The sequence below is a fragment of the Thamnophis sirtalis genome, unplaced genomic scaffold, assembly GCF_051295495.1.
Source record: "Thamnophis sirtalis isolate CommonGarterSnake01/CBP01778 unplaced genomic scaffold, rThaSir2_p1.2 scaffold_2, whole genome shotgun sequence".
Taxonomy (NCBI): Eukaryota; Metazoa; Chordata; class Lepidosauria; order Squamata; family Natricidae; genus Thamnophis; species Thamnophis sirtalis.
The window spans coordinates 72,872,494-72,996,341 of record NW_028261382.1 but is presented as its reverse complement, the minus strand read 5'-3'; the positions used below and the strand labels follow the sequence as shown (position 1 = coordinate 72,996,341).

The following is a 123,848-nucleotide window of genomic DNA, read 5'->3' as shown; positions in this document are numbered from 1 at the left end:
TTGCTTTCACTTAAAGGGTCATAAAAAAGGGAGCCATTTATCTGAAGCCCTTAAAACCTAATTCGTAATCTTTGGCCAACAAGCAAAAGAATTATCTACCAGGAAGTCATTTGCCTCTACATTCTTTTGAAGTTTTTTTTTTTTTTTTTGCAATTTCCTTGCAAATTCCTAGTTGTAATTAGCTTCCCTTCCAAATACAAGACCAGATATAGCTCTGCTTAACCTTCTTGAACTACCGTATTTTTCAGACTATAAGACGCACCGGTGTATAAGACGCACTAAGATTTTGAAGAGATAAGTAGGAAAAGAAAGTTTTTGTCCTCCCCGGCCCCCAGAAGCATTCTGCAGGCTTCAGCAGGGCTTTGGGATGGCAAAAAGACCTCTATTTCCTGCAAAAAAAAAAAAAAACAGGCATAAAATGGGCTATTTTTCACAAAAACGGAGGTGTTTTTCCCTTCCCAACCCTGCTGAAGCCTGCAGAGTGCTGCTGGAGGAAGGTAAAAACACCTCAGTTTTGGTGAAAAGGCGGGCTTTTTGTCCATTTTTTGCAGAAATGAGGACATTTTTGCCTTCCCCCAGCCCTGCAGAGTGCTGCTGGAGGCTGGAGGAAGGCAAAAACACCTCCGTTTTTATGAAAAGTGGCCCGTTTTCCCCAAAAATGAGATGAGGGGCAGGGCTTCAGGAGGCCAAAAACAGCTTTATTCAGTGTATAAGATGCACCAACATTTCCATGCTCTTTGGGGGGGGAAGGTGCGTCTTATACTCCAAAAAATACGGTCAGTCAAACATGCTTAGATGTTGCCACTGAGGCCAATGTGCCTTTTTTAAAAAAGCAGCTGATAAAGGACACACAGGTATGAGCGGAAAATATGTTCCCAATTTGCAAAGATGCCACAGATCAAACATTCGGCGAGTAGAACTGTCCTAGCAGATATTTCTGCTGTCAATAACAGAAGGTGCCCTATCAAAACTTGCACCAGTTAATAGCGGTGTCCCCCAAGGCAGCATTCTAGGTCCCACACTTTTTATTCTTTACATAAACAACCTTTGTGATGATATTATAAGCAACTGTGTCCTCTTCGCTGATGATGTCAAACTATTTAACACCACCGACAATGCTGCTGTCCTACAAAGCAACCTTGACTGTGTGTCAGAATGGTCGAACAATTGGCAACTTCAAATCTCAACCAACAAATGCTCTGTCTTAAACATTGGCAACAAAAATCAGAACAGCAAGTACAAGCTGGGTGGATACCACCTCGTAGATGACTCTCATTCTGTCAAGGACCTTGGAGTACTCATCTCAAATGATCTAAGCCCCAGAGCCCACTGTAACAGTATTGCCAAAAAGGCATTAAGAGTTGTTAACCTAATTTTGCAAAGCTTCTCCTCCAGTAACATTGTACTGCAAACCAGGGCATACAAAACCTTTGCCAGACCAATTCTTGAATACAGCTTGTCTGCCAGGAATCCACACTGTATATTGGACATTAATACGATCGAGCGAGTCCAGAGATATTTCACGAGAAGAGTTCTCCACTCCTCTGCTCGCAATAGAATCCCTTCTGCCACCTGGACAACTATGCTGCCTATGGTCTGACCTAAGCATAGTGCACAAAAATGTCTGCTACAATGTCCTACCTGTCAATGACTACTTCAGCTTCAACCTCAATAACACACGGGCAAACAATAGATATAAATTCAACGTAAACCACTCCAAACTCGATTGCAGAAAATACGACTTCAGCAACAGAATGGTCAACGCCTGGAATGCTCTACCTGACTCCCTTGTTACATCCTCAATCCCCCCCATAGCTTCAACCTTAAACTGTCCACCGTGGACCTCACCCCATTCCTAAGAGGTTTGGGGTATGCATAAGCGAACCAGTGTGCCTACTGTCTCTTTCCTAGCGTCCCCATTTATTTATACTCATTTCCTATGTATAGGCATATACCTGCTTATAATATGTTTACATGCAGTGGTGGGTTCTGGCCGGTACAGCCAGGTATGGGCGTACCGGTAGTAGCCGGGACCAGCTGACAGCATACTGGTACTGTGGCTTGTTTGGCTCACCGGCTTGCCCGCATTCTATACCAGTTTTTAAAGCAACCGGCCAATTGCACACACGTGCACAGGGTGCAGCACCTGCATGAGCTCCGACAAGCAGCTGGGTGTCACAGGAGCGGTGGAGTGTGCACATGTGTGTAGCGCATGTGCACGAAAGGACGCGCGGCCCCGTGAGCACCGTACCGGTAGCGACAGGGAGAGGAACCCACCACTGTTTATATAATATATTCATACTTATACTTGTTTTCTCAAACATGCTTGGCAAACCAAAATAAATACATGCATATTCCCCAGCCAATGTTAAGAATAATACAAGGGCCCTGGCAGGAATTGGGGAGAGGAAGAGAAAAAGGAAAACAAAGCAGACTTAAATTGCAAGAAGTGATTCAGAGCAATGTTGTTGAAAAAGGACTGTGAACAAGAGGGCCAAAACCTTTCCATGTCCGAGAAATCTTGGAAGGAATGGAATGCACCATGCAGTGCTCCAAAGCTTTCTTGGCCACCTCCCAGGTTCTCAAAATGCTAACTGTCCACCAACAAAGCCCAACTCTGAATGCCACAGTCCTGGCCTCTCAAAAGAGGGGTGGGTCATGCACCTGCCTCACTTCATGTGCGTCATGGGCAGCACATGGCACAAGCTGGGAAAGTCACATTTGTATTTGTAATGCCAGCCTGCAGGATTGTCCTGGAAGATAGAAAAGGTCAGAAGACGTCAAAAGATGCAGTGATCGTCCTCTCCTTAGCAACTCCTGCTTCGTTTCTGAATATCTGTCTTCTAAAACAAGAAGGGCAAAGTGTATCTCTCTAGTAATCAGCCACACATCATTTAAATGTGAGCCAGCTGTGTGTTGCAGCTGCCAAAAGGCCAATGCAATTCTAGGCTGCATTAACAGAGGTAGAGAATCAAGATCACATGGTCTTAATACCAATTTATAATGCCTTGGTGAGGCCACACTAGAAAGAGTGCAGAGAAGAGCAACAAAGAGGATTAGGGGACTGGAGGTTAAAACATATGAATAACGGTTGTAGGAACTGGGTATGTCTAGCAGTTTAATGAAAAGAAGGACCAGGGGAGACATGAGAGCAGTCTTCCAATATCTCAGGGGTTGCCACAAAGAAGAGGGAGTCAATCTCTTCTCCAAAGCACCTGAGGGCAGGGCAAGAAGCAATGGGTGGAAATGAACCACAGACGAATTCAACATAGAAATAAGGAGAAATTTTCTGTCAGTGAGAAAAATCAACCACTGGAATGATTTTCCTCCAGAAGATGTGGACGCTCTATAGTTGGAGGTTTTCAAGAAGAGATTGGACAACCATTTGTTTGAAATAGAATAAGGTCTCCTGTTTGAGCAGGAGGTTGGAACTACGAGACCTTCAAGATCCTTTCCAACTCTTGTTCTGTTATTCCTGACCCAAACATTCTGGTTTCATCCGCAGTCTCTTGATTTTCTTTCTCTGTGGTATTGTTTTCATTCCGGGCTTTTATTATCTTTTTTCCCAATAGTTTTCCAACTGTCTTGAATGGTTTTATCCTTCCTTCCTTCCTTCCTTCCTTCCTTCCTTCCTTCCTTCCTTCCTTCCTTCCTTCCTTCCTTCCTTCCTCCTTGCCTGCCTGCCTGCCTGCCTGCCTCCCTTTCTTTCTTTCCAACTGGAGGTTTTTAAGAAGAGACTGGAGAGCCATCTGGAATGGTGTAGGGTATCCTGCTTGAACAGGGGTTGGACTAGAAGACCTCCAAGGTCCCTTCCAACTCTTATTCTGTTATTCCTTGCCCAAACATTCTGGTTTCATCTGCAGTCTCTTGGTTTTCTTTCTCTGTGGTATTGTTTTCATTCCGGGCTTTTATTATCTTTTTTCCCCAATAGTTTCCCAACTGTCTTGAAGGGTTTTTCCCTGTCAGATATTCCTCCATGAAATCTCTCTTAGTTTGTTGAAATCGGCTGCTGATAATTATAATAATATTAGTTCATTTACAGTACTTAGGGGCATACATAAATGCACCAGCCTGACTAACGTTCCTGTCCTACTCTCCCCATTTATTTGTACCCATTTCCTGTGTTCTTATTCATGTTTATTCTTATTCCTGTTTATCTTGTACATGAGTGACAAACTAAATAAAATAAATAAATACTTCTGTTTCATCCCTGCTATCATGGAATTTTTGTGAAATATTGCAACCTGGTGGCACAATAAAATATTGCAGACTCAGTGGGTGAAAAGAGGACGATAACCAAACCTATAGTAAATATTATCTGTTGGTGACACAATAATCTACAGCAGTCCTAACATGTAAAAGTTACATAACTGTGAATTGTAACTTTCCATACTGTTTTTATTGTCTTTGCTTGTTGGAAGCCGGGGGACACCTGGATGTTAACTGATTCTTCGTGACCTTATTTTTTATTTCTTGATCATATATATGTTCTACCCATCTCGCTCTCAGAATGACTTCCAACTAAGATAATGATGAGAATAGCTGAGAATTGTAACCAGGTCTACATCTTGGCCAAATTTAGGCTGGGTGGGTTTAAATGCACAATGACTATATATGTGTATTTTTTTGTTCTATTTTTTTTAAAAGGAGAATACATGTTAAAATTAAATATGTATATTGCAAAGGAATTATAAATACCATCAACATAAAATGGAGCTTGCTCAGAAGCAGAAATACACCAAGTAAATGAGATGAAAAGTGGGAAGTAGAGAAGGGAAGAAAAGAGGGATAGGAGAGGGGTGGGGGGGGAGGAGGAGAGAAATGAGGAGTGGAAAGGGGAGAGAGGAGAAGGAGAGAGGAAGGGGAAGTAGAGAAGGGAATGATGGCAGAGGGAAGAAAGGAGGTAGAAAGAAGGAGGAGAGAGGGAGAAGAAAGTGATGGATAGGGTACAAATATGGTGTATGGAGAGCAGAAGAGCCAATAATTGTTTTGGGGAGTTGATGGTAAGATGAATTGATGTAAACATTTAATAATACAATGTGATGTTGGATATGTAATAGTATACATGTGGATTATATGTTATTAAAATGAAAAACTTTAAAAAAAGAAACAATTAGTGTTGGAAGAAATGTCCATCTGGGTTTAGTTCCAAGTGGGGAAAAAGATTTTGGATTCATGGAAGTTGCTTGGAAAGATGGTTTAATATTTGACAGGATCACCTGCTTTGAGGTCCTGGGCAAACAAGGAAAGATATGCTGAAAGTCCCTGGTTTTATGCCTGCACTGGGCTTTTGAATTTGAGCTTGTATTCTGATTGGTTGTCAGCTTCCCATGGGGCAATGCCAGGGCAACACTGTAGGCTCTGCTGAGTCCCAGGTTCTATGACTAGCACATATGGGCGAGGGGAATCTTTACATTTACCTATTGTTTGGACATATTAAGCTATCTTTTATTTTTTCACTTATCTTAAGCAATTATGTATTTATTCGTCGTATTAACAAAAGGACTCAATTCAGCCAGAAAATGTAACTTTTGACCCACAGCTCAGTTTCGAACAAGAAACACATATTAGTAGTGTCCTGAGTCGGAAAAGCAAAAAAACTCCACTCATTCGGTGATCTGAGCTTTCCCTGAGGAGTTGGACCAAAGTGTATCTCAGAATTGCCAAAAGAACTCAATTCAGCCAGAAAACCCAGAGCTCAGTTTCAAACAAGAACCCATATTGGTTGTGTCCTGTCAAGAAAGCTTAAAAAACCACTGCATTTGGTGATCTGAGCTTTCCGTGAGGAGGAGTTAGACCAAAGGACATCTCAGAATTGGCAAAAGAACGCAATTCAGCCAGAAAACGTTACTTTTGATGCAGAGTTTCAAACGAGAAACACATACTGGTGGTATCCTTAGTCGGAAAAGCTAAAAAACCACTCCATTCGGTGATAAGTATAAGTATAATCTTCATTTTCATTGTACTTAAATGCAACGAAATTGGTTATCCATTTCGTTGTATTTAAATACAATTACTATAAAGATTATACTTATTCAATCATATACTTAATAAGCAAATAGATCAATACGCATAGACATTAGGCTTCATTGTGATTATCTGTTTGTTCAGTGTGTTGAACAAACTCAAGGTGTTTCCTGAGTAGTAAAACATAAGGAAGGAAACTTGGGCTGGCAGAGGACAACAGCAAAATAAGCCCAGAAGTCTAAAAATAGTGCAGAGATCAAATTGGATAAATCATTGATTTTTTTTTTTACTTCACGAAGTTTTTTTTTAACTTGCCACCCAAGTTGGAACAGAGTGTTGCTCTGGGAAATCTATAGAGAAATCCAATTATTTTACAGAGGAGTTCAAAATAGTCCACTAATGATGGGGGGGGGGGGGAGGAACAAATGAAGTGTGTGTATGGGGGAATAGGATGATGGATCCTGGTTCCTTGCACCATATTTTTCTTCGTTGCCTTGTTTGTTGCAAGTGCCACATGCCGTGAACTTAAATTTGGAGCTCAAGATTCACTGCTCAACATCAGCCAGAGGGGAAAGTTTTGCATCCAAACTGTAAAATGTGTTGCGGGTACTTTTTTTTTTTTTGTCATCAGAAAGTTTGACAAAAACTTTGACAAAAACACTACTGATAACCAAAGATAAGCTGATTAAAGAAGCTGATGGAGGATTTCGAGATTTTACAAGATATGTAACAAGCAATAAGTTGCGAAGAGAAGTCCAGACAAATTTGATTAAGGAAATAACCAGAAGACTAATTCCACAAATGGCAAAAGAAATAGGACTACATTATTAACTGGAAAGACATAGGTTGAGATATGAAAATTAATAATAAAACACTAGTTAAATTTAGTTAAAATTAGAGCATTATGTTAAAAATTTAGTGATAATGGATAAAGTTAGATAAATAATTGATAATGATAACAATGTATATATAGTTATTGGTTTGATAAGAGGAAATTTGGTATAAATTTTAAATGGTGAAAAAAGGGAAAAAAGTAAGTTAAATTTAGTCAAACTATTGTTAAATAAATGACTGATGATAATAATGTAATAATTTGTATTGACATGATAAAAGGGAAATTGGATACAAATTGTAAATAATGATTAAGAAAAGAGGTCTAAAATTTTTATTAAACATAATTAATTTTTATTTTGAATGTGTTATACAGGTATAATGTGACTGGATGATATTGAAAATAGATAAGGGAATGCCATTATGTGGTTTTGTTTAAGGGAATGTTTGTTTTAAACGGACGTTAAAACAACTATAGTCATATGAAGGATGAGGTATGATGATAGCAATATACATAAATATATGTGATGTAAAATATGTAACTTGATATGAATCATAAGTGATGACTGTGGAAGGGATGCACGAAAGTTCACACACTTTCTACAATTTGTAATGGAAGATGATTTTAAGGTGTTTGTGTTTATTGTGTGTATGTATATGTATGTATGTATGTATGTATGTATGTATGTATGTATGTATGTGTGTGTGTGCGTGCGTATGTATGTATGTATGTATGTATATAAAAGAAAGTTCTGTTTGTCCAGAATGGTATAAGGTCTCCTGTTTGAGCAGTGGGTTGGACTAGAAAACTTCCAGGGTCCCTTCCAGGGGTGGGATCCATTCCCTCCCCATTCGAAGGGAGCTAAAATCCTATACTTCCAGAAAGCCACATCAATTTTAACAGCATCTGTACAAATATCGTCTGAAATGTAACACTACAAACAGTGTATATTGTCTGTACTGTTTGCTGTTTGTTGCAAGGAGGCAAATTGCTGGGAGGCAGAAGAAGATTCCCCCCTTGTTTTCTTTCCCAAAAGCTAGGTACGACTTATACTCCAGAGCGTCTTATACTCTGAAAAATACGGTATATTTCATTTGGAGGAGGAGCCTTTTCCCCCTCTTGGAGATATTAGGACAGAGTTCAGAAAGCTACCTTTTCCAGAAATCCTACTTGATCCCATCCTGGGCCCAACGTTTGGAAAGCCAGGCTCTGCCTGTCATAAGCCAGGACAAAGGGTGAATGATGGAGGAGTAACACCTCCTTAACAAACCTTGGTCCAGCTGGCCTGGCTGGGAGCACCTCGTAAGGGCCCCTTTCCAGGGTTACAGGAGCAGACAATCAACGGTTTTGAAGGCGGAAGAGGGCTCTACGCTCCAATGGCAGATAAAGCAGCAAAACCATCTTCTAGGAGAGGGGAAACTCTGATTACAAACCTCTACTGCCTTGGGGCTAAATCCACTACTGGAAAAGGCTTCAGGAGTCAAACTCGAGGCAAAATCTGGAATTGGAGTCCTGGAAGCAGTTCGTAACTGCGTACAACCCCATTGTGGTAACTCCTGTGACGCAACTGGAACCCGTCGTATCGGCTCTGCGGTTCCATTGGACTATTTCAGCAATGTGGAGAGGTGGGATCTGCTGCTTGGGTAACAGTCTATTCTCCATATTAATCTACCCAGGCCTCGTGCTGGAGAGGACACTCCAGCTTTGACCTCTTTCCAGAGCACAATACCAGGGGTGGGTTCCAGATGGTACGGCCCGGTACGGCTGTACCGGTAGTAGCCGGGAGCAGCAGCCACCATACCGGTACGGTGACTCATTTGGCCCACCCGCCCGCGTTCCATAGCTGTTTATGAAGCATTCGGGCAATTGTGCACGCACGCACAGTGTGCGATCCCCAACAAGCAGCTGGGTATCACAGGGGCGGTAGAGTGCGCATGTGTGTGCAGCGTGCAGAGAGCGTGCATGAACGGACCACGAGCAGCATACCAGTAGTGAAGGTAAGAGCAACCCACCACTGCATGATACCATCATCTTTTGAGATTGAAGGATGCCAATGGATAGGCTTGACCCCACATATGTCTTCTTCCTTCCTCCCCCTGCAAGTATTTCAGGATCTGGCTTTGAACTCTGAGGAACATCAGCACGACAGTGAAAGAGTTAGCAGGATGGTACCAAATTCATAGAAGACGAATTTAAGATGTTTCTACTCCTTGAGGCTCTTTGAAGGCACCAGGGAAGCCGAAGCAAGAATGACCCTTTGGTGCAACACTTTTCCGATCGACTATGTAGAACAGGGTAGGACTTCTTTTTTTTACCCAAAAAGTTTTTTTTTGTATTTTTAATCTCATACATACATTTGCCAATATATATTCTCATGGTTATTATTAACATTGTGTATTAACAATTTTAAATATTTATTTTTCCATATAAAAGTTGAACTATTTAATCGGGATTGCTTTGCTTACCATCCCATACACCTATTTTATCACAACCCTGTTTTTCTTTCCTTTTCTCCCTCCCTTCTGTCTTCTCTACTTCGTTCTTTCTTCCTCTCCTTCCTTTTTTCTCCATCCCCTTCCTCTCCTCTTCTTCCCCTTCCTACCCTCTCTCCTACTCTGACTTCGCCTCCCTGTCCTCCTTTCCTCTCCTTTCCTCTTTCTTCTTTCCCTCTCCTTTCCTCTCTTCCTTTCCCCTTTCTATTGTTGCGATTGCATATTTTCCTCTTCCATCTGGTGTATTTTTGGGATGATGTTCCAGCAAACCCGGGGGAACAGGGCAGGGCTTCTGTTGGGTAGCAAAAAAATGTCACTTAACTATACCAGAGTCTTAGCAGTTGGTGGTATCCTACAAGGACTTTTTTTGGGTGGGGGGGGAGAGACTATTATTTTGGGGGAGTTTTTGGTGTTATCAATCTATTTTTAGGAGTTGGAATTCTTTGGGGGGGGAAGCTGGGTTTTTTTTGGGAGAAGTTGGCCCTAATTTCTTGGTAGTTGATTGTGGTGGCTTTGGGACAGTTGCTTTTGGTGTTTTCTTAGCAAATGGCTTCTTTGAGGCGGTGGGTGACACTTTCTTCAGAGTCGATGGTGGCACTTTCTTCAGAGTTGTTGGCTTCACTTTCTTCAGAGTCGTTGGTTTTACTTTCTTCAGAGTTGTTGGCACTTTCTTCAGTGGTGTTGGTGGACCTTTCTTCAGAGATGTTGTCGATACTTTCTTCAACATGGTTGTTGGAAGTTTAGTTGCTGATGATGTTTTCTTGAGAGATGTCGTTGGCACTTTTTGGGGAACTGCTGGAGGCTTTTTCTTGACAGCTCCTGGTGGTCCTTTCTTGGGAGCTCCTGGTGGCCCTTTCTTAGAAGCTCCTGGTGGTCCTTTCTTGGAAGCTCTTGGTGGCCCTTTCTTAGAAGCTCCTGGTGGTCCTTTCTTGGAAGCTCCTGGTGGTCCTTTCTTGGGAGCTCCTGGTGGTCCTTTCTTGGGAGCTCCTGGTGGCCCTTTCTTGGGAGCTCCTGGTGGTCCTTTCTTGGGAGCTCCTGGTGGTCCTTTCTTGGAAGATGCTGGTGGCAATGACACTGTTGAAATTGTATGCATTATTTCTGAGGTTGTCCGTGCTATTTGAACGCTTGTGTTAATATTATTCTTCAGAGACTGCTTGGGCCAAGATGGACCATGTAATTTCATTGGATTGACCAACTTCATGGCCAGATAACCCTGAGTAAAGAAAGTTAGAAGATGGATGAAACCAATGAAAGCTAAACTTTATAATCTCCCTCCCTCCTTCCTCCCTCCCTCCCAGTGGTGGGATTAAAAATGTTTTACTACTGGTTCTGTGGGCATGGCTTGGTAAACATGGCAGGGGAAGGATACTGCAAAATTCCCATTCCAGGGGAAGGATACTGTAAGATCTTCATTCCCTCCCTGCTCCAGGGGAAGGTTACTGCAATCACCCCATTTCCTACCAATCAGCTGGAAACTCGGGAGGCAGAGAATAGATGGGGGCAGGGCCAGCCAGAGGTGGTATTTTCTGGTTCTCTGAACTACTCAAAATTTCCACTCCCGGTTCTCCAGAACTGGTCAGAACCTGCTGAATACCAGCTCTGCTCCCTCCCCCTCCCCATATGACTGAAAGAGCCCCTCCCCTACTACTTATAGTGCATGATTCCCCTTCAAGGTTACATTTTCAAATTTTTTTCCCCCTCAGAAAACTTACTGGCGCTGAGTAGATGAAATCGATGAACAGCCAGATCACCAGCAGGATGCAGATAAAAATTAGGATCTTCCATTTACTCTTCTGCCATACAATAAAATGAATGCTCTTTAAGGGGGCTGTGAACCATAGGAAAGAGGTCTCCGGCCTCCTAGTTTGGGGGAGAAGAAGGAAGAAAGAAGAGGTGGCAAGACAGCAGCTGTATTCAGATGAATAGATTAACAGAGTTGGAAGGGACCTCGTAGGTCATCTAGTCCAACCTCCCACCCCAGGAAACCCTACACCATCTCTGACAGAAGGCAGTCGAATCTCTTCTTGAAAGCCTCCAGTGACGAAGCTCCCATAACTTCCAAAGGCAACTTTTGTTCCATGGGTTGATCGTTCTCACTGTCAGAAAATTCCTCCTTATTTCCAGGTTGAATCTCTCCTTGATCAGTTGCCATCCATTGTTCCTTGTTTGGCCTTTGGGTGCTTTGGGAAATAGCTTGGCCCCCCGCCCTCTCTGTGGCAGCCCCTCAAATATTGGAAGATGCTCTCCTTATCTTCACTAGACTAGCCATGCCCAGTTCCTGCAACCCTCCATTGTAGGTTTTAGCCTCCTGTCTCCTAATCATCCTGGTTGCTCTTTTTTCATCTTAGCTCCATTCACCCTTCATTGCTTATGCTCAACCATCAGATGAAGACCAGGGAGAAGAAAACTTGGCTTTTTTGATCCCTTGCCATTAATTTATGTTTCATCCCAGACTCTAGAGTTGCAGGAGTCCACAATGGGGTCACTGGGGCATTGGGAGAAACATACATTGCCCATTGCATCTACCAGACTTCTGCCAAAGATTGTGGTTTCTCTGAGGATACATTTTCCAGAGTCTTTTAACCCCTAGACCGGGTCAGGTAACTAATTAGGATAAAGATGGCTTAATTTGCACCCTCCTTCCTGTCTGTTGAGATTCTCAATCATCCAGGTCATGGTTGCCCCTAAGGTGCAATCCCAAAAGGTAACGGTGGCGCAGTGGTTAGAGTGCAGTAGTGCAGGCTAACTCTGCCCACAACCAGGAGTTTGATCCTCCTTCCATTCTTCCAAGATGGGTCAAATTAGGACTCTGATTGTTGGGGGCTATAGGCTGACACTGTAAACTGCTTAGAGAGGGCTATAAAAGCACTGTGAAGCTGTATATAAGTCTAAGTGCTGTTGCCCGCCTTCCTTCCTTCCTTCCTCATTCCCTTTCTCTTTCCTAGTGCCACAGTGGTTAGAATGCAGAAGAAAGGAGGAAGGAGAGGAGGAAAGAAGAAGGCAGAGAAGGGAGGTTGAGAAAATGGAAGGAGCAAGGTTGTTGCAAAATAAGATGGAAGCATGGGGTGGCAAGAAAGTGACCCAAACTGTATTCTATATATTTGTAAGAAAATAACATTGAAGATTGATTAATAGATAAATGTTAATAGTAATTATAAGAGTGTATATTTGTGAATGAATTTGAAAGAGAAAAATAAAAAAACTTTTTTAAAAAATAATAATAATAATAATAATAATAATAATAATAATAATAATAATAATAATAATAATAATAATAAAGAATGCAGCATTGCAGGCTGACTCTGCCCACAGCCAGGAGTTCGATCCTAATTGGCTCAAGGTTGACTCAGACTAGAGGCTGACATTGTAAACCATGTAGATGGGTTGTAAAGCGACATATAAGTCTAAGTGCTATTGCTAACTGGATTTTTTTCTTGAAAACCTTTCGGTAGTTAGGTTCCCCAACTACCAAGAAATCAGGGCCAACTTCACCCAAGAAAGAGAACTAAAGAAGCTTCTTGGATGAGAAGCAAAATGTTTTCAAAGGGGAAAAAAACAATCAAGTAAGTCCAGTTGCCCTTTGAAAAAGCACCTCTTTCCTGCCTCAAAATCTGCCAGTCCCTATGACCGGTGGCGTGAGGCTTACAGCTTCCTTCCATACTGTCTCAAGATGAGAGGCGTCACAATTCTGAGGACAGCCAGCCCTCCGCGAGGCTTTATATCAGAGGACCCCCGTGTTCTGATCTTACTCTGGTGGCTTCAGAAAGGGGTTTGCATTGGGTTCTTCCCTTCCTCTCCCAGCTGGAAACTCGTCGGCCTCCAGATCGGTCAGCAACTCCAGAGACATTTCAATCTTACCCTAGGAAGCCAGAGAAACACAAGAACATAAGTTGGGGTAAAACATCATTCTGGGTGGGCTTGAAAATAGAATAACAGAGTTGGGAGGGACCTTGGAGGTCTTCTACTCCAACCCCATTTAAGCAGGAAAGTCTACACCATTTCAGACAAGTGGTTGTCCAACATCTTCTTAAAAACTTCCAGAGTTGGCGCATTCACAACTTCCGGTGGCAGGCTGTTCCACTGATTAATTGTTCTAACTGTCAGGAAATTTCTCCTCAGTTCTAAGTTGCTTCTCTCCTTGATTAGTTTCCACCCATTGCTTCTTGATCTGACTCCCTCCCTCAGACAGTCACTAAATGAACTGTTGTAAGTTGAGAACTACCTATAATTGGATGTTTTAAAGATATCCTACTACAGTAAGACACCCCCCCCCCCATCCTCAATCTCTTCCTGACTTACGGACACTCGCGGCTTGTCTTTCTCAATGACGATGCAGGGCCACCAGCCTCTCATATTCCTTTGGGTGAAGAGGGAAATGCATTTTTGTTTCCGTCGGCGAAAAGGAGTGGACGAGCTGGCCTTCCCGCTATCGTCCTGCAGGACTTTCAAACTGCAATCCCGAGGCCGCTTGGCAGGTCGTGGGATGCTGGTTAAGTTCATTTCCAGATTGCCTACAGAAGGAATGAAAATATAAGGTCTCATGTGTCAAGTTTCCATTAAATGCCCTAATTGATTCATTGAATCTTGAGCCAAATTTCAAAAGAGAAACCAGTCATTTATTAGGAGCATTTTGGCAATGCCTGTTTTGTGCAGTCAGATTTTAGCCTTATTTTAAATATAGCCGTTCCTTTCCTCCCCTCAGTCTTATTGGGGCATCACATTCCCCAATGAGGTGCACCTCTCCCAAGTCTGCTGTGATAATCTGAGATCCGACTACCCAAATGTATGCATCGTATGTGCTCCCCACCCCTCTTTCCTCACTGTCAACTTTAGGAATTCACATTCTGCCTTGGGCAGGCGGTTGGACCAGAAGTCCTCCAAGGCCCCTTCCAACCCTTCCATGTTCTGTGGTCCTGTTCTGATCCAGATCCCAAACACCACAAACACTCTAAAGTGAACTCAAAGATTCCTTTATTTGTAGCGCCAGCAGCCCCGGTAAAGTTTCTCTTTCACGTCAGGCTAACAAGTCTGTCCATCTGGAAGATAAATAGTTGTCTGCCACATCTATTCATTTCATCCCTTCTTTACCCAGAGCGCTCTCTCTCAGAGGCAACTTCTGGAGGCAACATGTTCCACTAATTAATTGTTCTCCCTGTTAGAAAATTTCTCCTCAGTTCTAAGTTGCTTCTCTCCTTGATTAGTTTCCACCCATTGCTTCTTTTCCTCCCTTCAGGTGGTTTGGAGAATAGTTTGACTCCCTCTTCTTTGTGGCAGCCCCTGAGATATTGGAACACTGCTATCATGTCTCCCCTAGTCCTTCTTTTCATTAAACTAGACATACCCAATTCCTGCAACTGTTCTTCATATGTTTTAGTCTCCAGGCCTTTAATCATCTTAGTTGCTCTTCTCTGCACTCTTTCTAGAGTCTCCACATCTTTTTTACATCATGGCGACCAAAACTGAATGCAGTATTCCAAGTGTGGCCTTACCAAGGCCTTATAATGTGGTATCATCATCATCATCATCATCATCATCATCATCATCATCATCATCATCATCATCATCATCATCATTTAACAACTTCATAATTTCTTTTGGAGTGGAGTCTGAACAACTGAATGGAGCTAGCAGAGCGTTTAATAGCCAGATGCCCTTCCTGTCGCCAGTGGAGAGCTTTGTTCAGCAGCTATACTCTCCTTCATACAAAATGAGCTTATCCGAGAGGGAAATCTTATTGAGAAGCAGCAGAAAACATCATCCCAAGAGTCCTCATCACATTCAAAAAAAATCTTACCTATGAAATCGTCAGCTGAGAATTTATCATTATCCCACACCTGGATGATAAGTTTTGGAGGTACCTTCTGCATGGTCTCATCCAGACTCCAAAAATGTTGCTGCAAGAAAAATGGAAGGGAGGAAAATAGCGTAATAAGATGAAAACGCTAAAAGGAGAGATTGTGATGGACGTCCCCTTGAATGCTTGAGAAGAAAGGGGTAGGTAAATGAAATAGGTGAACCGAGCACCTGTCAAAACTGATTCTTCTGGAGAAGATGCTTTGATCAGATCAATCGGAGGAAAAATTAAAATTGTGCTATCAATCCTTAAAGTTATTATAGGACAATAATTCCTTCCTTCCTCCCCCTCTTTCTTTCTTTCTTTCTTTCTTTCTTTCTTTCTTTCTTTCTTTCTTTCTTTCTTTTTTCTTTCTTTTATTCCTTCTCTCCTGTTCGCCTTTCCTCCCTCCCTCCCTCTCTCTCTCTTTCTTCCTTTCTCTTCCTTCCTTCCTTAATTCCTCTCTCGCTCTTTCTCTCTCTCTTTTCTTTGTTTTCCTCCCTCCCTTCTTCCTCTCTATTTTTCTTTCTCTTCCTTCTTTTTTCCTTCCTTCCTTAATTCCTCTCTCATGCTTTCTCTCTCTTTTCTTTTTTTCCTCCCTCTCTCCTGCTCTTTCTTTCTTTCTTTCTTTCCTCTCTTTCTTCTTTCTTTTCCTTCCTTGCTTCCTTCCCTCCCTCATCCCTCCTTCTCTCCCTCCATCCTTCCTCCTCCTTTCCCCATGCAGACCTGTGATTCTCTTTTTGGGCACTTGGCAATTGGCTCACCTTTACAGCTCTTTGAACCATCCTGAGGTCCCATGACTGTGATTTCTGATATTTTTTTTTGCCAGCTTCTGGCATTTACTTCTGGTTCCCAGGAAGAAAACATCCATTGGGGAAAACTAAGCTGTTAACAGGTGTATTGACCTGGCTTCCCCAAGATCACAAAAGGGGATAACGGGACCTAACAATGGTCATAAATTCGAACCTGTTGTCCAGCGTTTGAATTTTGATCACGTAATCATGGGAATGTTGCAAAGGCCGTAACTGGGAAAAGCCATCTTAAGTCTCATTTTTCAGTGCTGTTGTAACTTTGAACGGTCACTAAATGAACTGTGGTAAACTGAGGACTCTGTGTACTCTTGCTGCTTAGGAAAAGTCTAGAAAGTCCATCATTGCACAGGTCCCTGGTCTGTCTCAGAAGGTGGCAGCATTTCACCATCTTTGGGCTTGGAAGAGGATGGCTAATGCTTGGATCAAGATCACCGGAAATTTCCCAGCTGAAAGTGAAACTGGGAAATTTTAAAAATAATAACAGTGAAAGAAGTCAGGGGCTTCTCCATACAATCCCTAGGAGTCAAAACGGTCTGGCAGGACTTTGGAAAATGGAACGTAATTCTAACAGCACCAAGGACCCCCTCCAAACCTTGTTTCTGGTGTCATCTTCAAGTTTCTACCTTATTTATTTGCATCCCACCTGTGCTAGTTTTACAAATAGATCAAGGTGGTGCGCATATCCAGCACATACCTTCCTCCTCTTACTTTCCCCCCACAACAATAATCCTGTGAGGTGGGTTGGGGAGCGAGAGAGGAGAGGGGGAGGGAGAGGAGAGAGAGAGAGGGAGGGAGAGAGAGGAAGAAAGGGAGGGAGGAAGGGAGGGAGAGAGAGAGGGAGGGAGGGAGAGAAAGAGGGAGAGAGACTGACCCAAAGTCATCCAGCTGAATGACATGGCTAAGGTGGGACTTGAACTCATGATCTTTCTAGCCTGGTGTCTTAACCAATCTAGTTCTTCAAAGAGTTGGATTTCAGTCTCCTGAAGGGCATTACAAAGGGCAAATGAGATTACACACACACACACAGGGGGAGGGAGGGAGGGAGAGGGAAAGAGGGAGAGGGAAAAACAGACAAAGGGAGAAAGAGAAAAAGAGGGGGAGAGGGAAAGAGAAAGAGAGGGATAGAGAGGGAGGGAGGGAGAGAGAGGAGGAGAGAAAGAGAAAAAGAGGGAGAGAGATGGAGTGGGAGGGAGGGAGAGGCAGAGAGAAAGAGAGGGAGAGAAAGGAGGAGAGAGGGAGGGAGAGGGAAAGAGGGAGGGAGAGAGGGAGAGAGGAGAGAGGAAAGAGAGAAAAAGAGAAAGAGAGGGAGAGAGAAAGGGAGGGAGAGGAAAAGAAGGAAGGAGAAAGAAGGAGAGAGAGAGAGGGAGGGAGAGGGCAGGGAAGAGAAAGAGAACTAAAAGCCAACTTATGCCCCACCTTTTTAGTGAGGACACAAACTTGCTCCATAGGCAAATAATCCAGCGTGAATATGAATCGCCAGTTGAAGTTGCCTTCTCCTGCCAAGGACCTATAGTGGACATCAGTTCTTTGCTTGTCTTCTTCCTGGCCGTCCAGCCATCTGGAACCAAAACAAAGGAAATATTTTCAGAAATATTTTCAGTCAACCCAAAAGTGGGGATTGGATTTCATGAAGGTTCATGATGTAACTGGGTTCTCCATCTGGGGCCAGCCATGGGTGGCATTTGCCAATTCTCTGAACTACTCAAAATTTCCACTGCCGGTTCTCCAGAACCTGTCAGAACTTGCTGGATTTCACCCCTGTCTCATACCCTTTCACGTAGATGTCACTCATCTTGTCTCCAAAGATATTGGTATCTTCCAGATCCACATCTTTTGTGTTCCAAATTATGCAGCGGAGTTCAAATCTAGAAAGAAGAGAAAAGAAGATGACTTTAGAATGGTTGAGAGTGAACTTGAACCTGGATCTTCCCATTCCTAGCTCAACGAGGCCACCACTATCCCACTCTAATTCTTGGGGGCGCCAGCTACATTTGGGCATCCCTTGAACATAGAATCGGCTAAAAGTCTGTGGAGACTTTCAGTCATCCAGGCCCTGGTCTTCCCAAAGGTGCTTTTTTCAGGAGGTAACTGGACTTTCTGGTTTTTTCTTTTGAAGATGTTTTGCTTCTCATCCAAGAAGCTTCTTCGGCTCTGACAGGACAGTGGGGAATGGAAGGATTGATACTCCTTGCAGACAGAGTTGGTCATTTGCATCCTTTTAGAGGGTTGTTAAGGCCACTTGGAGGTTCATCCTTCCATTCCCTACCATCAAGCCAAGAGCTAAAGAAGCTTCTTGAATAAAAAGCGAAACGTCTATACAGTTTGGGATGAACACCCTTTGAATGATGTGGGACAGAGGTGGTATTCAGCAGGTTCTGACCAGTTCTGGAGAACTGGTAGCAGAAATTTATTGGGAGAGAATGGGGATTGTGCAATATCCTTCCTTTGGAGTAGGGAGGGAATGGAGAATTTACAGTATCCTTTCCCTAGAGTGGGGAGGGAATGGGGATTTTGCAGTATCCTTCCCCTGGAGCGTGACCCGTCAAAAGCGCGGACGGCAAAAGCGCGATCGACAAAATCGCGCCTTTGACGTCATCACAGCGCGACGAAAAAGATCGAAAAATTCAAATAAAAATTAATAAAAATTAAATTAAAGCAAGCCGATTCACATAAAGGTAAGGGTTAGGGTTAGGGTTAGGGTTAGGGTTAGGTTAAGGGTTAGGGTTAGCTTTAGAGCGTTAGCGTTAGCGTTAGGGTTAGGATAAGGGTTAGCGTTAGGTTTTTCGTTACTTTAACGGTTAGGTTTTGGGTTAGGTTTAGGGTTAGGTTAAGAGTTAGGTTTAGGGTTAGGTTTAGGGTTAGGTTTGGGGGGCTTAGGGTAAGGTTTTCGCTTTATTTTTACAATTTTTCGATCTTTTTCGTCACGCTGTGATGACGTCACAGCGCGCTTTTGTCGAGCGCGATTTTGTCCTACGCGCTTTTGTGGTGGAACCCCCCTGGAGTGCGGAAGCTAACTCTAAGGTAAGTTTATCCATCTTTGTGCAATCAAGAATCTTTTGGATTATCAGTCTGTTGGCATGGTATCACTTTTCCAACATTGTGTAAGGGCTATTCTTGCTGCTGTAATTATGTGCAAATTTAAATATTTTATCTCTTTCATATACTTTCCCTTAATAATCCCCAGAAGGAACAATTCTGCTTTGAGTGTTTGAGAGTTTGAGTGTTTGAGAGTTTGAGTGTTTGAGAGTTTGAGTGTTTGAGAGTTTGAGTGTTTGAGAGTTTGTAATTTCCTGTAACCATTTTTGTATTTTAATCCAACCTTTTTTTATCTTTCGGGCATGGCCACCATGCATGAAAGAAGGTACCCTGCACCTCAAACTGTGTTCCTAATGGTCAGTTCCAGCATCCCGCTCCCTCCTTCTTCCAACTGGGTGACCTTGAAGCAGCTTCTCGAGATGGCACAGCACCTACTTTTGATTTTTCAAGCATTCCACCCCCCTTCATCCCCTTTCTCCATAGTTTGTGGCAGATTGTCACCACATATCAGCGAAGCACAAGCAAGCTTGAGGTGGCAGTAGACATTTAGTTTTGTTGTGTATATTGACTTTACACAAATTGGCAGGACCTACGTTTTGGGCTTCCGTGGGGTGATATCAAAAGAAGGTCCTGGGTCACCCAAGTAGAGTGGGAAGATGTCCACCCACATCTGCAATTTTCCCTGGATAGGAGAGAGGTACAGGATTCACAAGATAATATCCACAACGATAGATTTGCTGGACTGCCTGATTCTTCTTTCTCTCAGCTAACAAATACAGTGTAAAAATCTGAGATGAAGGTTTACCTGGTCAATTCCAGGTAGAGCTGGGTCATAGAGGGTGCGAGTTTCTACGTGTTCAGAGACCAAACCGCATGTCCGGAGAAGGTGGAGGGCCATACGTTCTTTGGCAGGTCCCAGATGTCCATGTGAAGCTATATTGGTCTCTGAAAGGAGGAAACCTAAGATGAAATCCCATCAAACTCAACTGGAGGCTTTGAGTAGGCAAGGCATTCATTACTTTAGTTTTAAAAGTGGGGATAAAAGGAAGAATATGAAAATATCTAAGGTAGGTTTCAGTGAAAGTAAGGAGCTCCAAAATGTTCATTCCCTTTCCTTTCCCTTTCCTTTTGGCCAGGAGAAGGATGATAGTGTTGTGGCCTGCCAACTGCCAGCAGAGCTGGCAGCAGATTCAGACAATGAGGAGGTTGGGGAAGAACGGGTCAGTTTTGGGGCTTGGGGAAGGCTCTGATTGATGCTCTGTATCGGACACTTAGAGCCAGGGCCGTCCAACATTTCCTAGCCACCAGAGAGGCAGCTGCCTTTGGAGTCAGAGATATGAGGAGGTGGAGGAACAGCTGGGGCCTGTTCCAGATGTGCGTATGCACAGAGCAGATAGGAGAGGTGAACAACGGAGGACAAGGAGTCGACTTGGAAAGCAAAGCACGCCTGGATGCTGAATGGCCCCTCCTTGGCTGGGGAATAAATAGAAGGAAAGGGGAGTGGTGGTTGTAGGAGACAACAGTTCGTATTTCTGAAGATTTTGCTGATTGTGTTTCGTGTCACAGAGACTGCTTGCATGAACTTAATTTGCGGCATTTCAGCTGGGAGCTCATGGCTCTGCAATTATCCCAAGGAACTGATAAGGTCTGTTATACTGCAGTTAACTCCGTGCATTACTCTTGCCTGAGAATCCTAGTTGCCAACCTCCCCTTCCAAATTGTGATGCTCTCTACCCGTTCTTGAGTTGCTAGAAAGCTACGCGGCCAAATTAGTTGTCTGCAATGCTCATTCCTACTCTACCTCCGATTGTTCCCAGTGCCTACCAGTGATAAAAATGAAACATCAAATGTCGGAATAAAGTGAAAACATTAATTCCGGTCCTGTTAAGAAGAACTGAATCCATCACATTTGAGGAAGGAGAATGAAATGAAGACATGGGGACGTGGTGGGAAAAAAGATGCTAGATCATATCTATACTTGCCAGTTTGGATTACTGATTAAGAACCAGGCTAGAAAATGGAAGACTATGAGTCCTGCTTTAGCCATGAAAGCCAGCTGGGTGATTTTGGGCCAATCACTAGGAGATAGTGAGCTCTAGTCCCCGATTTATCCATGAAATCCAATTGTGTGATTTTGGGCCAATCACTAGGAGACAGTGAGTTCTAGTCCTGCTTTAGTCATGAAAGCCAGCTGGGCGATTTTGGGCCAATCACTAGAAGACAGTGAGTTCTAGTCCCCGCATTAGCCATGAAAGCCAGCTGGGTGATTTTGGGCCAATCACTAGGAGACAGTGAGTTCTAGTCCCGCTTTAGCCATGAAAGCCAGCTGGGTGATTTTGGGCCAAACACTAGGAGACAGTGAGTTCTACCCACTTAGGTATGAAAGCCAGCTGGGTGATTTTGGGCCAATCACCAGGAGACAGTGAGTTCTAGTCCTGCTTTATCCATGAAATCTAACTGTGTGATTTTGGGCCAATCACTAGGAGACAGTGAGTTCTAGTCCCGTTTTATCCATGAAATCAAACTGTGTGATTTTGGGCCAATCACAAGGAGACAGTGAGTTCTAGTCCCGCTTTATCCATGAAATCCAACTATGTGATTTTGGGCCAATCACAAGGAGACAGTGAGTTCTAGTCCCGCTTTAGCCATGAAATCCAACTGTGTGATTTTGGGCCAATCACTAGGAGACAGTGAGTTCTAGTCCCCGCTTTAGCCTTGAAAGTCAGCTGGGTGATTTTGGGCCAATCACCAGGAGACAGTGAGTTCTAGCCCACTTAGGTATGAAAGCCAGCTGAGTGCTTCTGGGCCAGTCTCTCTTTCTCAGTCCAACCCACCTCACAAGACTGTTGTTGTGAGGAACATAGGAGGAACAAGGCATGTTGGATACATCCACTGCCTTGACATATGTAAAAATAATAAAAGTATGATAGAAATAAATAAACAAAATGGGACGCTGTCTCAACGTAACGACACCTTCAATCAAGCTCATTGTTGGTGACCACAAGGAAACTTATTATTTCAGCTATGTGCATTTGCCAGCAATGGGAATTCTGGGAAGTCCATACAAACATGCCAAAGTTGAGGCACATGGCCCCAAAGTATACAGCACTGACAGTTGCATGTAAACTTACCAAAGTCAGAGAGCAGGTAAGTTCTCCCCATGAAAACAGCTTTGGTTCCATCTTCACTTATCACCGTCTGAGGCAAGCTTTTGGCCTGAGTATGATTTTCCAAGAGTTCACTTGGAAGAAGCTGATCTCTCCACTGTGTGGGGCCAGTCCTGCAAGAGGGGTGAAATTCAGCAAGTTCTGACAGGTTCTGAAGAACCGGAGGGAATAGAGATTTTGCAGTATCCTTCCCCTGGAGTGGGAAGGGAATGGGGATTTTGCAGTATCCTTCCCCTGGAGTGGGGAGGGAATAGAGATTTTGGAGTATCCTTCTCCTGAAGTGGGGAGGGAATGAGGATTTTTGCAGTATCCTTCCCCTGGAGTGGGAAGGGAATGGGGATTTTGCAGTATCCTTCCCCTGGAGTGGGGAGGGAATAGAGATTTTGGAGTATCCTTCCCCTGGAGTGGGGAGGGAATGGAGATTTTGCAGTTTCCTTCCCCTGGAGTGGGGAGGGAATGGGGATTTTGCAGTATCCTTCCCCTGGAGTGGTGAAGGGAATGGAGATTTTGCAGTACCCTTCTCCTGGAGTGGGGAGGGAATGGAGATTTTGCAGTATCCTTCCCCTGGAGTGGTGAAGGGAATGGAGATTTTGCAGTTTCCTTCCCCTGGAGTGGGGAGGGAATGGGGATTTTGCAGTATCCTTCCCCTGGAGTGGTGAAGGGAATGGGGATTTTGCAGTATCCTTCTCCTGAAGTGGGGAGGGAATGCGGATTTTTGCAGTATCCTTCCCCTGGAGTGGGGAGGGAATGCGGATTTTTGCAGTATCCTTCTCCTGAAGTGGGGAGGGAATGGGGATTTTGCAGTATCCTTCCCCTGGAGTGGGGAGGGAATAGAGATTTTGCAGTATCCTTCCCCTGGAGTGGGGAGGGAATGCGGATTTTTGCAGTATCCTTCCCCTGGAGTGGTGAAGGAAATGGAGATTTTGCAGTATCCTTCCCCTGGAGTGGGAAGGGAATGGAGATTTTGCAGTATCCTTCCCCTGGAGTGGGAAGGGAATGGGGATTTTGCAGTATCCTTCTCCTGGAGTGGGGAGGGAATGGAGATTTTGGAGTATCCTTCCCCTGGAGTGGGGAGGGAATGGAGATTTTGCAGTTTCCTTCCCCTGGAGTGGGGAGGGAATGGGGATTTTGCAGTATCCTTCCCCTGGAGTGGGGAAGGGAATGGAGATTTTGCAGTATCCTTCCCCTGGAGCAGGGAGGGAATGGAGATTTTGCAATATCTTTCCCCTTAACTGGGGAGGGAATGGGGATTTTGCAGTATCCTTCTCCTGAAGTGGGGAGGAATGCGGATTTTTGCAGTATCCTTCCCCTGGAGTGGGAAGGGAATGGGGATTTTGCAGTATCCTTCCCCTGGAATGGGGAGGGAATAGAGATTTTGCAGTATCCTTCCCCTGGAATGGGGAGGGAATGGAGATTTTGGAGTATCCTTCTCCTGAAGTGAGGAGGGAATGCGGATTTTGCAGTATCCTTCCTCCAGCGGTGGGGAAGGAATGGAGATTTTACAGTATCCTTCTCCTGCCCCACCAAGCCACACCCACAGAACTGGTAGTAAAAAAAATTGAATTTCACCACTGGATCAAACAATGTTTTTAGAGAGAATTTTCAGAAAGATGGTGCTTTTTCTTGAAACTATCACTTCAGTAGAGGACAACTGAGATGCAAGGGAAGTCTTTATCTAACCCACTGCTCAAGCAGGAGGCCCTATTCCCTTCCAGACCAATGGCTGTTCAATCTCTTCTTGAAAACCTCCAGTGATGGAGCATCCACAACTTCTGGAGGCAAACTGTTCCACTGGTTGATTGTTCTCACTCTCTGGAAATGTCTCCTTAGTTCTAGGTTGGAACTCGCTTTGTTAAGTTTCTATCTGTAACTTCTTCTCCTGCCTTCAGGTGTTTTGGAGAATAGGTTGACCCCCTCTTCTCTGTGGCAGCCCCTCAAATATTGGAAGACTGCCTTCATGTCATCCCTAGTCCTTCTTTTTTGTTAGACTAGACCTGTGATGGTGAACCTATGGCACATGTGCCCCAAGTGGCATGCAGAGCCATGTCGCCTGGCAAATGTGGCATCACCTATTCCTTTTACGGTTTTCTGGCACATATGCGTGCACAAGAATCAGCTGGCCTTTCTGCCTGCAGCAGTGCGGGAAACTGCAAGAGCCGGTCTTCCATTTTCTGGGCGTGAGCACACACGTCAGCCAGCTGATTGGTGCATGCGCATGCCTGGCAGTAACCAGAAGATTTGCTGGATGATGCACATGTGTGGAAACCATTCATTTTCCAGCGCATGCATGCTCCCTGGGCAACTGCTCTTCCTGGTTGCGGCCCATAAGAGACTTGCGCGCAAAGTGCTACCTTTTTGGCACCTGGTGCCGCCTGCCCGTGTCTGTGCTTCACTGGACTAGAGGTTTCCAGTTCCTACCTATGGTAGGTGAAAGCAACCTAAACTTCTAAAGTTGGGAAGATGTTCCTGGGAATTTCTGGGAGATAACTCCCCAAACATCTGGAAGCTGCTAGGATGAGAAAGATGGAATTACTCGGGAATATAGCCTTAGTACTTACACACAGTAAGTCTGTGGCAGCCCACAGTTGGCCCCGTAATGAGACATGAGCCGATCCTCCAAGTCTATGGTGGTGTCCCCAACTATGTCATCAGGTGAAAAGAGGTCAAAATCAAATAATGAGATCTTCAGGTCCTTTTCTAATGGGATGGTACATGTGAGTTCATAGATTCTTGGAAGACCACCAAAAAAGAAGAAGAAGAAAATATAAGTGCACCACTCCTACCCATTCTGGTATCTTCCCTCGCAGAATTGATTGCAAGAATAGGCTTCTAGGGATTTGGGGAGCTGTGACCCCAATAGTCTCCCCCCCATTTAAATTTTTTAAAATTCTCTTACATACCATTTTAAGTATACATTCACATAATTGTTATTCTTTACATTTGACATTCTTATACCTTTGTTATTTCATTTAATACGTTATAATATACAGTTTGGGTTGCTTTATTTACCATCCCTTCCTCCTGTTGTAAAACCACCTTGCTTTCTTTTTTTTCTCCCTTCCTCCCTTCTCTACTTTCTTCCTTCCTCCTCTCCTTCCCCTTCCTTCTTCCCTTACCTCTCCCCTACTCCTCCTCTTCCTACCCTCTCTCCTTCTCTTTCTCTCCTTTCCACCCTCCTCTCCTTCCTTCTTTCTTCCTTCCCTCCTCTTCTTCCCCTTCCTTCTTCCCTTACCTCTCCCCAACTCCTCTCTTCCCCTCTCCCTTCCTACCCTCTCTCCTTCTCTTTCTCTCCCTTCCACCCTCCTCTCCTACCCTCTTCCTTCCCTCCTCTTCTTCCCCTTCCTTCTTCCCTTACCTCTCCCCTGGTCCTACTCTTCCCCTCTCCCTTCCTACCCTCTCTCCTTCTCTTTCTCTCCCTTCCACCCTCCTCTCCTTCCCTCTTCCTTCCTTCCTTCCCCCCTCTTCTTCTCATTCTTTCCCCCTCTCTCCCATTCTTTTTCTGTCGTTGTAGGTGTCTCTTTCAAATCTCAGTTTATGTTTCTTTGGGATAGTATTTCCACAAACCCAAATATAATTTGATATCAATAGTCTTAAATGTTGCCTGGTTAGAGAAGGTTGGACCAAACCTTTGAATGTTTTGTTCATGGAAGCAGAAACTTAGAACTCTTGTAAGGATGGGTCTTTGTTCATTTTAATTTTTAACAATTAAAGGAAAAAGACACTTAAACTTGACTTAGAATTACAGAAGGAAGCAAAATATTTTAACATTAAACATATTGAAAGGATATTTTGAACCATGGACCCAGAAGTTAATTTTAAGAATATATCTGCCCCTATAGATAGATGTTGCAATATACGTGCAGGTATAGAATAGAAGCAATGATTAACCATATGATTGAATCAGTAAAACAAACTGTTTAACTCCTAACACTAAGCAGATCAGTAATCACAGACTCTTAATTACAAGTGTTGATTAAATCAGGGGTTACAACTGTTTAATTCTCAAACATTAATTAAGGATTGGAAGTTTACATGGCGATAAAAGGTTTATGAGTATTCTTTAGGTCTACATGGAAGTAAATGAGTTACCATATACCATAGACTTGTACAACCATGATTGGTCCACATAGACCATGTGAATCCACCCTTTCCTTGTGTATGCTCAATAAAAGAGGCTTCCGGATTCTATTCCATGTCGGCCCATCCCGAGAGAGACCTGCCTTCTTTCATCATTGGCCTCATGGGCGACCCACGGAGAAACCGTAGATAGACTCTGTTTAAAAAGGTGTTATATAAGAGGAATGAGTAATATCTAACAGGATTGATGAAGTGGATTTCATCCATTGAGGACCTTTATACTGCACGAGTCAAAAAGAGGGCTGTGAAAATAACTACAGACCCCTCGCATCCTGGACATAAATTGTTTCAACTTCTACCCTGAGAATGACTCTATTGGGCACTGCACACCAGAACAACTAGACACAAGGATAGTTTTTTCCCCATGCCATCACTCTGTTAAACAACTAATCCCCACAACACTATCAAATTATCTGCCAAGACTGTCTTACCATTATTATTCTCCTCCTTCCTAGTACCTATCTCTTTCCACTTATGACACTAACCATGTTGCTTGTATCTTTAAAATTTATATTGTTTCCTTTGTTTCCTAGTATACGTAATTTGATTGCTTATTAATAACCTATGACTATCACTCAGTGTTGCACCTTATGATTCTTGACAAATGTATATTTTCTTTTTATGTACACTGAGAGCATCTGCACCAAAGACTAATTCCTTCTGTGTCCAATCACACTTGGCCAATAAATAATTCTATTCTATTCTATTCTACTCTACTCTACTCTATTCTACTCTATTGACTGTATCTTGTCTTTTGTATGTACAATAAGAGCATATGCACCAAAGACAAATTCCTTGTGTATCCAATCATACTTGGCCAATAAAGAATTTTATTCTATTTGATTCTATTTAATATCTGGCTATGTAGCTATCTAGCTAGCCATCAACACAAATTAGTTAACCAGGTTTGAGAGGAGCATGGTGTAACTTGCTCCTTATGGAAGAGAAGTATTCAGTGTAATCTGCAGTCCGAAACTATGGTTGCACACATGGCTTGAATGCTGGCCAGCCGAGCAACAAAGCAATCAGATCCACTTGCCTAGACTGACCTTCCAAACACAGGATCCAGGGTGTTGGGTATATATTCTTCTCGGTCATCCATCCTTTCTCTCCCTAGCTTGATTTTGACGTACGGGTCACACTGTACAGGGGTGCAAAGGGTATAGCTCTATGATCTGTTCTCTGTGTCCTCCTGTCCCAGGCCCAGCACCCACAAAGACACAAAGGGATGGTTTGTCTTCTTTCCTAAATGAATGCAACGTGTGAGTGCTACGTCAGCACAGTGTGTGTGTGTGTGTGTGTGTGTGTGTGTGTGTGTGTGTGTGTGGGCTTCAACTGCAGGCCCCCGGTTGCCATTTCGTCCTTTTTTTATCTCCCCTGATGGATATTATTGGCAAGGATGCTCATCTCCACTTTAAAAGCCAGGGTCCTAGCCACTCTATTTACTCATATCCTGCCTTTCTTATTTTCACAAATAACTCAAGGCAGGGACATATCCAACACGCCTTCCTCCACCTCTTATTTGCCCACAACAACCACCTTGTGAGGTGGGTTCGACTGAGAGAGAGAGAGAGTGACTAGCCCATAGTCACTCAACTGGTTTTCATGATTAAGGTGGGATTAGGACTCAATGTCTCTTGGTGATTGACCCAAAATCACCCAGCTGGTTTTCATGTATAAGGTGGGACTAGAACTCACACTCTCCTGGTGATTGGTCCAAAATCACCCAGCTGGCTTTCATGACTAAGGAGGGACTAGAACTCAATGTCTCTTGGTGATTGGCCCAAAATCACCCAGCTGGTTTTCATACATAAGGCGGGACTAGAACTCACACTCTCATGGTGATTGGTCCAAAATCACCCAGCTGGCTTTCATTTAAGGTTTTAAGGTTTAAGGTTTTATTGGGATTTATATGCCGCCCTTTTCCCTGAGGGGACTCAGGGCGGCTTACAACCACAGGGGAGGGGGGTGCAAGGTCAAAAACAAAACAATATGTGCACAAAGAAAAAATAATAAAACACAACTTTCATTCAGCGATCAAACACTCGGGCGGGTAATTGGAAACCTATCCCCAGGCCTGCTGGGAGAGCCAGATCTTGAGGGCTGCGCGGAAGGTCTGGATAGTGGTGAGGGTACGGATCTCCATGGGGAGCTCGTTCCACAGGGTCGGGGCGGCAACAGAAAAGGCTCTCCTCCGTGTGGTCGCCAGTCGACATTGACTGGCAGATGGAATTCGGAGGAGGCCCAGTCTGTGCGATCTAATTGGTCGATTTAGGGAGGTAATCGGCAGAAGGCGGTCTCTCAAGTACCCAGACCCGCTACCATGGAGTGCTTTAAAGATGGTCATCAGTATCCTGAAGCGCACCCGGAGACCAACAGGCAGCCAATGCAGCTCGCGGAGGACAGGTGTAACGTGGGCGAACCGCGGTGCGCCCACTATCACTCGCGCGGCTGCATTTTGGACTAGCTGCAGTCGCCGGATGCACTTCAGGGGCAACCCCATGTAGAGCCCATTGCAGTATTCCAGTCTAGAGATCACAAGGGCTCGAGTGACTGTTGTGAGAGCCCCCCGGTCTAGGTAGGGCCGCAACTGGCGGACCAGGCGAACCTGGGCAAATGCCCCCCTGGTCACAGCTGACAGCTGGTGATCGAAAGTCAGCTGTGGGTCCAGGAGGACTCCTAAGTTGCGGACCCTATCTGAGGGGTATAAAATTTGACCCCCCAGCCTAAGCGTTGGTATATTAGCCAAATTATTGGGGGGGAAACACAACAGCCACTCGGTCTTATCCGGGTTGAGTACCAGTTTGTTAGCACTCATCCAGTTCCTAACGGCCTCCAAACCCTGGTTCATCACGTCCACCGCTTCATTGAGTTGGCACGGGGCGGACAGATACAATTGCGTATCGTCCGCATATTGATGGTATTTTATCCCGTGCCTCCGAATGATCTCGCCCAGCGGTTTCATGTATATGTTAAATAGTAGGGGGGATAGGACCGAACCCTGAGGTACCCCACATGTTAGGGGCCTCAGGGACGATCTCTGCCCCCCGACCAACACCGACTGCGACCTGTCCGAGAGGTAGGAGGAGAACCACCGCAGAACAGTGCCTCCCACTCCCACCTCCCGCAGTCGTCGCAGAAGGATACCATGGTCGATGGTATCGAAAGCCGCTGAGAGGTCAAGGAGAACCAGGATGGACGCATAGCCTCCATCTCTGGCCCTCCAGAGATCATCGGTCAATGCGACCAAAGCGGTTTCTGTGCTGTAACCAGGTCTGAAGCCGGACTGGAAGGGGTCAAGATAGCTAGCTTCCTCCAAGGCCCGTTGAAGCTGAAAGGCCACCACCTTCTCAACAACCTTCCCGATAAAGGGAAGGTTGGAGACAGGACGAAAGTTGTTTAAGATGGCTGGATCTAACGATGGTTTCTTCAGGAGGGGTCTCACCACCGCCGTTTTAAGTACGGCGGGGAAGTGCCCCTCCCGAAGGGAGGCGGTGACAACCGCCTGGATCCAGCCATGTGTCACCTCCCTGCTGTTAGCCACCAGCCAGGAGGGACACGGGTCCAAAATACAAGTGGAGGCACTTACAGCTCGAATGGCCTTGTCCACATCCCCAGAGGCAACTTCCTGGAACTCAACCCAGAGCTGATGTAACAAGTAATCCTCCTGTGACTCAGCTGGACCTACTGCGGTGGAGTCCAAGTCCGATCGAAACCGAGCTACTTTGTCCGCCAAGAATTGAGCATAATCCTCAGCCCTACCCTGCAAGGGGTCTCCCGCATCCCTCCTATTAAGGAGGGAGCGGGTTATCCTAAACAGGGCGGCTGGGCGCGACTCGGCGGACGCAACCAAGGCAGAAATATAAGATCTTTTTGCGGTTCTTAATGCTCGGACATAGTCCTTGGTGCAGGTAGTTAAAAGTGCTCGGTTCGCCTCGGACCTATCGGACCTCCACTGGTGCTCTAGGCATCTCCTCCGGCGTTTCTTCTCCCGGAGTTCCTCGGTGAACCAGGGAACTCTCCGGGATCCACTGACCCGGAGGGGCCGTAGCGGCGCAATCCGGTCGAGAGACTCCGACGCCGCCGAGTACCAGGCGGCAGCCAGAGTCTCCGCCGAACTGTGGGCGAGAGTATCAGGAATAACCCCAAGCTCCGTCTGGAACCTCAAAGGGTCCATAAGTCGCCTGGGGCGGAACCACCTGGTCGGTTCCTCCTCCCTACGGTGGGGGTATGGCCTCCGGAAGTCAAGCCTCAGTAGGCAATGGTCCGACCACGACAGGGGTATGATCTCATTACCCTTCAGACCAAGATCACACATCCACTGCTCCGAGAGGAATACGAGGTCGAGCATGTGACCCGCTGCATGGGTTGGGCCCCGAATTACTTGGGTCAAGCCCATGGCTGTCATGGAAGCCATGAACTCCTGCGCCCCGTCAGAGCGTTCACCGAGCGATGGCAAGTTGAAATCCCCCAGAACTATAAGCCTGGGGAACTCAACCGCCAGCTCGGCTACTGACTCGAGGAGCGAGGGGAGGGATGCTGCAACGCAGTTGGGAGGCAGGTACGTTAGCAGCAAACCCACTTGACCCTTGAGGTCCAACTTTATCAGCAGAGACTCACACCCGACAAGCTCCGGAGCAGGGACCCTACGAGGTAACAGAGACTCCCGGATTACAATAGCCACACCGCCACCCCTTCCCTGGGCTCTCGGCTGATGAAGCACCTGAAATCCCTCTGGGCACATCTCTACAAGGGGGACTCCTCCTTCTGTGCCCAGCCAGGTTTCAGTAATACATGCCAGGTCTGCCCTCTCGTCAGTAATTAAGTCCCGGACGAGGGGAGCTTTATGAACAACAGACCTGGCATTTAGCGACAACAGCCTGAGACCAGGGTCCTGACTACTCGCGCCATCTGGTCTTGGAGTGGGACTCCTAGGGCCGGAAGGAGGGATCTCTGTAATGTAGCGAACCCTCCTTCCCCGGTAATGGCCAGCCCTAAGGTCCCCGCCATATCTGCCTCTCCCTGTCACGACCGCTATGCTCCGACCCACTCCCATGTCCATGGTCCCCCCAACCACCCCAGTACCCCCCGCCTTCCCCAGCAGGTCCTCCGAGTCAAACATTCTCATTTATCCACACTAACAATTCCCACGTAGAAATTTAAAACATATAAAATACAAGGGTAACAATTACTAAAAGTGGGCCATTCATTCAAATCCAGCCAACTCCCATACACTCAGCATACTATTTAAAATTGCGCAGCTATAATATATAATAATATGGAAACAGTGGAGGAAGCGATGGTCTGCTCCTCTCCCTTCTTCTTATGTCCTGGGAAAATGTCCTTAGCCACCAAGTTAGAAGTACGTAGTGTATAAGGTGGCTATATATGAACAAGATTAAATGTAAAGTTCCAAAGTTCGTGAACGGTAACCATGTAGTCCTACCCCACTGGTGGAGGTTAGCGGGCTGTATATTCCAAAGTCTCTTTCCCAACGATGTATAAAGGCCCCAATGTAGGAGACCAGAGATCAAGACTGACTTGCACCGCTCTTGCAAATGGAAGGAAAAATGCTGATATTTTCGGGGCTCAGTCCTTGTCCCTGCAGCCGCCATCCTCTATCGCTCCCTGCCAGTTGGCCACAGTCTTACTCCTCCTAATGATTAAGTGAGCAGGGAGCAAGGTCCGGAGGGGCTACAATGATGGTAAATAGTAAAACAGCAGATGATAGATAATAAGGCAGGTAACTGATAATAAAGTGAGCAGAGATAGATCCGAGGGGGGGGGGCGTCTAGGACAGCAGCAAGCACAGCTAATCAATATAGCCTCCGACAGCCCCCTACTTTAAAGTAAACTGAGTTAGAAATTTAGCCCCTCTCAGCTCACTAGCCACCAAGACTCACAGACACAGGCACAATCACTCAGCTCCAGCAAAGTCCGGAAAGGAGGATGTAAAAATGTAACGCTGTGAGTCAGCTGTTTGGCGCCGCCATTTCCTCCATGCTTTCCTCCACGCTTCCCTTCCAACTTCAGCAGCTGCTGTTCCGCTGCTCTGGGACGACTCTGGGACGACTAATAGGACCAGGGGCCAGCAGGTAATTGGCCAGGGGGCTCACTAGCAGCACCAGGGGCTTCCAGAAAACCACAGATGGTAAAGTGGTAGGGGAGGCTCCGAACGCCCGCGCGCCGCTCTCACCGCCGCGCGCCGCCGTCGCCGCCGTCCTCGCACAGCTAGATAACCCGGGCTGCCGGTATAACGAAAATGCGAGCCTCTGGATTTCAGCAGGTCCTGTAGGTTCCGCAGCTCTTGGGCTCTCCCAGGAGCTGTTTCCAATAGTTTTTGCGGTCCGTTTGGAGGCTCCCCGGTGCTTTTTCGCTAGGTTAATGTGGAGCGAAAAAGCCCGGTCGCCATTCCAAACCCGCACATGCGCAGAGGCGCATGTTCAAAGTGGATTTGAATTCATGACTAAGGCGGGACTAGAACTCAATGTCTCTTGGTGATTGGCCCAAAATCACCCAGCTGGTTTTCATGCATAAGGTGGGACTAGAACTCACACTCTCCTGGTGATTGGTCCAAAATCACCCAGCTGGCTTTCATGACTAAGGAGGGACTAGAACTCAATGTCTCTTGGTGATTGGCCCAAAATCACCCAGCTGGTTTTCATGTATAAGGCGGGACAAGAACTCAGTGTCTCATGGTGATTGGTCCAAAATCACCCAGCTGGCTTTCATGACTAAGGAGGGACTAGAACTCAATGTCTCTTGGTGATTGGCCCAAAATCACCCAGCTGGTTTTCATGTATAAGGCGGGACAAGAACTCAGTGTCTCATGGTGATTGGTCCAAAATCACCCAGCTGGCTTTCATGACTAAGGAGGGACTAGAACTCAATGTCTCTTGGTGATTGGCCCAAAATCACCCAGCTGGTTTTCATACATAAGGCGGGACTAGAACTCACACTCTCATGGTGATTGGTCCAAAATCACCCAGCTGGCTTTCATGACTAAGGCGGGACTAGAACTCAATGTCTCTTGGTGATTGGCCCAAAATCACCCAGCTGGTTTTCATGTATAAGGCGGGACAAGAACTCAGTGTCTCATGGTGATTGGCCCAAAATCACCCAGATGGCTTTCATGACTAAGGCGGGACTAGAACTCAATGTCTCTTGGTGATTGGCCCAAAATCACCCAGCTGGCTTTCATACATAAGGCGGGACTAGAACTCACACTCTCCTGGTGATTGGTCGAAAATCACCCAGCTGGCTTTCATGACTAAGGAGGGACTAGAACTCAATGTCTCTTGGTGATTGGCCCAAAATCACCCAGCTGGCTTTCATGACTAAGGCGGGACTAGAACTCAATGTCTCTTGGTGATTGGCCCAAAATCACCCAGCTGGTTTTCATGCATAAGGCGGGACAAGAACTCAGTGTCTCATGGTGATTGGTCCAAAATCACCCAGATGGCTTTCATGACTAAGGCGGGACTAGAACTCAATGTCTTGGTGATTGGCCCAAAATCACCCAGCTGGCTTTCATGACTAAGGAGGGACTAGAACTCAATGTCTCTTGGTGATTGGCCCAAAATCACCCAGCTGGTTTTCATGTATAAGGCGGGACAAGAACTCAGTGTCTCATGGTGATTGGTCCAAAATCACCCAGATGGCTTTCATGACTAAGGCGGGACTAGAACTCAATGTCTTGGTGATTGGCCCAAAATCACCCAGATGATTTTTAAGCCTAAAGTGGGACTAGAACTCACTGTCTCCTGGTGATTGGTCCAAAATGACCGAGCTGGCTTTCAGCAAAAGGCAGAACTAGAACTCACTGTCTCCTGGTGATTGGTCCAAAATCACCCAGCCAGCTTTCATAGTTGAGGAGGTACTAGAACTCACCACCTCCTGCTTTCTAGCTTGGTTCCTTCCCCACTAGACCAAAGTTTACCTTGAATATTTCTACCCAGTGGGCTCTGGAAGAAAACTTTTTTCGGACTGTAGCAAAACAGCAAAGCAAAGATGATTACCAATCCATTGCGATCTTTCGGCTGGAGATTAAAACCTCGGATAATATAAAGGCGAACCAGACAGTCTTGGGAGACATTGTCCGGAAGCTCCTGAAACTGACGTGGTGGAGGTAGAATTCTGGGATCTTCTGGCAGAGGATAAATCCGGAAAAGCCCCTGTAGAACAAGGCATTGGTTCAGTGGAGGCTTTAAGGAGAACCTGTATTGCTTTAATTTCCCCGAGACAAATTCTGCGTTTTTGAAAAAACGAGCAAACGATATTGTTCCCCTGACTCAATGGTACTGGAATTTGGTTTTCCCACAGGTTATTATAGAATTGGGAGATTGGGACACACCAACATAAAAATGAAAATCAAGTCATTGGTAGCAGTTCACTGGAACATGTTCTTCACCATTGTCCTCTCCATGCAAGAGCACGCCAGGAGTTATTATTTCCACTTTTCATTAAACAGCCTGGTGATGATTCTGATTTGTTTTATCTTAAAATGCTATGATCAGATCAATTTGGCTCCATCGCTCAGTCTACAGGCAAGCCCTCCACAGAACCTCACATTTTATGCTGTAGGTTTGATCATCTATCATTATCTGTCTCTCTGTCCATCAGTCCGTCCGTCCGTCCGTCCATCCATCCACCCATCCATCTCCATCCAGCCATTCAGCCATCTATCATTATTTATCATCTATCTATCTATCTATCTATCTATCTATCTATCTATCTATCTATCTATCTATCTATCTATCTATCTATCTATCTATCTATCTATCATCATCTATCTATCTATCTATCTATCTATCTATCTATCTATCTTATCTATCTATCTATCTATCTATCTATCTATCATCTATCTATCTATCTATCTATCTATCTATCTATCTATCTATCTATCTATCATCTATCTATCTATCTATCTATCTATCATCTATCATCTATCATCTATCATCTATCTATCTATCTATCTATCTATCTATCTATCTATCTATCTATCTATCTATTTATCTATCTATCTATCTATCTATCATCATCATCATCATCATCATCATCATCATCATCATCATCATCATCATCATCTAATCTTCATTTCTTTCATGTTTCAGTGAAACAGCTCGCCTTCTCCAAAGCATCAGAGGGTAGATCAAGAAATAATGGATGGAAACTAATCAAGGAGAGAACCAACCTAGAACTAAGAAGAAATTTCCTGACAGTTGAAACAATTAACCAGTGGAACAACTTGCCTCCAGAAGTTCTGGGTGCTTCATCACTGAATGTTTTTAAGAAGAGACTAGACAGTCACTAATCTGAAATGGTCTAGGGCCATGATGGTGAATAGAGCTCATAACGCAGTTCACCATCATGGTCCTACACCATTTGTATAACGCAAGCTGTTGCCCCAGCTCAACTGCACTGTGCATGCATGTGCGCCTCCTACTAGCCAGCTGATTTTGGGGTCTCTGCCATGCATGCACGGGGAGTGGGGCACATAGGGGAGATGAGTGTGCCTGCCTGGGGGGGGGGATGCAGTGCCTCTCCGCAGCCCATTTCTGTTCCCAGGAGGTTGCAAGCAGCCCTACTAGGCTCCAAACAGTGTGGGGGTGGGGCGGGGTCACATGCACGGGGTGACCGCGTGTGTGTTGTCTGCGCATGCACAGGGGCGGGGAGAGTGTGCATGCACAGGGGCGGCGGGGTTCTATGGGAGGTCATGTACGCATTGCATTATGGGTGCAGGCGTGCATGCACACTTTTGGCCCGTGATGACCAAAAGGTTAGCCATCGCGGTTCTGCTGCTTGAGCAGGGGGATAGTCTAGAAGACCTCCAAGTTCCCTTCCAGCTCTCTTCTAATTCTGTCTTTTGTATTTTATTTTAATTAATGTGATTTCTGTATTCTGCATGGCCACCTAATGACCTAATAAAGATTTGAACTGAGAAGTAGAGAGATCGGGAAGGATAAAAATCCAGATTGCCTGGGTGAATTTCCTCAGATGCTTTGCCAGAGTGGGGATTGGGGTCATGTGTTCACCTTAAATTCTCCCCCCACCATAGGGTCCTCATCTTGGACTTTCCCCCGGTACAGCGGAAAGGTCTGACAGAAATCCTGGAGACCATGGAATTCAGGAACTTCTTCCAATTCACAATTGTAGATCTGGAAGCAAATCATTAAAAAAAAAACAGTTGGAATTTTTAAATATTTTCTATAGGTATGTTTGTGTGATTTATATTCTCTAGTCCAGGGGTCAGCAAACTGTGGCTCTGGAACCGCATGTGGCTCTTTCCTCCCTCTGCTGCGGCTCCGTCACCGGTTGGCCACAATTTTGAGAGGAGCTTCTGATGGGGTGGGGAGGGCAAGGGGAGGGTTTTCCAGTTGTCTCTACAATTGATAGGGCTTTCGGTCATGACAGGTAGAGGAAAAAGTACGCCGCGCTAGGAGGAGGTGGGGGAACTGAACTTCCGGTCAGTTCCAGAATTGAATGGGGGGCTTCCAGTTAGGACCTTTGTGGCTCCCGGTGTTTTCTTTTCTGTGGAAAACGGGTCCAAATGGCTCTTTGAGTGTTTAAGTTTGCCGACCCTTGGACAAGTCTAAGTATCCTTATAGTATTGTAGATTATAAAATCTACAATATTTTAGATGCAATACATCTATTGTACTGTTACATCTACAATATTGTAGGTGTAATTATTGTAGATTATTAAACAATCAGTTGGGATATTCTTTACTCTCTCCATATATGATCTAGATTCTCTAGTCTAAGCATCCTTCCATTTCTGTACTACATAAGAATAGGAATACTTTATTGTCATTGTATGCATATATACAGTCAACCCATACAACGAAATTCACATAACATCTAGAGACCAGGTCCAACACACATGACAATCCCCAAACACTCTACACCCTCCAAAAATTCCCCACCCCTAAACCATTCAAGCATCCATACAATAGACCAAGTAAAGCTATCCAACAGCTCACTGATGGTGGCCCTTTAGTTAACTGTTGAGTGCAATTATAGCTCTGAGATAAAAACTATTCAAAAGACCTATGGTCCTAGTTTTAATTGTTCTGTATCTTCTGCCAGAAGGCAACAGTCCATAAAGATTGTAAGCAGAATGGGAGGAGTCTCTGAGAATGCTGACCACACATTTTATACATTTGCTGATTTGCAAAATTTGGAAGCATTCAGGCCTGCTCCTTAGCCATATTGTAAGTGTAATCACCACACTTTTACCACACTGTGTGCTGTGTTGTCTGTAGGAGAATATTCATACTTAAGGTGACCAGACGTCCCGATTTCAGCGGGACAGTCATGATTTATAAAAATTTGCCCCGTGTCCCGGGGCATTTTAAAAAAGTCCCGATTTTCTGGCTTCATGTTGAAAGCCCAGTGGATTTCTTTAAAAATTCTAACCGGGGCAAGACAAAAGACACCCTGTCTAACCTCTCTCTCTGTCTCAGTACTTTTATTGAAGATATTAAAACATTAAAGCAAGAAAACAGACCCCCCCACCCCTTTTACCTCATTTTATAAGAAAAAATGACCAAGTACCATAGAGCTGCAGGAAATACTTGGCTAGAGAGGCAGCGAGTGTTCCTTCCTGGATTTTCTGGAGGGGAGGGGCACGGAGGTTGGAGGTCTGCTCGTGTGGAAAAAATGGTGGCAAAGTTTCTTTGAAAAATATTCCCCTGACTAATTTCACAATTTTAATTTGCTCAGTTCTTTGTATTAACATCTACATCATTCTGGATTGACTTGGAGTGCTCACTTGTGCCTGCTGGTAAGTGAGCTGGGTTTTTTTATTTTTTTAAATGTATTTTAAAATAATATTTTATTTATTGTGCATAGGATTTTTTAAAATTTATTCTGTGTGGATTCTTTTTTTAAATTGTTTTAGACTATTAAAAAAAAGATTCTATCCAAAATAAATTTAAGTGAAACCATTTTTAAAAATTCTATGCACAATACTTTGAAATATATTGTGCATAGAAAGAATTGAAATGTTTTACTTCAATTTATTCTGTGTGGATTTTTTTTTAAATTGTCTTAAAAAAGATTCTATTCAAAATACAAAATACCAGCTACAGTTATTCACTTAAGAACTGTGGCAAGAAAGGTGGTATAATGGGCTTAGTGACCAAAGTTACAATGGCATTGAAAAAAGTGACTGATGACCATTTTTCACACTTAGCGACCATTTTCACACTTCCCGACCGTTGCAGCATTCTCATGGTCACGCGATCAAAATTTTGATGTTTGGCAACAGTTACAATTTATATTTGTAAATTGTAGTTATGTTGAAATAAAAAAAATATTACAATACTATTTCTGCGTTATATGAAAAATTTTGTTGCTCTGTATAAAATTTTTAATCAAGCCCCCCCCCCGCCCCCCGGTCAAAGGTATCCCTCTTTACCAATCTGAAAATCTGGTCACCTTATTCATACTGCACTTGAATTTAATAACTGAACATACTCTTGAAAACCCTCCCACAATTCCTCAACTAGCATTGCCTCTTCGATCATAAAAGATGACTTAAATATTCAACTTCACTGCATATGGAGACCAACCCCAAGCTTAAAAAAAAAAGTGGGATCCCTTTGGTGGGAATTTGATGACCTGGAACCTGGCTGTTCCGACAGGCCTGGGGCTGATGAGTTCCCATCCCCGCTCGAATTGTGTGGCTGTTGATTGCTTTTAAACTGTCTTTGTATTTTGTTCGCTTGTCCTTGTTTTTTGTTGTATTATCCCCTCCCCGTGGTTTGTTAGCCGCCCTGAGTCCCTCCGGGAATAGGGCGGCATAAAAGTGAAATAAACCTATAACCTATAAACCTATGACGTGAAAAACAGTTGCGTCATCTGCTATTTCTGCGGAAATGTGGGAGCTGGTATTTCTAGTGACAATGGTTGCCCGGCCCCATATTCTTATGATATTTCTCTTAAAAGCACACCTTTATGCTATCATATCCCTTTTCCAGGTAATGTCCGCTCTTTGATAAATCTCCCATTGTGGCATAGTATTTGCTCCACCAATCAATTTCTTCTTCCTCTTCTTCCTCCTCCTCTTCATCGGTCTGTCAAAAAAGAAAGCAAGAAGCTTGGGCATGGTCCTCTACATGTTTTCCAAATGGAATGATCTAGGGATGAAATCCAGCAGGTTCTGACAGGTTCTGGAGAACCGGTAGCACAAATTTTGAGTAGTTCGGAGAACCGGCAAGTACCGGCTCTGGCTGGCCTCAGAGTGGGGTGGGAATGGGGATTTTGCAATATCCTTCCCCTGTCATGCCCACCAAGCCACGCCCACAGAACTGGTAGTAAAAAATTGAATTTCACCACTGAAATGATCTTTGCTCATCTTTAGGCTTTCTCTCTCCCCAACCTGTCAGAAAGACTTGCTTGCATTGACTGTCAGGGTTCCAAGTAACACACCCAACACAATCAAAACCCTGAGGCAGGAATGTCCCACGAAGTACAGTTTTATTAGCGATGTCATATTGGCACATCTGGTGAAAACCCGACTCAAAACTCCTGCGGTTAAAAGTAAAGTTTGTTCTTTCCACTTCCCACAAGTCCATCACATCAGAGATGGGTTGCTACTGCTTTGCACCAGTTCGGGTGAAGCGGTAGTGGTATTATGGCCTGGGTCGCAGAACTGGCAGTGACCCAGGCTGGCCACGCCCCCGAACTGGTTTCCCGATCTCTGTTGCCATTGCTGGCATGTTTTTTGTTTTTATGGTCCTTGCGCATGCACAGAACTATTTACATTGAACTGCACATGCATGATCAACGCACATGTGGCACATGCGCAAAGTGCGCACAAAGCGAACCGATAGCAATGCCAGCAGCAACCCACCCTTGCATCACATGGTCCAAAACCATACTAAAAGTGTCAGTTGGTCCCAGTCTCCACCTTCCTAACACCTGGTGAGAAAGACCTTGGTTCCCAGAGGAAAGAATTTTGTTTTGGCTACAAATCCCCAGCTATCTCTACTGCCCCCATAGCTCTGCTACGGGAGCCTTGAAGGTTCTAAAGAAAATGACTCCAGGGTTGACATTGATGTAATTTCTTAGTTTCTTCAACAACCAAATGTAAGGCATGAAGACTCAGGCCCACACATTGAATCCTAGTTGAGATGATCTATTACTCTTGCCTATGTTCAAGATCTATGGCAAATCTGGACAGCAGACTAAAAAGCAGAGATATCACCCTGCCAACAAAAGTGCATCTAGTCAAGACTATGATTTTCCCAGCTGCAATGTATGGCTGTGAAAGTTGGACCATAAGGAAGGCTGAGCACCAAAGAATGGAGGCCTTTGAACTCTGGTGCTGGAGAAGACTTCTGCGAGTCCCTTGGACTGCAAGGGGATCCAACTGGTCAGTCCTAGAGATCAACCCTGACTGCTCTTTAGAAGGCCAGATCTTGAAGAGGAAACTCAAATGCTTTGGCCACCTGATGAGAAGGAAGGACTCACTGGAGAAGAGCCTCATGCTGGGAACGATGGAGGGCAAAAGTTCTTTAGAAGGCCAGATCCTGAAGAGGAAACTCAAATGCTTTGACCACCTAATGAGAAGGAAGGACTCCTTGGAGAAGACCCTCATGCTGGGAAGGATAGAGGGCAAAAGAAGAATGAGATGACAGAGAAGGAGGTGGCTGGATGGAGTCACTGAAGCAGTCAGCGTGAGCTTAAATGGACTCCAGAGGATGATAGAAGACAGGAAGGCCTGGAGGAACATTGTCCATGGAGTCGTGATGGGTCAGACACGACATCACAACTAACAACAAATGTTCAAGAATCCAGTCAACTAATGGTCAGCAATAAATTGGTGTTAGATAAGAGTCAGCAGAATTCAAAGGGGTTGGGCTTAAACCACTTGTGGGAACATAAATATTCTAGGCTGATTCCTTTCTTGACTCCTCCCTCAGATACTGTCTCTCCTTCGCCTACATTGACCCACATTATTTTCTTAATAGCAATACAGGTAGTCCTCAATTTACGACCACAGATGAGCCTAAAATTTATGTTGCTAAGTGAGTTTTGTCCCATTGGGTGACCTTTCTTGCCACAGTCGTTAAGTGACTCACTGCAGATCTTAAATTAGCAACATCGGTTGTTAAGTGGCTTGGCCAATTAATAATTAATCCATGGAATGGCTTGTCTGCAGGAGTTATGAATGCTCCATCACTGGAGGTTTCTAAGAAGAGGTTGGTCAAGAAGAATATAGGGTCACCTGCTTGGGGTGGTGGTGTTGGACTAGAAGACCTCCAAGGTCCCTTCCAACTAAAACCTCGTAACTATATTTGCCAGTCTTACAGGAATGGTCCTCCCATGAAGTAGAGTAAAAAAAAAACACTATCGACCAATCAATTCCAGACCTGAAAAGAGTTGAAGATGATATGTATGGTATGGCATGACATGTATATATGTATGTATGTTGCCATAGAACAGGTTCTCCAAACTTGGCAATTTAAATATTTATGGACTTCAACTTCCAGAATTCTAGATGTTGAAGTCCATAAGGAAACCCTCTCTTGATTTGGGGGGATCATCCTTTCTCTCTCAGGCAGCAAAATATCTCCAAGGGAATGCTTGGGTGGAGATAAAACAACCAGGGTGCCAGGCCTGCAGTCATATTTCTTTTAGGATCTTTGGCCTGCCACACTCTATTATTTTATTATGCTGTTTCATTAGTGGGGTAATTGGGAGGGAGAATAGTAAGGAGTAGAATTGTATAATGTGTTGTTGTCAAAATAGAGCATTCCTTTCTAGAAGCCCAATGTCATTCTTCGTCTCCACACCTCTGCACCTGACTGGAACTAGATGGGTGGAAATGCCAGGGTGGCAGAGGAAGATTGGACCATGTGATGGACTTGTGGGTGTGGGGACAAGATCATGAACTTTCAACTCGGTGGAAAACTTTCCGATTCAGGTTTTCCACAGATGTGGCAACATCTCTCTTATTAAATTGGAACTTTGATGAAAGCTATGCCTTGGACTCTGATTTAATTCTGGATGATATTTGGAACACTGACACATGGTCCACAATTGGGGACATCTGCAAAGGCTCTGGATGTATTTGTCTTCCCAAAATCCAGACACAACAAAATGAAATCTTCATCCTGGCTTACCTTCTTTTCTTTCTCTTTCCTCCATGACCATAATTTAAAGCTGCTCCATCTCTGTTAAGAAGCCGCAGAATTAATATAAATTATAAATTATTATTATTATTATTAGAATGAATTCTTCTGTTAATCTCTTCAGAAAATCCTGGGTTAGTTGTCATGCTGACTTTTCTACTTCTAGAGCAATGGGTTTCAACCTTCCTAATGCCGCGACCCTTTAATACAGTTCCTCATGTTGTGGTGACCTCCAACCATAAAATTATTTTATATTTTCTGTATTTTTTTTTGAAAATATGTTTTTTCCGATGGTTTTAGGTGAGCCCTGTGAAAGGGTCATTCGAACCCCAAAGGGGTCCCAACCCACAGGTTGAGAACCACTGTTCTAGAGAATTCTGAGATTAAAAACTTGTGGGGAAGGTGAAATATTGGTTGGAAAAGACAATCTGAATTAAGCCTCTGTGGCACACATGGCATACACTGTGGCCATCATGGGTCTAACCTATAGCTTACTGTGCATGGATTTATTGATCACAATAAAGATATATGTTTATTGTGTATATGTTATCCTCTACCTTCAGTAAGAATTTTGCCAAAGTCATAAAGCAGAAGCCTTTTCCAAGCTCTGCTATTAGGAAAATTCTCTCTCTCTCTCTCTCTCTCTCTCCCCCTCTCTCCCTCCCTCTCTCTCTCTCTCTTATCTCTGTTTCTCTCTCTCTCTCTTCATCTACCTACCTACCTACCTACCTACCTACCTACCTACCTACCTACCTACCTACCTACCTATCTTTCTCTCCTTTCTCTCTCCTCTCTTTTGCTAAACAACAGGTCCCATCATAAAGAAGAAAAGAAACAAAATGATGATTGTGACACCAAACAATAAGCATTCTTACCTTTTTCATCTTCACCTTTTTAGTGACTGTTGGGGGGGGAAACACATTGAGAAAATTCATAAACATTTGAGCAGGAACAGAATTCACCCTTTTCAGGAGCTATAGTCCAATGAGTTATCTCTTCTTGGCCTTCAGAAAGTTCAGAAGGGCTTTTGTGAAACTTCCAGTAACCTCAACTGGCCTCTTAGTTGTAGATAGTTAATTGTAGATAGACAGCAAGCACCCCCAAAATCTGAGCTGATGTTGTCAATTCAGCTTTAGGAGCTCATCCAATGAGCTCCTTTGGATGTCCAAATTTGGTTAGCAAAAAATGGTTAGCATGTAAAGGATTAAGACTCTATGTCCAGTCTGCGGCATACTTGTGACTATTTCGTGCTATCCTATTGTCTAAAATTATTTGATGAATACCTTATTGATAACTGCCTTATTAAGACATTTATCAAGCATACCTCTGGGCGGTAAGTTGTGGGCTTTGGTTTCTTCTAATGGATTGCAGTAATATTGACTCAGAGATCTCACCGTTGCTTGTCCCACCACTGGCTTATATCCAAAATCGCGGTGATCAATTACCTTCAGTTCAATGGGAGGAGAATAATCTTCGTCAACAGGCAGGTACTGCAGAAAGTCAAGATGGAAAAAAGGAACCTGTCAGGGTTCCAAATAGCATCCAAACGTAGATCAGAGTCCAAGGCAAAGTATTGCTCAAAGTTCCAATTTATGAAGAGAGCCATGTTGGCACATCTGGGAAAACCCAAATTTGAAAACTTCCTGGTTTTCCCCATCAAGTTGAAAGTTCAAGATCTTGCCCCCACACCCATAAGTCCATCACATGATCCAATCTCCAATTGCCATGCTGGCAGTTCCACCCATCCAGTTCCGGTCAGGTGCAGAGGTGCAGAGACAAAGGATGACCTTGGCTTTCTAGAAAGGAATTCTGTTTTGGCTACATAGCATTTTACTCTGTACCATTCCTCCTCCCATTTCCCCACAATAGAAAAGGCATAATAGAATAATAGAAAGTGTGGCATGTGCTCCTGTCCATGTTTATATTTACACAGTACATGTTATCTCATAAATGTTTGACAAAATAAAAACAAACAAACAAACAAACAAACAAACAAATACCTGTATTCTGCTCCTCCCTCAGTTTCTTAAACTTTGCTTATGCAACTCACCACTTTCATGAGATAGATGTTGATTGAAAAATTTGGGTATTCCTGGAGGTTCCTGATGGTTGTTGTCTGAATGGACTCTCCTCCACACTCTACAATGAGGCTGGGGTTGTTCACAACCATCAGTTTGTAATTCTTCATGTCGCGAAGACCCCAGGCAAGAATCTAGGGGGATGTTTGACAAAAGAGTAAGTTGAATCATCCATCGATTGTGTATAAGATTACCCCCATCTCTCTCAGTTGATCTCAGTTCTTAATAACTTCATGCACACATCTATCTCTATACAGCCTTCTTGGCAGCAACATGGAAGTGGTTTTGCCAAGGTTCTCTCCTGAGATATAGAACTTAGGACATATAATTAATGTGGTTGGAAGGGACCTTGGAGGTCTTCTAGTCCAACTCCCTGTTTTCTAGTCTTGGGTTTTCAGATGATTTCTGCTAGTACACGTATCTCAAACCAAGTCTAGCATACACCCTGTCAGGCCCGCAGCCATCTTTTCTTTTGGATCTCAGGCCTGCCACACTTTCTATTATCCTACTATGCATTTTCTATTGTGGGAAAATGGGGGGGGGGGATTGAACAGAGTTAGATACTATGTAGCCATAACAAAATTATTTCTAGAAAGCCAAGGTCATCCTTTGTCTCTGTGTCTCTGCACCTGACTGGAACTGGATGGGTGGAAGCTGCCAGCATGGCAGTGGAAGATTAGACCATGTGATGGACTTGTGGGTGTGGGGGAAAGATCTTGAACTTTCAACTGGGTGGGGAAAACTTCCCAGATGTGCCAACACGGCTCTCTTCATAAATTGGAACTTTGAGAAATACTTTGCCTCAGACTCTGATTGTATTTTGGATGCTATTTGGAACCCTGACACACTTTCTCTCTCACCCACATGCACTAGAGCTGTGATGGCGAACCTATGGCACATGCAGTGCCCTCTCTGTGGGCACATGAGCCGTTGCCCCAATTCAGTTCTGATGCTTGCCACCTCAACTGTTTCACAAGCTTACCTCCACAGCCATCAGCCGCAAAATGGGCCGGATTTCTTTGGGGATTGTGTATACACCATCTTTCCAAGTAGGAGGTGGAAGTTTCCCCATGGATCCATCCTGGAAGAAGAAAAGGGAGAACTTTCTGAAGTTGGCTTTGAGATGAGTGTGCTAACTAGATACAAGAACCATCCTCCTGAGATATTAACACACATCAGGTGCGAAGAATCAGGATGACTCGTAATTCCAGTTCAGATGACTTATTGTTCAAGCCTATACATAAGAATCTAGTCAGTCGACACTAAATTGGTGCTTGATAAGAGTTAATGGAATTCAAGAGGGACTGGACTTGGAAACTACTCAAGGAGAGAAGCAATCTGGAGTTAAGGAGAAAAGTCCTTACAATGAGGACAGTTAACCAGTGGAACAGAAGTTTCCTTTAGAAGTTGTGGGTGCTCCTTCACTGGAGGTTTTTAAGAAGAGACTGGACAGTCACTTGTCTGAAATGATGTAGGTATAGGGTCTCCTGCTTGAGAAGGGGGAGTCCAGTCTCTTCTTGAAAGCCTCCAGTGATGAAGCTCCCACAACTTTTGAAGGCAACTTCTGTTCCACTGGTTGATTGTTCTCACTGTCAGAAAATTCCTCCTTACTTCCAGGTTGAATCTCTCCTTGGTCAGTTTACATCCATTATTCCTTGTCTGCCCTTTGAGTGCTTTGGAGAATAGCTTGACCCCCTCCTCTCTATGGCAACCCCTCAAATATTGGAAGACTGCTATCCTGTCTCCCCTGGTTCTTCTCTTCCCTAGACTTCCCATGCCCAGTCCCTGCAACCATCCATCGTATGTTTGAGCCTCCAGTCCCCTAATCATCTTGTTTGCTCGTCTCTACACTATTTATAGAGTCTCAATATCTTTTTGGTAGTACTTGTGACAGTTCCTACAGAGTTCTCAAAAACATGTCATGTGGCATTGTTTGTTTGTTTGTTTGTTTGTTTTACCTTCCTGTCCAAGAGAAGCTCAAAAGCAGCCATGAGATAACCATTCTCCTCTTCGTTTATGGTGATAAGATGCTTCTGGAGACGGGGTATCTTTCGTGAATTGAGATCCAGGCACACAATTGGAATGCAGATGCATCTTCCCATAAAGTCATTGGATTGGGCCTATCAGAAGGAAGTGACACAAAGCAGATAAGCATAACAACAAGGTGGCCAAGAGCAAAGAAGAACGCATCTGGAAGTTGGGTAAGATAATACAACAACCAGCCAGATTCAGCCCCCTGCTCAAGCAGGAGAACATATACCATCTCAGGCAAGTGACTGTCTAGTCTCTTCTTTAAAATGTCCAGTAATGGAGCATCCACAATTTCTGGAGGCAAGGTGTTCCACTGGTTAATTGTCCTCACTGTTAGGAGGTTTCTCCTTAATTCCAGGTTGCTTCTCTCTCTGATCAGTTTCCAACCATTAGTTCTTGTCCTGCCATCGGGTGCTTTGAAAAATAATTTGACCCCCTCATCTTTCTGGCAGTCCCTCTAATACTGGAATAATGCTATCATGTCACCCTGCCTCATGGAGTTCTTATTTTATGGATAAAATAAATGGAAACCATCAAGTAACTGGTCTGAGGCCCAGAGGACACATGGGACAGAAGTGTAAGAAATGTGAAAGAATGTAACTTTCATGAAGCAAAGGGATGAGCAATTAAGGGAATAATGATATTTGGGAAAAGGCATGAGAAAGAAACTCAAAATAATCCCACATTGATTTTTTTAAGTATAAGTGGTGGTGGTGGTGGTGGAACTGGAGGCTTTCAGGATTCCACTGTCATATCCTATGATGGTGTCTTTTTTAATTTTTTTGACAACTTCAAGATGTTTGAATGTCAACTCTCAATATTCTGGGAGTTGAAATTCACACATCTTAAACTAAATTACTGATTAATTAATAATGTAATTAATTACATTATTTTTAATTAAATTATTACATGATTAATAGTTTAATTGTTTAAAATTAAAATAATTCTGTAGCAGTCATCCAATATTTGGGGGGGCTGCCATAGAGAAGGGGGGGGTCAGCTTATTCTCTAAAGCACCTGAGGGCAGGGCAAGAAGCAACGGGTGGAAACTAATCAAGGAGAGAAGCAACTTACAACTAAGGAGAAAATGCCTGACAGTTAGAACAATTATCCAGTGGAAGAACTTGCCTCCAGAAGTTGTGGGTACTCCAATGCTGGAGGCTTTAAAAAAAAAGCTTGGACAACCATTTGTCTGGAATTATATGAGATCTCCTGCTTGAGAAGGGGATGGTATAGAAGATCTCCAACATCCATTCCAACTCTGTTATTTTGTATTCTATACTAGCTGAATACTATTTATTCATAGGTGGAAAATGTCTTGTCCCCCTTACCAGAGAGAGCCCCTCTATGGATTATTGTAAAACCATTATCATGGCAATTCCACTGTGCTGTACAGTAGAAGCCATTTTACAGCACTAAGTAGAAGCCATTTGAAGGCACAACAGGCGGTATCTTAACAGAACACCTCCCCCCCGCAAGGGATGTTAGGGGTGTCTTACCCCCACAGTATTTGTCTCCAGAGAGTAAGTCATCTGTGTACAATGCATAAAATTTACTCTGACTTAAACAGTGTGGTTGAATTACATGGACCTCATCATCCAGTATATACTCTGATACACTCAGGGTAGGTTGGACAACTGGAGAAATGAGCAGGCACAATGTTTGAATTTCCTGGAAATTACCGTAAGCCAAAATAGCAAAATGCCACGAGGACAAGGACTGAATCTCTATAGGGTCAGGAAACTGTGACTTATTCTGATGCTTACTTAACAGATTGACAAAGTTGGAAGGAATCTTGTAGTCCACCTCCCCCCACCCCAAGCAGGACACCCTACAGCATTTCTGACAAATGGCAGTCCAGTCTCTTCTTGAAAGCTTCCAGTGATGAAGCTCTCACAACTTCCGAAGGCAACTTCTGTTCCATCAGTTGATTGTTCCCACTGTCAGAAAATGCCTCCATATTTCTAGATTGAATCTCTCCTTGTTCCATTTCAAACCATTATTCCTTGTCTGGCCTTCGGGTGCTTTGCAAAATAGCTTGACCCCCTCTTCCTCTCTGTGGCAGCCCCTCAAATATTGGAAGAGTGCTATCATGTCTCTCCTGGTCCTTCTCTTCACTAGACTAGCCATGCCCAGTTCCTGCAACCGTCTGTCATATGTTTCAGGCTCCAGTCCCCTCATCATCCTGGTTGCTCTTCTCTGCATTCTTTCTAGAGTCTCAACATCTTGTTTATAGTGTGGCAAGCAAAACTGGATGCAGGTGTGATCTTACTAAGGCTTTAGAGAGTGCTATTAATACCTCCCGTGAGAACCTCACTTCTCATGAACTATGGAAAAGTCCCCCATACATACACTTGAATCATAGTCAAAGATCTCCACTGCCACTATGGGGGTATCCTCCGCCGTCCCATGAGGCTCTCCATAAATCAAAATGTCTTCAAAGAGAAGGGTCTCATCCCAGCATGGGTGCAGCGTGCCATTGATAATGTGGGTGCAGTGGCTCATATGAAGGAAAGAGACATGGGCCACAGGATCTGTCAGAGACACAAAACCTCACTTCATTTTGCTTATTATTTAATTTGTACCCTGCCTTTACTATTATTTTTTTGTTTTACAAATAACTCAAGGTGGCAAAGTGTGTAGAAATTCTCAGTCATCTAGGTTATGGTTCAGGGGTGAAATCCTCCCAGTTTGGCTTGAATTGGCAGTAAAAAATGCCTTTAAAAGTGAGAAAAAGTTGGCCATGCCCACCCAGTCACATGACCCTCCCCCCACCAAGCTACGCCCACAAAATCGGTGGTGAAAAAAATTAGATTTCACCACTCTCATGGTTGTCGCAAAGGTGTCTTTTTCAGGAGGCAACTGGACTTTCTTATTTTTTCTTTGAAGAGGTTTTACTTCTCATCCAAGAAGCTCCTTCAGCTCTGACTTCCCCCACCATCCAGTCAGAGCTGAAGAAGCTTCTTCTTTTTTAAATATTTTATTTATACAATCATATCGTCTTTGCAGGACATTTTGCATTTTTTACATTTCCACTGTGTTTCCTTTATCAATACATATATATCTTATATAACTACGTATATCCATATCCATATTTTACACATCTTTCGTACATACTATATACATTTGATCCTCCCATGTTTCTTATTTCATCTACAACACAATACAACTCACAGTGAAGACAAAAGAAAAAAAATATCCCTAACCCAGTGTTTCTCAACCTTGGCAACTTGAAGATGTCTGGACTTCAACTCCCAGAATTCCCCAGCCAGCGAATGCTGGCTGGGGAATTCTGGGAGTTGAAGTCCAGACATCTTCAAGTTGCCAAGGTTGAGAAACACTGCCCTAACCCAATAAATCATATTAACAGACACCCAGTACCATTACACCAATGTGAACATGTTACACGTTACGCTCCAATCCTTCAAGTCCATCGTATTACTTAGCTATGATGTTATTTCACATTGAGGAGCCTGACAGCACATGGATAAAAACTGTTCTTCAAGTATCCTGTTTACCTTACCAGTTCAAACCAGCTATATCCTACCCCTGGTTTCAGGACTGTCCAACAATATAGATTTGTGTTGTGGCCCAGCAGGAGCTGTTGGAGTTGCCATCAGACTCCGACAGCAAGGGGCCCTATGAGTCGGCTCTGGAAGATGTGGAGGACCCTGGACAGGGTTCCAACTCTGAGCAGGGCGCAGAGAGGCTGGTTGGCCACCAGGAGGCACCTGAGGCCTGGAGCAGTGGTGAGAGCCAAAGGGAGTGTGCTCCCAAAGTCAAACCTTGGAGAAGTGGGGAGGAGACAAGGGAGTGTGATCCTGATCTCATGCATTGGAGCAGTGGGGAGGAGACAAGGGAGTTGGTCCTGGATGCCCGGCAACGGAGGGCTAATAGGCGTAAAGAACAGTTATGCAGTTACAGGAGATAATTGAACTCAGCTGGTGGTAATTAGGCTCCTCTCAAGACTATAAAAGGAATGGCTTTCCACAAGCTCCTCGCAGGAATCAACGTATTTACTAGAGCTGGAGAAGCTATCATGGCTATCTTGGCAGGCTGGATTGCTGCCAAGGTCTGGTCGGTGCTGGATTGCTGCCAAGGTTTAGTCTGTGTGTTAATAAATCCTTGAAGTATCTTTGTCTCGGTGTGCTTTGGTGTATGAAGAGGGGGGCGGGTTAGAACAGATTTGGATAGTCACATTGCACTGAATTTAATTCCCTTTCTGTTCCATCTTCTGGTCTAGATAATTCCCCATGGAAAGGACTATTATTTCCATAGGGAAGATGGAGATACAGAGAAAAGCTGCATTAAGCCAAATTAACTTAATCCCAGCACATGGGGAGGAATCTAGAAGCCACCACTACCTCCCAACTTCAAAGGAAGAACAATACTTGTGCCTTTGTACGCCACTGAGTAAATGAATAGGAATGTTCACAATAGTCAAAGAGAAGAGCAAGGGCGAACTAATTTTATCTTGGCTGGGTGTGTAGGAAGCATCTCTTTTGTACTACTCACCTGCGGTCCCTTTCACAATGCTTTGCAGGAGATCCCTGGCTTGGTACATGTAGCAGCGCAACTGGAAGTACACTGGACCTGTCAGGTTGTATCATTTACAAAAGGAAAACAAAGAGAGAACAAAAGAAAATGTTAATACATATACTAGTAACAATAGTAATAATATAACAGAATAATTTTGGCTCAGTTTCTCTTTATATCAATGGCAGGGTTCCAAATAGCTTCAATAGCTTGAACTTTCCTCAAAGTTCAAATTTATTAAGAGAGTCATGTTGGCACATCTGAGAAAACCTGAATCTGAAAGCTTCCCTATTTTCTCCACCCAGTTGAAAGTTTAAGATCTTGCCCCCATGCCCACCAGTCCATCACATGGTCCAATCTTCCACTGCCATGCTGGCAATTCCACCCATCCAGTTCCGGTCAGGTGCAGAGGTGCAATGACCTTGGCTTTCTAGAAAGGATTTTCTTATGGCTACATAGCATCTAACTTCGTACAATTCTCCCTCCCATTTTCCCACAATAGAAAATGCATAGTAGAATAATAGAAAATGTGGCAGGCCAAAGATCCAACAGAAAAGATGACTGCAGGCCTGACAATAAGCTTATTCATAATTCTGTTAATTATATTGGCATATTTATAAACATAAACCATCTTTATATTTAATTCATAAATAGCAATAATCTTTCTTCATCTAATTTCTACCTTTTATCTTTAACCACTCATAAAATCTATTCCATGTCAAGTAAAATTCTTCTTTGTCTGTAATTTTTAAAGTCAATCTATCCATCTCTGCAAGGTCTAATATTTTTTGAATTACATCCTCATCGGATTCTCAATTTTCCAATATTGTGCAAATGCAATCTTTGTGTCAGATTTCCTAAAGATCCCCTAATTGGTTCATAATTATCAAGTCAGGTTTTAACACCAAACCAGTGATTTATTAGGTGCTCCATTAGGTAATATCTGTTCGCAGTCAATCCTGTGCTTTGTTTACTGTCAGTAAATGCAAAACTAAATCTTAGCATTTTAGGTTCATGCTAATGGCATAAACAAGAAGCAAAACAATTAGATTTTGTAATAGCTTTGCACTATGTAGCACAACCTTGTTAACTCTCAAGTGTCCCACTCCCTGCTATATATTCTGAATGGTCTGTGATTAATTAATACAGGTATATATATATGTTTATACACATAGTCCTTGACTTACAACAGTTCATTTAGTGACTGAAGCTACAACATTGCTGATAATAGTGACTTATGGGGGAAAGAGAGCTGACGTTGCGACGGCACAACATGTCAATATTTCTGTTGTTGGACAGTCCATTTGGACCTAAACCATCCTGTAGAGATGGTGATTGAGAGGGGAACCTCCTGCTGATCTCAGGGACACCGAAAAGTCCCTTGATGAGCGCCTCCACCTGTTTACTGGACCCGTGCCCCTCCTGCCTAGTTTCGACCAGCAGGGAGGTGACCAGTGCTTCTTTGCAGGAGGGGTCTTTCTCGCAACCATTAAAGGAAGTGGTGGTGAGGCCCCTCCTCAAGAAGCCTTCCCTGGATCCAGCCGTCCTGAAAAACTACCGTCCGGTCTCCAACCTTCCTTTTTGGGGGAAGGTTGTTGAGAAGGTGGTGGCGCTTCAGCTCCGAAGGACATTGCGCATCTGCATCAAGACATTGGGGGTTTGTTCGGACATTGCGCCTGGCCTCCCATCAATTTTGGTGGCCCCATCTGAAAGATGATGTACGGATGTGCATGCAGTCCTGTGCCCAGTGTCATGGGGCCAGGTCTACCACAACTCCGCCGAGATTCCAGTCTTTGTCGACTACGGTTCCCGCAGCACTGAACGTTGTCTCTGGGTTCCCGGTGGGGTGCCGGGGTCTTGAACCGTGTTCTGGGGAGGCCGTCACCAATCCTTCTGGGCCACACCCTGATCATTGAAGCCGGGGGAAAGACTCTGCGGGAGGGGATTGCGTGGTGGCTGGTGGGTCGGCCGTGCAGAGGGTGGAGGACCCTGGACAGGGTGTTAAGGCTCGGCCGAAGTCGGTAGAGCTGCCGTCAACCTCCAATGGAAAGGGGGTTGGTGGATTGGCCTTGCAGAGGGTGGAGGACCCTAAACAGGGAGTTAAGGCTCGGCCGAAGTCGGTAGAGCTGCCATCAACCTCCGACGGAAAGGGGGTTGGTGGATTGGCCGTGCAGAGGGTGGAGGACCCTAAACAGGAAGTGAAGGCTCGGCCACAGTCGGTAGAGCTGCCATCAACCTCCGACAGTAGGAGGGGTGGTGAGTCGGGCTTGTGGAGGGTGGATGTCCCTGGATGGGGTGTTGACGCCAGGAAAGGCAGAAGGAAACATGGTGGCCACCGGATACCGAAAGAGTTCCGATTCAAGGGAGCTATGCCTCCAGAGGTTTGGAATTCATGAAAAAGGCACCAAGAGAAATGGGTGCGGGTCATCTTGGGGACACGTCATCCCGACCATCGGACCCCGGGGAAAGGGCCCTACGGTGGGGGATAATGTTGTGACTCAGCAGTTATGCTGAGAGCTTTTTCAGCATACAAAATTCAGTGTGGGGATTCAGCAGTTCTGCTGAGAGCTTTTTCAGCATACAAAATTCAGTGTGGGGATTCAGCAGTTCTGCTGAGAGCTTTTTCAGGATCAAGAGTCATTAGGCAGCTGGGAGTGGTTAGAGGTAGGTTTGGAGATAAAAGGAGAGATGCTGCCATGCCCCAGTTGCTGGAGTCAACATACGTTCATTCGTCCCTTCGTATGTTCTGTGTCTGGTACAATATTGCTGGCTGATTACTCGTGATTATGCCTGTTACATTTGGAGAAATGCTTTGATGTTTTCATGTAAAACTGTTCCGTGAAGACTTCGGAAGAAGTGCATCTTGCTTGTAAGCATTTGTTTTGGAATTCTTATCAGAGTTTTGTTTATGTTATTTTCTGGGCTCGAAGCCAGTTTGAACTGAAAAACTGATAAAAAGTCCTCTTAAGCCTTGTCTCCCTGCGTTTGTTAATGAGCCGCCCAGGGGGGGGGGGTCAGAACAGGTTGAGATATATTAATTGTGATATACATGAATATAGGTGAATTTAAAATATGCGATTTGATATGAAAAGCAGGTTGGTGACTATGGAAGAGATGCATGGAAATACTGTAACCAACTGACATACTTTCTACAATTTGTAATGGAAGATGGTTTTTTACTTTTATTGTTATGTTTGTCCTTGTTCAAAAACAAATAAAAATTGTTTTTTAAAAAAGAAAATAGTGACTTATGACTGTTTTTCACAGTTAGGACCTTTGCAACATCCCCATGGTCACATGATTAAAATTCAAATGCTTGGCAAGTGATTCATATCTATGACGGTTGCAGGGTCCCAGGATCGTGTGATCCCCTTTTTCCGACCTTCTAACAAGCAAAAGTCCATGGGGAAGCTAGATTCACTTAGCAACTGTATTACTAATTTAACAGCTGCAATGATTCACTTAACTAACATGGAAAGAGATGTTGTAAAATGGGGCAAAACTCAACTCATTTCCCACTTAGCGGCATAAATTCTGGGCTCATTTGTGGTCGTAAATCGAGGATTTCAGTAAGGCATTTGACAGAATAGAGTTCCACAGCCTATTTCTTGGTAAGTTAGAAAAATGTGGGATGGATGGATTAATAACTGGCTGATGGATTAATAACTGGCTGACCAACTGTACCCAACGTGTAGTCCTCAATGGAACTATGTCTACATGGATGGAAGTAAGCAATGGGCTACCCCAAGCTTCTGTCTTAGGCCCAGTAGTCCCAAAGGTGCTTTTTCAGGAGGAAACTGGACTTTTTCTTTTGAAGATGTTTCACTTTTCATCCAAGAAGCTTCTTCAGCTCTGACAAGATAGTGGAGAATGGAAGGATTGATACTCCTTGCAGGCAACTGGTCATTTGCAGCCTTTTAGAAGATTGTTAAAGCACTTGGACCTTCATCAGTGTCCTCAGGGTCACCTGAGTGGTGCAAATGGTTTCTATAGTCTGCAATTTTCCCTTTGGAAATCTATTCCTTCTCCCACACCACTCAAAGGGTCTTCATCCCAAATTGTATAGTTAAAAGTCTAGACATTCTCCGTCATCCAGGTCCTGGTTGTTCCAAAGGTGCTTTTTCAGGAGGCTACTGGACTTTCTTGTTTTTTCTTTGGAAGATGTTTCACTTCTCATTATATAAATCCTTTGTCTCATATAAATCTTTCCATTCCCCACTATCCTGTCAGAGCTGAAGAAGCTTCTTGGATGAGAAGTGAAACATCTTCCAAAGAAAAAACAAGAAAGTCCAGTTGTCTCCTGAAAAAGCAACTTTGGGACAACCAGGATGTGGATGACTGATAATTTTTACAGAACCTTAGACCCAGTACTCTTCAATATCTTCACAAACAATTTAGATGAAGGAACAGACAAAAGGAACTCATCCAATTTGCTGATGACACGAAGTTGGATGCAGGGGTGAAATCCTCCCAGTTCAGCCCAGTTCTGCTGAACCGGTAGGGACAATTGTCGGTTTTGCAAACCGATAGTAAAAATCGGGGTTTTTTCTTTCAAGGAAGCTTTTTTCCTGCTTTTTAAAGCATTTTCTCCTGCCTATTCGCCCGATCTGGCAGGAAAAAAATGCTTTAAAAAGTGAAAAAAAGTTGGCCATACCCACCCAGTCACATGACACTCCCCACCAAGCCACGCCCACAGAACTGGTAGCAAAAAATATTAGATTTCACCACTGGTTGGAAGGTTTTCAGAAAGATAAACTGGATAAATTGAACACCCTTTATGGCTGTCCTTGCATGAGCCAATCTTTCCTAACATTACTGGTTGGGTCTTCTAATGTGTGAAGGCCAACTCCATCTGAAGAACCTCAACTGGAGAAAGATGCTTCTGGGAACTCACTCTTGAAGACGCAGAAGAGAAGAGGGGTGTTCATCTTCAAAAGGCCTTGGGAAGCCGGGGGTTCTACTTCGATCGCCTCTTTTTCATCTTTCTTTCCAGCTTCAGTTTTGTTCTTTTTCAGTTGGCCACCAACCTCCACACCCTGAAATAAAAGAGATATTCGTAAAGCAGCTTTGAGAAAGCAAAAGTTTGAATTTTGGCAGGGACATCCCCAGGACATGAAGATGGAGGTCGCTACCATGTAATTGAGCTCCATCCCCTTTTAATCACGGCTCTTTTTGACCCCCACCCTCTGGAGCAGCGGTCACCCACTGGTGGTCCGTGGACCACTGGTAGTCTGCGAGAAAATGTTGGTGGTCCTCAGAAAAATTATTTGCCTTTTTTATATTGCACTAAATCAGGGGTCCTCAAACTGCAGGATGGATACGTGCAATGAACGTTTGTGTTGCTGCAGAGAATCTCCCCCTTCGAGGTCTTTTTGTGCGAGTTGGAGGGGGCAGAAATTCTGACTTGGGGTCTGCTTCGGCCTCCTGGTGGGGGGCTTTGGGCGAAGGCTGGAGGGAAGTGCCACTGGTGGCAAAGAGCCGGAGGGCCTCGTTCCAGTGGGACTGCATCATGGCCTGGAACTGGCTGACCATCCCACTGAGCATCCAGGCAGTGGTACCTGGCCTTGCACTCCCGCAGGTCTTCCCTCTGTTTGGAAAACCTATGTTCATAGTCCTCAGTGAGGCACTTCTACTGAACCTCCTTCTCAGTCAGATCCAATTTGAACAGAGCCAGCTGTTTTGCCAACTCTTTCTCTTGGTGGCTGCTTAGCTCCAACAACTGCTTCCTGCTGGGGCCCTAAGGTGCCCAGGCGGGCAGTTGAGGAGTGGCTGGGAGGGTAGAGACAAATAGAGGCTGGTGAGGTGCCCCTCAATGTGAGTGACATGGAGTTGGCCACACCCACCCAGTCACATGGCCATGTAACCACGCCCACCCAGCCAGTCATTAGACAGATCATATTAGTGGTCCATGGGATTTAACATTATGAATTTAGTGGTCCCTGAGGTCCGAAAGGTTGGGGATCCCTGATCTGGAGAACGCTGGTTATGCCTTCTCTTACCAAGGAGCCTTCCAAGTAGAAAATGGGTGCCACCAGGCTGGGTGCCACCGGAGTGAGCTTCCTGCGCCAACAGCGTCGCCGGAAAACATCTTCTGGTTGTCTTTGGAGGTGGAACCTCCAGCCGTAGAGAGGAGCATATTCCCAGACCTCCACTTTTGGTTTAACCTCCGAGTGCTGCATGAACCACAGGGAGAAATTTACCGATTATGAAATCTAATTTTGGTCAGAATTTAGCCTTTCTCAAGCTGGTAACCCCAGAGTGGTTATGACAATAGAGAGACAAAGGATCAGAGTTGTAATTTATTTATTTATGTGCACCCCACTTTTATCATCATTTATTTTAGAAAGAAAGTGGGGAACATATGTTGTGCTCTTTCCTCCTCCTCTTTTCCCCACAACAACAATCCTGTGAGGTGGGTTGAGTTGAGAGAGAGGAACTGGGCCAAACTCATCCGGCAGGTTGTTAGGTCTAAAGTGGAATTAGAGCTCACCATCTTCTGCTTTCTAACCAGCAATTCACCACTATACCAGACTGTGTCCCAGAATCATAAAAAATCAAGCAGATACTTTGGTCTAGTAGTTTATGGCACCAGGATAGATAGCGGAAGACCATCAGTTCAAGTTATGAAAGCCAGCTGGGTGACTTTGGTCCAATCACCAGGAAACTCTGCATTCTAGTCCTGCCTTAGTCTTGAAAGCCTGCTGGGCTAGTCCCTCCCTCTTAGTCCAACCTACCACCTGGGTTGTTGTGAGAAGGTTTTTTGGATATGTTCTCTGCCTTGAGTTATTTGTAAATATAATAAAGGCGGGATATCAATAAAATAAATAAGATTTAATAAATTATGACGGTGACGTAATGGAAGCACCTCCTTGATAGAATAACTTCATGCTAAGCTTAATTCAGTGTTTCCTGTGTATTCCTTGGTTGCACCCGGGGCCAGCCTGCCCTCAGCACTAGCCACCTTCCACAGGCCTGGTAAAGTGTCTTCCCTTCCAAAGTTCCCCCTTCATTCATCACTGATTTTCTTCTGGTGCCCACTCCCTGAGTAAGATTCAGTACCAGCTGGAGGAAAGCGACCATCTGGTTTTGTTGAGTCTCCCTGCCGAGGTTCCGGAAACGCTTCCTGAGCCAACGTCGCCGCCGGTGCGTGTGGTAGGTCTTCTCAGCAGCGTTCCAGAAGTGCGGAAACTCAGCAGGAGGGATGACAATACCATACTCCCACCCTGAGGAGGAAAGAGGTGCCATGAGGCCCATGGACAGATGAAGAAAGCACAGTGCAGCAACGCTTCCCTTCAAATTTTGCCGTTTACAGACCACGTACTCCCATGTTACACCCCTTTTAGGCGGCCTGCATTGGTTGCTGGTTGTTTTGCAGATGAGATTCAAGGTGTTAATTATGATCTTTAAAGAGCTCCATGGCTTAGGCCAGAGTATTTGCGATACTGCCTACTGCCACTGGTAGCCTCCCACCGTCTAGTACAAATCCACAGAGTTGGCCTCCTCAGGGTGCTGTCGGCCAGGCTGGCGACCCCCAGGGGGAGAGCCTTCTCTGTGGGCGCGCCTTCCCTCTGGAATGAGCTGCCCCCGGAGCTTCGCATAATTCCCGACCTCCGGTCCTTCTGGTGTGCCCTAAAAAGTTGGCTTTTCCAGCAAGCCGGCCTAGCATGAATAAAATAAATTATTAATTTTAATTGTTAATTTTAATTTAATTTCTAAATTCATTGTAAATGTCTATTGTTTTTTTGGGATATTCTATTTAATCTTTCTTTTAACTTTTGTAATATGTGTTTTTATATTGTACGCAACCCTGAGTCCTTTGGGAGAAGGGCGGCATATGTCCAATAAACCTAAACCCCACCCCCACCCCCACCTCACCCCCACCCCACCCCCAACCTTAACCCTAACCCTAATCCCAACCGCAACCTTAATCCCAACCCCAACCGCAACCCAACCCAACCCCAACCCAACCCAACCCTAATCCTAACCCCAACCCAACCCCAACCGCAACCCCAACTCCAACCCCAACCCCAAACTTAACCCTATCTTCCTGCCCAGAGGAAACTATAAGAAACTATTTCATGCATTGAGTATAAATCTGTATATTACTAGATTTTTAAAAAAACTGCTAATTCTCCATCCAGAGCTTCGATGGATGATTCCCAGTCATTTATCTACCTAATGTTTGCCCTTCCCCTTTCAGCTTAAAATTGCTTCAGTTAAATATCTGCGCTGCCTTTTCCAAATTGTCTGTCTGTCTATATACAAATACAGATATGACCTCATGGATGACCCCCAGGCTGTCAAAGACCTTGGAGTACTAATCTCAAACGATCTAAGCCCCAGAGCTCACTGTAACAGCATTGCCAAAAAGGCATTAAAAGTTGTTAACCTAATTTTGCAAAGCTGCTTCTCTGGCAACAGTTTATTGCTAACTAGGGCATACAAAACCTTTGCCAGACCAATTCTTGAATACAGCTCGTCTGCCTGGAATACCCACTGTATATTGGACATTAATACAATCGAGAGGTTCCAGAGGTATTTCACAAGAAGAGTCCTCTGCTCATAATAGAATCCCTTATGCCACCAGGCTAATTTTGGATCTGGACAACCTAGAACTACACCAACTATGGTCTGACCTAAATGCACAAAATTATCTGCTACAACATCCTACCTGTCAATGACCACTTCAGCTTCAACTGCAATAATACACGGGCAGACAATAGATGCAAACTCAAGGTAAACTGCTCCAAACTCAATTGCAGAAAGTACAACTTCAGCAACAGAGTAGTCAACGCCTGGAATGCTCTACCTGACTCTGTTGTTACATCCTCAAACCCCCACAGCTTCAACCTTAAACTCTCTACCATGGACCTCACCCCCATTCCTAAGGGGTCTGTAAAGGGGGCATGCATGTGCATCAGCGTGCCTACTGTCCCTGTCCTACTGTCCCCATTTATTTGTATACATTTCATGTGCTCATGTCCTTGTTTATACTTATACTTGTTATCTAGTACATGTTTGACAAACTAACTAACTAACTAACTAACTAACTAACTAACTAACTAACTAACTAAATAAAATAAATAAAATAAAATAAAATAAAATAAAATGAAATAGATGCAGCCAAATACTTGCCAGCATCATCCACGGCCCGGTTCAATTCCACTTTCCATTCTTCTACAAAGATCCATCCAGGAGGACACAAGATGTCTTCTTTACGGGGAGTAGGATCACCACTCTAAGAATGGCAAGGCACAACATGGAGTAGGAAATGGGAGGAAGGAAGATCTAAACATGTATTTGAAATCCAACCTCACGGAAGTTTATAAACCAGGCCAAGGTATGCAAGCTGGACACTAGTATTTGGGGAAACTTCTAAGGAAGCTAGAAGCTACAATTCTCTATTGCTCAAGTGTGATTGGACACACAAGGAATTTGTCTTCAGTTCAGAAGCTCTCAGTGTACATAAAAAGACAAGATACATTCTATAAGAATAGAATTGAATTGAATAAAAAGAATAGAATACAATAGAAAAATAGAATCGAATAGAAGAACAAAGCAGAAGAAAGAATAGAATAGAAAAACAGAAAAAATATAGAACAAAATAGAAGAAAAATAGAATAGAATAGAATGGAATAGAATAGAAAAAATAGAATAGAATATAGAATAGAAAAGAAAAAGAATAGACTATAGAATTGAATAGAAGAAAATTAGAATAGAAAAATAGAATAGAATAGAAGAAAATCAGAATAGAATAGAAAAGAAAAAGAATAGACTATAGAATTGAATTGAATAGAAGAAGAGAAAAGAAGAGAAGAGAAGAGAACAGAGCTGGAAGGGACCTTGGAAGTCTTCTAGTCCAACCCCTTGGTCAAGCAGGAGAACCTATACTATTTTAGACAAGTGACTGTCCAATCTCTTCTTTAAAGCCTCCAATAATAGAGCACCCACGATTTCTGGTGGCAAGCTTTTCCACTGGTTAAATATCCTCACTACTAGGAAGTTTCTCCTTAATTCCAGGTTGCTTCTCTCTTTGGTTAGTTTCCAACTGTTGGAGAAAATCTCCACCATATTGCTGCTAAGAGTCCTTGAAGCCATAGGGACTACTTTTTAAGACTCTACAAGCCTTTTGCTTTAAAGACTTTCTAGTTAAGTTAACCTTGAAAAAAGACACCCTTGAAACAAATGTTGGGAGGTTTTGTATCTCCATTTTGGGTGTTCCAGTCCCCACCCCTCAATGGAAAATCACTTTCAGCCATCAAAGAGATGTCCCTGCCAGCAAATCCTGTTTTATCTCTTCTTCATTTCTCTTTTATAAGTCCCAACCTGTTGTGACCCAGGCTTCACCAAATCCCGAAACAGATTCCTTGTCCCAACAAAACCCCTTTTTATTAAGCTAATGAGAATTCCTCTCATTCACATTTAGCAAAGTCTCGGCAAACAGTCTTTCAAGGGTGAATTTACAACCACAGACTTCATCAGTGTTGGAGAGTTGCCAGGCCGATATCTTCCAAACACAATGCTCTACAAGAAAATATTTGGCAAAGAGTCGCTGAGAGTCACGAACAAATCTTCACCCTAATTAAGCGAACGAATTATCTCCTGCAAACTCCACTCCCCTTTTGCTCCTCTTTATTCCCCATGGGAGGGGCCATTCACCATCCACCTGTGGCTTTACTCCCAAGTCGCCCCTTGTTCCTTAACTGTTCCCTTCTCCTGGCAGCTCTGACAAGCACACATTGGGAACAGGCTCCAGCTGCTCTTCTGCCCCACTGATCTCCGACACCAAAGGCAGCTGATAACTGTCAGGTGGCCTTGGCCCCATCTCTGTCTCTGACCCAGAGCCCTCACCAGAGCCTTCCCCAGCCTCCAGGACTGGCCCATGTTCCTCCCCAACCTCCTCACTGTCTGAGTCTGCTACCAGCTCTGCTGGCCGCTGGCAGGCCACAACACAACCTGAGCCACTCACCGCATTGCTGTAAGGGATCTTGGCTGGTTTCCATTGACGGCTAGGCTGTCGATTCTGGTTCTCATAAACTTCCTGAATCACTTCGGAATGGTTAGTCTCTTTGTCCAGCAAGAGCCTAGTGAGAAGAACAGTGGAAAAAGAAGATTGGGCTGCTATCAGTGGAAGAGCTTTTCTCCTAGAGTTGTGGGTGCTCCATCAATGAAGGTCTTCAAGAAAAGACTGGAGAGCCATTTGTCTGGGATGGAATAAGGTCTCTGTGCTGCCCCACTCTCTGTCTGTCTGTCTGTCTGTCTCTCTCTCTCTCTCTCACACACACACACACAGACACACGTGTGCTTTAAGGTAAAGGTTCCCCTTACATATATGTGCTAGTTGTTCCTGATATTAGGAGGCGGTGCTCATCTCTGTTTCAAAGCTGAACAGCCAGCGCTGTCCAAAGACATCTCCGTGGTCATGTGGCTGGCATGACTCAAAGCTGAAGGTGCACGGAACGCTGTTACTTTCCCAGCAAAGGTGATTCCTATTTTCCTACTTGCATTTTTTACCTGCTTTCGAACCGCTAGGTTGGCAGAAACTCGGACAAATAACAGGTGCACACTCCATCATGCAAGGCTAGGGATTCAAACTGTCGAACTGCCACCCTTTCTGATTGACAAGCACAGCGTCTTAACCACTGAGCCACCACACCCCTTTTTGTGTGTGCTTTAGAGAGTTTATTAATGTACCCCAGCAATTCCCTTCACCCAGCTTCAGAACTGTCCCGAATAAATCCAGCCACAAGCAGGTCAAGATTAGTCCACAAGGCAATGGCCAATGGTCCACCAAACGATGGAAAGTTGCTCCAACAAATAAGTCCACCAAACAAACTTCCACCAGGCCAAACTGAAATACACACACAAGAACTCACTCGGGAAGAGAAGTTCAGAGTCATTGAGACACAAAGTCAAGCAGGAAGCACGAGGAAGAAACACACACAGCCAGAAACCCAACACTGAATGAAATATTGAATGAAATGGAATGCCTGGCAAGAGGTCTCTGTGAGGCACGGACTCAAAAAAAGCAAATCTTCACAATAATAAGCAAAGTAATTGTCTCCTGCAATCAACACTCCTCCTTTGCTCCTAATTATTCCCCATGGGAGGGGCCATTCAGTGTCCACTTGTGCCTTTACTTCTGAGTCAACCCCTGTTCCTTAACTGTTGCATTCTCCTGACAGCTCTGTGCATATATGCATCTGGAACAGGCTCCAGCTGTTCTTCTGCCCTCCCCTTTATCTCCAACTCTAAAGGCAGCTGATAACTGTCAGATGGCCCTGGCCCCCTCTCTGCCTCCGACACAGAGCTCTCGTCAGAGCCTTCCCCAGACTCCAGGACTGGCCCAGGTTCCTCCCCAACCTCCTCACTGTCCGAGTATGTCACTAGCTCTGCTGGCAGCTGGGGGGCCACAACAGGGATTTTTTTTTAATGGAAAGCACATGTCCTGAAGGACAGACCTTTGTTCCCTGGTTGCTAACAAAAGTGCATATAGTCAGGGCTATGGTTTTCCCAGCTGCAGTGGATGGCTGTGAAAGTTGGACCCTAAAGAGGGCTGATTGCCAAAGAATGGACTCTGGAGCTGGAGAAGACTCCTGTGGATCCCTTGGACTGCAAGGCCATCCAACTGGTCAGTCCTAGAGGAGATAAACCCTGACTGCTCTTTAGAAGGCCATCCTCTAGAGTCCATTTAAGCTCATGCCGACTGCTTCAATGACTCCATCCAGCCACCTCCTTCTCTGTCATCCTCTTCTTCTTTTGCCCTCCATCTTTCCTAGCATTGGTCTCTTCTCCAGGGAGTCCTTCTTCCTTCTCGTTAGGTGGCCAAAGGATTTGAGCTTTCTCTCAGGATCTGGCCTTCTAAAGAGCAGTCAAGGGACTCACAGGAGTCTTCTCCAGTACCAGAGTTCAAAGGCCTCCATTCTTTGGTGCTCAATCTTCCTTATGGTCCAACTTTCACATCATCCATTGCAATTGGGAAAACCATAGCCTTGACTATATGCACTTTTGTTGACACAGTGATTCTCTGCTTTCACGTATGCTGCCTAGATTTGCCATAGCAAGAAAGGGAGACAGAGAAAATACAGAGAAAGGGAGACAGGCAGATAGACAAGAGATACACAAACACACAGACACAGACACAGACACAGACACACAGGGAGAGAGAGAGAGAGTGAGGGAGAGAGAGGGAGAGAGAAAGAGACAGAGAAAGAGACAGAGATAGAGAAAGGGAGACATAGAGAGAGACAGGGAGAGACAGACAGACAGAGAAAGAGAGAGAGAGAAAGAAAGAAAGAAAGAGAGAGAGAGAGAGAGAGAGAGAGAGAAAGACAGAGACACACACACAGAGAGAAAGGGAGACAGAGAAAGGTAGAGACAGACACTCAGAGAGACAGAGAGAGAGAGAGGAAAAGGGAGACAGACAGAGAGAGAGAGAGAGAAAGAGAGAGAGAAAGGGAGAGAGGGGAAGAGAGAGACAGAGAAAGGGAGAGAGAAAGGGAGAGAGAGAGGGAGAGAGAGAGGGAGAGAGAGGGAGAAAAAAGAGAAAGGCAGAGAAAGGGAGAGAGGGATAGATAGATAGATAGATAGATAGATAGATAGATAGAGAGAGAGAGAGAGAGAGAGAGAGAGAAAGGGAGACACACACACACACACACACACAGAGACAGAGACAGAGAGACAGAGAAAGGGAGACAGACAATGAAAGAGAGAGAGAGAGAGACAGAGAGAGAATGTCAAAGAAAAATGATTAAATCCATCAGCTCACCTCCTTTGGGGTTCTACAGCCCATTCGCCATCCCATTGCCAACCAGTGGGTAGCTGGAACTTGTCTCTGGGGAGGCTGACCTGTCCAGTCACATCTGAAAAGTTGGGGTGTGGCATAAGATCCATGACTCCCCAAATTCCGTGGGTCTTCTTTTGGTTTTCATACTGAAAACACCAGAACACAAATCCTCATCCAGGGGCTAACATTGGGATCCTTTCTAGCTTATTCTTTCCCACCTTTGGGTCCCTCCTGTTCAATGTTGCCTTCCCCATGACTGCCCTGTCGTTTTGGAACAGCCCCCCCCACCCCCAAGGTCTGGAGGGCCCTCATCCTCCTACCTAGGATGAAAATGAGCCCAACAATTATAAAGTTGGTGAGATATTGTGGGGTCTGTGAAGTCTCATTTGGGGTTTTCCCATAAAAAATGTTTTTATTTTTCAATTACAAAAATAAACATTCCATCTTTCCTTATGCAGTCTGTTGTCTGGGTGCAAACATCTCTGTGCCACATCGTTCCTCATTTGCCACATCTTTCCCATTCATATTGAAGGAGTAATATCAATATGAATCTATATTGGCTTCTGCTGCTATTATTGTATGTCAGAAATTAGTTGTTTTCTAGCCTAGCAAATGGGAACCTTAATACTGGACTGCAAATGTTATCTCACTGTTGCATCTTGCTTCTATTCTTGGCTTCAAAGCTAGGGACATTCTTGAAAGCTAGTAGAAGAAATTGTTACCCGGGAATATCAGGCCCCATAAATAAAGGAACCAAACTAGGGAGTTTTCCTCGCTCATAAATCCTTAAAGCATTCTGACGAAAAAAACAACTTGGCAAAGGGGGGGGGGGCTGGCACCCCTTACACAAGACTATATGAATTCTCCACAGATAAGATAGACAGAGATAGGAGCTTGAACAAAATAACGCTTTAAAGATCATGTTGGTAACGAATCTTTGTTTCTGATTGGATAAATTTTGTTTCTATCTGCCTAAAATGTATATAATATTCTGAGCCACTCTTGCAGGGTATGGTTATTCCTTACATGCATTGGTTTGTATGTTTTGGATATAGTTTTGTCACCCAGCTTTTGCTATGGTCGTAAATAAAAGCTGATATGTTTTGCAAGCTGATATGTTTTTCTTACTTTTTTGGCATTTCAATGGTTCGGGAAAACTGCTGGAACCTTACAATATTAACATTATTTCCCTGGACTCATATTATATATTAAACATTATAAAACTCTCCAGTTTTCTTCTTAATATTTTCTAGTGATAATACCATATTAACATTAAACATCATTATTCTCATCATAAACATACTAACAATTTTCATCTTATTTATATCTCTATTTTAATATATTTTCTACTTATTTTTTAGCCTTTTTCCTTTCCAAACTCCTTTTTTATTCTCCAGCCATTGGTAAAATATTTCCCAAATCATATAATATTCAGTTTGCTCTTTCTCCTTCTTTGCTAATGTTAATCTGTTCATTTCTGCACATTCTAATATTTTCCTTATCATCTTCTCATCAATAGGGATCTCTACACTTTTCCAATGTTGTGCAAATACAATTCTATTTGCGGTTAATATACGAAGGATTAAATATACATTCTCTTTATTATAAATTTCAGGTAGAATTCCTAGCAGAAATGTTTCTGGCTTCAGTCCAATATGTTGTTGTATCATCTCTTCCAGCTATATCTTAATTTTTATCCAATATTTCTTTGCCTCTCCACATGTCCACCACATATGATAATAAGATCCAGGTATTTGGTGGCACTTCCAACATTTAGCTGAGTTGTCTTTAAACATCTTTGCCAACCACATCGGTGGTGGATGCCATCTGTATTTCTCATGTTGGCACAGTGATGTCCCTGCTTTTAAGTATGCTGCATAGATATGCCATAGCTTCTTGCCATAGCAAGAAAGGGAGACAGAGAAAAGACAGAGAAAGGGAGACAGACAGATAGACAGAGACATACAGAGAGAGAGAGAGAGAGACAGACAGACAGACAGACAGACAGAGAAAGAAAGAGACAGAGACAGAGAGAGAGAGAGAGAGAGAGAGAGAGAGAGAGAGAGAGAGAGAGAGAGAGAGAGAGAGAGAGAGAAAGAAAGTCCACCACATATGATAATAAGATCCAGGTATTTGGTGGCACTTCCAACATTTAGCTGAGTTGTCTTTAAACATCTTTGCCAACCTCATTGGTGGTGGATGCCATCTGTATCTCTCATTTGGGGTTTTGTGGGCATGTATACATAGTCCTTGATTTATGACTATAATTGGACAGGAACGTTTGTCATGGTGATGCTAAGAGTCACCTGGATTCCATACACAAACCTCCCCCAGAACTGTCCTGGCTCATCTCACCGTTTCTGCAAAGACCGCAATCCTCCCTTCGCAACATCTCATGAAGTGAGCGCAGTCGGCCATCCTCCCCATCCACATTCGAACCCGGAGCATGGCGGGGATGGGGTTGTAATTCATTTTGCTTTGCATATCCTAGGAGGTGGGTGGATGAGAATGGAAGTGTCAGGCCCTTCAACCTTCCTTTCGTTAATTATTAGGATTGCAAATAGCAGTGGGCCTTAGACTTCTATACCGCTTCCCAATGCTTCCCAGCTCTCTCTAACCAGTTTACAGAGCCAGCATGTTGCCCCTCAACAATCTGGGTCCTCATTTTATCCAGATTGGAAGGATGGAAGGCTGAGTCAACCTTGAGCCGGTCAGGGTCGAACTCCTAGCAGTCGGCAGTGTTAGCTTGCATTCTAACCACTGAGAGGTAGGTAGGTAGGTAGGTAGGAAAGGAAGGAAGGAATAGCAATAGCACTTATATACTGCTTCACAAGCTTTACAGCCCTCTAAGTGGTTTACAGAGTCAGCCTCTTGCCCCCAACAATCTGGGTCCTCATTTGACCCACCTCAGATGGAAAGATGGAAGGCTGAGTCAACCTGGAGCCTGGTGAGATTTGAACTCCTGGCAGTGAACATTAAGTTATCCTGCAATACTGCATTCAAACCATAGAGAGGGAGGGAAGGAAGAAAGGAAGGAAGGAAGAAAAATAGTACTAGCAAATGTTGCTTTTGTTACCTTTAGGAAGAGGGTGTGGGTTTTGCCACACAGCCTGCCTTTGGCATGGGGGCCATCTTTGGAGAACATGATGGACTGGGACTTCACCCTGGCATAGGCCACCCGTCGGTCCTCCCACAGCATCCAGATCACCACATCTGGGATACTGATTTGAGTCTAGAAAGAGCAGAAGGGAAGAGAATCAGCCATCACTTCCTGGTCTCGCTGATGTTTTTCTTGATAATCCTGCTGCTTTCTGGAGTGTTAAGAGGAATGATAGAATAACAGAGTTAGAAGTAACCTTGTAGCAGTGATGGGTTCTTCCCAGTTTGGACCGGTTCGGCCGAACTGGTAGTGGTTTGGTGGCCTGGGTCGCTGGAACCAGCAGGGACCCGGGCTTGCCATGCCCCTGAACCGGTTCTCCTATGGGGCATCTTCGTGGGGCAGAGCCCCACATCCTTGACAATCAGCCCCCGCTGTCTTCCACCTAGTAGAAGCTGTAACAAGGAGTACCTCAATTGCGATGGAAGCAATCCGATTCAGCCAACCCTCAACTTTTGGGATGAGTTTGTGCAAGGGGGTTTTCCAGCTGGTTTTCTCTGCAGCTTTGCTGATTTGATGAAGCACACGAACCCTTAGTTTCCACAGCTGTTTATCGAGAACAGTCACAGCTTTCTGGATGTCCGGGGATGGCAAAGGTTTCCTGAAGATGGAGCAAAGGGAAGAAGACTCAGGAAAGATGTGGCTCAGGGGATTGATGTCCTATGGATTCCAACCATAGAACTAGGTAGAAACAGAGAGAGAATGCTTTTCCAATTTTGAGACTGTTTAAGAAGATGGTAGCCTAGAGGTAGCGCTCTCACCTCACAATCAGGAGACTGTGGGTTTGATCCTAGGTAGAGGCAGATATTTCTCTCTCTGGGTACAATGAAAATATATATTTCTGCAACAACTCAGGAAGTTCAAACTGCCCAAAGAGCTGCTGATTCTATTCTACAGGGGAATTATTGAGTCTGTCATGTGCACCTCCATAATGGTCTGGTTAAAACTAAAAACTAGTTTATTGTGAAAATTAACTTGAAACCTTCACACTACCAAGAAGAAACGGATTCTGCAAAATGGATTAAGAGAGTTTCTCTTAATTTTGTCCCTCTAGTGCAAGGGTGTCAAACTCAAGGCCTGCAGGCTGGATCCGACTTGTGAGGTGCTTAGATCTGGCCGATGAGATCACCCTGGAAACAGCGAAGGACCGACTTGTGGAGCCTCTGCTAGCAAAAACTGAGCTTGGGGGTGGGGGGAAGCATAAGGTGACCAGACATCCCGATTTTGGCGGGACAGTCACGATTTTTAATAATTTGTCCTGTGTCCCACGGCGTGTTAAAAAAATCCCGGTTTTCCAAAAGAAAGAAAATCAATTTTAAAAAGGACGCCGTTAAAAAAAAATGCTTTTATTTCTCTGAAGTGTCGTTCCCAATGTGGCCTGTAGAGGGCAGTGGTTTCCCTACCTCCCCTCCTGCGCGTGCATGCGCCGATGCGGGCCATTTTTCTGCAGGGAGAGCGACGGCTTTCCGCCGGCGGCAGCGCAGCAAGCTGGCAGGTGGGGATCTGGTTGGGAGAGGCTGGCGATGGGGGTGGCTTTTGAAAGGGTTGGGGGGCATTGGGGGAAGGCAATCGGTGGAAGTCTGCTTTGCAACTGCCAGTGAAGTCCCATCCCCCCCTCTCTTGCCTTTCCTTCTGCTTGCTCCATCCCAGCGGAGGCTGAGCCCACCTCTTATTTGGACCTCCTGCATCCCCCCACAAACAGAGCACCCCATTTCAAGCAATGAGGGGCACCAAACAGGGCAGGGTTGCAAACCCCCCCTGCCCCCAAGGCTGTAGGCAAAAGCTGCTCTCCAGCGTCCCTCCCTGCCCTGCCTTCCTGGAGCCATTTCTGTGGAGGTCCTTTTTGGCTTTAACACGAAGCCTTGAGGGGGGAACAGGGTGCGCCCAGGCACCTGTCTCGGACTCCGCCCCTGAATCAGGAACGCTGGAGAAGCTGGCTTTTAAAATCAACTTTTTGGAAGGAGGATGGGAGGACGGATGGGGAGAGTACTAAAGGCATCCCTGCTGAAATCACTTTTTAAAAAAGCCATTAAAAAAAAATCCCACTTTTAAGGTGGTGAGCAGATCTAATGCTCCTTCCGACTCCCCACAACAGAGAAAGGGAGGGGGGAAGAAAGTTAGGGAAGGAAGGAAAGAAGGAAGGAAAGGAAAGAAAGAGGGAAGGAAAGAAGGAAGGAAGGAAAAGAAGGAAGGAAAGGAGGAAGGAAGGAAGGAAGGAAGGAAGGAAGGAAGGAAGAAAGGAAGGAAGGAAGGAAAGAAGGGAAAAAAGAGTGACTAGCCTCATTTCATCCAAGCAGGTTTTCATGCCTAAAATGGGACTAGAAACTCCTGATTTCTTCTCTGGTGCCTGAACCACTACTAGGCAAACGGCTCTCTTATCCACATTTGATCTACTGTGACCAAATATCTTCCAAATCGTGCCAGGAAAGCAGCTCAGCACAGCTGCATTGAGCAACAGGAATTATTTTTACGGCTGTGTAGTTTCTCCTTTTGTAAAATTAGCAGATTAAACAGCAAACTCGCCACAAGATTGCAAGTAACTTCTAAAACTTCTCCTCAAATAGCAGTTATTTGAAACTACCCAGTGAGCAGAGTTGGGTGTTGATATTACTGTATCTCTGTATAAAGCCATGAATTTGTTATAGAAGGTCATAGACAAATAGCTGTCCTTTGGGGTCATTACAGGTGTCTGGAATAGAAGAACATGGGTGTTTTCTGATACAGAAGCATTTCGTACAAAATAGAGTGCAACATTGGCTAATAAACAATAGCTCCAAACTTAGTTTTAAATTCATACATTTAAATTCATTGCTATTTTCAGATACTATGTGAACGAGACAGTTTTTATATTCCAACACTTCAGGATACAGTGTTAAGCTTATTGCATTGGGAGATTTTGTACCACATTTGCTTAAAATATTTAAGAAAAAAAATGGTTGGATATTTTGTTGTTTAGAATGCAAGGCAAGCACACTTCAATTTTAAGGGACTGGGATTATTTCCATATACTGGACAGCTAGACCTCGATTTACAACCACAATTGACCCTAAAATTTCCATTGCGAAGCAAGATGGTTCCTCATTTCATGACCTTTCTTTCCATAGTTGTTAAGTGAGTCACTGCAATTGTTAAGTGAACCATGCAGTCATTAAGCAAGTTTGGCTTTTCCTGGTCACTTTGCTTGTTGGAAACCAGCTGGGAAAGTGACAAATGGTGATTGCATAATCCTGGATACTGCACCTATCATGAACACATGCCAGGTGCCAAGCAAATTTTGATCATGTGGTCATGAGGATGGTGCAGTGGTCATAAAGGAGAAAAACAGTCACAAATCAGAAGAGCAACAAAGATGATTAGGAGACTGGAGGCCAAAACATATGAGGAACTGTTTCTGGAACTAGATATGTCTAGTTTAATGAAAAGAAGGACTAGGAGAGACATGATAGCAATGTTCCAATATCTCAGGGGTTGCCACAAAGAAGAAGGAGTCAAACTATACTCCAAGGCACGTGAGGATAGAACAAGAAGCAATGGGTGGAAACTAATCAAGGAGAGAAGTTGTGAATGTTTCAACATTGGAAGTTTTTAAAAAGATGTTGGATAACCATTTTTCTGAAATGGTGTAGGGTTTCCTTCCTAAGGAGGGGTTAGACTAGAAGATCTCCAAGGTGCCTTCCAACTCTGTTATTCTATTCTAACATATACTGTTTTAAAGAAGCACAGAGGGAACAATCCTCCAGGCTTTAGTGACTATCACTAAGTGTTGTAGCTTATGATTCTTGATGAATGTATTCTATTTTATTTTTCTTTATGTACACTGAGAGCATATTCACCAAAGACAAATTCCTTGTGTGTTTAGGAGTTTAGCTTCTCTCTCTTGAAAATGTAAGCTAGCATAAGGCATTATAATGCAAGCTAGCCTTAGCTTTCAAACAGTTCATTTAGTGACCAAAGTTACAATGGCATTGAAAAAAGTGACATAACCATTTTTCACACTTAGCGACCATTTTTCACACTTAAGAGACCGTTGCAGCATCCTCATGGATGCAGCTCTACATGGGGCAGCCTTTGAAGAGTATTCGGAGACTACAACTCATCCAGAATGCAGCCGCATGAGCGATTGTGGGTGCACCTCGGTACACCCACGTTACACCTATCCTCTGCGAGCTGCACTGGCTACCGATCGGTCTCCGGATACGCTTCAAAGTGCTAGTCGTAACTTATAAAGCCCTTCATGGTATTGGACCTGGGTACTTGAGAGACCGCCTGCTGCCAATTACCTCCCATAGACCCATTAGATCGCACAGGGTCGGCCTCCTCCAGGTTCCGTCTACCAGCCAATGCCATCTGGCTACCACCCGGGGGAGGGCCTTCTCTGTAGCAGCTCCGGCCCTTTGGAATGAACTCCCCGCGGAGATTCGGACCCTCACCTCTCTCCAGGCCTTCCGGAAAGCCGTCAGAACCTGGCTGTGCCGGCAGGCCTGGGGTTGATGAGTCCCCCCCTCCGACTTGTATGGCTATATGACTCTTGTGTATTTTAATTACGTGTATTGTGTTTGTATCCCCTTTTCCCCTTTTAAGTTGTTTGCCCCCTTGAGTCCCTCCCGGAGAAGGGCGGCATACAAATAAACTAAATCTTAATCTTAATCTCATGGTCACGTGATCAAAATTTTGATGTTTGGCAACAGATTCATATTTATGATGGTTTCAGTGTCCTGGGGTCATGTAATCGTCTTTTGTGACCTTTTGACAAAATATAATTTTTTTAATCAAGCCCCCCCCCCCCACCAGTCAATGGTGTCCCTCTTTACCAATCTGAATATCTGGTCACCTTAGGGAAGCACCCTGAGCTCTGTTTTCGCTGGCAGATGGCTAGCAAAACAAATTAAAAGCAAAATGAAACAAAAAGAGAAATGCTTTCCCTTTTGCATTTGAGCATGCAAGAAGGGACAGGGAAGGAGAAAAGGAAAGGCAAAGAAAAAGAAGAGAAGATGGGAGGAGAGCAAGGAAGGAAAAGGAAGGAAAGAGGGGAAGGAAGGAGAAAGGAGAATGAAGAGGGAAGGAAAAAGAAGAAAAGGAATGAATGAATGAATGAATGAATGAAGGAAGGAAGGAAGGAAGGAAGGAAGGAAAGAAGGAGATTATAATGTGAAGTGAGGAAGGGTCTGAGGTAAGGTGACCAGACATCCCGCTTTTGGCGGGACACCCCCGCTTTTTGATGCATTTTCCCGCGTCCCGCCTGCTTTTTTAAAAGGCACGCTTTTTTTGGCGCTCGCAGCTCCCGCCCATCAGCTGCTGGGCTGGCTCATCGTTCTGTTCTATGCTACCTACAAATTTAAGCCAGCCCAGCCTGCCGCTCACTGATTTGATTGGCTGGACTCCAGCCAATCAGTGAGCTGGCCAATCAGCTCACTGATTGGCTGGACTCCTTAGCTGAGGACGCATGCGCGAGTCTCCATTTTATTTTGTCTTTCTTGTTGGGGTTGCAGCTGCGCTTACTGGTGGTGAGTAAAATAAATCATGTTTTGTAAAAAATTTTACTCGGAAGTAAATTTTACTTACTCCCGAGTAAAATTTTTACTCAGGAGTAAAATTTACTCCCGAGTAAAAATTTTACTCGGGAGTAAAAAGCGGCTGCCGGTCGCGCAGAGAACTTCCACGTGGTTCCATCCAGACTTGCCGCCCGTGCTGGCTGTGAACTCCGCAAAGCCAAAGGGGGAGAAGGCAGGAGGCTGTCTCCTCCTCCCAGCCCAGCAAACAGTCCGTTTTTCAGCCGTGCAGACAACTTCCACGTGGCTCTCGCAGCCCAGCAGAAGCATTTTTTCGGGGGAGGGCTCTGCCTTAAGCAAGAATTGCATTAATCATATGCACAATAAATAAAATATTATTTTAAAATACATTGAGCCTATACTCCTTACAGTAAATGACTCATCTGGAAACAAGCCAATAGCATTTTTTGTGCTTTCAAATTTACAGATGTTCCAAAATCAGCTTAAAGTCCAAATATTTAAAGACCACCCCCCTCAAAGCTATCTTACCAGAGCTTTAAATATCTTCTGGGGAGGCCCTGTAATCCCATTCATGACAAAGGTAGGGCTTTCTCAGGAGGAAGGTTTCAGCTGGTGCCCATCCTTTGGAAACCTCCTCCAGAGCAGGGAGCCCTAACCTGCTGTCCATTCAGGAAGGCTGTACAAATTATTCTGTCTTCTAGAGCCATTGGGATTTAATATGGTTTTATCACTGCATTTTCTTTTTATTGTTTTTGTGGAATTGTTACAATGATTTTATAATAATATAATTTTATTTGGCATTTTTGTTGCTGTAAACTGCTGAAAGCCCCTGATAGAATACAAATTATTTAATAATAAATTTAAAAAGCTGGATGCAAGATATGAAAACATTGCAAACTATTGTTCAAGATAATTTGAGAAAAGGGAATCATTCACCAAGAGTGCTAATAACTACTGCTAACCTTTTGACAAAAAAAATTTTTTTTTAATCAAGCCCCCCCCCCCCCCCCGTTCAAGGGTGTCCCTCTTTTCCAATCTGAAAATCTGGTCACCTTAGTCTGAGGGAAGTCTTGCCTTAGCACTTGGGCCACCACAGGTGCCCCTGACACGAGTGATATCAAACAGGCCACACCCTTTGGTCCTGGCCCTCACTCGCCTGAGGTCAAACACAACCCTGATGTGGCTCTCAATGAAATCAAGTTTGATATCCCTGCTAGCTCTAGTGTCAGGCCTGCAGACATCTTTTCTTTGGGGTCTTTGGCCTGCCATACTTTCTATTATTCTGCTATGCATTTTCTAGGGTGGGAAAATGGGAGGTGAGATTGTATGGAGTCACATACTATGTAGCTATAACAACATTCTTTCTAGAAAGTCAAGGTCCTTTGTCTCTGCACTTCTGAACCTGACAGGAACTGGATGGGTGGAAGTTGCCAGCATGGCAGGGGAAGATTTGGACCATTGAATGGATTTGTGGGTATTGGGGGCAAGATCTTGAACTTTCAACTGGGTGGGGAAAACCGGGAAGCTTTCAGATTCGGGTTTCCTCAGATGTGCCAACATGGCTCTCTTAATAAATTGGAACTTTGAGCAATACTTTGCCTCGGACTCTAATTTACTTTTGGATGCTATTTGGAACCCTGACATCTAGTGTAAGAACAAAAAACAGTTTCCTCATGGTTCTTTCTGTCCTCCTCGAGAAGCCACATTCCTATCAGAGTATCCCATTGAAAACTTACTTGCAGTCTTCGACCAAATCTTTCTGCAGCTTCTTCCAAACCATAGCCACTGATGGGTCATGGGGCTGGTGGATCGCTTTAAGAGTATCCAGATTCTTTTTCTGTTGGGGTGGGGGTGGAGAGAAGCACATGTCAATCCTTGTCATCCATGTCTCTTTAAGCGAAGTAACCTCTGGGAACAACAATGCGGACAATTCCCCAAATATCTGACTGCTTCCAGCTTGTAGTTAGAAGCAACCCCTGAGTTTCAGGGAGGTGTCAAAATGACAGTTACCACATGGTTGAAGCACAGCACAAGTTTTGAAAATGGGGAGGCACTGTCATTTTGACTTTTTTGGGTCACTACCCTCATCCTGTGAACATGCCCGGAATCTAAGTAGAATGTTAGATCTTCTGTTAAGTGTCAGGGTTCCGATGGATGCCTTAATTACCGTATTTTCACCCATATAACCCGCCCACGCAAATAACCCGCCCACGCGAATAACCCGCGGGTTTTCGGGATCGTGTAAAATATTTTCCGTATACCCCGCCCACGCATATAACCCGCGACGAGTAAGAGAGAAGGGAAACAGCTGAGATGGGGGGGGGGAAGAAACGGAGAAAGAAGCCTGCGCAAGCTGGGGAAGAGGAAAGGAACGGAGGAGAAGGAAACAGCTGAGATCGGGGTGGGGGAAGAAACGGAGAAAGAAGCCTGCGCAAGCTGGGGAAGAGGAAAGGAACGGAGGAGAAGGAAACAGCTGAGATCGGGGTGGGGGAAGAAACGGAGAAAGAAGCCTGCGCAAGCCTCCGATCGTGTAAAATATTTTCCGTATACCCCGCCCACGCATATAACCCGCAGGGGGGCGCTGTGCACGTAAAAAACGCATATAACCCGCGGGTTATATGGGTGAAAATACGGTACTGTATTTTTGGACTATAAGATGCACCGGAATATAAGATGCACCAAGATTTTGAAGAGGTAAATTTAAAAAAGGGTTTTGCCCTCCCCGTCCCACAGGAGCACTCTGCAGGGCTCCCAAACCCCTATGTGCATCAATTTTTGCGAAACATGCGATGCGCGGGGCAGGGTTTCAGGAGGCCAAAAATGCTGTATTCAGTGTATAAGACACACCCAGATTTTCACCTTCTTTTTTTGGGGGGAAAGGTGCTACTCTGAAAAGTACATTAATCTATGAGCCTCGAGCCAAGTTTCAAAGGAAATCCAGTGATTTATTAGCAGCAACATGTCAGCAGTACCTGAGTGGAGTTAGCGCTGCCCCAGGTGATTTATGGCCCAACCACACCCTGTTTCCTCACCCCTTCCTCCTAGGGTGTGTCATAAATCACATTCTCCAACCAAAGTCCTTTCACAGTGGTAGAAACCCCGCCTCTCCAGCTGGCTGTGGTAACCTGGGATACAGAGCCGAGGTGGTGCAGTGGTTAAATGCAGCATTGCAGGCTACTTCAGCTGACTGCAGTTCTGCAGTTTGGCTGTTCAAATCTCACCGGCTCAGGGTTGACTCAGCCTTCCATCCTTCCGAGGTGGGTAAAATGAGGACCCAGATTGTTGTTGGGGGCAATATGCTGACTGTAAACCGCTTAGAGAGGGCTGAAAGCCCTATGAAGCGGTATATAAGTCTAACTGCTATTGCTATACAATCTGGAGAAAGGTATGCGTGGAATGTGCTTCTGGTTGTGGCAGCTGCCCCCTCCTGCCTATGGCAAATCAAGAGAAGGCCAGGAGTGCTTTGCGAGTGAACATTAAGAAGCAGAATGGACCTTGATGGTTCTATGGTCCATCTTGTGACTAATGGGTTAGAAATTACCAATTATAGTCTACTGCTTGGTCTAAGTGAGGCTCAAGTCTTGTTGGCCTGTTATGTTAAGTCTAACGAAGAGAAGGACTAGGGATGATATGATAGCAGTCTTCCAATATTTGAGGGGCTGCCACAAAGAAGGGAGGGGTGTCAAACTATTCTCCAAAGCACTTGAGGGTAGAATAAGAAGCAATGAGTGTTGTACCCAATGTTGTACGCCGCCCTGAGTCCTTGGGAGAAGGGCGGCATATAAATCGAATAAACCTAAACCTAAACTAATCAAGGAGAGAAGCAACTTAGAACTTAGGAGAAATTTCCTGACAGGGAGAACAATTAATCAATGGAACAACTTGCTTCCAGAGGTTGTGGAGGTTTTCAAGAAGAAACTGGACAACCATTTGTCTGGGATGGTATAAGGTCTGCTGTCTGGGCAGGAGGACTAGAGGACCTCCAACATCCCTTCCAACTCTATTATTCTGTATATTTATCTAAGCCCCCAAGTTTGAAGACACCAACATGGAAAGTGCATTCCCCTCCCATCAACAACTTTTCATTGCACCTTGCTTGGGTGAGTTGGGCATAATGACTCCTTCCCTTCCTCTTGAAGCTTACCAGCCTGTCATGAATGAACTGGAGAGTGTTTGTGCAGGCAACGCGGTAGCTAACATCCTCCCAGAACGAGGTGATGGTCACCATGGGTTTAGTATCATACCACGGTAGGTAATAGTAGAAATTACCTGCAACAGAAATAATCTGGTATTGCATGGGGTTCACAATGCAGTCACTGAGGATCAAATGAGGTCACTGGTTCTTATTTATTACTGGAGTGTCAGGCTATTCCCAACACGCCTCCTTAGGAAAAGAAGATCCTTGACTCCATTTGTAGCAAAAGGTAGACTTTTACTGAAGGAAAGTGATTACAGCGTAAGCAAGAGCCATTGCAAGGCCCGGCCTCTCCATCTTAATCAAGGAAGACTCTTGAAACTTAACATTTCAAAAGGAACCTTTTATTGAAAAAGGAGTGATAGCTGGGCGAAGGCAAAGCAGGATCTGGGGTCCTTAAGGCAATACACTAAGAATAAAGGAAATTAAGAGTCCCCTCCCAACAGTCCGAAGTGGATTCATCCCATCCACAGGTGTGAAGATGTTTTTGTAACAGACGCTCTGGGAAAGTGATAAGATGACTTTCTCAGGGTCGTTTCCTGAGCAATGCAGCCCACATGGCCCTCCTTCCCCTCGCATTCCCCGAAAGATGAGAAAATGCCAGGCCTCGAGGCCGCCAGGCTGGAAGTTATAAAGCACAAAACTGGAAATGAATTAATATGCTCGAAGATGAAACAATAATTAGAAAGGTACTCAAATGTGCAGAGATGGACAAAATGACCATGGAATTAAAAGAAAGAGAAGAATCGGATTTCTATAAAATACGGAATAGAATTTATAAGTGGCTAGAAAACAGAAGCCAAAGCAGGAAATGTTTGTGTCCCCACCCCCCACTCTAAACTAGTATTGAATAAAAATTAACCAAAGTTACTAATTACTATCAAACTTAAAATATTGACTACAATGTAAATAAAATAGTGATATGAACAATATTATTAAAAGTGTTAGTACAACTGTTATGACACTTTTACAGAAGTTAAAATCGATAGGAAGGCAAGGTAGAGTGGAGAATTACAAAGGCTAAACATGAATGCCAATACGGAAGGCTGTGTAATTACTTTATATAGTTATGTTTCTCTTGTTTTTCTCTTTCCTTTTTTTGTGTGTTTTTCTTTCTGTTTTTAAAGATAAAAATGTTCAATAAAAACTATTTAAAAAATAGAAGTTATAAAGTAATTAATTGCTTGGTACAGAATATATAGGAAAGAAGGATAGTAAAGTGTAAAGGAAAAATAGCCTCCCTCTTCCCCTGATGAACGGCAGATTCACGGATCTGACAGCCAGATCTGAATATTCCCGCACAATCCCGGTGTTTTTCCCTTCACCCGGACCATCCCCCCCTTGGTCATGTTGCTAACGATATTGCAATTAGGTGTTTTGGTAACAGTTCCACATTTGGATGCCTTTTTGATGGTTGTTTGCATTCCATTCCCGTGCTGGTGTCCCTGGATCGCTCAAACCGTTGACTCCGGTTGGCACTTCTGATTCTTTTCATCCCACATTCCCTATATCTCTGCCATTCCACCACCACCACCCCTTTTTATGGCAGAATGCTATCAAAGCAAAGCCGGGCTGAAATGGTATGATGGCATGGAGAATTTGTGTTGTGGCCTGCCAGCGGCGAGCAGAACTGGCAGTAGATTCTGACAGTGAGGAGGTTGGGGAGGAACATGGGCCAGTCCTGGAGTCTGGGGAAGTCTTCGATGAGGGCTCTGTGTCAGAGGCAGAGAGGAGGCCAAGGCCGTATGCCAGTTATCAGCTACCTTCGGAGCCTCGGAGCCCGACATCAGTGAGGCAGAAGAACAGCAGGAGCCTGTTCCCAGTGTGAGCATCCACCAGAGCTGCCAGAAGGCAAGAACAATTAAGAAAACAGGGTCAACTTGGGAGTAAGGCTTGGAGATGATTGGCCCCTCCCATAAGACATAAAAGAGGAGCGAACGGGATGTGAGCTTTTGCAAGAAGCAATTAGTTCATCTGGTCAGTTCAAGCTTTGAAAAGTTCTGTTTGACTCTGTGCTACATTTGGCCTTGCCCTGCATTTGGCAGTTAGGTCTCTGGAAGCATTCCAAGGGAGATAAAGGTGGGTGTTTATCCACATTCCCCTGAAAGACTGTGTAGACACCTCGAGCAGACACCTATTGGAATCTTCACAAACTGTTTGTGAAACTTTGTGGACTGTTAATGGCCATAATTTACAGCCATATAAACAAAAGAGAGGTTTTGGGACTAAGATTGCATGGAGACTTTGCCTAACTTTGATTTCCCTCCAGACAATCTTTCTTCTTTCCTTTCTTACTTACCATCATAGACAGCATGGCAGTACTGAGTAGTGGAAGCAAATGGTTTGCAAGTCTCATCAAATTTGTTTCCATAGTTTCCTAGGCTGACCTCAAACTGGATCGGTTCCGTGATATCAGCCAACATGGTAGCAGAGTAAAATACAACACATAGACCATATCGGAACTGAGGCAAGAAATACTGAGAAGGCAAAGAATTGTCACGGATTATGCGAGAAAGATATATTGAACAAAAGGGAGGCGGGGGAACCCTTGCAGGGCAGAGCTGAAGAATATGCCCAATTCTTAGCGGACAAAATTGCTCGGTTTCGGTCGGACTTGGACTCCACCCCCGCAGTTCCAGCCGAGGCGCAGGGGGACCAAGTAGAACAGCTCTGGGTTGAGTTTCAGGACGTTACCCCCGGGGATGTGGACAAGGCCATGAGAGCTGTAAGTACCTCCACCTGTGTCCTGGATCCGTGTCCCTCATGGCTGGTTACTAACTGCAGTGAGGTGACACGAGGCTGGATCCAGGCGGTTGTAACCGCCTCCCTTCGGGAGGGGAACTTCCCCGCCACACTGAAAGCGGCGGTGGTGAGACCCCTCCTGAAGAAACCATCCTTGGATCCAGCTGTTCTTAATAGCTACCGTCCAGTCTCCAACCTTCCCTTCTTGGGGAAGGTTGTTGAGAAGGTGGTGGCCTTCCAGCTCCAACGGTCCTTGGAAGAAGCAAACTATCTAGACCCCTTCCAGTCAGGCTTCAGGCCCGGTTACAGCACAGAAACCGCTTTGGTCGCATTGATGGATGATCTCTGGAGAGCCAGAGATGAAGGACATTCCTCCATCCTGGTCCTCCTTGACCTCTCAGCGGCTTTCGATACCATCGACCATGGTATCCTTCTGCGACGACTGCGGGAGGTGGGAGTGGGAGGCACCGTGCTACGGTGGTTCTCCTCCTACCTCTCGGACAGGTCACAGTCGGTGTTAGTGGGGGGGCAGAGATCGTCCCCTAGGCCCCTAAATTATGGGGTGCCTCAGGGCTCGGTCTTATCCCCCCTACTATTCAACATCTACATGAAACCGCTGGGAGAGATCATCCGCAGGCACGGGATTAGATACCATCAATATGCGGACGATACTCAATTGTATCTGTCCGCCCCGTGCCAACTCAATGAAGCGGTAGACGTGATGAGCCGGGGCCTTGAGGCCGTTATGGACTGGATGAGGGTTAACAAGCTTGTGCTCAACCCAGAAAAGACCGAGTGGCTGTTGTGTTTTCCTCCCAAAGATTTGGCTAATATTCCACCACTCAGGCTGGGGGGTCAAATTTTATACCCCTCAGAGAGGGTACGCAACTTGGGAGTCCTCCTGGATCCACAGCTGTCATTTGACCACCACTTAACGGCTGTAACCAGGGGGGCATTCGCCCAGGTTCGCCTGGTGCGCCAGTTGCGACCCTACCTGAATCGGGAGGCGCTCACAACAGTCACTCGGGCCCTTGTGACCTCTAGGCTGGAATACTGCAATGTGCTCTACATGGGGCTGCCCTTGAGGAGCATCCGGCGACTTCAGCTGGTGCAGAACGCAGCCGCGCGAGTGATTGCGGGTGCACCCCGATTCACCCGCATAACACCTATCCTCCGCGAGCTGCGCTGGCTACCTGTCGATCTCCGGATGCGCTTCAAGGTGCTATTAATCACCCATAAAGCCCTACATGGCGGTGGATCTGGATACTTGAGAGACCGCCTTCTGCCAATTACATCCCTGCGACCGATAAGATCCCATAGATTAGGCCTCCTCCGTATTCCATCGGCCAGCCAGTGTCGGCTGGCAACTACAAGGAGGAGGGCCTTCTCAGCAGTAGCCCCGACCCTTTGGAACGAGCTCCCCGTGGAGATTCGTACCCTCTCCACCGTCCAAGCCTTCCGCATAGCCTTGAAGAACTGGCTCGCCCGTCAGGCCTGGGGATAAGGATAGTTACCCCTCCCGAATGATGAATGTATGTTGCTTACTATTTTATTATATGTTTCTGTCTTAATGTCTGTATTCCCCCTTCCCGGTTTTGTGTGAGCCGCCCTGAGTCCCCTCAGGGAAAAGGGCGGCCTACAAATACTAATAAAAAAAAAAAAATGTTGTCTCAGATCTTCCTGCAAAATTTCCCATGTCTAACTTCTTACTTACTTGCTTACTTTCTTGATTTACTAGGTTTATAAATTTGACTGGATTCCTACTTTCATTCATTCATCTTAAAGGTAAAGGTTCCCCTTGCACATATGTGCTTGTTGTTCCCAATGCTAGGGGGCGGTGCTCATCTCTGTTTCAAAGCTGAAGCTGTCCGAAGACATCTCTGTGGTCATGTGGCCGGCAATCGCTTAATGCCGAAGGGGCACGGAACGCTGTCAGGAAAGGTGGTTCCTATTTTTCTACTTGCATTTTTATGTGCTTTCGAACTGGTAGGTTGGCAGAAACTGGGATGAGCAACAGAAGCTTACTCAGTTACACGGCGCTAGGGATTCAAACCACCAAACTGCTGACCTTTCTGATCAAGAAGCTCAGTGTCTTAGCCACTGAGCCACTGCATCCCTTTAAAACAGATTAATTGATTAAAGCTCAATTACTAGAAGTTTCCACAAACTCTTAAATGTGTTCCATAACTATTAAACCAATAGCTTAAATAGAATAAGCATATAATTCCATTTTTAATAACGAGTAGAACATTTTCACTAAAGAATCAACTGAAAGGGGCATGTTTGTCATTGTGTGGATCTCTAGATTTCTATACTGTTTATACTTCCTTTAGTTCATGTTACGGCTTTTCCTGGTTGGGAATATTTTCTGCAAAATAATTGTAGATCCACTTCATTGCCAGATTACCTGCATCTTTTTAACAGTTTCTCCAGGAATGTCATCAATTTTCTGAATTGGGATTGTTTCCCTGATAGTCCGCAGCTCCAGAAGAACTCTTCCACGATACGTGGTCCCTTCTTCCTGGAGAAGATTGTGGAGAAAGATGGAGAATAGACTCATAAATAGAATAACAGAGTTGGAAGGGACCTTGGAGGTCCCTTCCAGTCAAACCTCCTGCTCAGGCAGGAAACTCTATACTATTTCAGACAAAGGGTTGCTCAATCACTTTCTAAAAATCTTCAGTGTTGGAAACCCCCCTCCCCCAACTTCTGGAAGCTAATTGATCCACTGCTATATTGTTATAACTCTCAGGAAATCTACTCCACTCCACCCCCCCCCCACTGCACTCCATTCCATTCCGTTCCATTTCATTCCACTCCACTTCATTCCATTCCTTATTTTATTCCACTCCACCCACCCCTTTCCATTCCATTCATTCCTTATTCTACTCTACTCCACTGCACTCCACTCCACCCCACTTCATTCCTTATTCTATTCCCCTCCCCTCTATTCCTTATTCCTTATTCCTTATTCTACTCCACTCCACTGCACTCTACCCACCCCACCTCACTCCATTCCATTCCATTCCTTATTCTACCTTATTGCTTATTCCATTGCTTATTCCATTGCATTCCACTCCACTCCACTCCATTCCATTCCTTATTCTACTCCCCTCACCTCTATTCCTTATTGCTTATTCCATTGCATTGCATTGCATTCCACTCCACTCCATTCCATTGCATTCCATTCCATTCTATTCTGCATAGCCCTAAACGTACGGATAGACAGACAAGACTGACCTCTTTCCAAAAGCCTGGGCTATAATCCCATAAGTCTATTCAGCTTTCCAGCTACTGTGTCTCGCAGGACAAATGAACAACCCACTTTCGACCTCCCCTCTGAAAACTTTGCTCAGTTAACAGGACAAATTTACCGCCTGAATCCCACGTCTCTCAGGAGTTTCGGCTGGATTCAGAAGCTCCTGTTGGCTTCCGTAGAACGTGAGAAAGCTTGGTCCAAAGGAAGGCAAGAAGCCCGAGGCCTCTTCTGAAAAAAACAAAGGGGAAAATGAATTTGTACATTGGCTGAGGAGTTCTCGTGGCTTATTTCTTGAACAATGCCTCGGTCCAGTTCCCAAATCTGACTGAATTGATCGCTTTAGATTTCTTTTAATGCCAAGAAGAAAAGGTGCCAGAAAGGAATGAGCGAGAGGAATAGAGGCTAATACTAGTGTTGGAAGAAATGCCCATCTGGGTTCAGTTTCAAGTGGGGAGAAAGACACCGGAAACAATGGCGGCTGTTTGGAAAGATGGTTTTCATGGTGGACAGGATCACATGCCTCGAAGATGTTGGGTGAAGAAAAAAAGGGAGGAGATTGTCAGGCCTGCAGCCATCTTTTATTTTCGATCTCTGGCCTGCCACACTTTCTATTATTCTACAATGCATTTTCTATTGTGGGGAAATGGGAGCGGGGATTGTATGGAGTGAGATGATATGTAGCTATAACGAAATTCTTTCCAGAAAGCTAAGGTCATCCTTTGTCTTTGCAACTCTGCACCTGACCGGAACTGGATGGAACTGCAGGCAGGGTAGTGGGAGATTGGACCATGGGATGGACTTATGGGTGTGGGGGCAAAATCTTGAACTTTCAACTGGGTGGGGAAAACGGGAAGTTTTCAGATTCGGGTTTTCCCAGATGTGCCAACATGGCTCTCTTAATAAATTGGAACTTTGAGCAATACTTTGCCTTGGACTCCAACTTACTTTGGGATGCTATTTGGAACCCTGACATTAACCCGAATCTACATTAAAATACATCACCAGTACCCCAAATTTTGGGGTGCTGGTCTGGGGTCCTGAGCCCCAGCACCAACCTGAACCCAGGTGGAAGGTTAGAGGGAGTAGGAAGAAGCAGATTCTTACTTTTTGTTTCAGCTCCTGCACAAGAGATCTGGGCAAGGCTGAGGAAGGCGGTGCCCAAAACAACACCATCTCCTTCTTCTGCCCTGGGGAAGACAAGGGGTACAATGGAGTCCTCACCTCCAGAAATAGTGGGAGTCTTGGCAATATTTCATTTTTAAAATCCCTTGTAGAAATATCCTTTTTGATGGGATGGGAGTTAGATTAGAATCCTTCGGCACTTGCTCTTTAAAAGTAATTTTATCTCTCTCTCTCTCTCTCTCTCTCTCTCTCTCTCTCTCTCTCTCTCTCTCTCTCTCTCTCTATCTCTCTCTCTCTATATATATCTCTATCTATCTATCTATCTATCTATCTATCTATCTATCTATCTATCTATCTATCTATCTATCTATCTATCACAGTGTTTCTCAAACTTGGCAACTTGAAGTCCTGTGGAGGTCCACAGGACTTCAAGTTGCCAAGGTTGAGAAACACTGATCTATCATCTAACTATCTATCATTATCTATCTATCTATCTATCTATCTATCTATCTATCTATCTATCGTCTATCTGTCCACCCACCCACCCACCCACCCACCCACCCACCCACCCACCCACCCACCCACCCACCCACCCACCCACCCACCCATCTATCTATCTATCTATCTATCTATCTATCTATCTATCTATCTATCTATCTATCTATCACAGTGTTTCTCAACCTTGTCAACTTGAAGTCCTGTGGACTTCAATTCCCAGAATTCCCCAGCCAGCTATGCTGGCTGGGGGATTCTGGGAATTGAGGTCCACAGGACTTCAAGTTGACAAGGTTGAGAAACACTGATCTATCATCTAACTATCTATCATTATCTATCATTATCTATCTATCTATCTATCTATCTATCTATCTATCTATCTATCTATCCATCCATCCATCCATCCATCCATCCATCCATCCATCCATCCATCCATCTATCTATGCTGGTGTTGTTGTATTCGGGTCTTTTCCCGTGAACGATTGAGATTATCTTGGCAATGTTTCAGTGAGGTCTCACTCGTCATCTTCAGGCTGGGTTTGGGGCTTAAAGTGTGATCGGAGCTGCCGTCTTTCTATAAATCTTGGTGGGGGTGGGGATGGAGTGCTGGCTTTGAGGAATTTGGCAAGATTCTATAGAGGTGAGCCAAACGCCTAGCCAAAAAAGACCACCTGAAAACTGAATTACACACTCTCACAAATGTATTAATCTCCAACGGATTCCAATGAAAAACAGTTACCAAACTAATCCAAAGGGAGACTCCCCCCAAAAACCAAGATACAGAACAAGACAACGGCATCGCCCTCCTCCCTTACATCAAAGGCGCCACAGATAAAATCAGCAAAATTCTCCACAAGCACAATATCAAGACAGTCTTCAACACTGACCAAAAAAAAGCCAACATCTTAAGAAACCCCAAAGACAAAATCCAGCTAGAAAACCAAGGAGTCTATGAAATACCATGCAAAATCTGCCCTGCAACATACTTAGGGCAAACGAATAGGAGAATAAATGCACGGATCGCAGAACACAAGAACGCAGTAAGAAAAAAAGAAAAAGCTTCCTCCCTTTTCCAGTACCTTAAAGCAACAGGACATGAAATTGATTTTGAAGGAACCAGGTTTATCTCCAAAACTGAACACTTCAACAAGAGTATGGAAGCTATCGAAATAGAGAAACATCCCCACAACATGAATAAACGTGACAATACCTCCCGCCTACCAGACATCTGGAAACCATCCCTAGTCAACCATCGAGCCCCACCCACCACCCAGGCCGTTACAACACAAAACAACAATGGACACACAACCAGCACCAATCAGCACCAATCTACCAATCATGATACAACCACACAACCAATCATTCCACTTATTGAAACAAAGCCAGCACTCCACGCACCCCCACCAAGATTTATAGAAAGACAGCAGCTCCAATCACACTTTAAGCCCAAACCCAGCCTGAAGATGGCGAGTGAGACCTCGCTGAAACGTTGCCAAGAGAATCTCAATCTTACATGGGAAAAGACCCGAATACAACAAGACCAGCATATACACACACACATACACACACTCATATACATACACACACATACATACATATATTACATATACATATACATACATAATTCATCACACACACACACACACACATATATATGTCATGGGGAAGAGCAGGCATGACTTACAATTTAAAATAGAAAAACCATAATGAGTCTGTTTTTTTCTATTCCTGCTGCTTCCAACAAGCTTGTCAAGAAGTAAAACCTTTGCCTAACTATTTGCCTAAAACACATCCATGGGTTGTGATACGTCATGTTTGAGAAATAGCAGGATGTGCATTATCAAAATGCTTCATTTTCTAACTTTGGGGCAAACAGTCAAGATTTGATGTTTATTTTATTTTATTGTCATTGCACATGTTACTGTAAAATTGTATCATGCACATGTAATATCGCAGTGGGTAAATGACAGAAATTACTGGTACTCACCCATCCATAATAGTGAGTTTAATGAGATCACAAATAGATGGCAACTGCAGTGAAAATACAAAAGAAAAAGGAAGACAAGGCTCTCTTGAAACTTATTTGATTCCTGGTGACTGCATCACAAGGGTTTTCTTGACATAACATGCTATTAACCATTGTTAAAGGTGGCTGTGTCTACGTTCTCCATGAAGTTAGCTATAGTACTTTAAGGTAAAGGTAAAGAGTCACCTTGCACATAGGTGCTAGTCGTTCCCAACTCTAGGGAGTGGTGCTCATCTCTGTTTCAAAGCTGAAGAGCCAGTGCTGTCCAAAGACATCTCTGTGGTCATGTGGCCGCATGACTCAACACCAAAGGCGCACGGAACGCTGTTACCTTCCCACCAGAGGTGGTTCCTATTTTTCTACTTGTATTTTTCACGTGCTTTCAAACTGCTAGGTTGGCAGAAGCTGGGACAAGTCACAGGAGCTTATTTTGTTACATGGCGCTAGGGATTCGAACAGCTGAACTGCCAACCTTTCTGATTAACAAGCTCAGCGTCTTAGCCACTGAGCCACTGCGTCCCATAGCACCTTATTCAATGGTTAATATTTTTGGCATTCCTCACCAGAGAAATATTCATGTATGCGAGAGAATTTCCATATTTTCCCAGGTCCAAAACCCCAGAATGAAAAAATAGAAATGTTGCAAAATTCAGGATGAGTTGGTTTCAGATGTGATTGATCTGATCTGCAATGGTCATTCATGTTACAGGGTGAGAGGCATTTCCCAGAGTTCTTCAATAGCTCAAAAAAAGAAGTGAACTTTTAGGCATATTTAAACCTGAAAGGCGTTCTGAGATCTCTGGCACCCTCAAAAATTCCAAGAACCCTGAGGATTTAGTCTCAGTGCCGGGTGCTAGGGAATCTCGGTGTCTTTAAAAGCTATGTAACAATTATCCCTACACTTTGGGAATTCTTTGGTCTTTGACTGGATTCCCAAAGATGCTTTTACAAGAGGCAACTGGACTTTCTGGATTTTTTTTATTTTTGAAGACAAGAATTTAAGAAGCTTCTTAGATAAGAAGTGAACTGTCTTCAAAGAAAAAGTAGAAACTCCAGTTGCCTCTTGAAAAAGCAACTTTGGGACAACCGTGACCTGGAGGATGGAGAATCTCCAAAAACATTGAGCAAAATTAACCTGTGAGCACACAGGAGGCTGAAAGGTTTTCAAAGGTGTATGTAGAGATCCTCAAGTCCTCCAGGTCCTGGTTATCCCAAAGGTGCTTTTTTCAAGAGGCAACTTCTCTTTTTTCTTTGAAGACATTTCGCTTCTCATCCAAGAAGCTATTACAGCAATACAGCTACATTGATGGGTATCCTCCTGCTTACTGATAAAGTTAGCCTGCCGTCAATGACATCCAGCCCTTTCTCAGCTTACCTGCATGGGAAAACAGAGCACCTGGTTCCACACAGGGTTGGTGTCTCCCAAAATGACTTTGGTCCTTAGCTGAACATAATTGAGACAGAAAGAAAATCAATCAAGAGCTGGCAGGGAAAGTAAGAGTCCAGCAGACTGCTCCCCTGACTTCTAAATCTGAAATCAAGGGTCACATGGGCCAGGTGCATATATTTTGACTCACCTGTGATGATCAAGTATCATCTCCAGGTGATCAAGCATGAAATCTTTGGGAAGGGGAGATGTTTCTTTGGTTAAGCTATCAGTGGGGCACCAATGATAAATATAGATGGGCTAATGTGTTGTGGCCCAACAGCAGCCGGCTGAGCTGTTGGTGGAATCTGACAGTGATGAACACGATGGGACTGCCCTGGAGGCTGAGGAAGACTCTGGGGTGGGGGAGGGTGTTCGGAGTCAGAACAGGGACTAGAGAGGCCTGTTGGCCACCAGATGGCATCTGAGTCAGGTAGCAGTGTGGAAGAACAGAGGGAGGCTGTCCCTGACATAAGTATGTGTAGGGCTGAGAGGAGGAGAGAGCAGCTTTGGAAAAAGGCTCACAGAAGGAAATAGGAACAGGTAGATACTGATTGGCCGCTCCCAGAGAGCTTACAGATGGAGTGATGGGAGGGGAATTTTGCAGGAAACAACAGTTTACTAATCTAGGCGTAGTGAAAGATTGGGAGAATTTCGTGAGTTCAAGCCTTCTTTTCATAGAGATAATTTTCTGGGCTCCTAGCCAAGGGGTTGCTTATCTCCTTCCTTAGTTGTGGCAGACAGCTAAGTCTACGTCCGTATATATTGTAGAGGCTTGGGGCAGAACATAATGTGTAAATATATGCAGGCAAGCAGTTAATTGCAATAGTATTTAGACTTATATACCGCTTCACAATGCTGTACACCCCTTGCTAAGTGGTTTACGGAGTGAACATGTCCCCCAACAATCTGGGTCCTCATTTTATCCAACTCTGCCCACTGCCAGGAGTTTGATCCTGACTGGCTTATGGTTGACTCAGCCTTCCGTCCTTCCAAGGTGGGTAAAATGAGGTCCCAGATTGTTGGGGGCCAGAGATTGACTCTGTAAACCACTTAGAGAGGGCTGTAAAGCACTATAAAGCAGTTTGCTGTTGCTATTTTCCTTCCTTCCTTTCATCCTTTCATCCTTCCTTCTCTCTTATTCCCATTCTGCTGGTGCCACAATGGTTAGAATGCAATATTGCAGAATAATTCTGCCAATTGCCAGGAGTTTGATCCTGACCTGCTCAAGGTAACTCAGCCTTCCATCCTTCCGAGGTGGGTAAAATGAGGACCCAGATTGTTGGGGGCAAGAGGCTGACTCTGTAAACCACCTAGAGAGGCCTGCAAAGCACTGTGAAGCAATATATAAGGCTACATCCCATGCCGTTTGTGACTCTATCTGCAGTGGAGATTTACTGTTGTCGGTGTGTGTGCTTCAAAGCGTGTTGTAGACTTACTACGCCACTTGCTCATAGCGCGTAGCTTGCCTCTTAAAAACAACACTTCCGCTAAGAAAAGCAAACCCTCCGCTTGCATTACACCCACCACTCGCCCTGCGAAATTGACTTCCAGAGAAGGGTCCACAGAGATGATGAGAGGATCCACAGGTAAGGTGGTGAAAGGTGTCACTGTGCCATCTTGTACTGCAAAGAAGAACAAATAGCAGGCTAATTAAAAAGTAAGGAAGAGGTTTATTTTAAGCTTCCCACTTTATTAAGGTGTGTGGAGGGGAATTATGAGGCCTGCTAACTCTCTTGCAGAGAGCGGCTTGTCTGAAGCAGGAATTAAACTGGGCTGTGATAGACAATGGAGAGAAGGAAGATGAAAGATGAGGGAGCTATGAAGAGATCCTAGGTGCATTTGAAATAAATTAGGAGAACCTTCACGATTATAATTGTATTTGTACATCTCATAGTTGGTTGAGGCCTTGTTGACTTGTCCCTGGGATGCTCAAGGCAGCCCCGAGGACATACAAGAGTTCTGGGTGAATCTATTGGCTACAGATTCCCTACCCCATTTAATGAATGGATGCCAGACTAGAGAGGAATATTGTCATACAATCATCTCATATAGTTAAATTAGCAGAGTTGACCTCCCAGTGCCTTCAAATGCTTTGGAACTATATTTCAAGATAAAAGAACAAAATAGAATAACAGAGTTGGAAGGGACCTTGGAGGTCTTCTAGTCCAACCCCCTGTTTAGGCAGGAAACCCTACACCAGACAAACGGTTATCCAATCTCTTCTTAAAAACTTCCAGTGTTGGAGCATTCACAATTTCTCGAGGCAAGCTGTTCCACTGATTCATTGTTCTCACTGTCAGGCAACTTCTCCTTAGTTTTAGGTTGCTTCTCTCCTTGATTAGTTTCCATCCATTCCTTCTTGTCCTGCCCAGGGGTGGGTTGATGCCAGTTTTACTACCGGTTCGCAACCCACGTGCAATGCGCAACCATGCAAATGTGCATGTGCAGAACAATTTACAGCGAACTGCGCATGTGCAGTCACTAAAATACAAAATGGCGGCAGGTCAGTGGCGGCAACGGAACCAGTTTGTGCATGCGGGAAGGTCTGGATCGCTGCTGGTTCTGTGACCCAGGCCTGAATTTCACTACAGAAATGGGACAAACTGGGAGCAACCCACCTCTGGTCCTGCCCTCAGGTGCCTTGGAGAATAGTTTGACTCCCTCTTCTTTGTGGCAACCCCTGAGATATTGGAAGACTGCTATCTTGTCTCTCCTAGTCCTTCTTTCTGTTAAACTAGACATACCCAGTTCCTGCAACCGTTCTTCATATGTTTTAGTCTCCAGTCCCCTAATCCTCTTTGTTGTTCTTCTCTGCACACTTTCTAGAGTCTCCACATCTTTTTTACATCGTGGCGACCAAAACTGAATGCAGTATTCCAAGTGTGGCCTTACCAAGGCCTTATAAAGTGGTATTAACACTTCATGTGATCTTGATTCTATCCCTCTGTTTATGCAGCCTAGAACTAATTAGAACCAACTAACTAGATCTAACCAATTCCGTTGTATTTATTTTGCACAATGACAATAAAGGCTATATATATTAACTGTGTTGGCTTTTGTGGCAGCTGCAGCATACTGCTGGCTCCTATTTCAATGGTTGTCCACTAGGACTCCAAGATCCCTCTCACAGTTACTTCTATTGAGCAAGGTACCACCTATACTGTACCTGTGCATTTGGTTTTTCTTGCCTAAATGTAGAACCTTCCTTTTTTTCACCATTGAATTTTGTAGATCAAGAATTTCAAGTATTTCATTTCTTGACTGCAATGACCTAAGCACTTAAGAAGCCCACAATTCCCCATTCAAGGCCTGTCAAACAAGATAACCAAAAATACCAACCAACTGCCATTGGGACAGTAGAACCTTCCAATACCACTTCATTAACCCTGACGGTGGGAGCACTAGCACTGATGCTGTTACGTAGTTTGGGTAATGAAACATCTACACAAAAACAACCAAGCTTAGAGACCACCCAAGGAACTTTGATGTTAGGACTTCTTCTCCTCTACACGAAGTAAATTCTCTCCAGTCACCATTGACTCTTCGGCTGAATGAATCTTTCACTAGAACCATACATGGTCAGAAACACTAGAGTTGCTAACATTCTTGCACCCAAGCCCAGATTCCCGCCTTTGGCAGTGCCTTTAGTTTCCTCAGCAGAACAACCTGGTTGACCTACTTTGTGGAACATCTTCTGCTCGGTAGATGTACAGCTGGAGGGAGACAGTGCGTGCAGCTGGAACACTTGCCAGCTGCAGGAGATTGGATTCTAAATCACCGGTCTCTGCTGGCTGGTCAAAATCCTATAGTACAGAGTAGAGAAGGATATGATCCATCTGTCAGCTAATCAACTGCAACATTCATTGATCTCCTCCCACAAAATACACTTGAGTGTTCTAGATTCTGACTTGATGTTCTGTTGGACAACAAGATCCAGGTTCCAATCTATCTCAAATCAAGGACATTTCCTGAATGACTTTGTACCACGAGTCACTGTCTCTAGCCCAACTTATCTTGTAGGGAGGTTATGGAAAGAATTAGAAGGAAGAAATACTATGAACATCACTTTGAGCTCAGGAGAAAATGATAAGAGTGATGGTGAAGAAGTTGGACTAGTTATACAGGTAGACCTTGCTTAACAACTGCAAAAAGGACTGGCAATTCCATTGCTAAGTGACATGATCATTAAGTGAAACACCAAACATTATGTTTAACTAGCCCATAACTAGTGGTCATCTAATGAGATTCATGGCCAAATGAGAACCTGTCAGCCACATCAGGTAGACCAGACAAGAAAAATCAACTCCACAGGATGGTTAGATCTATCTTTTTAGAGATTCCTCCCTCCCTCCCTCTCTTTCTCTCCCCCCTCCCTCCCCTCCTTAATTTCTTCCTTCCTTCCTCTCTCTCAGCCCTTCCCTCCTCCCTCCTTCTCTCCCTCCCTTCCCTCCTTCCTTTCTTCCTTCCTCTCTCTCCTTTCTCTCTCCCTCCCTCCTTCCTCTCTCTTTCCTCCCTCCCTCCCTCCTTCCATTCCATTATTGCATATTTATTTTGGTCGAATAAAGACATAACGCTTACACAAACATTTTTACTGATGCCCAGCATAGCTACATTTCCATTTTTATCTAGCAGTTTCATAACTATCCTCATCTTCAATTACCATGGATAACGATTTTTATATGGCTCAGCATTAAAACAATAAGGACGTTACCGGCACACGATCTCCAGCTCCCAGGACACAAAGGGTGACCTTCACGTAGCCCTTAAATCCAGCATTGAGATTCCCTGGATCGTAGAGGCTCAACCATTTCGAAATCAAAGCATGACCTAAAGAAAGGAAATAACAAATATACTGTACTGACTCACAGTTCGCTCTAAATCAGTGGTTCTCAACCTGGGGGTCGAGCGACCCTTTCACGGGGGTCGCCTAAGACCACCCACCTCCACCGGCATTGCCCATGCTCAGGAGCGCATCGTGAAGCGGCAGGTGCAGGAAGAGCGCCGGGTGGCGAAGCAGCCTCCTCCCGGCTCCGGGGGCAACTCAGACGCCGCCCCGCCCGGTGTCCACGCCAGGGAAAAGCCGAGGCGCTGAAGGGGGAGAGAGACGGGTTCTTCTGGGTGGCGGATCAGCCTCGGCTGCGCCGAACGTCCGAAGCGAGCGCGGTGGGCGATGCCGCTTCAGCCCAGCTGCCTGCACAGGAGCTCGAAGGCGCCCGGAGAGCAGGAGACCGGCGGGGCAGTCGGGCCACCCGCTTCAGCCGGCGGGATGGGCTCTAGCCCAGGCAGGCGCATGCCGGGATTCAAGCCGCCTTGAGCTTGGACGCTGTCTTTACCTCCTCCGCCGCCGGTCCTGTCCTGCGGGCTAAACTGAGCTCAGAGGCTTTTTTGGCCCCGGGAAGGGCTAGCAGGAGAGGCCGGAGGGGAGAACAGGCCCCGCCCACCCATTCCTTATGTCCCGAGGAATTCCATTCGGGACGGAAGCACAGTTCGATGTAGTTTAAGCCTCCGTTTAAAATCCCATTTAAAGGGCAACTTCTTAATCTGTGTTAAAGAAAGAAAGAAAGAAAGAAAGAAAGAAAGAAAGAAAGAAAGAAAGAAAGAAAGAAAGAAAGAAAGAAAGAAATGGAGGAAGAAATGGAGGAAGAAAGAAAGAAAGGGAGGAAGAATGGAAGGAAAGAAAGAAAAGGGAAGGAGGGAGGAATGGAAAGAAAGAAAGAAAGAAAGAAAGAAGAAAAGGGAGGGAGGAATGGAAAGAAAGAGAAAGAAAGAAAGAAAACTGGGTGGGTGGGGAGAACGGAATGTAAAAAAAGTAAACTTAATAAAGTGGAACTCATGTAAATCACGAACTGCTGCTGGAGGGAGGCAGGCAGGGAGGTCGTTTTATCCGGGAAAATCCTAGCCTGGTTGATCTCCCAAACCAAGATTGGCAGATTAATCACTATGCTTTAATTATGTTCAATTTGTAATAATGAAAATATATCCTGCATATCAGATATTTACATTACAATTCATAACAGTAGCAAAATTACAGTTATGAAGTAGCAATGAAAATAATTTTATGGTTGGGGGGTCACCACAACATGGGGAACTGTATTAAAGGGTCGCAGCACTGGGAAGGTTGAGAACCACTGCTCTAAATTGTCCTCAGTGATCCCTGCTGAGATCCATACAGCCAAATCTAATTGATTACTCAACCATGGGACCCAACGGGATTTATGAGCTCCCTGATTGGCAGGAACTATTCTTGTGCTTGGTCTAGTGGAGGGCCTCCAACCTTGGCAACTTTACCATTTGTGGACTTCAACTCCCAGAATTCCCCAGCCAGCATAATTTATTCTCTTGTAATCCCTTGCTCTGCAATCTCTCCACTTAGATCAGAGGTCTTCAAACTTGGTAGCTTTAAGATTTGTGGACTTCAACACCCAGAATTCCCCAGCCAGCCCTTTTGGAAATTGAAATCCACAAGTCTTAAAAGTTGCCATGTTTGGAAACCCCAGCTCTAGAAGGCTACACATAGGTGTCACGTGACAGGAAAAACCTCCTATCCCCCATCCCACATGCCATAAGGTAAGAAGGGAGGATATACCTGGAGAGTCATATACGAGCCCCATCTCAATCTGCAAAAATGAATGAATGAATCAATGAATGGCACAAATCACATGGAATCGCCCAGGAAGGAAAAAAAGAAGAGCAATTCAGATGATTAAAGGCCTGGAGGCTAAACCATATGAAGAACGGCTGCAGGACCTGGATTTGGCTAGTCTAGAGAAAATAAGTATTAGGGGTGACCTGACAGCATTATTCCAGTGTTTGAGGAGGCTGCCACAAAGAAGAGGAGGTCAAATTATTCCCCAAAGCACCAGAGGGCAGGACAAGAAGCAATGGGGGAAAACTGATCAAGGAGAGAAGCAACCTGGAATTAAGTAGAAACTTCCTAACGGTGAGAACAATTAACCAGTGGAACAGCTTGCCTCCAGAAGCTGTGGGAGCTCCATAACTGGAAGTTTTTAAGCAGAGATGGGACAACCATTTGTCTGATGTGGTGTAGATTTCCTGCCTGAAAAGTGGGTTGGATTAGAAGACCTCCAAAGTCCCTTCAAAATGTCTATTCTATTCTATTCCATTCACATACAAAATGATAATCATTTTGCTTCTCTCTTTGATTGGTTTCCATGTTTGGTTGACAGGCTAAACAAAAATAATAATTGATCTGGTGGTAGGATAATAGGTAAAATAGGTAAAGGTAAAGGTTCCCCTCACACATATGTGCTAGTTGTTCCCGACTCTAGGAGGCGGTGTTCATCTCTGTTTCTAAGCTGAAGTGCCAGTGCTGTTTCGAAGACGTCTCCGTGGTCATGTGGCTGGCATGACTCAATGCCAAAGGCACACCGAACACTGTTACCTTCCCACCAAAGGTGGTCCCTATTTTTCTACTTGCATTTTTACATGCTTTTGAACTGCTAGGTTGGCAGAAACTGGGACAAGTAATGGGAGCTCATTCCGTTACGTGGTGCTAGGGATTCGAACTGCTGAACTGCCGACCTTTCTGATCGACAAGCTCAGCATCTTAGCCACTGAGCCACCGCGTCCCTTATAGGTAAGATAGCAGAGCAGAAAGCAAAGATGAAGCATTGTTAAGAAGTCTGGAAGTCTACCAAGTATGAACATCTGGTCAGCAGTAAAGTAGCAATTGCTCACCTTGAAGACACCAATGAATGCATCAGCTCTGACAGATCGAGAGTTCAGCACCTGTTTAAGATCAGGTAGAAATTCCCATTGTAAAACTTTATTATTATACTAATAGGGGACTGCAGAATAGAAGATAAATGCCTGGAGAAGATAACAATATATGAAAGCCTGCAAATAGAAGTGGAACAACCATGATTGTAAGTCATGGGCTATCCATAATTGTTATGCAGATTGTGCTTTAGTCTGGCAAGAGTCCGGTCTGTAAGTGAACAACCATAAAGAAACTACTGGAAGTAAACCATCATGTCATTCATGGTTCCTTGTGACTGACATCAATCTTGCTCATCTGCAACTTTGGACTACCATGCGCTAGCACAGGGTTGTCAAATTCAAATTCAAGGCCTGGGGGCTGAATCCGGGCTGCAATGTGGTCAGATCTGGCCTGCGCTGCTGTCCTAGAAATGATAAGGGGGCAGCCTGCCTGGCTTCAGCCGGGCTCACCCAATTCCAGCAGGCGTATGGGCGCATAGGAGGCAGCTGGGATGGGGAGGGCAATATTGTGGCGTGCCATCCACCAGAGGAGCTGGTGGCAGACTCAGACAGTGTGGAGTTTGGGGAGGAATATGGGCCAGTCCTGGAGTCTGGGGAAGGCTGTGATGAGGGCTCTGTGTCAGAGGCACAGTGGGGGCCAGGGCCATCAGACAGTTATCAGCTGCCTTCGGAGTCAGATATCAGTGGGGCAGAAGAACAGTTGGAGCCTGTTCCCAATGTGTGTATGTGCCAGGAGAAGGGATCGGCTAAGGAACAAGGGCCAACTCATGAGTAAAGGCACAGGTGGATGATGAATGGCCCCTCCCATAGGGAATAAAGAGGAGTGAAAGGGGAGGGGAGTTTGCAGGAGACAATTAGTTTAATTCATTAGGATGAAGATCTGCTCCTGATTTCTTGCCAAGTAATTGCTGCTACAGTGTGGTGTTTAGAAGATATCGGCCTGGCAACTCTCTAAGCCTGATAAAGGTCTGTAGTTGTGAAGACTTTTGCTGGGACTTTGCAGGAGAGGAATTCCCTTTAACCTAAATAAAAGAGGTTTTATTGGGACGAGGAGTCGGCTTCATGATCTTTGGAAGCCTAGGTCAGAACAGGCAGGGCCTGCATGCACAAGGATCCATTGACTCCTGTGCACACTTATGCCCTTCAGCTCCTCCACCACCACCACCGGCCCACAGAGAATAACTAGAATGCTGATCCAGTCTGCAAAGAAATTGAGTTTGACTATCGGGCCCATAATGGAATTCAGAACTCCAAAAAGGCATTGCTTGCTTACCTGTATAGTAATAAACTCATCAAAAAGTCGAAGAGGGGTTTCATTGAAATTTTGGACGAAGGTCTACAAGATAAGGAAATCAAACTTTCATGTTAATTTCTTGCCATGGTACACAAGAATGGACTTTAGATTGGCCTTTGATGACTATTTTAAAGCAGACATGCTTCTAGTCATTAAGAAGCAAGTCTCATTTTTTGAAGGCCAATTTCCCCCCAACAAACTTGCACAGCAGATGTCAAGGTTCCAAATAGCACCCAAAAGTAAATCAGAGTCCGAGGCAAAGGATTCCTCAAAGTTCCAATTTATTAAGAGAGCCACGTTGGCACATCTGGGGAAACCCGAATCTGAAAGCTTCTAGGTTTTCCCCACCCAGTTGAAAGTTCAAGATCTTGCCCCCACACCCAAAAGTCCATCACATGGTCCAATCATCTTCTACTGCCATGCTGGCAGCTTCAACCCATCCGGTCAGTTGCACAGGTGCAAAGACAAAGGATGACCTTGGCTTTCTAGAAAGAATTTTGTTATGGCTACATAGCATTTTACTCCTTACAATCCCCCCTCCCATTTTCCCACCATAGAAAATGCATAGTAGAATAATAGAAAGTGTGGAAGGCCTGAGATCTAAAAGAGAAGATGGCATATATTTTGTCCAATATTGGACAAAAATTTGGAAATGGGTGCAAGAAATTACAAGAGAACAGATAAAATACAAACCCAAAATGCTGGGAATAATCAAAGAGAAATATACAAAGACAGCACAGGTTCCAATCCCAGTAAGGGTATGGCTAGCTGATGAGAGCTAAATAGCTTGAAATAGATCTATACTAGTCTCCCTTTATTTATTTATCAGCACAAATACAACAAAAATGTAACAAAAAGGCAACAGTAAAAATATTGGGTTTCTTCCTGGATGGTCTCTTGTGACGAGCCGAAGGACAGAGAATGGAAGTAGTGATCTTCCTCCCATATTTGGGCTTACCGGGGGTTGTAAAAATCTAATACACACGCGCGCGCACACACACACACACACATATATATATGTTGTATTTTTGCTGATAAATAAATAAAGGGAGACTAGTATAGATTATATATATATATATATATATATATATATATATATATATATATATATATATATATATATATATATATATATATATATATATATATATATATATAACACATATACATATATATACCTACATACATACACACATATCTCTCTGTGTGTAAAGATGTGTAAACATAGAAGTGAAATAATATATACATGTACAGGTATGATGACATAATAATGTTGATAGAATGACTGTAAGGTATCATAGAAGGGAAAAAAATAATTAAAAAAACTGCTAAAAAAATAAAAATAAAGGAGAAGATGGCTGCAGGCCTGACAGCAGAAATAGAACAATACTGAAAAGCAATGGTGTGTGAACATTGATTCCAAATACCTGATCATTATCTTAAAATATTATTTTTTCTTTCAGTTTCTGACGATTAAGACCATGATTTATCATTGTTGCTTGTACTGTATACTGAGATCTACAGCTACAGTTCAATCCGTTCGGCATATTAATTAGCTTAGTCTTTTTTTAACTGAGCCAAATGTTCGTGAAAAATTTTCAAATCCCAGAAAATAATGTCCAGAATGCCAACCTCATTATAATATGGATTGTTTCCACGTCTAATTCTGGTCCGGAATGTGTAATCTCCAATATTGACTTTCACCACTGGTTTGACATTGTTTTCTTGCAGTTGTCGACATTCAATGATGATAACTCGCACCTACAAGGGAGAAATGGGTAGTCAGTTCCATCCTGCAAACATTCAGGTTTTGTGTGTGTGTGTGTGTGTGTGTTTGTTTGTTTATTTATTAGTTTGTCAAACATGTACAAGATAACAGGTATGTATGAACATGGACATGAACAAAGGCAATGAATACAAAAAATCGGGACAATAGGACAGGGACGGAAGGCACGGTGGTACACCGCTTTTACGGGCCTCTTAGGAATGGGATAAGGTGCACAATACAGTTTAAGGTTGAAGCTATGGGTTCTTTTTTTTTGAATATATTTTTATTATTTTTACATTTAAAACCATGCAGTATTGCGGAGTCGAAGTGACCATACATTCACATTATATACAGCTAGTCTCAACCATTAACAAGTAGCCCACTTAATACATTGTCTATCCTTCTGTCCAATCACAATATATAGTTTGTTCCAGTCTTGTTACCTTGTCTTATACCAGTCATAAAATCTATTCCAGACTTCAAAATATTCTGATTCCCCTTTATTTTTAAGTTCAAGAGTGAGCCTATCTGCTTCCGCACAGGCGGAACACTTTTCTGTTTATATCTAGCTCTGATGGTGTATTTTCTTTTTTCCAATATTGCACATAAGTTATGCGCACCACAGTTAGTACATGTATAATTAGATAAAGTGTATCTTTCTTAAACCCCTCCGGTATTATACCTAGGAGAAAAAAAACTGGTTTAAACAAGATTTGGTTTTCCACAATTTGTTCTAACCCCGATTGAATCATTTTCCAATATTTTTTTGCCTCATTGCATGTCCACCACATATGATAGCAATAGCAGTTAGACTTATATACCACTTCATAGGGCTTTCAGCCCTCTCTAAGTGGTTTACAGAGTCAGCATATTGCCCCCAACAACAATCCGGGTCCTCATTTCACCCACCTTGGAAGGATGGAAGGCTGAGTCAACCTTGAGCCGGTGAGATTAGAACTGCTGAACTGCAGATAACAGTCAGCTGATGTGGCCTGCAGTACTGCACCATAACCACTGCGCTACCTCGGCTCTGATAAAAGTGCCTGGTGTTTTTTTACACTTCCAACAATTTGGGGCCAGATTTTTAAACATTTTGGAGAGCCCTGCTGGTGGGAGATGCCATCTGTAGAAGATCTTATAAAGATTTTCTTTATACGCCGTAGCCATTGTTGAAGCTGTGGGGGTTGGAGGATGTAAGAATGGAGTTAGGTAGAGCATTCCAGGCGTTGAGCATTCTGTTGTTGAAGTTATATTTTCTGCAATTGAGTTTGGAGTGATTTATCTTGAGTTTGTATCTATTGTTTGCCCGTGTATTATTGCAGCTGAAGCAGAAGTAGTTGCTGAAAGGTAGGACGTTGTAGCAGACAATTCTGTGTACTACGCTTAGGTCAGACCTTAGTCAACATTTCAAGTCTGGTGGCATCAGTGATTCTATTGAGAGTAGAGGAGTGGAGGACTCCTCTCGTGAAATACCTCTGGACTCGCTCAATTTTATTAATGTCCAATAAACAGTGTGGATTCCAGGCAGAAGAGCTGTATTCGAGGATTGGTCTGGCAAAGGTTTTGTATGCCCTAGTTAACAGTACAGTGTTCTCATGAAATTTCCCCAAATGGTTAAGGTACTCTTCTAGGTTATCCAGCTTTGTGCATCAGTGGATGGCTGCAGGAACTTCTGTTTTTCTCTAGGAAAACAGAAATGTTTGTTCCCCACCCCCCAGGAATGTGTCATTCCAATTTAGGACCACCATACATGGCTTGTAAAAGTCGGGATGACCATGAGATGTCACTGAAGAGATACAAAATACGTGACCTGGAATTGAGACATTGAGAACAATAAATAGTTGTTTATAAATTAATGAAAGTCTCCATAGTTTAATAAAGAGGACTTCGTATAATTAAAATTGGGACTAGGGGGGAAATGATAGCAATGTTCCAATATCTAAGGAGCTTTTATAAAGAAGTGGAGGTCAACCAATTTTCCAAAGCACTTGTAGGCAGGACAAGAAGCAATGGATAGAAACTAATCAAGGAGAGAAGCAACTTAGAACTAAGGAGAAATTTCCAATGAGAACAAAATTAATCAGTGGAACAGCTTGCCTCCAGAAGTTGTGAATGCTCCAACACTGGAGGTTTTAAAGAAGAGATTGGACATCCATTTTTCTGAAATGGTATAAGGTTGAGACACTGGGTGTGCTGTCCTCAGGGGGGTTGGTGAGTTTGTTCCTGGGACGCTGTGGGCCGAAGGGTTAGGCTCGCTGCTGTGACTGCTGCCGACCCAAACGCACCCCCCCTTCCATCACATCTTTTTGAACTTTGACTATCATGGCCTGTCTCTTGGCTCATGTTGCTGTTGCCGCTGCTATCCGTGGTTGCTTTAGGAGCCCCCATTTTAGACGCCTGACTGTCCTTGCCTTTCGACCGGCTTTAACCCCGCCTTTACTCTCAAGACCAACATTTTGGCATTGAATCCACCTCCGGCCTCGCTGAGACTCCCAGCCATTTTCCTCTATACCATCCTGCACTTTAATTTTGCAGAAAGAAGAAGGCAAGGGACGAATAGGACATGGGCAGGGGGCCTGCTTGGCACCTTCCCCCCAACTGACATAAACCCTCCAACTATTTTAAACTCTTGGGCCTTGCCCTTTTTGCTGGACTCTACAGAGGAGAAGATCAAGAACATTAAGTTTTCTCCTCTCTTGCACAGTACGCAAAAAAACTTTTAGGAATGCAGTGTGACTGGTATGTTTGATTGATGATTGTACCCACTTTTTAAACTTTATTATTGTTGTATTTTCTGTGTTTTTAACTGACCTATGTGGGGAATGCATGGATGAGTGGCTGTGTTTGTGTGAGAGGATGACTGATTCGAAGGGCCTGTCGGGGAACGCGGGGGCTATAGGGGTGGTCGGTGGGACTACAGACACGGGAGTGGGCCGGAGCATTACGGTCATAACAGGGAGGGGCAGATATGGCGGGGACTTTAGGGCAGGCCATTACCGGGGAAGGAGGGCTCGCTACGTCACAGAGATCCCTCCTTCCGGCCCTATGAGTCCCACTCCAAGGCCAGGTGGTGTGAGTAATCAGGACCCTGGCCTCAGGCTGCTGGCGCTAAATGCCAGGTCTGTAGTTCATAAAGCTCCTCTCGTTCGGGACTTGATTTTAGACGAGAGGGCAGACCTGGCATGTATTACTGAGACCTGGCTGGGCCCGGAGGGAGGAGTCCCCCTCGTAGAGATGTGCCCAGAGGGTTTTCAGGTGCACCATCAGCCGAGAGCTCAGAGAAGGGGTGGGGGTGTGGCTATTGTTATCCGAGAGTCTCTAGCACCTCGTAGGATCCCTGCTCCGGAGCTTGTCGGGTGTGAGTCTCTGCTGGTGAAGTTGGACCTCAAGGGTCAAGTGGGTCTGCTGCTAACGTACCTGCCTCCTAACTGCGTTGCAACAGCCCTCCCCTCGCTCCTCGAGTCGATAGCCGAGCTGGCAGTTGAGTTCCCCAGACTTATGGTGCTGGGGGATTTCAATCTGCCTTCGCTCGGTGAACACTCTGATGGAGCGCAGGAGTTCATGGGTTCCATGACAACCATGGGCTTGACCCAAGTAATCCGAGGACCAACCCACTCAGCGGGTCACACGCTTGACCTCGTATTCCTCTCGGAGCAGTGGAATTGTGATCTTGGTCTGAGGGGTAGCGAGATCTTGCCCCTGTCATGGTCAGACCACTACCTATTGAGGCTTGACTTTCGGAGACCAAACCCCCACTGTAGGGAGGAGGAACCGACCAGGTGGTTCCGCCCCAGGCGACTTATGGACCCTTCGGGGTTCCAGACGGAGCTTGGGGTTATTCCTTTTTTTTTTTTTCATAAAACATTTTATTTTATTTCATTTTCATTTTCATTTTATACAATCACTTATATACTGTGCATAAAAAAAAAAGAAAAAAGGAAAAAAAAAACCCCACATAACACTTCATTCCCCCATACACCCTCTCTTCTCCCCCTCCAACTTTCCTTTCACCCCTCCAGCATTCCCCTCTTCTACTTCCCTACCCCCTCAGACATCTCCCCCTCCCTCCATTTCACCCTCCTTACATTCCCTCTCACTCCCTCTTTACTTCTCCCTTCTCTTTCCCTCTTCTCCTCACTTTGGTGTATCCATACAATTCAATTTGTTTTTTACAATAAAAGTAGAGAAAGAAAAAAAGAAAAAAAAAAAAGAAAAACGAGCCACAGTACACAAGTGAATTCTTATTGTTCTAAGGATTGAAACTGTAATTCCCCCCTCCCCCCTCCCCTCTATAATCCCCCCTCCCTAACCCCCTTACGGCTTCGCAGGTCCCATGCCCGGCATAGTTCTTTAACAAGCATTTGAGTATAATAAGGTCAGCTAACTTTAAAATTAAAAAAATAAGATAAAAGTAAAGCCAAAAAGAAAAAGGAAAAATAATAGAAAATAAGAAATAAAAAACAAAAAAGAAACACCCACACTCACACACAAAAAGAAGAGAGAAACAAAAAGGGTCAATAAACCCACTACGTTAACACAGCTTCCCATTATCTGTAAATCTTAAACAATGTGATTCATTCCAAATTTCGATTATTTTGCTACTTGCAGGGTTTCAAACTATATTAGAGCCAGGTAAGTTGATCAATTAGAATTCCCCAACTAAAAATCTCCTTGCTTTGTCTATCTATTCAGACCTTTGATTTATCTCTTTTTTATCCAAATATCCAAACCTTTCTATAACACCATTAAACTCAAATACTTCTTTCATTTTTCATTTCCAACACCTCCCTTTCTATCCTTACCCACCTCCACATATAAATTTTTTACCTTCCACCCTGCCTTTATCCATATCCACATATATATTTTATCCACATTCATTGCTCCTCCCATGTTTACTCCACTTTCCTGAAGATTCTCCGACCAATCTTTCTTAACCTTATATTGATATAGCAACTCAAACAAACATCAGCTTGCATTCTAGCCCCAGGTAATCTAATTAAACTTTCGCTGCCCTTCCCTCTCCCACACACCTCCCAACTCCGTTCGTTCCAAACCGCAACTCAAAAAGATCACAATTTCCGTTCTCCTTGCCTAAGAAAATAGTTCATGCACAATTTGAGTTAGAGTTCAGACAAAACTTCTGTAGAATATATGTCCACAATCAGCAACGCTTCTTTCAGTCTCCATGTCTCATCATCAATATGCCACTTTTCCATTTTATCCCAGACGGAAATCATAAAGCTTTAAAAACATCGCTTAGTCTTTATTCTTTAGTCTTCTGCCCTTCCGGAAGAGGAAAGCAACACCCTCCGCCTTGTAGCCACGTGTCTCGCTGTTTGTCTTCTCCTTCTCCTTGTCTCTCCCCAGATCCGGATGAATCAGGAAGTCCCGCCTTCAGGGTCTCGTAGTAAAATTTTCGGGCTTCACAGACGGAGTTAATGCGGTGTTTTTGGTTGCCAAATGTAACTGTAATACCAGCTGGGACTTCCCATTTGTATGAAATCTGAGAGTTTCTGAGCTCTTCGGTTAAGAAAGCGTACTGTCTTCTTGTTCTTAATATTTGAAATGGTATCTCTTTAAAAACAATCAAGTCATCCCCATCAATTCTCAACCTCTTTCCGTAGAGCCTCTGTATTATCTCATTTCTAGATTCCCTTGTAGTAAAGTATATTATTATGTCCCTCGGAAGCTGTCGCTGTTTTGCTACCCAGGAATTCTGGCGGTAAATTCTTTGAATCTGCCAATCAAAGTTAAGTCCCGGACTTCCCACCAAGCGACTGAAAGCTTCAAAGAATGTCTGTTTCAAATTCTCCTGTTGGTTTTCACGCAGCCCTCTAACCCGTATAGCAAAGGCAGACTTGTTATAATTTATCATGACAAGTTCTTTTTGGGCAGATGCAATTTCCTGTTCTAACGTTTGAATTTTTGATATCAGATTAAGGTTAGTTTCTTCCAAAAGTTCCAATTTGTCCTCCGTTTCAGCAATATAATCTGTCATGACTGTCATTACTCCGATCATATCCTGCTTTGCCTGAGCAATTTTAGCATCAAATTGATCACATAAATCCGATATCAGTTGATTAATCTCCTGTCTGAAATCATTAAGCGTTTTGAGAAGGAATTCTTGTGTTAGCAAACCTCCCGTGGAGGGTGTAGGAGACAAGGGTAGCGGCTTCATAGCAGTTTTTGGAGATATGTTATTAAGGAAGCGCTTCTGTTTAGGTTTGGGAGCCATTCCAGAATAAAAATAAAAGACAAGCAATCAAGCGAGCCAAAAATCAAAGTCTGTGCTCCCCTCAGTTAATCTTTTAGCAATTAGTACGGAGAAGCCTTCAGGAGGATAGGGTCAGCTAGCTGCGTCAGATCAAACACAAAAGCTACGAGATCGCCATCTTGTGACGCAGCTAAAAAAGAAAGGGAGCCTTTTGCGAAATTGAAGCTGGTATTTTAAATAGTGATAGAAGAAATTCCTCGGGAATAGTCCCCGCCCGGATTGGCTTTTAAATAGCTTAGCTTTGTCCTGGGGGGGGAGGCAATCTGCCTAGGCTGCAAAAAAGGCAGCGCGGAAAACTGGCCGGAGTAAAGGCTCAGCTAATGTTGAACCTCTTCTTCATTCACAGCAAAAAGAAAAGCTATGAATTACAAAGAGATCCTAACGACTGACCTTCTCCCTGCCCCTTTCTGCCAGAAAGGGGAGATATCTATAGATCTTATAAGATATACGAACCAGAGTCCTGGCAGGAGCTTGGTTGAGCTCCCGACGGCGGCAGCTCCTCCCCTCGAAGCCCCACTTGGGGTTATTCCTGATACTCTCGCCCGCAGTTCGGCGGAGACTCTGGTTGCTCCAAGCTCCCTTCCAACTCTGTTATTCTGTTAACTCCCTAGTACAGCTTTATACTGCACTGGTGAGACCATATTTGAAATAAATGATTTATGGTATTTGGACTTTATTAAAGATCCATTTCCCTTTGCAAGAATGACTCTTACAACAGAAATGACACCTGTGAAAAACCAGCAGTATTCTCAATGTATTTCTTTCTTTCAAGTATCAAGAGCTGAGCTGTTGCATTACCTGGAACAGTTGCTTCTTGTTGGAAAGCTCCTTCATGGTGGTTGATGTTGGAGCTGGCATTTGAGGTGCCTCGGTTTCCTTCAGAGTAAATTCTTCTATGCCAGAAGCCTTGGCAAAGACAGGGCAACAGACTGGGGAAGAGGACAAGAAGCAGCATTATCAACCAGAGGTGGTATTCAGAAAGTTCTGATCAGTTCTGAAAACAGGTGGTGGAAATTTTAAGTAGTTTGGAGTACTGGCAAACCTCTGACTGGCACCACCCCCGTCTATTTTCTGCCTCACTCCCAGTCCCAGCTGATCGAGAGAAAATTGGGATTTTAGAGTATCCTTTCCCTGGAGTGGGGAGGAAATGAGGATTTTGCAGTATCCTTCCCCTGGAGTGGGGAGGGAAGGGAGATTTTACAGTATCCTTCCCCTGGAGTGGGGAGGGAAGGGAGATTTTGCAGTATCCTTCCCCTGGAATGGAGAAGGAATGCAGATTTTACAGTATCCTTCCCCTGGAGTGGGGAGGGGATGGAGATTTTGCAATATCCTTCCCGTGGAGTGGAGAGGAAATGGAGATGTTACAGTATCCTTCCCCTGGAGTGAGGAGGGAATGGAGATTTTGCAGTATCCTTCCCTTGGAGTGGAGAGGGAATGGAGATTTTTGCAGTATCCTTCCCCTAGAGTGGGGAGGGAATGGAGATTTTTGCAGTATCCTTCCCCTGGAGTGGAGAGGGAATGGGGATTTTACAGTATCCTTCCCCTGGAGTGGGGAGGGGATGGAGATTTTGCAGTATCCTTCCCGTAGAATGGAGAGGGAATGGAGATTTTTGCAGTATCCTTCCCCTGGAGTGTGGAGGGAAGGGAGATTTTGCAGTATCCTTCCCGTGGAGTGGAGAGGAGATGGAGATTTTACAGTGTCCTTCCCCTGGAATGGAGAAGGAATGCAGATTTTACAGTATCCTTCCCCTGGAGTGAGGAGGGAATGGAGATTTTACAGTATCCTTCCCCTGGAGTGAGGAGGGAATGGAGATTTTGCAGTATTCTTCCCCTGGAGTGGGGAAGGAATGGAGATTTTTCAGTATCCTTCCTGTGGAGTGGAGAGGAAATGGAGATTTTGCAGTATCCTTCCCCTGGAGTGGGCAGGGAATGGAAATTTTACAGTATCCTTCCCGTGGAATGGAGAGGGAAAGGAGATTTTGCACTATCCTTCCCCTGGAGTGGGAGGGGGAATGGAGATTTTGCACTATCCTTCCCCTGGGGTGGGGAAGCAATGGGGTTTCTACAATATCCTTCCCCTGCCACACCCACCAAGCCATGACACGCCCACCAAGCCACACCCACAGAACCGGCCACTTTTCAGGCCTTTTTCAGGACATTTTCAGGCTGTTTTTCAGGCTATTTTTGGTCTGTAAAATGGACTGAAAACAGCCTGGAAAATGGCCCAGAAAATGGAGGGAAAACAACCAAAAACAGGCTGTTTTTTGGGCCATTTTCAGTCTGTTTTTCAGGCTATTTTTGGCCTGAAAAGTCCTGTAAAATGGTCTGAAAACAGCCTGAAAGATGGCCTGAAAACAGCCTGGGCAACAGCCTGGAAATGGCCCGGATAATGGCCCCAAATAGCCAAAAAACAGGCATGTGCATGCCAGGCAGCTGGTCTTTTGGTTTCCAGCACTCTGGCACGCACACATGCGCACACAGGAATGTGCATTCTGGTTTGGGCACTCAGTGCCAAAAAGGTTCACTGTCACTGCTATAGCTAATCCAGTCCCTTCACCAATAGACTATGTCAGTTCTCAGTTAAGTGTCCATACTCAAGGTCTTCACACTGACCCCTGCATTCAGCCCCAAATAGACAGGAATCTTTCCTCTTGGGAAAAAAATTGGTCCGAATATCCAGGCATGGGTGTGTTATACCACAGCCCTTGATTTACGACCATAAGTGAGCCCAAATTTTCAGTTGCTAAGTGAGACAGTTAAGTGACCCATGTCACTGAACCTTTTTGCCAGTGTTAACTAACAAAAAGCTTCCATTTTTTTTACTCCAATTCATTAACAGGAACACATAGATTTTACCCACATCTCTTTTGATGCTACAAAACACCCACCTTCTTCTAAACACAAAGAGCTCAAAACAGTCAAGACAAGGAATCAGAAATTAAAATCCATGCAGATTCCATGCAAAACACACTGTAGTCCCTCAAAATAAATACCCAACACTTACTCAATTTCTTTAAATCATGTTTTCTCCGGTGCACAACCATTTTAGGTTCAGGTGGTGAGAAGCAGATTTTTAGAGTTATGGTGCACTGAAAACATAAAATCACAAGAAAAAGAAAACACCAACATTTTTGAGGGGGGGGCAATCCCGCTTTTTGTGCGTATGTGAAGACAACCTTCTGCTTTAATATTTTGGAAACAAAACAGAGGCAGTGAATAAAATGGTTTCACAGTCAATTAAAATTTTTCTGCTTGTATTAATATTGATAGGGAAAATAATGTTTATCAGCACTGAAGAGAGGGTGAATGTCATGCCCCTGTCGGAGTCTGAATCTGCAGGGGAAAATGAGCTGGAACAAGAGCCAACAGAGACCAAGAGGGTGGCTCCATTGGCCTTGGAGGAAACTGGGGAAGGGGAGAGTCAATCCGGGCAAAGCTTTTCAGGATCAGAAAGGCTTATGGACAAGGAGGAGCAGGAAAGACAGAGCTCAGGTGAAGAGCAAGGACCACCCACTCCTGATCCTAGAGTACAGAGAGAAGAGAGAAGGCAGGAACAACACAGACTGAGTGCCTCTCCCCTTCACAAGGCACACCTGGGCACTGAGATATAAGGAGATGCTGGTGGGAGGGGCATTTGTCAGGAACAAGCATTGTGTGCCCTTGCTAATGCCTGGACATTACTGTGCTCTCTTGTGGAGCTTGCCCTGTTTGCCTGCTTCACTGAACGTCTTGCTCTGATTACTGTTTGGCTAACATGGCTTACTGGACTGCTGGCCCTAACTCTCTGGAACTGCCAGATAACTAGTTTCCAAAGGCAGGGCAAGGCAACACTTGGCACAGAGTCTCTTATAGTCACAAACAGAACTTTCCACTCTTGAAACGACCAAATGAATGAATTGTTTCCTGAAAAAGCCCCCTCCCCATTCGCTCTTCTTTTGTTTCCTCTGGGAGGGGCCAATCACCTCCAAGTGTGGCTTTACTCCCAAGTCGACCCTGATTACTGAATTGTTCTTGTCTCCTGGCAGCTCTGGGAACAGGCTCCAGCTGTTCTTCTGCCTCACTGCTGTCTAGCTCCCTCTCTGCCTCTGATGCAGAGCCCTTGTCTGAGCTTTCATCAACCCCCCCCCCCAGGACATGTTCCTCCCCAACCTCCTCACTGTCCAACTCTGCTGCCAGCTCTCCTGGCCACCAGCGTGCTACGACAAGATTACCATAATGTTGGTGGACATCCAGTCTTCATTGTAGTTCACAGCGAAGCACTTCAAGTTTAAAACATTATTTTTATTTCCTTCCTGACTTACCTCTGTTGGCTGCAGAGTTTTGGTTTGCAGGCTTTGATTCTTCTTCATAATCATAACATTTGGTTTTTCGGCTGCTGTTCCTAAGGCTACATCCACACTGCCAAAATCCCTAAAGTTAGTAGAGAAGTGGAAAAGTCAAGGAGGCGCTTCAAAGAAAGACAGGTTACTAGTAGCAACCACAAGGTTTAATTGGATTAGGACAGAGGTTGGCAACCTTAAACACTCAAACACAGCCATTTGGACCTGTTTCCCACAGAAAAGAAAACACTGGGAGCCACAAAACCATTCCCATTCCCGTCTATTTCCTGAGTGCCCACAAAACTAGGTTCTGTTTTCTTCTGAAACATTTTTCTTTTCTTGGATTTATCCCTGGTTGGCCTACTGGTTGGCTGTTGGGTGTCACACATTGGTGGTTGTGACACACATTTTGAGTGCAGGAAGCGCAGCAGAGGGATGAAAGAGCCACATGCAGCTCCAGAGCCGCAGGTTGCTGACCCCTGGATTAGGAGGAAGAGAGATGTGACATCTTAGGAGGAAAAAGGAACTGAAGGAGAAACTTCCTCACAGTGATAGCAATTACTCAATGGAACAGCTTGCAACACTGAATTGTGGGTACTCCATCGCTGGAGGTTTTAAAGAAAAAAATGGAAAACCAATTATCCAGGATGGAATTCCTGCCTTGGACTAGAAGACCTACAAGATCCCCTCCAGACCCATAACTATGAAAAAATAACACTTGATAGGTAGACAAAAGAGAATAGAATAGAATAGAATAGGAGAATGGAATAGAATAGAAGAATGGAATAGAATAGAATAGAATAGGAAAGAACAGAATAGAATAGGGGAGAATAGAATAGAATAGAATTCTTTATTGGCCAAGTGTGATTGAACACACAAGGAATTTGTCTTTGGTGCATATGCTCTCTGTAAAGAATAAAATACATTTATCAAGATTAAAAATATACAACACAGTGATAGTCAAGGTTACTAATAAGCTATCAAATCATACTAGGAAACAAATAAAACAATATAAATTGAAAGATGCAAGCAACATGGTTATAGTCATAAGTGGGAAGAGATAGCTAGTAGGAAGGAAGAGAAGAATAATAGAAATACAGCCTTAGTAAATAGTTCAACAGTGTTGTGGGAATTATTTCTTTAGCAGAGTGATGGCATTTGGGGAAAAAACTGTCCTTGTGTCCAGTTGTTCTGGTGTGCAATGCCCTATAGCATCATTTTGAGCATAGGAGTTGAAACAATTTCTGTCCAGGATGTGAGGGGTCTGTAGATATTTTCACAGCTTTCTTTTTGACTCGTGCAGTATATAGGTCCTTAATGGAAGGCAGGGGTGAAATCCAGCAGGTTCTGACAGGTTCTGGGGAACTGGTAGCAGAAATTCGGAGAGCTGGCAAATACCACCTTTAGCTGGCCCCAGAATGGGGAGGGAATGGGGATTTTGCAGTATCCTTCCCCTGCCACGCTCACCAAGCCATGCCCACAGAACTGGTAGTAAAAAAAAATTGAATTTCACCACTGATGGAAGGCAGATTGGTAGCAATGTTTTTTTTCTGCAGATCTAATTATCTGCTGAAGATAATTATTGATAATTATTGAGGACTCTGCCACCAAACCTAATAGGCTACCCATCTCCCCAAAACCCTGGGAGCAAAGAGTGTTTGACAGAAGCTTGTATGGGTGTTAAGAGTAGTTATTTAGAGATAAACTGAGTTCATTAACTGAGTTGGACTTGGGAGACTGAGGGGGTTATGTCCCCAACTCAAGTTCTTATCTTAACTTGGCCCTGGACTGAATATCCCCTAGTTGAATACTCTCCCATTCAAATGGCTCTTTCCACATAGACCTAACAAGCCATGAAGACTTCCACTGGGTTGTAGACAGCAGATTTAGGTGAACCAAGCACTGTGAAATAGGGATACATCAAGACATAACTCTAAAGCAAGTTGGGTCCACACAACATGTAGAGCAGTGGTGGGTTTCTGCCGATTCGCACCGGATTGGGAGAACCGGATGGTGAAATTTACTGATCCGGTGAGAAGAGGTTCGACTGGTGGAACCAGAAGTAACTTCCAGAACGCTTGCCCCAGCCCTGTTGCTCCTTGCTCACCCCCACCTGTCCAGAAGCTGCTCCATCGCTTGCTCCCTCCCACCCGTCCGCACTATTCTAGCCCAATTCGGTGTCAAGTCCCATACCTGGGAGTGGAGGTGGTGAACGGAGAAGCATGGAGAGGTACAGCGGCACAATCCACCAGACAGTAGCGGCAAGCTCAGGAGTTTTCTCCTGGATTCCCCTCTGTCGTGCCTCCTCCAATCTTCCAAAGTTCTTTCCCCAGCGTGTGGTAGCTTTCTACTGGATTCCCCTCTGTCTTGTCTTCTCCGATCTCCCTAATTTCGGCCCTTAATTCTCCAGTTGTCTATTTTTGGGAGATTTTCCCCTCTCTCCCCCCCCCCACTTCATAGGAGTCCCAAATTTTTGGCCACATGGCTTGGGGGTGGTGGTCATGTTACTGTGGGTGCATGAGTGATGTCAAGTTGGCCATACCTGCCCAGTCACATGACTGCCAAGCCATGCCCACAAAATAGGCCACACCCACAGAATAGGTTCTAAAAAAAATTGAAACCCACCACTGACTTAGAGTCACATGTAGAGCTGTCTGATTTGCTGAAGGGGAGTTGATAACTTGCCTGCTGCGCTTCATTTCTATATAGGCCCATGATGGCAAACCTATGGCACACATGCCACAGGGGGCACACAGAGTGCCCAAACTACGCCAGCCATCGCCCCAGCCCAGATCCACCGCACAGGCATGCACACTCCCCAGCAGCCAGCTGGTCTTCAGGTCTCTGCTATGCATGCATGAGGAGGCGCATGCAGTGGATGCCTGCGTGTATGCATGAGGGGTGAGGTGCACGTGCGAGGGATGCTCGCATCGCATTTTGGGGGTTCGCGCATGCATTCAGCACTCACCCCCAAAAAGGTTAGCCATCCCTAATATATGTGGCACGACAAAACCGCGCTTGTCAAAATAGCGGTGATAAAATCGCGTCGCTAAAGCCGCGACGTCATCACTGCACGTCATCACCGCCGCGACAACAGCGTGGCGACAGAAGGGCGCTTTAAAACAGCATGGCGGCAGAAAGCGGATTTAAATTAAGGTAAGGGTTAGGATTAGGTTTAGGGGATTGTTTTAGGGTTAGGGTTAGGGTTAGGGTTAGGGTTAGGGTTAGGGTTAGGGTTAGGGTTAGGGTTAGGTTAGGATTAGGTTTAGGGTTAGGTTTAGGGTTAGTTTAGGATTAGGTTTAGGGTTAGGTTTAGGTTTAGGTTTAGGATGCTGAGTGCTTGGGAATGCACGGATTTGCCCTCCGCGATTATGTCATTGCAGTAGGGTCGCGTTTTTCCTTAGCGCTTCAAACGGCGTTTTTCCTTAGCGCGGATAAGGGCTTCACGGATTTGTGGTGGAACCCTAATATAGGCATTTCCCCCTCTAATCCAGTTGGCAGCTATGCATTATGGGGTGGGGGGGAAGACCCTTCATCTCATATCATGGCTTTTCACAGCCATTTCATCCTGATCTGCGGTGCCTCTTAGGTCCATATCTACTGGTTGACTAGTGAAAAACTTTGTGATTGTCTTTTACAAGTTCACCATGGGCTTTTTTCCTTCCTCTTTTTTTTAAAAAAAAATTCTGATGAAATTGATCAGAATTAAAGCAAGGGTTGGAAATCATGCTCCGGACATAATATCAGGTCATCAGCGCAGCTGAAAGAGATAAGGAGTCGTGATGGGGAAAGAGATTTTGGAAGGAACTTCATTTCCATCTAGTTTAATATGCGCAACTCAAGTAGCTAAAGACCGCTGCGTGCAAGAGGCCAAAATCCAAGTTCAATTTAAGTTGAAAATCTCCATGCAGCACCTGCCTTCTTTATCCCTTGAAATGACTTTTCAATTTTTGACATTGTGGCTTTTAAGAGGTTTCACTTATGTGAGGTGTCTGGATCAAAAAGCAGAATATAAACTTTTTTTTAAAAAGAGCAAATTTTCATGTGAAAAGGGGAGTGCGGTGACTCACGAGGTTAGAACACCGGATTTATGTTTGGCAGCCTTTCGTTCGAGACCTGATGCTGCCCTCGTATGAAGTGAGCTCCTGTCACCTGCTCCAGCTCCTATCAACCCAGCAATTCAAATTAAGGTGTGGGATGGGGTGGCTCAGTGGCTAAGACGCTGAGCTTGTCGATCAGAAAGGTCGGCAGTTCAGCGGTTCGAATCCCTACTGCCACATAACGGAGTGTGTTCCCATTATGTCCCAGTCTCTGCCAACCTAACAGTTTGAAAGCACATAAAAAATGCAAGTAGTTGGGAAGGTGCATTCCGTGCACCTTTGGCACTTAGTCATGCTGGCCGCATGACCACAGAGACGTCTTTTAAAAGAGGAAAAATGCAATGGATTGGTCAATGCAGACCTTTAGATCCCATTTCTCCACCTGCCCAAACCTGGTATAAAGTCTCCTGTTCAAGCAGGGGGTTGGACTAGAAGACCTCCAAGGTACCTTCCAATTCTATTATTTTGCTATTCTGCAATCTTTTGCTGTAATGAAAGGAAGTGAACTGGATAGCACTCTTTGCGCTGAAACAGAGAGGAAAATGCTGCGGTTGAGCAGCAATTTGTCCCCATGTTCGACAACCTAATTATACAGATCCTTGTTTCTTTCTTTAAAATTATTTATTTTATATTATTTTTATATGAACAATCCATTTTCCATTAACCAGTGTGTCGCCTGGGTACAAATATTTTGTGCCAACATTGAAATATACAATCTTATCAGTGAGCCCTGCCTTGGTGGGCATGGCAGGGGAAGGATACTGCAAAATCTCCATTCTCTCCCCACTCCAGGGGAAGGATACTGCAAAATCTCCATTCCCTCCCACTCCAGGAGAAGGATACTGCAAAATCTCCATTTCCATCCCACTCCAGGGGAAGGATACTGCAAAATCTCCATTCCCTCCCCACTCCAGGAGAAGGATACTGCAAAATCTCTATTCCCTTCCCCACTCCAGGGGAAGGATACTGCAAAATCTCCATTCCCTCCCCACTCCAGAGGAAGGATACTGCAAAATCTCCATTCCCTCCCCACTCCAGGGGAAGGATACTGCAAAATCTCCATTCCCTCCCCACTCCAGGGGAAGGATACTGCAAAATCTCCATTTCCATCCCACTCCAGGGGAAGGATACTGCAAAATCTCCATTTCTATCCCACTCCAGGGGAAGGATACTGCAAAATCTCCATTCCTAGGAGAAGGAGACTTCAAAATCTCCATTCCCACCCCACTCTGGAGCCAGCCAGAGGTGGTATTTGCCAGTTCTCCAAACTACTCAACATTTCTGCTACCGGTTCTCCAGACCTGTCAGAACCTGCTGGATTTCACCCCTGAATTTTACTTCTTATTTAATCCCATTTTAGTTTAATTTCCAATACCTTAAGTATCTAATATTATAACAATCCCATTGTCATTTATTTAACTCTATTAGTTATTTTAACTATGAATACATTTTTTATAGATAGCTTCTTTTGCTCTTAATTCTTATATCTATACTCTAGCCACCGGTAAAAAGTTCCTTCTTTCCACGATTCACCTGTTTTCGACTTTTGTGCCCCATTCAAGGAGTTTAATAACGGCAACAGAACTATCGTCCAGAAGCTCCTCATCCAGATACCACATCAAAGTCTGGAGGACAAACACAAAGAATAATCAGCAATGCAACATTTGAAGGTCAGTCACTCACTCTTGTTTTGGACAAATTCACAACAAGCAAGACTACAGCAAGCTGTCTGTTTTGAAGCCATTTTGTGAGCATCTTCAAGGCTGCCACAGTGAGGCTGGGTGGAGCTGTGAGAATGTGAGGGGGGAGGTAGCTGAGGGATGTCTACTAGTGGTGGGTTCCCGATCCTGTTGCTACCAGTGGTGCAACGGAGCCCAGCATCCACCACATTAACATGTGCAGCACGCATGCACTTGCATGCAGCATACACATGCGTACCTATTGCCTGTGACGCTCTGTGACAACTCTGTGACGCTCCAGCTGCTTGGCAGAGCATCAAACAGGCACCATATCTCCATGCGTGAGTGCGGAAGCTCCGAAGAGCTCAAATACAGGTAAGGAGTGTGGGTGGATCGGTGAGCCCTCGGGAGAACTGTACCGGTACTCAGTGCTGCCGGCAGGCACTGGTACGCCCATACCGAGGCGTACCGGTCATAACTCACCACTGATGTGTAGCCAAAATGGCATTCTTTCCTATGGGAGCCAAGGATGTTCTACCAGGTGTTGGAAGGGCTTGGTGTTCCAAAGCCAGTTGGAGTTGGGACTGCAACCTGATTGGACCACGTGATGGACACGTGACCTGGGGGTTTGGGGGTTTGAAAACCCTGGGCCCTTCAGAGTCAGCTTTTCACCAGCTGTGCCAATATGACATCCCTAATAAAATTATGCTTTGAGGAATCTCTAGGCCTCAAGAGTTTTGATTGCTTTGGGGTTATTACTTGGAACCCTGATACAAGGATTCTTTCTGCTATCTATCCATATCTACAAGTCGTGTTTATCTGCTACATGAAGTTGAAGTTGATGCATGCTCTTTCTTGGTCACCGGCAACATCTGGAATTCTGTGTCATGAAGGGAGTGACATCTTGATGAAGTACCATAGCTGTCCACTTCCCTTCCTGGTCCTCTTCTCACAGCCTTGCCATACTCAGTTCTCAGCTTACCAACTCAGTTTATGTTGTATTGCACGTTTTGTACATGTTCATTTAAATATGGAACTTTATTGCCATCGTGTCCCCACTGTTTTAGATTCTTCTAGAACAGTGATGGCTAACCTTTTTTGGATCGCATGCCAAAAGTAGGGGGAGTGCAGTGGGGTGGTGCGCTGGTGCGCCCACCCCTCTAATGCTATGCACGTGACCCCAGCATGCATGTGTGCGTGACCAATGTTCTCCCCTGCTTTTGGCGTGCTTTTTCGCCCTCCCCAAGCTCCAGAGGCTTTCTAGGAGCCTGGGGAGGGTGAAAACAGCTTCCCCCGCCTCTCACGGAGGCCTTCTGGAGGCTTCAGGAGCTTCCCTGAAGGCTCTGGAGCGCAAAAAACGGCCCTATGGGCAAACTGGAAGTTCGGGAATGGACTTCCGGTTTGCTCGTAGGGCCATTTTTCATCCTCTGGAGCCTTCAGGGAAGCATCTGAAGGGCAAAAATTGGCCTTAAAAGAAGGTGGAAGTCAGCTGGCCGTGTGCACATGCCTGTTGGAGCTGAAAGGGCAACGGCTCATGTGCTCTAACAAATGGCTCCGCGTACTGTAGGTTCGCCCTCATGGTTCTAGAATTTATACTTTCATATTCAAGGCTATGTGGTGTTCTTCTCTTATCTCATTCCTCCTTCAGTATAAAGCACTGTGGAATGGCTTGATAAAATAAGATTTAGAAACTTGGCACTTCTTTTATATTAAAACTGCTATATTATATTTCAAAGAATGTGCAGTTAGCATCTTCATCCTTTGAGTGATATCATTTTTTGCTATCTTGCATTATTATTGGAAAGCAAATCTTTCTGTATTTTGGGATTTTTGCTTGCAAATGCACACCCTCACACAATGTAATCTATAATAACTGTATAATCTGGAGGCTCAGTGAAAGAGAATATGGAATTAGCCTTAACATCCCCACCCACCCTTAGGGAAGCATTAAAAATGCCAGAAAATCATAAAAATGTTTAGGAGGCTAAACAAACTGGATAATAAGGAGTCGGGATACTTACAGACAAGAAAAACTAGGAAAAGTAAGGATTAAGAACAACAGAAAGGAAGAGAAACATCAGAGTAACCATATCGTAGCTCCTTGTGGCTCTCAGAACTTGGGGGTTTTCTTGCAGACATTTCATTACCAAACTAAGTAACATCATCAGTGCTAGATATTAGTCTGCAAGAAAACCACCAAGTTTGAAGAACACCAAGTACCTCACAGTTCAACCCTCAGCTTCTAATATTCTCTTCTATCACTAAACCATGTTCTAATCTACGTTTTTTCAGTCTTCATTCTCAGGGATTAAACATATACCGTAACGAATTGCCATTGATCCTTCTATGGATGCGTTTCTACTCTCCATTATTAAGGTAAAGGTAAAAGTTTCCCTCGCACATATGTGCTAGACAGTCCTGACTCTAGGGGGTGGTGCTCATCTCCGTTTCAAAGCTGAAGTGCCAGCACTGTCCGAAGACGTCTCTGTGGTCATGTGGCCGGCAATCGCTCAACGCCGAAGGTGCATGGAACACTGTTCCCTTCCCACCAAAAGTGGTTCCTATATTTCTCTACTTGTATTTTTTTAATGTACTTTCAAACTGGTAGGTTGGCAGAAGCTGGGACAAGTAATGGGAGCTCACTCCGTTACATGGCTCTCGGGATTTGAACCGCCAAACTGCTGACCTTTCTGATTGACAAGTTCAGCATCTTAGCTAGAGTCACTCCATCCTGACTCTTCCTTATTAAACAAACTCCCAAAGGAGAAATTTGGGTTCCTGGCTTGTTTGAAAGTTAAGATGAGATCCTCTCCAGTTTTCAACCAGATAAATGTGCTGATTGGACCATTGTGAGCCCTGAGATAATTTAAAAAGTCTCATCACCAAAGAAGGCCCTAGAGTGTTGCACTGTATTTTGTCATATATCTCCTTCCCCTTTGTAAGTTCTTATTAAGGGATTTTTTTTTTCAAATATGAAGAAATTAGGAGGGAACTAACTTAAAAACCAAGACTGTCACCAGGGTTAAGGAGTTTAGGAAAAATATATCCTAGTTGGATATATTTTTGATCCTAGCTTCAGTTCTGGTAACTTTATGGTATAACCAGACACCCTTCTGAATGACAGTTAAAAAAAGTGGTTTGCTGGAATCTTTCTTCCAGGACATTTCTCAACAACTTTCTTGTCTAATTTACCTCATTCCAAATTGGGTGTTGGTCCTTCTGCACAACTCTTGTGCTTCTTTCAATGCCTAGGTGAAAAAATAATAATTCTGGGTTAATTCCAACTGTTTCCTGATGCTTTGCCTCCACAAGCTATTCACGCTGATCGATCGATCTCTATCTTCTTTCAAAAACAAGTTAAATACATATAAAAGTCAGCTTTCTGAAATAAAGGATGGTCCTTTGTAAGAAAGGATGTATGATCCCTGCCATGATACAATTAGTGCATATTTTGCAAAATGCAAATAGGGCTGTTTGCATACTTCCCCTGCTCTCCGTAGAAGCAGGAAATGGCTATTTTCTTAAATTTTATCCTCCTTGGCATTTCCCCAATTTGCATTCATAATCAGAAGGTTTTTTTTTACTGAAAATATAGACAGATTGGCTTTTTTAAGTTCCCCAAAAGTAGGGTATGGACATAAACTATTTTAATATGTAAGAGCAAATGGGATTCGGATATGGTTTTACCTCTGAAGGTACCAACCACAAATGTGTTGGGTTGAATCGCAAGTTCAGGAGACACGTGAGCCGACAGAACAACAATATGCAGCATCTTTGGTTCTACTTGGCTGTTTTATCTCTCAAAAATATATTACTGAGCAATTTTCATGACCCTCTCTCTTTCTGGAGCCCAGTGGCCTGTGACTATTGAAGACCGCGCATCAACTCTACAACTTCTTCACTCCAGGATCCACTTGAAGTCTTTTTCAGAAGGTCCAGTGCAAACGATTCTGGAAGTGGAACTAAGGAATTCCGATGTCACAAAGCAAAGAGCAAGGGGCTATGACAGTGATGGCTAATATTTTTGCCATCGCTTGCCAAAAGCAAAGGGAGCACAGGGGGGTCATGCACAGGCATTCCCACACTCATAATTATATGCACCCTCCCCCCATGCATGCAAGCATGACCCCCCAACCCTCCCCCCATGCATGTGCACGATGGACCCTCCCCAGGCTCCAGAGACTTTCTAGGAGACTGGGGAGGGGGGAATGGCCTCCCCCACCCCCCAGAGGCCCTCTGGAGGCTTGAAACAGCCCATTTTCTGACTTCCGGTTTATATGTTGGGCCATTTTTTTTTTTTGCCTTCCGGAGGTTTCAGGAGGCTTCCCTGAAACCTCTGGAGGGTGAAAAACACCCCAAGGCGCAAACCGGAAGTCCATTCCCGAACCTCCGGTTTGCCCATTGGGTTTTTTTCACCCTCCAGAGGCTTCAGGGAATGGCCGAAAATGAAGGCCAAAATCAGAAATCAGCTGACAGGACAACGCCTTGCTTTCCCTAAGAAAAGGCTCTGTGTGCCACCTGTGGCACTCATGCTACAGGTTTGCCATCACAGGGCTATGACATAAAGCAAGGCAAGCAGCTATGACATCTTTAGCAAATGAACACATAGCTCAAGGTCTTCCCACTGGCTAATCAACTGGGTTGTAAAATATGATTTAGAATCATAGGGTTGGGTGAGGGGGCTTGGGGGTCTTCTAGTCTAACCCCCTGCTCAAACAGGAGACCAGGGGTCCTCAAACGTTTTAAACAGGGAGCCAATTCATGGTCCCTCAGACTGTTGAGGGGCTGGACCAGCTGGGTGGGTGTGGCTAGGTGGTCATGCGACTGGGTGGGTGGGGCCAATTTAGCAGTCCATTAAACCTACAAACATAGATTTTATGTTCCTGGAGGTTCAAAGCAGGTTAGTGAAGGGATGTGGCTGCCTTGAGGGTGGGTTTGGTGACCTCCCCCCTCTCTCTTTCTCTCTCTCTCCCTCCCTCCCTCCCTTCCCCCTGCCTGCCTGTCTGCCTGCCTCCCTGCTTCCATACACACACACACACACACACACACACAAACACACACCAGCTAAGCCACGCCCAGAGTCTGAGCCATCTGAGTCACCAAACAGTCCCCATTGGCTGACCTGTTACCATGTCTATTCCAATTCATGAACTCTTATACATTGACAAATAGTCAACTGGTGTCAGGCCTGCAATTATATTCCTTTTGGAATTTTGGCCTGCCATACTTTCTCTTATTTCATTATGCTGTTTCATTAGTACAGTTGGTGGGAGGGGGGGAATAGAAGGAGTAGGATTGTGGAATGTATTGTTTTCATTCCTTTCTAGAAGCTCAAGGTCATCTTTTGTCTCCGCACTTTTACACCTGACCGGAAGCAGCTGGGTGGAGATGCTAGCCTGGAAGAAGAAGATTGGACCATGTGATGGATTGTGGGTGTGGGGACAAGATCCATGAACTTTTAACTGGGTGGAATTCTGATGTCATTTCCAGAATTGGGATTAACACAGATGTGCTAAGATGTCTGCTTTATTAAATTGGAACTTTAAGGATCGTTTTGCCTTGGCCTCTGATTTAATTCTACATGATACTTGGAACGCTGACAACTGGATTGAAATGGATCTTGACTGGAATCTGGAAATCGATGATTAGGATGAAAGTCTTGAGTGTTTATATCAGCAACTTGCCAGGAAGACTAATGAGCTAGAACTGGATGTAATAATTAAGACCTCATTTCCCCCCCTTTCTACAATGTTTTTATCTGTGAAAAAAAGAACACCAAGTGGCTAATGATGATAACTAAAAATTGTGGGGGGGAAATCTCTATTTCCAGACTTAAAATCTAATCACGACTATAAAAAGTAATGGGATGAAATGACATTAGAAAAATTGGGAAAACAAAGCATTCCCTGCACATTTTTTTCTAATGTACCGAAGGAAAATTGGACAACACTTGAATGAAAATGGCACATCAAAAAAAAAGGAGATGAAAGGAATGTTTTTGCAGCCAAAAAATAATCACTGTGAAAGAATTTCCTTAAGAGAAAATTAGAAAGGCATTTTGGGTAGCAAATGCCAGCTGCATAAAATCACTCAGACTGTTGACAAAACATAACAACAGCAGCAACGACAACAACAATCTATGATCAAGTTGAAAAGTATCACACTGGCATGTATATTAAAAGTATATATTAACAGTCAATAAGCATTACCGGATATATCAAGCGGTTTACAAATTTTTAGCAAATTTAGTCAGCAGCTTGTCCCCACAGTCCGGGTCCTCATTTCACCCATCTCGGAAGGATGGAAGGCTGAGTCGACCTTGAGCCGGTGAGATTTGAACCGCTGAGCTGCAGATCACAGTCAGCTAAAGTGGCCTGCAGTACTGCACCCTAACCACTGTGCCACCTCGGCTCTGATTGACATCCTGAACATAATACTCTAGACATGATTGCCATTGAAAAAAAACCTGTTTGATTAATGAATACAGTCATTCCATGAGAGAGTAATTATGTTTATTTCAACAAATTATGCTAAGGACATGACTTCAACAGCAATGTTGAAGGCAAGAAATGGGAGAAGTGGAGTGTCAATTCGCCAAGCCTTCCCGACCAGCTCTCGAGTTGCAATAGGTGGGAGGATGGGAAACTGAGCCTCGCAGCTGCAGCAAGGAAATTGCACTTAAGTCAAAACAAAGCACATTCCAGCTGGCAACGTCAAGGTCATCTCCACGGAGTTCCACAGTGGCCTGAGGGAGGGACTTCTATAACATGCAAAATTGCTTTGTTGGGGAATGTGACTGATGACACACCTTGGGGGGAGTGGGAGACAGTGAAATGAGGTCAGAGTTGGCTTCACTTGGTCCGTGCAGATATGACACTCCTAATAAATAATTGGAGTTCTTTTGAAACTCGGCTTGAGGCTCATGATTTAATTAGGGCATTGGTTGTAACCCTGACACTGAGATTTACAAGGGGAGGCTGCAAAAATCAGGGGAGGAAAGTTACAGTGGTGCCAATGCTTATGCTTATTAGACACAATATCACAATGCTTTAGAAAAAAGAATTTGGATTCCTAAATTTGGAGCCCAATGACAGTCCAACTACAAACAAACGTTGGCTACCACATACATAAGAAACAAGTTTTATGATTCTTGACAAATGTATCTTGTCTTTTTCTGTACACAGAGAGCATCTGCACCAAAGACAAATTCCTTGTGTGTCCAATCACACTTGGCCAATAAAGAATTCTATTCTATTCTATCCCTAGTCAGATGTGATTGGAAAGTGGAAACTTTTATCTTTATGAAGGAAGAATTAAGGGAGCTGTTTCATCCTGCCTCAGTTCTGTACTTAGAGTGAGATGGGGAGAAATCAGAAGAAAAAGTTTGAGAGAGGATGCTTTCGTGGTACCTGGAGGCTGCAGCTATATTAGCTAATATAGCCTTCAGAAGCTACTAGGGAAATTTGGAAGAATTCTATATGGGTGCTTAGATATTTGGGGGTGGGGGAATTCAAAAGGAAATTGTTGGCCAACTTTCAACATTGTTCAACCAGTGTACAGATGTGACTCAGTGCTGAATAATGCCTTAATTTAGCAGGCGGTGTAAATATGATGACTATGTAAACGCTAAGCGCCTCATTTAAAATTGTGGGTGGCTTTTTTTTTAAAGCTCTAAATCAGCTTTCCCTGATCTCATGTTTTCCAGATTGGTTAGATGCTGGCTACTGTAAAGCTTAGCCATGCAGGGAAGATGTGTCATTAATCAAAGGCAGAGAAATGCTGGTAGGACTATGCAGAGGACAAGCCATGTGTCCATTGCATTCTGGTGCTTTCCGTGGTGCTGCAAAGCACCACGGAAAGCCACATAAAAATAATAAAACAATATTAAAAA

The 123,848-nt window shown here is 44.4% G+C and overlaps 1 protein-coding gene across 1 annotated transcript; it reads right to left on the bottom strand.

The window, feature by feature from the left end:
* Positions 1-9,299: 9,299 nt before the first annotated feature.
* On the bottom strand, positions 9,300-92,632 carry LOC106542907 (myoferlin). The gene is made up of 42 exons (XM_087703498.1): positions 92,463-92,632; positions 90,308-90,405; positions 88,730-88,798; positions 87,316-87,359; positions 84,816-84,898; positions 83,827-83,939; positions 82,860-82,973; positions 80,010-80,187; positions 77,542-77,784; positions 75,252-75,423; positions 68,417-68,606; positions 67,925-68,080; positions 67,204-67,335; positions 64,831-64,994; positions 62,032-62,146; positions 60,194-60,300; positions 57,966-58,422; positions 57,062-57,256; positions 55,957-56,098; positions 51,042-51,119; positions 48,879-49,060; positions 46,454-46,615; positions 45,478-45,576; positions 44,468-44,629; positions 43,742-43,907; positions 43,293-43,318; positions 42,409-42,459; positions 39,232-39,354; positions 36,311-36,433; positions 34,295-34,450; positions 27,326-27,417; positions 24,698-24,868; positions 22,104-22,252; positions 19,778-19,917; positions 19,566-19,654; positions 17,706-17,801; positions 17,353-17,494; positions 15,086-15,185; positions 13,591-13,802; positions 13,041-13,150; positions 11,004-11,151; positions 9,300-10,504 (listed from the first exon to the last, which is right to left on the bottom strand). Exons 3-42 carry the CDS (start codon positions 88,733-88,735, stop codon positions 9,707-9,709), a joined length of 6,186 nt encoding a protein of 2,061 aa, XP_087559624.1. The 5' UTR covers positions 88,736-88,798; positions 90,308-90,405; positions 92,463-92,632; the 3' UTR covers positions 9,300-9,706.
* Between the last annotated feature and the right edge of the window lie 31,216 nt (positions 92,633-123,848).

Bases quoted from the DNA above. Each gene is read 5' to 3' on its own strand.
- LOC106542907 (XM_087703498.1), bottom strand. The intron at 68,607-75,251 runs GTAAGTTTTCAA...CTCCATCTTCAG, and splicing joins GATTTGGTCGAAGACTGCAA to GAAACCTTTGCCATCCCCGG. The intron at 42,460-43,292 runs GTAAGAATGCTT...GCTTCTTAACAG, and splicing joins AAAAGGTGAAGATGAAAAAG to AGATGGAGCAGCTTTAAATT.